General features: G+C 46.4%; 5 protein-coding genes across 7 annotated transcripts; 2 read left to right on the top strand and 3 right to left on the bottom strand.

Moving 5' to 3' along the window:
* Positions 1-2,855: 2,855 nt before the first annotated feature.
* Positions 2,856-8,414, top strand: tmem160 (transmembrane protein 160). The gene is made up of 4 exons (XM_018748422.2): positions 2,856-3,319; positions 3,652-3,676; positions 4,035-4,127; positions 5,103-8,414. Exons 1-4 carry the CDS (start codon positions 3,104-3,106, stop codon positions 5,405-5,407), a joined length of 639 nt encoding a protein of 212 aa, XP_018603938.2. The 5' UTR covers positions 2,856-3,103; the 3' UTR covers positions 5,408-8,414.
* A 1,147-nt stretch (positions 8,415-9,561) lies between these two features.
* Positions 9,562-38,433, bottom strand: npas1 (neuronal PAS domain protein 1). Of its 2 annotated transcripts, XM_029255234.1 has the most exons (12): positions 38,370-38,433; positions 32,927-33,090; positions 31,255-31,493; positions 25,099-25,169; positions 23,562-23,651; positions 20,871-21,045; positions 19,322-19,434; positions 18,547-18,743; positions 18,323-18,429; positions 16,575-16,722; positions 13,427-13,539; positions 9,562-12,600 (listed from the first exon to the last, which is right to left on the bottom strand). In XM_029255234.1, exons 2-12 carry the CDS (start codon positions 33,019-33,021, stop codon positions 11,588-11,590), a joined length of 2,361 nt encoding a protein of 786 aa, XP_029111067.1. In that variant the 5' UTR covers positions 33,022-33,090; positions 38,370-38,433; the 3' UTR covers positions 9,562-11,587. The 2 variants fall into 2 exon arrangements, with proteins under 2 accessions (XP_029111067.1, XP_029111068.1); XM_029255235.1 differs by lacking the exon at positions 38,370-38,433 and having other exon boundaries at positions 11,588-12,600; positions 25,099-25,166; positions 32,927-33,021.
* Positions 38,434-59,597: 21,164 nt separating this feature from the next.
* arhgap35a (Rho GTPase activating protein 35a) lies at positions 59,598-120,235 on the bottom strand. 2 transcript variants are annotated; one of them, XM_018748756.2, is made up of 7 exons: positions 119,432-120,235; positions 79,883-84,002; positions 76,776-76,920; positions 71,212-71,289; positions 68,653-68,784; positions 65,950-66,055; positions 59,598-65,621 (listed from the first exon to the last, which is right to left on the bottom strand). In XM_018748756.2, exons 2-7 carry the CDS (start codon positions 83,615-83,617, stop codon positions 65,222-65,224), a joined length of 4,596 nt encoding a protein of 1,531 aa, XP_018604272.2. In that variant the 5' UTR covers positions 83,618-84,002; positions 119,432-120,235; the 3' UTR covers positions 59,598-65,221. The 2 variants fall into 2 exon arrangements, with proteins under 2 accessions (XP_018604272.2, XP_018604273.2); XM_018748757.2 differs by having other exon boundaries at positions 76,776-76,917.
* A 2,603-nt stretch (positions 120,236-122,838) lies between these two features.
* ap2s1 (adaptor related protein complex 2 subunit sigma 1) lies at positions 122,839-130,323 on the top strand. The gene is made up of 5 exons (XM_018748919.2): positions 122,839-123,006; positions 124,846-124,995; positions 126,545-126,658; positions 127,503-127,562; positions 128,583-130,323. Exons 1-5 carry the CDS (start codon positions 123,004-123,006, stop codon positions 128,682-128,684), a joined length of 429 nt encoding a protein of 142 aa, XP_018604435.1. The 5' UTR covers positions 122,839-123,003; the 3' UTR covers positions 128,685-130,323.
* A 3,243-nt stretch (positions 130,324-133,566) lies between these two features.
* rab4b (RAB4B, member RAS oncogene family) lies at positions 133,567-143,271 on the bottom strand. The gene is made up of 8 exons (XM_018748887.2): positions 143,100-143,271; positions 139,816-139,896; positions 138,526-138,640; positions 138,229-138,291; positions 136,666-136,820; positions 136,123-136,218; positions 135,505-135,666; positions 133,567-135,270 (listed from the first exon to the last, which is right to left on the bottom strand). The coding sequence occupies exons 1-7, from the start codon at positions 143,113-143,115 to the stop codon at positions 135,551-135,553; spliced, it is 642 nt and encodes a 213-aa protein (XP_018604403.1). The 5' UTR covers positions 143,116-143,271; the 3' UTR covers positions 133,567-135,270; positions 135,505-135,550.
* Between the last annotated feature and the right edge of the window lie 520 nt (positions 143,272-143,791).

Raw genomic sequence — 143,791 nt, 5'->3', positions numbered from 1 at the left:
TGCTTTTGTTGCTTTCCGGCGATGTACCAGTTCGGCCCTTAGCTCGCACTCGCAGTCATGACATTCGGGGTGATGTAATGGATCATCTCAAGTTCAAAACCCCTCACAAGCCGCACACCAATGGGGCTGTTGGGATAAACACGCATTTCGACAATTCGTTGGAACTCCTTGCTGGCCATGACTGACGTTGACTCAGAATGCGGCTCGCCTTGCCCCACCCCACCCGCCCTCTCCGAGACGTGGTCCACGCAAGACTTTCCATCCATCATGTCTCCCTGTCTTCTCTCAACCCATGAAAGCAAACACCCTTCATTTCCATGTGAAAAAGTCCCCAAAAGTGAGGAATCTCAGCTTTGTGTTTCGGCTGGTGACTGATTTCCACCCTGTGTGGGAGACAATGAAGCCTTTTTCAAAAAAGCCTGCTGTTAAAGGCCACTCATATTAGATCATCCCGAAACAATTTAGCTCCTGCCCGCTGAAAAGCGTCTCACTCTGCCAAAGCTGCAAACCGATGCGCGTGTGTAGAGATGTGGAACCAAAGTACAGTAGCAAACAGGTGTGACAAAATTGGGATGTCGCTGAATTTGGCATCATTACCCATTAGCGCTACATACTTCTCAACACATTTTCTGGATTATTATTTTCTGATTCTCATACTTACCTGAGGGGGTTGGGGTCCGCGGTGGGGGCAGCGGGTTTGGCTGGGTCCTGCTCTCTGGTGGGTCTGGGGTTCGAGTCCTGCTTGGGGTGCCTTGCGACAGACTGGCATCCTGTCCGGGGTGTGTCCCCTCCCCCTCCAGCCTTGCGCCCTGCGTTGCTGGGTTAGGCTCTGGTTTGCCACAACCCCGCTCAGGACAAGCAGTTTCAGACAGTGTGTGTGTGTGTATAGCTGAAGCATTTGCCCAAGACAAGTTATCTTAACACTAAGCTACTTAGCAATCTGTACCCATCCACTCAGCAGAGCAAGGAAAGACACTCAGCCACACATTACAGGCAAGTAAGTCACCAATTACCCTGAAACCCTGTGTGGGGAAACCAGAGCACCTGGAGGAAACCCACAAACAGAGGTAGGACATGCAAACTCCATAGACTGAGTGGAATTCAAACCTACCTCCAAACCTGCAGCGCAGTCACTGTGAGGCACCAGTGCTGCCCGCTGTGCCCCCAGGAAGAAGAAGCGGAACCCGAGCAGTGTCTAATTAAAGAGGGACACGGGGCGTTGACTATAGGTGGGTCTCTCACTACAGAAACACAGAGGGAAATACCGTGGCGTCACACTGTTTCATGTGGGCGAAAGTACAGAAATAACACCCCCCTCTGCCCACAAAAGTCATCCTTCCTCTTTTCACCTCCATCGGGCAGCAGCAAACGCACAAACACACGCACATATAGTACATGTGCTTACGGAGGCTGTCTTCTCACTTGGAAAAAACACCTTTAGGAAGTACGCCCTGGTGACCCTTTCCCTGAACACATGCCAGGAACCGGAAAATATATGTATATATTTAGAATGCATATAAATAGCAACTCGGGCTTTAATAATGCAGAAAAGGGACAAATTTTCAATAGTCGGCCAACTCAACAAGCAGTGACCCTTTACACCGATACTTTTTTATCAGCCATTTAGAAGGTCAAAGGCACTTGGCCGAAAACACTTCACGTAAAGACTCCGGTTTCAAACTCGCGGTCCGAAAGGGTGTCGTCGGCTCCGAAACACGTCGCACAAAGTATAAAAAGTTACTTTACTCTTATATTACACGTTCATGAAGACTGTCGGTCTTATAAACAGAGGCAGGCAACCCTTGACCTCGCAGGCCCAATCTTATGCTTGCTTTTATTTTTATTTTGATAATAATCCACCTCGCCTGGTCTTTCAAGTGTTCAAAAGTCAGGTGTTATATGTTTTTTTTTTTTTTTATTGCAGGATTGAAGGATCGCAGTCCTGATGGCCCCTGCTTTGAAGTGTGAAACTAACATCTTGTGCCATATTTATTGATATGAATGAATGAATGAATGAAGCTATATCAGTCGTGGAGGGAAATTCCGTTAGACTGCAGCGGCATACAACGCACAACAGACACACATGTGACATACAGGTGCACATACACAAGAGCACATGGAAGCGAGCAGGTGAGCGAAGGTGAGAAAAATGTCCCCTAGGAGTACCTGGCAGGTCAGCTGAGGTCAGGCCGCATTTGTTCAGAGCACTTGTGTGACGTTAGGCCCCGAAAGAAAATTACCTTCTTTCACCCTGAAACGTTCACCCTCGCCCCCCGTAGGGTGTCTTCCTCCCTTCGCTTCTCACGACATGTGGCCATCAGGTAGCAGAGGTGTGGCCCCGGGCGGACAAAGGGGACGCAGTGTGTAGAGGAAGGGAGAGACGGGTCTTCTCAGAATTTTGTGTGTGTGTGGGCGTGCATACAGAAGATAAAAACACATGAGCCCAGTAGTACGGAGTAGAAGAAACAAATAAATCAGTTATTTCAATTAAATGGACAAACACACCCTCATTTCAGTGTAGGTGAAAAACGTTTCCCAGGCAAAAAGAGAGATTCGTGCTTAGAAGTGCCACGCGACGCCGTGAAATGTACCGTATGCGCTGTGCGCTCATTTGAAGCGCTTCGCTGGACAGAAAGGATGGGCCGCGAGCGCCGCCCGGTGGTCACAAGGGGTATCGACACAAAGTCGAGCATGTTGAAGGAAGAAGAGCTGGACAGCACCGCAAAATGAGACTAAACAGCAATAAAAACAGCGCCCAGCTTTTTTTTTTTTTCGTTTTTGTTTTTCTTTTAATCTCCAAATTAAAGTTAAGGGTTTCCGGTCGGAGCCGAGCCACAGCACAGATACAGAACCCTGGTAGATAAAGATACTCCTCCAGAACTGCTGTATAAATGAGTCCTGTACCGGAAACCTTCTCTTCCAAAAACATGCGCGCAAAGTAAAATACTGCAACGTTGCTAGCACTTAACGAAGTTCACACACGATAAATACCCATGGCGACATAGAGGTGGCGCTGTAACGAACCCCCCTGCATGTTTTCCGGGCCGCTTTCGTGTCAGAGATCAATCGGCGCGGATTCGCACTTGCTTCCGGTATCTCCAACATGGCGGCTGCGGGCTGGTTCTCGTGCCGGCGGTTCCCGCGCTTCGCCTCGACGCTCGGGCAGCTGATGGCGCGACCGCGCGCGGCTCCTCTCGGCAATGCAGCGCGCTGGCTCACGGGGACGGCGAGGACGCGCGCGCCCGACAAGGGATCTTGGGGCCGCAGCCGGAGCGCGGAGCAGAGCCACCTGACGGAGTTGGACAAGGCGGACGCGCTGGTGAGTCTCTCTCTCTCTCTCTCTCTCTCTCTCTGTCTCTCTTTCTCACACGGTGAGCGGCTGCGAATGATCTCGTGTAAATGAGCGGCGATGCAAATGACATGCAAATGACGCAACCGCGCTGACATTCTCTTCAATTATTGAGTGCGCACGCAGCTGTAACTGGGCTGAAAGCCTGAAAACCGAGTCCTTAGTTTACGCGAATGCTTACACTCCGGGTTTCACTCAGAACCTGCTGCACTGCCCGCCCACCCTACACACACACACACACACACACACCGTCACGTGTCAGTGTATCATCTCCCTGACTGTCTCTTGTCTGTGTTTTCCAGATGCTGAGAAAGTCGCACGAGACAGGTAAACACAACCCTGTCTTTCGAAGTGTGTGTGACGCCTCTGCGTGTCAGTAGTGTGTGTTCCAGTTCAATAAAGGCACTTTGTAGCTGCGCCTTGTTCGAAAGGTAGGATGTACCACGTTACCGTGGTGTACGCTGGAGTGCCTTCGCCCCCCCGGTACGGTACGGTGGTACCGTAAAGTGTGAGTACACCTGCTGGAAATGAGGCCCCGTGTCCAGGTGGACTCTCGCTGTCACCGCCGGTGCCACGCCTCGTGGTTACTGTACAAACGCCGTGTTGCACAGGACAGTTTCGGAGGGACCGTGTTCCGCTTCCGCTGTACGCCTCCTCCCGTCATCCTGCTGCTCTCTTGTTTCAGGTTTCCTCTCTTGGTTTCGCAACGGTCTCCTGGCCACGGGCATCGGGGTCATCGCGTTCGTGCAGAGCGACGTCGGGCGAGAGGCCGGATACGGTACGAGTGCGTTAACTTTTACCCGGCTCGCTTGCGTTTCGCCTGCTCGGTCCCGCACACACACACACACACACACACACACACGTGTGTCGCGCCAAGTAGCTGTTATTTGCATATATCGACACACACAAGAGAGTGCTTACACGGGGCAGCAGCTGAAGTAGCGTTTAGAGCCAAGGCCTTCTGTCTGAAGGACGTCGGCGTGAATCCACACTTCCGCCCCCATACCCTTGATTTAAGTTATTACCAGAATCGAATACGGTAAAAATTGCCCAGCTGTATAAATGGGTAAATAATTATAGCTGTCATTGTAAGTCACCTTGGAAAAAAGTGTCCGTTAAATGAGTAAGTGGTAATTTACGGTACATTACATGCACATTTACTCATTTAGCTAACGCTATTCTCCAAAGCCTGGTGCGTCGCTGTGGGGCAGGTCCGGGGTGCGAGTCCTGCTTGGGTGCCTTGCGATGGACTGGCGTCCCGTCCTGGGTGTTTCCCCTCCCCCTCCGGCGTCGCGCCCTGTGTTTCCGGGATAGGCTCCGGCTCGCCTCGACCCCGCTCGGGACACGCGGTTGATGTTGGTTGATTGGTATTCTTCATAGCGACTTACAGTGTTAACCTACTTATAATTATTTACCCATTTATACAGGTAATTTTATTGGTGTGATTTAGTGTAAATACCTCGCTCAAGGCTACTAGAGCCGGAGGTGAGTTTCAAACCTGCGACCTTTGGGTCCGAAAGTAGCAGCTGTAACCACTGCACTACATACTGTGTGTCTATGTCTAGTATGAATCTAGAAATGGTTAAAAAAAAAAAAAAAAAAAAAAAGAGGAGTTTTACTCCTGGAATTTGAAGCTGAAACCTTCTGGTCACATGTCCAGTGTCGCACCGAACGTTGCGCGTTTCCTTGGGGTTCACCCCCCGACCCCCCCACCGCTGACCGTCGGCTCACCCGCATCCCTGTCTGCACGCAGCTTTCTTCATCCTGGGCGGCGTGTGCGTGTCATTCGGCGCCGCCTCCTACCTGATGAACCTCTTCACCCTTCGCCGCATCATGCTGCTGTCGATGCCCGCCGCCCTCGTGCACAGCCTGGTGGTGGGCAGCATGGGCCTCTTCTGGCTGTGCGCCGTCTCGCTGTACATCGGCCGCCTCGAGGTGGAGATCATCCGCGAAGACGAGGAGGAGGAGGAGGAGGAGCGCCGGGAGAGCACGGACTGCGAGGAGTGTGCTGCGCGGCGGGCGGGGCGCCAGCCGGGCGGCAGAGGGCAGGACAAGTGAGGCTCGCGAGGGGTGTCTGGCGCAGGGGCACGTGGGTAGCTGCAACGAGCATCCCCTCCCTGAAGACCATCAGCTCTTACATGTGAAAGTGTAGCTGACTGCTGCTGATTTGGGCCATTCTTCTGTTGCAGCATGTAAGCGCGTGTGTGTGTGTGTGTGTGTGTGTGTGTTTAACAGGTGAACAATGACTGTGAAACAGAGCTCCTTCGCTTCCCAAACCTCCTCCCAGATGTCGCAGCTGTAGACTGTAGGAGCTCCGCCATGTTTCTGTTTCAGGCTCCTCGCGACGGAGCCCAAAGCTCTTTTCGGAGCCGCTCTCCGGCTCGGGAATTTCTGCAGGAACATCTACGTGAGAAAATGTTTTGCCTGTTGTTGATGGGGTTTAATCTCATCTGTTGTATAGCGATAACTGAATTCAGGGTCACTGTTTCTCTCGCGGGGGGCACGGTGGCGCGGTGGGTTGGATCGGGTCCTGTTCTCCGGTAGGTCTGGGGTTCGGGTCCCGCTTGGGGCGCCTTGCGACGGACTGGCGTCCCGTCCGAGGTGCGTCCCCTCCCCCTCCGGCCTTGCGCCCTGTGTTGCCGGGTTAGGCTCCGGCTCCCCGTGACCCCGTAGGACAAGTGGTTTCAGACTGTGTGTGTGTGTGTTTCTCTTGCACGTAAGTGCTGAAAGCGTGCAGCTCCTTCGCGTGTCTCTCGCAGCGTGGGCCACAATCCTCAGTAAGCTGGAGTGTGTGCAATCGTAGGGACTGTTGCTTCCCGGTCCAGGGACATCACAGCTGAACTGAAATTGCTACTTATCCCAGACGTGAGTTTTTCCTAAATTTGAGTTTCTCCGTGTGTGTGAGCGAGAGAGACCCGGTAGGGATCGAGGGCTCGGAAGAGGCACGGACGAGCGGGGTGAAGTGAAGCGCGCCCCCGGCGGCTCGCACCCCGGGCACTTCGGAGCAGGACCGCTCTGTGTAATCGTGACCTCGCGCGACCTCGGCGCTGTACCCGCACGCGTGGGCCGTGCCGCGAGATGCTTCGCTTTCAACCTTGGAGAACGTGGGCAATCGGGGAACGATAGAGTTGCGCGATTTTGTCGCGGATGTTTGGGGCGGGAAATCTGGTGCAAAAACTTGACGTGTTTTATTGTCGGCTGCGAGGCGGAAATGTCCCTGTGGCGTCCAAGGAGCACTTTGCGGTCGCGTGTTCCTTCGACGCGTTCAACGGACGTGGTTCCTGAGCGGGACCGGTCGTCACCGGGCGTCTTCGTTACTGTGCGAGTTGCTCTCATCGGTTTTTCCTCATCCGAAATCTTTTTTTCAATAATAGTAATAATGATAATTATAAGACTGCCTTTTATGTGGTGAGGAAGTGCGCCGAACAGCGCAATATGCACTCGTAGAGTTAAGAAGAGAAGTGCCTCCTTCTCCTCCTCCTGCACCTGAGCTCCAGGCTTTTATGAAGAGTCCGGCAGATGGTGGCACTCGTCACTTTTTCCGGCCGCGTTGCCGCGCTTACTTTTCCGAAGGAGATCCCGGAGCTGTTTTAGCTGCAGTCGTCCCGCTTGGACATCGATTTTGGGGTTTTCGTTCTCAGCGCAAGAGCCTCGTTTTCCTCTAAGGGCCTTTAAGGTCGCTCTTTGCTTTGAGCCGGAGCCGCTTGGCCGGGGTACCGCGTAGCGCCTCCTGTCTCCGTGTTTCTTTTAGTCGTATGGAAATCTTGGAACTGCACCGATTCCCGTGACGTCTTCATCCTCGCAATGTAGAATTATATTCATGGTGACGAGTTTGCCCGATTTGAAGACTTTTGTATAGAGCTGTCGTTTATGTTATCGTTGGCGTTGTTCATAAGGAGTCGGCAACATGTACATTTCACATACTCGACAGCGATCGGTCTACACCTGAGGACCGTCAGTCCCGGGTGACTTCGGCGAAGCGTGATGCAGGTAATCCGACTCGTTCTGGTCTTTTACCTCTGCGGCGGCCCTTTAACGCAACCGGTTGTGCCGTCTCTGGTTTCTTTTCTTTTAACGCAAGTGGGACACTTTAAGCTTCCGCTCACGTCCAGGTTTGGGTTAGTGAACCTGTCTGCCGCTTTCGCCTTTGCTCTGTTGTTCTGCGTAATTGTTTTACGAGGAGAGATGCGCCGTAAAGGCCCTCCCGTCCACTCTTCGGCCGGGAGAGCCGGTCCGAGGCCCGCGCCTGTGTTCCCGGGTACCGTGGAGGGCGGTAGCGGACGTGGACTCGAGCGTGTGGGCTCAGCGACTAGTTGTTCCCGGAGAGGAGAGTCTCACCGGAGGCTCATTGAAGCCGTGGTTGATACCATGACATAATAATAAGTTAGTTTGTTTGCATTCAACCTTAATGATAATGAGTAATTCGGTTCAGATTTAATAAAATGAATGTGCGGGGGCTGGTTAGCGGACTCTGCGTGCGTGCGTGCGTGCGTGCGTGCGTGCGTGCGTGTGTGTGTGTGTGTTAAATACCCCCTTTTGGTGAAGTCTCATTAAAGCAGCAGCCCTAGGAGCTGGTGGGTCTGGACACGGTTCCGTACACCGAGTGACTGACGTGGTAAATTTGCTTTTTATTCTTTCACACAAATTGACTTCCAATGAAAGTCTTTGTGTAACAGAAGATCTGGCAGAACTGTGAAGGTAAAGCTATATGTGTAAGTGCCCCCCCCCCCGCAAGGGCTCTCTGTAGCTGAGTTGTGCCCCCACCCCTGGCTTTCCTTTCCCCTCATATAGGACTGCATGGTTCTGCATGACCTTCTGTGTTGCTTTCTGTATACGCAACATAATAAACATGTAAATAAGATGATTAAATTATAAAGGCAACTTTCAGCAAGACGTGTTTACGAGTGGTTTGTGGGCAGATGCCCTGGAGCTTGGTGAGCGGGGGCATCGGGACGTTTTGGTGCCTCTTTTGGGCCGGTGCAGCAGCTCTCTCTCTGTAGCTCTGTGTGTGTGTGCGCGCGTGTGTGTGCGCGTGCGTGCGCCGCTTTACCGGCGGTGTGACCATGTGGGAGAGACGCAGGGCTGAGAGCCCTTCACAAACGGGTGAACGGTTTGCCAGCCTAGGGGATGGAAGGGGCCTTGCATCCTAACCGTTGTCCTGCTTGGATCTCCACAGCAACGCGGGAAGGTCCTTAAGAAGGAATCCGTTCTGAGGGACCCTTGTGTCCAAGCAAATCTACATCGCCGATGGTATCGGGGGGGGGGGTCACGCTGTCTCCTGACTGCTGGGTCGAGATGCTTCTTTTAAGGTCCTCGGAATCTGGTGCGGGCATCTGGGACCGGACAACGGCAGCGTCCTAGAAGCCCTTTGTTTACGGGACGCTCCTCACGAAGCCCCCACCCACCCTCCACCCCACCCCGATGTGTCTGGCGCAGTTGGGTTCTTCATTCCAGCCGTGTCTCGGTGCGGTGGGTCTCGCGGCTCCCCTTCGGCAGGGGTCCGCCTGCGCAGCTCTGCTTTGCATGCATGCGATCGGCGGGGCCCCGTCTGTCGAAAAGGGCAGACGACCCCATTCGCATTCACCGCAACCGACACCGCCGCGGCTGCAGGGAGCCGTGCGGAATGCGCGATTGCGCGGCGGAACGTGGTCTGGTTTCGTTTTTTTTTCTTTTTTTCTTTCTTCCCTCCCCTCCCCGAGCAGTCACTTGGTCGACACCCGGGAACGGCGATGATACGATCGATGGGGCTCGAGCCACTCCTCGACGTCCACTTCGGGATGCTGCTGCGGCCTCCTTGGGAGCGGCTTTGACGACTTTCGTCCCTCCGAGCCCCGACTGCGGCCGCGGCACCGGATGGACGGATCTCGAGGCGATCCGATATCCGAAAAGGCTTAGGAGGCAGAACCTTTTTGGCTGAACATCTCGAGCTTCTCCCGCTCGGGAGAGCGTCTCCTCAACTGCGAGAGCCACACGCACGGCGTTGCGGAAACTGTCATTGTAGGGGTCAGTCGGACCGCTTGTGCCCGTCTGCGACGACAACACACACGTACGCAACGGATGTGCAAACACCTCCCGTTCCCCCCGCAGCTCCTCTTGTTTAGTATGCGATTCCTCAGTTGACAGGGCGACTGATTCTCACACTAATGAAGTCAGTCCTGCTGCTTGAATGTAAAACAGGATTTAACCTGCCTTCAATGTCATTCCCCCCCCCCCTGCGTGCAACAATAGCACCGTAACGAGCCGATGGCAGCATTTCAATCGCCAACACACTCCGCTTCCTGTAATTGAACAAAGCCGCCAAACATTTACATGACATCAATGTTTCATATACAAATTATTCTTTGAATGGAAAACGTGTTTAAGAAGGTGTACGGCCTTGGTGTTTGGGAAGGTGTTTTCCAGGAACCATGGAATACAAACCAACGTTTGGGGCGCACAAGGGAAAGGGTGACTGGTTCGAGACCCAAAACGGACCGTGACCATGCGCTGCTATTGGAGGAAAAGGTTTTGCATCTGTAAAAAATATCTTTGAAAATAGGTTTCAGATTTATTGGTCTTTTAAAGGATTAGTGGAATATGTTGTCAGGAGTCTTTTTATGAAGAATATTTCAAAGAAATACGTTTTTGCTTTTCAAACTACTTTTAGAACGGGAGACACGGCCTCTGAAACACAGCAATAACAAAAAAGGTGTGGGTACGTTTCAGAGAATGTGCCCTATAAGGCGTCGTAAACTCAACATTGTAGCGTGTTCAGTTTTTCAGTCCTCTGCAGTGGACAAAACAATGGCTGGATCTCAGGAGCATAAAGTAAGTGCAGGACATATTTAAGATAGAACACATCATACTGCTTTAATGGAATAAAACTTTTATTATTCTTAATTGGTTTTTTGTTTTTACAGTGTTTCATTTTAAGATGGGGATTTTGGGATTATTCACAAACAATTAAACCAAAAAAGGTCACAGTGATGGCAAAGGTTGTTACGATGCTCCTTCATCAGCTAAACTACCAGAAAGAAAACATTCTGCTCAGGGCCCCTTGTGTCACGGTGCACGCGAGCGCATACACACACACACACGGATTCTCTCAAGCCCTCTTACTGTGGGCTTTTATCAGGCAACACCAGCCTTTAAAAAAAAAAAAAAAAAAAAAATTCTATAATCCCTCGTCGCATCTTGAAAAACAAGAACTATACATTCCAGTTAAACATCTATATACCTTCCCTCCATACTTACATTTGGATAAACTTTTTATTCTGCAGATTTAAAGTCAAGTTGCGATGACTGGCTGTGTTGAAATTGGGCAAAGACATAAAATACACAGACGTGTGTGCGCTGTAAGACTTTGCTACACGTCACCCGCTGCTCTGCGATCAGCTTCGGCTCATTTACCCACCTGTGGCCCTTTGGGACGAGGGAAGCGCCGCCAAGGGATTTACAGGTTTTACATGTTTCTGTAGAAGGAACCCTTTTCACATGTACATTAAGTGCTCTCATGGATTATGGAGATGAAGAGTCAGCCCCTCCCAAAGTGTCCAGTGGACCTTAATGTACATTTAGTTTTTTTCTTCCCCGCCCCATGTCCAGCAGCTGAAGTCCAGCGCCGGCACCGGAGGGCTGGAAGAATGTGGCTGTTCTGGAGTGGGGCTGAGTGGGGTGGGGTGGGATGGGATGGGATGGGGGCTGAAATAGTCAATGGCTTGTCTGACTTCTCCAGCTGTGTGATGAGGCCCTTTGTACAAAACGTGCACAGAAACACTGAGAGCTGCAGTGCGGCTCCTCCTGTTGGAAGGCGTGACGGAGGAGTCACGCGGTGCCCCTGCCTGACAGGACGATGCTTCTGTGCGAACACGGAGAGCGCGTTGAGCAAGAAGGTAAACGCCCGTGCCGTGAGCGTTGCGGTCGTGCCGCTCGAGGAAGCCGTCGTCGGCGATTCCCTCCGTGGGCCTCGCCCGTGAATTTCCGTTCGCCTCCTGCCCGAGTCGAGCGTCCTCGCGAACGTCTCCATGGCAGTGACAGTACAGTGTGTACCCTGTACGCTGTGTATGTATGGCTTTTCCAGTGTCAGGGATGATGGAGATGCGAGCGGTCGGTCTCACCGACAGTCAGCGAGGGGGGGAGGCGCGTGCGCTCAGCCTGCCTTACCCACCTGTGCAGAAGAGCCTCTCGGGGAGTGATTTGTCCCCCCCATCAATTCTACTTCTGCTTTCTCCCCGCCTCCACCCCGTGTGCCCAACTCGTTCAGTCCTCCTCTGAACCGGTGCCCCCTCGCAGCCCGTTCACGCAGAATGGCAGTCCAGGAGGGAACGTGGGGTCAGAGGAAGAGAACCCGCTGAAGGGGGGCAGGGCGGCAATTCTCTGCAGGTGGGGGAAGAAGGCGGGGGGCTTGTGGTGGTCCGAGGGCAGACTCTCGGCGGTCGGGTGGGCGGAGGCGAGCTCGGCCGGGGCGTAGCGGATGGTGCTTGGGGCGTACAGGCTTTGAGGGCCCTGGGGGCCGATGGCCAAGGGGTGGAAGAGCACCCTGCTGGCAGCCCCGCCCACTGCCAGCCTCTGCAGCAGCTCGAAGTCTGGACCCCGGCCTCCAGCCAGGCCTCGCTCTTCCCTGGGCAGGGGGGAGCCTTCCATGGGGGGAGAAAGTCCCGGGGACGAGGAAGCGAGCAGACCTCCGGGTGGGGCTTCTGTCCCAGGAGGGGTCGCGGTGGAGTCCGGAACGGACGCCGGGGCTGCGTCTCCGTTTTGGGCTCTGGAGGGTGTCTGCAGGGAGAGCTTAGAGTGCCCCCAGCGCCCCCCCGACAGGGTCGTCCCTGAGACCATGAAATTCTGCTCAGTCTTGACGTTGGCAGCGGCGGAGGCCACTCCGCTCTTCAGCTGCTGGATGACGGCGCGGCCGTTCTGGATCGTGTCTGCTCGGATCCGCGTCGCACCCCCGCTCTGTTTTGAAGCCCCCTCCTCCCGCTTCACCATCTTGCCGTCTGCTTGGCACCTCCTATCAGCACCCACCTCTTCCTCCTCCGCCTCACTGTCGCTCCCCAGGTCTGAAGAAGCGGATGGGTTCCCCTCCTCATCCTCCTGGACACCTTTTCTCTGTCGCTTTTCCAGGGGACCGTGCTTTGGGTCGGCCTGTTGTGTCCTCTTCTTTTTCTCCTCCGTTTGGCCATTAGGCGGATGGGAATACTGCGCATACCCCTCCTTCACCTGGGACCCTGAACTGCCTTTGCTGCTGGAGCATTTAACAGGTTGTGCAGCAGAGGTGCCTGAAAATGAAAGAAAAATAGCCACCTCCAATACTCTATTTTCATTTGGCATAGCTATATCATATACAAATACACACGTTTACAAGAGACTGAGTTAGAATAATAATTTTACGGTTACCAGTAGCCCAAAGGTAAATGATGTGTACACGATTTCATTGGTGAGCACAAGTAGCCTGCAGTTCGCACCCGTTGCCACATGGTGGCACACGCGAGCAGCTTGAGGAAAATGACAGAGCACATGTCAAAAATATGATGAACCACACACACTGTCTGGCAAACCAGAGCCTAACCCAGCAACAGAGGGTGCAAGGCTGGAGGAGGAGGGGACACACCCAGCACAGGATGCCAGTCCACCCCAAGGCAGGACTCGAACCCCAGACCTACAGGAGAGCAGCCACCGCGTCCCCCTTTTACCCTGAATTAGTCCAGTAAAATAAATCCCCAGCCATATAAACTGATAAGTCATTGTATCTAGCATAATATAAAAAAATATTTAAAAAAAAAAACCTCATTGGACGATGGGGTAAAATGAGTAACAGTTACATTTATTTATATAGCGGATGCTTTTCTCCAAAGCGACTTCCAATGAACTCTATGTAGTGTAATCAGCCCACACACCTTAATTTATTAATTTAATAATAAGAACAGATATACATGTTTTTATCCAGCTATAGGAAATGCTAGTAAACTTTTTCCAGCATAGCCCAAGAGAAGCAGGAACAGCAAACTATCCCACTGGAGTCACGTGGAAAGGCCAGCTGTGTGTGCTGTACAGATGACGATGGGTGGGGGGAGGGGGGGCTCTGTGACTGGTTCGGTCTCGTACCCTGGGTCTGCGGGGAGGCGTCCCGAGGAGAGGAGCTCGCTCGCACTCGCTCATCCCTCAGGCTCTCTGGCAGCTGAAGCAAGTCCAGCGGCGTGTCCGGCATTTCTGTCCGACTGCAGTGTGCGAGAAGGGGTGGGGGTGGGGGTGGGGCGGGGGGGAAAGTGGACCGTGGCTCACACATTCTCTTCTCCTCAGATGACAGGAAACAAAAAAACAGGGCAATTACACTTTGTCAAGAGTTAGACGGGCTGAGAAAGCTCATTTTCTTTATGCTTTGGTCTTTCCTGCATGGCCATGTCTTTGGTGACATCTGTACCTAATTCTTCTGCATTTCAAGTCAACCTGGAAGTGCTCTTCTTCTTGAAGGTGCTCCTCCTTGCTGAAGTGCAGAAATTCCATGCAGACTGCAGTGTAATTGTAGTTCCACTGTGTTATGACAAGTACAGACTTCAGTCACGTAAAGAGTGTCATTTGTTCCTGAGGATGTGCTGGTGAAGTGAGTTCTTGGAAGAAGAACTCTTCATGTTAATTTGAATGGGAAACATAAATAATGGGTAATAATGTGAGCTGAGCCATAAAAGATTCACGCTTTTTCACCTAACAGAGACAATTTAGTTCAGAAACAAGTCCATAATATCAGAACTGCTCTGGACACACCTAAAGCCAGGCAAAACCCACACATTCAGCATTGCTTATACATAACACATTTGGGTGCTCCTTTTTAATATCCAATTTCCTCCATTTTCCACTCATCATTTGTCTTATTATTTTCTCGCTTCATCTCATTTTAATCTGTTTTTCTTGAGTGGCACAGTGGTGCAGTAGGTGCGCCACAGCTCCTGGGTTGTGGATTTAAACATGGGCTTGAGTCCTACTTAGCCTCTATGGGTTTTGCATGTTCTCTCTGTCTGCGTGGCTTTATTGTGAGTGCTCTGGTTTCCTCTCACACTCCGAAGATGTGTTTCGGAAATCGGGAACTCCATTTCCCATAGCGTGGTTTGTGAGGCTGAATTAGTGCCTGTGATTGCGATGCTGTTGCATGCTGTCTAAAGGTATAACCTGCCTTTTTTTGCAAGAAGAGCTCTCAGTATGACCCTGTTTCACAAGCTGTTGTAAATAATGTACAGTATCTGTTATTTTATTATGTTTTTTAAATGCTGATACTTTTTGTAAATTGCTTTAGAGTTTTAACCCATACATCTTTCTTTTTTAATGTAAAGTGCTTTGAGAAGCTACATTTAAATGTGCTATATAAAAGAAAGATTATCATTTAATATTATTATAATATCAACTATTATTGTAACAATACCTAATGAGGGGATACTTGTAATTACTCTTGTAACTGTTACTTCTCTCTGCAGCACAGTTCACAAAGTATAATTTGCAATAAAAGCATGGTAAATGAAATCACATCGTTATTCATACTGATTTTCAAGGGAATTCTGTGCATCACTTCAAGTTTCAGAGTAACAGGTAAGGTTTTCCTTTACCTTTTCTTTTTTGTTTTAAGGTTTCTTAAAACTTCTGGTTTTACACTACAATAAAAAGTCATGGGCTTTCTGAGAGATGCTTGAGAGAGGCCACATTACCGGAGTCTGCTCTTCTACTGTGGTGCTTGATATCACTAAGGCTCCTATTTCTTGTTGAAATTTCTGTTTTCATAGGGCTCCTTTTTTGTATTCATTCTATAGGCAAACTTTAGAGTACAAATTACATTTCCTCCTAAGTCCAAATTCTTGGAAAAAGTAGCCTTTGTTATACAAGGGAAGCTTGTAATTATAATTTCAGGGCTTTAAGACATAGGCAAAATGACCTAAAAATTGTTAATAATATTATAATGGAATATTCTTTCGTTCATTCAAAGAGCAGCAGATTACACACAGTATCATTAATGGTCCTAAATAATGACAACACTCAACAGCCTGCATAGGAGAGCCAGACTTGTTTAATTAAATCTAAGATGTGTTCATTCAGGAGGCGTTTTCACTGTAATTAAATGTCTTCTTGCATAAAAATTCAGAGGCTCACCTGATACTGTCAAAAACGGTTGTTTCTCAAGCGAAACGCGACAGCTTTGGTACAATAACGGCAATAAACACAACCCGCCTCTCACACGACCCCTGACACACCTGCCCACTTAAAATGTGCTCAATACCACTTTTTCCGCTACTTTTTTATTCTGTCATCTGTTGTAACTTTTTCACTGAATCGCTCACATTGTTATGAATTTGCAACAAGTCATTTACTTCTTTCATGTAACTTCCATTTCTGGTGTTTTTTGGATGTAAATAAAACATATAACTTGTTACAAGAGAAGAAATTTGACCAGATTTTTTCTTTTTTTTTTTTTTTTAAAAAAAAAAAAGTGAAATCTGTTTATTATGGCATCCCCTTCTTTGCATGACCAAAAAAATGCAAAACTGGTGCATGTGCTGCTTTTGGAGTCCGACAAGGCGGAGGAGGGTAAGGTCTCTACTCATCGGGCAGTTACCTCCCGCCCCCCTCAACACCCCTCCTGTTAGTGCCATGGATCTACGCGCCAGAAAGGGGCTGGAGAAGTTAATTAGCTCTCGTAATTACAGCACTAATTAACTAAAACACCATTCAGCCAGAAAATTTCCACATCCATTTGGTGTAATTATACATCGTCGGCCCAATTAGCATTGTAATGCTGCATGCGCCCCTTGTTTTTGTCTGCCTCCTTTCACCAATTCTGTGCGTGTGTGTGTGTGTGTGTGTGTGTATATATGAGTCTGACAGTGTGTGACTGTGACAGTATTTGTCTTTGTATCTGAATATATGTAGTAGTTTTCTAGTAAACACAAAAAAAATGTGTAAAGAGCTGGAGTCTCGAACACACACACACAGTCACAGTGCGGGTCAGCAGTAGCCATTCTCTTGATACCAAGCAAACGGCTTTACTTATCATCTTTAACAGTAAGCAAAGCACCCTTATCGCGTGTTCGGTGTGACTGGTGATCAATGGAGGGTTCGGTGACGTGTCCCAGACAAAGCTACTGTTTGGACGTGTGTGTTGGATGTTGTGTATCTCTAGTTTCTAGTTACCCACCGTTCCCTGAAGTCGGGAGTTACTTCTCGATTGTGTCTATAAAGTGCTTCATGACTGAGGTCAGCGTCGCAGACGTACCTGAGAACGTAGTTGACCCAGATGACGTTGCGCTCATGGGGCGCTTTGTGGTTGACGGAGACGGTGGCGCATGACTGGACCCACTGGAATCCCCCGCGCCGCTGCAGCCAGCGGTAGTAACCCGTCACCACCTGCCCCTTCCGCAACACTGGGGACAGAGCAGCCATTATTGGGACAGGGAGGACAGCAGGACTGCAAACAGCAATGAGATCAGCTACTGAAGCGACACTGCCAACCTGCAGTGACACAGAGACGGGAGCGACATCAGAATGTACACCTCGCACACGGGACGTGAAACAGTCACTTTTGCCACTGTAATCTAATATGAAAAAAAATCAAAGTTTTATGTCTGGGTGAGGCAGCATGATGGTGCAGTGGGTAGCAGCTGGGTGGTGGGTTCGAATCTGACTCTGTGGACTTTGCACAATCTCTCCGTGGTCACATAGGTTTCCTCCAACTGCTCCACTTTCCTCCCACAGTCCAGAAGCGTGTTTCTGTTGGATTGATGACTCTAAATTGGTCGTTATTTTTTGTGTGTGTGTGTGTGTGTGTGTGTGTGTGTGTGTGTGTGTGTGTGTATCTAGCTTTGTTACTCATCTTCAAACAGCACAGTTACAAATAAGTACAAATTATTAATGTATCCATAATGTATAATTGGAAATATTTGTACTGCAAATATTTAACAAATGTTGCTCTAAAATTTTAATGCTTTAAGAATGTTAATGCACGAAATTGAATAATTAACTGTAGAAAAGAATTTAAATGTTCGCCTAAGAGTAAATTCATATCAAGTACTTGAGAGCAATTCAGTTTAATAAAGTTGGGTACAGGGTTTAAAAAGTCAGGAGTACTTCAAGGGGACATATAAAGATTAGAATGAAATGCAGTCACTGGAATACATGTATTACAGGTTAAAGAAAATGCAGTGTGGTACCTTGGAATAAGTTTAAAATACTATTTTAATCTATGAATATCAATAATTTCCATCTTCATACGGACCCTGAAAGCAGAAATAACTCTTTCACATTGACTTCCCTTACCTGCGTGGTACATTAAGTATTTATGAAATTAGCAGTCGATGTTATTTTAAAATGTATTTTCCAGTAAAATATACCATTTCATGTGGTGTATGACTGGAATAAAAATGTATGTTATTAATTCCAGACTGAATTTAAGAACAGCTTGAGCACCGTAGAATGTAAAGGATGAACTTGATTTGTATTTCGAATTCATTTTTTATAGAAAAAAAAAAAATCATGCATCCGTGAAAATCAATTTATATCCACTGTAATGTTTGTCTTTATTCAGAAAAAAAATGTTTTGCTGCTCATATATAAATACGCATCAACAAATTACACATGGTTAAACAATATTTAGTGCTGCAAACTGAAAATGCTTTTTATTAAAACTAATCATATTGAAATAGTTGCCTGCATCTTTCACCAACTTTAAAAACATATTTTTATGTTTAAAAGTTTACTACTACTTTCCACCCTTTCCTTTCCGGATAATGTTGTAAATGACCTTTTTGCTAAACTTTGAAGTATTGTTGTTGTTCTAATGTGAGGCATTTGATAGACTTTTTTGGCCTGTGATATGTATCTGTGTGTGTGTGTGTGTGTGTGTAGTAAATGGATATATGTACAGATATGAGGAAACAAACTAGGAAACAGACACAAACCCACACACACACACACACACACACACACACACACACACACACACAGGTTAAGGGAAGAGAGGCTCACAGTCTTCATGGCTCTGCCGCAGGGTGTTTAGGTCCTCTGCATGGATGAACTGGTAACATGTGTGTCCCACAACCTCTGCTGGACTGAGGTCCATGTACTCTGAAATCCTGCAGCCAGACAGAGCGCAGAGAGCACTCCTCAGTACCACACACACAAGCAGCTCTGCTCTCTTGGAGGATGGCACACGGAACACACGAACGTCACGTTAAGCGTGACTGCTCTACCTGTTCTCGCAGTAGGTGACCTGCAGGTCCATATTCACACGGAACACAAACATATGGCTCTCCATGCGAACTTCGTTCAGGGTGGAGGGCGGAAGTGTGTGAGCCAGGGCCACCAATCCCAGTGGCCTCTGCAGCGAGCGGGGGGAGCCTGGGACCAGTGCGGGGCGACAGCGGATCCGCCCGGTGACATGGATGACCTGAAAGACCACAAAATTAAATGTCATGCACAATACTAATCTGTCAAAAAAAAAAAAAAAATCGGTACTTAAGGATGGATTTACCAGGTTCATTCATTCATTCATTCATTCATCCACTCGCTCACTCACTGTGCACATTTATCTTGCACTTTTGTACTGTTGCAGTTGTGAATTTCCCTGCAGGGATTAATACACTATAATCCTATACTCCTGTCTTATTCACACTGACTGATTTTAAAAGTTAATTTATTCATTAAACCACTGAATAAATAAAGTTAATTTTAAGTTAAATTACCAGTCAGGCAAGAGCACCAGAAATGAGCAGATATTAAAATTAAAAGTTGAAACGCTATTTTATTAATTACACTTCATAGCATCGCTGCATGTAAAACTTTTGAGCATCTTTGGGACTCTTGGTTTGTCACTGCCTCTTTGTGTATAGTTGTGTAAGTGTCTGCTAAGTATGTGAGTACCAGTGCATGCCTATATCTGCTGTGTGTGTTCACTGCATGTCTAGCATTGTGCATCCCTGTCTGTTGTGTGTCTGCTGTGTGTAGGTGTTTCGCGGCTCCTCTGACCTTGTACCCGGAGGACTTGACGTGCAGCCCACGCTTAGTGAGGGTGGACTTCATGCGGATGAAGAATCCCCTGTCGGGGGGATCGTCTTCTGACTTCAGGGGGCTGGCAGGGGCTACGGGGGTGGGGGGAGAGAACGTGGTCAAATTGCAGAGCGACCGGACGCGGTGATGGACGCGCACCAAGAGCCCGTCAGCAAAACAAACAGATGGTCATACATATTGTACTTGCTCATGTAAATATGCTTCTACACATGGATCATACGGAGAACCTGGCTGCCCGACAGACATACCGCGTACGCCATGAGAAAATAACTTCAGAATCTCTAACCGCGCTGGTGTACCCAGCAGAGTCCAAAAGTACAGATTCCACCCAGAGGTTGGGTTGATCTGTTACTAGTGCAACTTTAATTTACCTGAATATATCCACATGACTTCAGTTGATACATGTGATGGTATATGTTGTATCTTTTTTTATTTTAAAGGTATACTATATATAAAATTGTGAGATGCTTTGGGTAGAAGAGACAGTTAAGAACCAAGACAATATATTTGTGCTCTGTGAAGCCCTGTTTAAATACACGGAAAGACAATTTCTCAAAGGATGTGTATTAAACTCCTTCCCCTACTTATAAACACACCTGGGAGCAGAGGTGTGATTGTACCTGGTTTGCTTGTATCTCCAAATTCACTTTTACTACTAAGGCACTATTAATAAAAGCTACATAATACAGACACCCCTCCATTTATTCACAGGTTAGGCTCTCTAAAAGGCTCGAATAAAGCTGTGATACACAGAAAAAAACACTCTAACACTTCCATCCATCCATCCATCCATTAAAAATAACCCCTTGTCCGATACAAGGTTGAAGAGTTTGAAGCGTATCCCAGAAGCATATAGTGCAGCAGGCAGGGAACGTCCTGAATGGGGCACCAGCCCATCATAGTTTTAACACAGCTTATTTATTTTTCTGGTACTTCAAACTATGCTACGAATAAAACTTGTTTAAAATTTCTGACACACACACAAAAAAAAAAAAACTTCCTATTCAGTGCTGACTGCTGACCAATCCCACACGTAAACAAACCCAATGTACATCAGCTTCGGCCCACTTTCAGCTTTCTTCTTACAGGTTAGGACATGTGAAAGTCTTGACTATATCTATAATAAAAAATAAAATAAATGATCTCTGTATTTATCTTTAAATGACTAAAAATAAAAACACATTCTCTCAAAATGTATATCCTTCTTTCATTCCTCACCTTGTTATCAGTCACCAACACCCAGCAACGAGGCACACGGCATAAGCGTTGCGTAAGGATTTCAATTAGTCCTCCCACACTCCTATTCCTACTTGCACTTTACTGCCATCTAACTGCTGGATGTGGAAGTGCAGGTTGTTTTCAGTGAAGAAGATACAATTCAAAAAGATTAAACCTAAACATATTTGTATCTTCAGGATTTCTTTACTCCAGCATTCGTAACTTGAGACGCCGGTGTGTTGCTACTAATGGTGCAGACAGAGTGAGCCTGCGTTCCACTCCAAGTCACCTGGTTCTGGGGTCTCGGCCAGGGAGGACGTGGACGCCGAGCTGGAGGCGCTCTCGTGGCTCCCTTGACATCCTGCCTCCGCTCTCAGGTGAGGTCTGATACCCAGGTGTTCGGCCATCTCCACATGGTCGGCCGGATGGATGTAGTCAAAGACGCTGCTGCCTGTGAGCTCCACCTGGTGACACAACCCAGTTCTGTGAGCCACACCGACTAAATACATGTTGGACCGTTCGTGGGACTGCTGGCTGCGCTGCACACTGGCACAGTAGGTCTCCTGAAGACTTTCGCCGAACTGCCGTCACCACAAAGTTACAGCAGTGCTGTGTTTGAGCACTGCCTGCATGCTTTCCCGTACACCCCTTCCCTGTGCCACTTGCTGGAACAATGTGTCCTTATGGTTCGAGCAGTGACCCCAGGGCAGCTCCGTGACAGGTGGCACGGTACCAGCCAGCTGTGAGGTTCTCTTTGGAGTGGACTGACAGGTCTGTGTGGGTGAATCCTGCCGTGCTTTTGGTGTTAGCAGAAGGTACAACGTTCTCAGCTGACAATGCTGGGTGTTTTAATGAGCGCCGTGTGGGTGGGGGGACGCATTCAAGTGGGGTCGCCTGGGTCTCCTCCTCTCCCACTGATGAAGGTAGGTGAGGTCTTCCTGCATCTGAGGCCAAGGGGCCCCAGTGGGGGCTTCGCAGAGGTTCCTGTGGATAAGCAAGGCCCCGTTGACCGGCCCACGCCCATCAGAGCCAGCGAGAGGGGGAGGGGGAGTGGAGAGACAGGATATAAATAATAGCAGGGGCATTTAATATGTATGAGGCAACCGGGCAGTCGTCCACAACACATGCCTGGCCCAGCGTTGACTGATGGGAGAGGAGAGGAGGGAGGTGGGGTGGGGCGGGGTGGAGGGGGGACAGTAAACGGGGACTGCATACTAACCAGGCTGCCATCAATCCACCATCTGGGGGGGACCCTCTCGGCCGCAATCATGGTCCAGGATGGGTGACCAGTGAGTCAAGAGGTTCGGTCCCAGGTGCTGAGGGACCAGGCACCGGCTCCACGCCTTTGGGACACTTTCCTGACCTCAGCTGGTCCCACTAAGCAAACCAACTTTCTGAAAGGGCCCCAGGAGCCTCGGGTTAGCAGGGCCAATTAATGTGATGCCCAGGACAATCAGGTGACATCAACTTTTCTACCCACCCCGCACGCCACCGCCACCCACACACATTATCTGAAACCGCTTGTCCCATACGGGGTCGCGGGGAGCCGGAGCCTAACCCGGCAACACAGGGCAAAAGGCTGGAGGGGGAGGGAACACACCCAGGACTGGACACCAGTCCATCTCAAAGCACCCCAAGCAGGAATGAACCCGAGACCCACTGGAGAGCAGGACCCAGTCCAACCCACTGCGCCACCGCCACCATTCTTGCAAAAAGAGATCAAAGAGATCTCTACAATTATCTTGTACACTTCTCCAGAACGTCTGTTTTCCTAAACGATACAATCGAAATCATGTGCTGTCCTCTCATGTCTGTCACAGGTCCCTCACTAATTGATCATTAGGGTCTTTATTACCCAGTGTGTTCGAACGTGAGGGAACAGCAGCAGAAAGGGGCCGTCAACCCTACAGGGTGGCCATGGTCATTAAGAACAGACAGTGGTCAGCTGGGTGTTGGGCATACAGTGGTCTTATAAGGTATTCAGTAGTCACACAGGAGAGTCAGTGTTCATAGAGGACAGTCAATGGTCACATAAGAAGTTGAGTGTATTGGGCAGTCAGTGGTCATACAAGGAAGTGGGCATCTGGGCTGTCTTTGTGCATACAGGCCTGTATAGGGCTTAGCTGGACCCTGGAGCCATAACTCACCTGACCGTGAAATGACACGCACGCCAACACCCCCCGAAGACATCAGCGGGGGGTGGTTCACTCATAATAAATTTCCACCTTTTTATCAACTCCTCTTTCTTTCCTTTTCATCCTCCCGTCTGTCCTCTCGCCAAACATCTTCCTCTTCCCTCGGACTCACCCCCCCGCCGCTCCCCTTTTTTTTCCAGCCCTCCCCAATCAATGTGGCTTTTAAGATGCCTATCGATTTGCTCCCCAGACAGACCCCGCTCGCAGGGGCGACACTTTGATTGCCGTGCGAGTAATTACTGTTATTATTTATGCATCTGGGCGAAATGGCAGGACTTAACATTCACGGTACAAGAGGCCACGGGCAATCAACAGAGGTGAGCACCTGGAGAGTGAGCCTGAAGCGTGAAGCCCCTGCTGACACGCACACACACACACACACACACACACACACACACACACACACACGCATAAGCAAAAGCACATACACACTCTCACATGCAAACAAATAAACACACGTCAGTTCTAGAGGAGAAGTTCAAACTACACTAGAAGACAAACAATATACTTTCACACGTGCGTCATAAGTATACACACAAACACATCAAAACAAACATATAAAAATTAAGGTAAATTACGCTGAGCTATGCAAATTCACACAACCACATAATATGCATTAGTAATTATAGGAACATTATAAACACAGAAGGGAAAAAAAAACATGGTAAGCGCTCATCCCCACTGTGCATAAAAAGGGGACTAAAAACACAGCAATGCAGAAATGACACATGCTGACACACACACACACTTGGCGGCGGGGTGGGCGGCGGAGGAGTAGCTCTCACCTGCGAGAGGCCCAGGTAGATGGAAACCGTCTCGGAGATGTAGAGGAAGCGTCCTTCTTGGCTGACCACGAACACAAAGCCGTCCAAGGACTGCGGACCAGACGGAGACACGTCGTCATTAAAAAGCACAAACGAATTGGAGTAATTAAAATCTTAAGTGTCTGAAGGGATAATTACTGCAGAACAATGGCGGGAATAAAAATGGCCTCCACTTGATGCTAATGGCCATTTGCTACATATGCTTTGTCACCACTTTAAGAGGAGCTGTCACAACGACCCAGACATTTCTACAGCGCACACATCCGGAGAAACGTTACAACGCCAAACGTTGCGGCCAAACGGCCAAGGTAAGATAAGAAGAGGAGGAAGAAGAAGAAGAAGAAGAAGAAGAAACAGGTGAGGCTTTATTTTATGGCTTTTTTTTTTTTAATGGGAAGTGAAAGGTATGCAGAAGGCCTATTACAGTACTTCTGTAGAGAAAAAAATAATAAATTAAATAAATAAATAAAAATTAATGATAATAACAAGAATCCGCCAAGTGTGGAGAGGAGGCAGTCACTTTGGCGGGAGAATGATTGCTGTTTTTGCGGCGACGCTTAAAGTGGCGGTAATTTATGCAAGCGCACATTCAGTATGCAAATGTGAGTGGACGGGTTGCGGGAGCCGCGAGGCTGCCCGAATCGCCGCGAAATAAAGTGCAATTATCTAGTTATTACTGACAGGGGACACGGCGACGAAAGAATCACGTCGCTCTGCGAAGCGCTAATTTGATGTCTATCGGCGCGCTCTTCTCCCGGCGCGTTTTAACGCTCTCCTCTCTTTTGTCCCAAACACAGCCTTTCATTACGACACCTCGGCGTCCGTCTTATCTTCCTTCCATCTTCATTCCTCCGTGCAGCCGCGCTCTTTCGGCTCTGGCCATTTATCTGATGCCGTGTCGGCCGGGTCGGGCCTCGCCGCTTGTAGCGAGCGCGCGCACGGCCTTTTTTTCCCTCCTTTTTTTTTTTTTTCCTACGGGCCCCGGAAGTGGCGACGCGTGAACGTTTGAGCGGGAACGCAGATCATTATTGGAGACGCTGCCTCAGTGCAGACGCTTGATTTGCGGGACCTGAGGGACGTCGGCAACGGGATCGGTGAAGCGGCACGTTTTCATAACCTCAAAATCTCTTACGCCATCATTACGAAAATAAGAACGCAGGTTTTTTTTCTTTTCTTTTCTTTTTTTTTTTTCTTTAAATCTACACTTAAAACCAAAGAGTCAGAGATGTAGCACACGTCATTTGTTTGCACAGCAGGGGGCGCATCGGTTAGAGCCATTGATTCTCTCGAAATCCCATCACATCCTCTCCTGCAGTACCCCGATCAAGGTACTCGGTGTAAACTAGTAGAGTAAAAATACCCTGCAGTATAGACAAGTGCATCATTCTAAATAATACAGTACAGTGTATACTGTACTCAGTAATGTTCAAATGTGTCAGGTAATTTATGAATGCGAATGTCATGTGGCAGGGAGCAGCAGGGTCTCCCCCTCGATTACCTGCAACAGGTGGGCTCCCAGGTGTTGCTCGAACATGTCCGTGGCCAAGGAGTGCGAGGGGTGGTGCACTGCTGAGACAAGAAGAAACGGCCGCAGGTTATAGAAGCACGCGTCCGTCCGAAGTGGACGCGCTCACGACTCCGACAGGTCGACACCGAACACTCCGCCTCTTGGTGTCTCTGACCGTGAATAATAGCCCGACTCGGCTACTCCGGCCCTGCTCTACATAAAGGAGTGTCCGCAAAAAGACAGACACGGAACGTCAGGTTTTGTGCTGCACTTTAACGTTCCCGCGTTATTTAATTTGCTGGGATAATTCAACGAAAAAAATGTTCTTTTATCGGTGTCTGTCTATACTCTCCAAAACTTGTCTCTATGCTGACAGTGCCTTAGCCTTGATACTTTACATCATATATTTCAATTTATATTTAGATACTTTGAATAAAATCATTTATGAAATTACTATTCTTATTGCAATTGATCATGACATGAAAATAATTAAAATCTTAGCAAACCAGAAGAAAGAAAAAAGATGATAGAGGGCAAAATAAAATGAAAAATGGTGAAAATAATAACTTCTCGAGGGTCATTTACCTCAAGTCGCAAATTGCACGGTATGTAGAAACGATGAGCGCGCAACACGGTGCTTTGAGCATTGTTACATTTTTAGTTCTGCTGCATGTTAGCAGGGTGGAGAAGAGCTCCCAGCAGAGCCCGTTTTCACTGAACCACATGTGTTGTGTGTTATAAGCACACAAGAACACGGGCTCCAAGTGTACATCTGAAAGTTCTTTCTTCAAGAACACGGAAACACTACAAATTGACACCCGGAAGCAACGTAATTCACCCGAGTGCACCAAGCAGGAGGCCTTCGGGTGCCGGAGGGAGTCCGCACGCCTATGGGTGGCACGATGCCCCTTTCTTTAAATTCCTGCTCGACGTCTGTCTCTGTGGCCATGCGCTGCTGGCTCTACTTCGTTTCTAACGAACGTGTGTGAGTTTTCAGTCAGCAGTCACAGATGGATTTGCACCACTGCATCGCTCCACAAACCAACAAACAGTTGTTTGTTCTAAACCGAAAAATGAAAAGGGTTTGAAGTCCCCGTGAGACGGAAGGCCTCCTCTGCCTGCCATTGTGTCGCGCTTTGGGATTCGTGTAGAGCCAGTGTCCGTCAGCGCCCGGCCACACAAACAACACACACAGCTGTGTGACAAAGACCCGCTGCCTTTGTATACCGGGGTGCCCCCGTGGGGACTGCGCAGGAATATAAATGACCCCTCCCATCCACCAGCACCATTCAGAACATTCAAAAGGGGTCTTGCTTGGGAAGGGGGAGCCTGTGGCTGTGGAGAACGGAGGTGGGGGGTGGGTGGCGTCCCGGGGTCACGTGCGGGCCGGCCGGGCGGCTGGTGGGACCCCCGTCTCGCAGGGTGCCCCCATCCCCCACAACCCTCCCCACGGCGCGGTGGCGCGTTGAATACCGTCACGCAGGCAAAGGAAGTGTCTGCGATGACGTCACCCATTCAGCTTGATTCATGGGTCTGCGTTCAGCGGCGCGGCACTCGGGGATTTTCTGGGGGCTCAAACAGGCCGGCACAAAGGGGCAGCTAAACAAATAACAACCAGCGCAACGCAGATCCTTGCGATGTTGCCATGGCTCTGCATCGCTCATATTTTATTGTCAGAGCAGCGAAGATTCGTAGGAAATGGATGGGTTGAGGTCACATGTGTTTGGTTTCAGCCCGACTTGAGATCATTGAAGCGACTGAATTGGTCCTTTTTTCAAATATTGTCATTCAAGGGAGAGATCTTTGTTTTCCTTCACAATCTGAGTGTGTGTTTAAAAAAAAAAAAAAAAAGGAAATTGAGTGCTTTATTTCCCCCCTTCCCCCCACCCACCGCCCCGCTTTCTGTTTAATATATAAAAAAACGCTCCGCTCTGACGGGCCGATCCCTGGCTCTGGCTCAACCTCTTCCGCTGCCCGAACGGGTCGATCTTATAACAAATTTAGGAGTTATCTACGGGAACAAGATGGGTCACATTCTCATGGCGAGCATCTGTAACTTTTGTCAGCTTGGTTATCTTTCCTGAAGGGAAGCTTGATTAAACCGCACCATGTTGACCATGAGGCAGCTTCAGCAACCCCCTCGCCGCTGGCAGAAGAGAAGGGAACAGGGCTGAACCAGAGCAACAGAGAGAGAGAAGCACCTTAATCGCTGCGTCCTTCTCCCCTGCAATTATCCTTTCACTGTGTCCCCCCCACCCCTGCAACACTCCCTATCTCGTCCCCTCTCTCCTTCTGCGGTCGAACATAATTTGAGTGCAATTAACATCCCTTAAAAGCCCTCGCCACTTTAAACGCGGGGAATTAGCGCCGGACAGACATGGGGAGCGTGAGCGAGAAAGATGGAGGAGAAAGTGAGAGCGGGAGGTGGACTTGGAGGAGGTGGGGAGGAACTCGGAGGGAGATGCGGGCCAAACGCGGAGTGGGTAGCAGGACAGGCAAAAAGGCAGATACCAGAGAGCCTGGCATCGGAGAGGAGCAATTACTGTATAGCTTCCCGAAAGTCGGCAATTAATTTTCGTCCACTGTGGAGGACATGTGTTTTTAGGTGTATCTCCCAAATACATTACATGCTGCAACGCTGAGTTCCAATGCAGGTTACAGAGGGCATTCTGCGCTTTAAATAACACCGCATGTTTGGCAGTGGGGCTTGGACAGCTTCCTAGAAATCTTAGAAATATGTCCAAAAGCCTCTTTTTGCCTGGTGTCAGTAGGATATCTTTCAAAAGTGTGACTATTGTGCTCCGAGTTGTGTTGGGACTTTCTATAAATAAATCCCACGGCGCATAACTCGGCTTCATAAGGCAGGAGCGAAAAGCCCAGGCTGAACCGCTCATCTCGGAGATGGCGCTACATCTGACCAGCGGGCCAACGCGCGTGGAAAACCGAGAGCGGTCGAGACATTGACACACGGCTCGCGGAGCGATCACGAGCGACAAAGTCATCAACGTGGGTCGCGCGGAATCCTCCCATCATAATTAAACTTGAGGGATGCGCGGAATTCGACGCTGCCGAATTAGTAACAGAAGCCATTACTTGGATCAGACTGGCAAAAATCCACCAGAATGATGAATCTCCTTCTGGATTTAATAATGAAAGAATTTTCAATTTCCTCTTTTCTCGACATTAAATTCTGGGTGTCATCGACTTACTCCATCATCGCTGTGAGCAGCGATAACACCAGTACAGTTCAATGAGTCGTCCAGTTTTCCACAATTACAGCTGATGTTCAGGCATTAATCTTTCTATACATTTTTTTCGTTGGCCTCATTTTCACTAGCGATATCCTGCTGGGTTTAGTGACCCTCATTATATGTTCAGCCCCCCCTTCACAAACACACAGAGAGAATAAATATGCCGTGAAGTGTCTCTGTGCCGTTCTGCCCCCTCCCCACATCCTGCCTCTCCCTCTTGCTCCTCTCCTTCCCCCTCCCTTCCCAATGTCTCTCCCTCTATCTCTCTCCATGTGAAGGTCATACAATTGATTTTCCTCTGTCTATTCATTTTTCAAGACTGGCTTTGAAACGTGCAATGCAGACAAAAGCCAGACTGCACCCCCAGCACCCACACCCGCCTCAATCGCTCACATACTGCCCCCACCCCTCCCCAGCAAAGAGAAACGGGGGTGGGATTGTCCACTACGTGGCTCCCAGATTCCTTCACTCTTGTTACTGAACTTGAAACTGAATTCCAGCAGCGGAAACCCTGGCTGCTGACGTCCAAAAATCATATATATAAATATTTTTTTTTTTTTTTTTTTTTTATAATGGAGAATTTTTATATTGTGTGGCCCAAGACAACGGGTGGGTTTATGCAGAGTGTTAGAATAAACACGTAAAAATACATTTCAAATTTAAAGACAGCCCTGGTTGAAGCTAGCCGATGCATTTCAAGTTCTTCGTGTACCATCGGTATTTATAGATTATAATTAAAGTGATCATTGAGGCAGTTAATAGATTCTCACTGAAATAATTAGCTGTATTATGTCTGTACATGATGCAATATTTGAAATGGAAAAAAAATATTTTGGCAGAACATTTCACAGAACATCTGCTGAATTTTGATGACACATTTTACGGGTCTGTTTTTTAAAAAGAAAAAAGTCTGATACCGACCTAAAAATATGGGGGAAAAAAAAAAAAAAACACTTCCATTGAAAACTTATTAAAACCTGATGATTAATACTATATAAAAAATGTTGAAAAAGTACTAATTTAATTACACAGAATCCTATTTATTTTATGTATGGGGGGGGGAAAGAGGTGCTGATATTACATTTAATTTTTCAAATTAAGCTTTTTAATTCACAAACTGATTAATCTTTTAATTAATTTCTTTAGTTTTCATAATAAAGTAGCCTGAGAGCCAGCCATGCAATAATCTTGATGTAATAATATTTGATTAAAAACACTATAATCTATTAAAATGAATGCTCGATTACAGTTCTTGAATCAAGGTACTCGTCACTACAATCTTAACACGGATCATATTTTTCCGTTAGTTCTCTTGTGCCTGCTGTTCCTCGGCTCGTGCGACGTCGCTGAGATCGGCTTCCTAAGGAGCACGCGCGCTACGTGAAATCCCCATTTCGGCACGGTGACCTCTCTGCTACGCGTGGCCGGGGGGAGCGCGGCACGCTGGGTACAACCGCGGCGCTTCGCGCTTCGCGCGTCGCGACCTGTCCGTGCCAAGGAACACCTGTTGGCGCTCGTTCCGAATCGCGCGGAGCCCCTCTTAGAACAATGACCCCCGCTTGAGAATGGCATTGCTGCTCGCGGCGGTGATTCCCGCCAAAACCTCTCTCGCTCTCACACACACTTTCGCACCTTTGCAGCATCCCGGATTCAGTCTCACAGGTGTTCCCTAAGCAGTGCGCACACTCTGATTGCTGCTCAATTGTTTGTACCTCGGTAATAATAGCAATTAGACCACCCTTCTAATTACGTTCTCCTCGTTATATAGTTAATTTGTGTAATCACAAATTGGGTGGATAATTTTCTCTCTCTAGCTACTAGCTTCGACGTGTCTCGGATAAGGCCGCGGCGCAAGATCTCAGAGCAGGTACTTTCGGTAAAGCGAAATGCTTGGATATTGTCGGGGTAAATGGGACACGATTGAAGAATAATGAGGCAGTTACACCGGTGAAAGATCCCGACTTAAGTGGCAGAAAATTTGTCACTTGGGATGTAATAACTTGTATCTCACTTGTTCAGATGATGTTTGACAGAGGAAGAACTGTTTTGTGTGTGTGTGTGTGTGTGTGTGTGTGTGTGTGTGTGTGTGTGTGTGTGTGTGTGTGTGTGTGTGTGTGTAACTGACTGGCCTACTGTAAAACATCAGTATAGGGTACACCGCTTTCCACGGCATGTCAAGTCGGGGTTCCGGCCAAAACCAAGTGAAAAACCACATAGAATAATACTCACATCTGGCTGATCTGAGCTCAAGTTCCAACCGTTATTTCAACAAACCTAAGGCATTTCTCGTTTCTGTAAGTGATGCGCTTGGTGCAGCTTCACTGAAATTCAACATAAAATAAAATTTGCATGAAATGACTTGTTCACGCCGCAGAACACGAATGACATTAAGATGACTCCTTTTCGATGTTCCATCATGAAAAATGAGTGCTTTGTTCACTTTGGTAAAGTGCTAATAGAGGAGAAATAAATATTTCTTTAATTTTCATAATGTTTCTTCTAATTTCATGCGTTTTACATTTAACATGTAAAATAAGTGGCATTAAGGCAAAGAATGTGTGGCGCATGTACACCATAAGATACGGAAGGTATAGGATGCACACACACACACACATTGACTGAAACCGCTTGTCCCATACGGGGTCGCGGGGAACCGGAGCCTAACCCGGCAACAAAGGACGTAAGGCCGGAGGGGGCGGGGACACACCCAGGGCGGGACGCCAGTCCGTCGCAAGGCACCCCAAGCGGGACTCGAACCCCAGACCCACCGAAGAGCAGGACCTGGCCAAGCCCGCTTCGCCACCGCGCCCCCCGGTATAGGATGCGTGTCAACTCTACCCAATGTAGTGGACCCCCAACTCAACCTGACGGAAGCACGGTGCTTGGGCAGTCCTACCCTTGGTGCAGTTTGGTCCTCCCTCCAGCAGGGGGCCCCACGGCGGCTCTCCCTGACTCGCAAAGTGGCGCATGTGCAGGTAGCTGATTGTGAGGCGGATGACGGACGCCTTGTCCAGCTGGCTGGTGATGGCACCCGGAAGAGGCAGCAACTTGGCGAGCTCGAAGAATTCAAAGTTTTCCTTCCCGCGTCGGGAGCGCGCAGCATTGCGGGACTTCTCCTTCCTCAGGTTCTGCAAGCTGGCGGTGCGGAGAGACAAGGAGACAGCGGAGACGGGCCGTCAGTGGCACCGGGGAGCTACGTACATGTACGGGAGGCCGTGCAAATGAGAAACGGAGACGAGGAAGAAAAAAGTCGAAAGCCGAAACAAATGCCGAAAGCGATAAACGCGCAACGATACGTAACGAAACAGAACGGAAGCTGTCCTACAGGGCTACAGTTTTGGAATTTCATTAGTCGTTCAAACAAAAACATTTATCGTCATGTTAAAAATTTCAACCAAAATATCTGCAACAAACACGCTGAGGGTGGAGAGCGATCTGTTGTTTTGTTTTTTTTTTTTTTACTGCCTTTTATACATAATTACTAGCTTGATTGTGGCACTTAACAATATACTCCAAAGGCCCCATACTGTTACATAAAAGGATATGTGGTCCAAAAAGGACATGAAAGAAAACATTTTCCAGGATCACAGCAGTTTACGCGATAAGCGTGGGGCTACGTTTGGATTTATACAAAAATCACGATTTTATCCCGGTAAGGATGATAGTATTTTGCGAGTGGAAGTGCCCTGGCAATTCCATTCCTCTGCTCTCGGCTCAGTGCAGTCGAGCATCATCCTTGAATGAGGGATCGCCGGGAGGGGGTTTGCGACAGTGCCGGGGGCCCAGGTAGCCCGTCGCTGTGATTGGGCATCGACTTCCAGCAATCTGGACTGAGTGGCAGAATTATGTTGTCGTTGTCGTGGTGACTGTGCAATTTGCGTCCCCTTTTAGAACAAAGGAGCAGTGTCTCCCGACGCCTGTGACATCGATTTTGGTTTGAGGGCTGCAAAAGGAGTTTGTGATGCCAGAGATTGGTGTGTGTGTGTGTGTTTGGGGGGGGGGGGGGGGGTGCATGCGTTAAAGTGACATTCTCAAACAATCCACGTGGATCTTATGATTGCAGTTTTCCCGGCCTCTCTCCAAATACCGAAATACCCTTCTCTGGAGTCGTAGAACCTTCAAGAACGTTTCGGAATTACTCCTGCAGAATACAGTCGGTGGTTTTCTGCTGATTTCGTCCAGTATTTTATATCCTCCTATGGAAGGGTGGACATTAATAATTCTTAGTAAATTCAGTGAATGCCCTGACCATGAAACGGGTTTTGTAACTAAGGCGGCGGCCGAACGCCGGCACTGGATATCCCGGCCTTTCCTGGAAAAGGGATCGGCACCGAGCTGCCAGCCATCGCTCTCGGACGCAGCGAGGCCACGACGGCGCACGCCGAGAAACGGACCGTCCGTCCCGCTCGCCGAAGCAGGCCGGTGGGCGTACGCCAATGTCTTTGGGAATGTGCGCCGCCGTCTTTATCGCTGCTGCGTGAGCGTGAGGGTGTGTCCGTGTCTGTCTGCACGTTGCCGTGTTTGCGCATGTATGTACGTCCATGCCTGCGTGGGCATCTCTCTCTCACCAGGGCAGCGTCGGTGGCTTGGCCAGCAGGCCCTGCAGGAAGTCCCACTCCACGCTGACACACTTCCCCTCGCCGGCGAACGGCATAGCCGCCATCGCAGCCGCGTGGGCCGCCACGCCTAGCGCAGCCTCCGATTGAGCAGTGCTGTGTCACGGCGAGACCTCCTGCGGGAGAGACGGGAGCAGTCACCTCACACGCCGCTGGGGGAAAGGGAGCCGGAGGAGACGGGTGCGGGAGGGGAAAGGCAGAAGAAAAAGACAGACGATGATTTTTCGGAGGTTTACTATCCTCATTGGCACCCTTACGCTCAGCTTACGCGTAAGACGGAGAATGAGCGGAGGAGTGATGAAGCAGAAAAACAAGAAGAGCAGAATAATGGTGCTATACGTGGAGGGAGATATACTCTGCCCGCCCCCCCCCGAATCCGTTTGAAAATAGATGAGTGTCCTCCGGTCCCAGTAATTCATGGCCCACACACACAGGCCCAAGCTATGCCAGTTCCCACACTTCCCAGTGCCAGCTGGCCAGTTCCCCACCCCCACATGCCTTCCACTCGCTCGGCTCGGCTGACCTTTAAAGGGCCGGTGCTGCCCCCAGCGGCCCGGTAGCCGGCCGCGGGCGACAACTGCCCTCTCGCCAGGGCTGGGTGGATGGTGCCAGCGCGTCCGGCGCGCGCGGCCCAATGCCCCTTACGCAGTCCCACCGCTTCTTCCTCCCATTTACAAGCGACGGGTTGGGTTACTGTGGTATGGCCACGCCCGCAAGGTGATGAAATGCCATCTCTCTGAGAGCAAACCCAAAGTTACAGGCAACAAAAAAGCTGTCCATTTGTTTCAAGCGCTGCATCTTTCAAGCTGTTCATTTTTAATATCTGGCCGATCCATCCGGTATTTTCTCCATCCCGTCTGCCGTTCTTGTCCATACCGCCATCGCACAGCAAGTAGTGGAGACGTTTCTCGCGGTGGCGGCGCGGTTGACTTTGCAATCCCGGTCCAGCTTTTAAAACGCAGTCTCGCTCTCGACGATCCTGATTCGGTCGCCTTCGCCGGATGCGTGCGCTGCCCATCGGCCGTTGGGTTAATCATTCAAAAGCCGCAATACGGGATTTGCGATTTTCTTTTCGGCGCTGGTTTTCTTCTTTAATTACGGAAAAGATTCAGGAAACGGCGAGCAAATGAGAAACAGTAATGAGGGACAATGGTGCAGATGGGGATGGGTAATCTGGCTTTTGTTGCCCCAAATACAATGCTGCCCTGTGCACTTTCCCCCAGCTAATAAGATCCTGTCCCCCAGCTAATAAGAATGTCACAAGTTCTGTGGACCTCCCCCAACACCGTGCCCCCTCTGGGAAGGGTGTGTGTACGCTGGGGGGGGGGGGGGGTGATGCTTGGCTCCCGGCCAAGCCCCCGGTCCGCCACGCCACGTCCCTGTCATTTACATAGCCGCTCCGCGATTTGGCTCAATTACCGCTTGTTTTCAGGGGGGAATTGTTAATTAGAGCCTCCAGCTGTCGGGGCTTCGTTAGCGTGCTCCGCCCCCCTCCCAGCGAACGCGGGTTAGGAGACGGAAAGCGAAGGAAGCAAACATGTCCGAAACGTTACGGCGCGCCACCAGGAACGGTGACGAGTTTACTCTCCCTCGTTCGCTCGTTCGCCTCCGTGCGAGTGGCCGTGGGAAGCGTTGCCCTGTAAAAGCGTCGAAAAGGAGCCGGTGGCCTCCGCCTTCAGGCTCGTGCGACTAAACGTGATGAGCGGAAGATATTTACGTGCGCTGAAACAAACCTGTCGGCGCTTGCTAGAGCAAACAAACAACCATTTACCGCTCCTCCTTTTGCATCCTTTGATTTTTCACTCATTCCATGTTGTCCTACTTGGATTGCCCTGGACCCACTAAGTGAATATATTTAAATGTCAATGGGCTGTACATGTTGAGCACACACAGTGCCAGCGTTCAGAATGAATCCACTTTCTCTCCTGCGAGGGAAAAAGAAATCTTTCTTTACCCCTAAGGCTGTTTATCCTGATTATTTCCCTCTGCAGGTGTGTATCCGTACACCCTCCAGCTGGCCAGAGAGGCACCTCATAGCATTACTTTGAGTCTTCTGCTTCTGCACATTCCTCGGTAGCGTGTTTGAAGCCTCTTTCTGGATTCATACAGTCTGCTTTGGGTCATTACCAGTTGTGGCATGTCTTGGATCCACCGCTCCACCCCACCCCGCTTGGAGACGCATGTGGCCTTGTGGGACTCGGTGGCGACCAGAGCAGAAATCCCCATCGCCGAGCGCTGTGACCTTGAGGAATCGCCCTGCCTCCTCCAGATCGGAGAGGTGGAGCACGCCTGGTTCCCCCTCCATCTGCACCATTAATTATTCCCCTCAGTCAATAAAAAGTGTGATTAGAACCATATTAACCTCTTCCTCGCTGAGCCACAGGACAGAAAACCTGCAGGGGAAATGGAGCGAAAAAATGTAATCTTGACTGTTCCTCAACTGCTCGTCCTAAGAGAAAACAAGCAGGAGTCATTGATTGATTCGCGAATAAACGGAACACGATGAGCAATTGCCCGCTATTGAACGTTTTCGCTGCTATCAAGCGTGACGCTCATTTATAACACGGCCGCGTAATACGAGACGTTATTGTTTATGGAGTCCGCAGACCACGCTCGGTGCTTTGGTACGTAGAAGTGCCATCGGAGCGCCGTGTCCGTTGCGGTACTGTCCCAATGATGAGCGAGGCCTCATTCGAAGTGAGGAGAAAGAGGACGTGTCGGAGAGGATGTTCCCGGCCGCTTTTGCCAAGACAAATCAATGCCAGCATATTGACTGTTGGAAATAACTCCCGGATGGCCAGACGGGTCAATGTGGCAGACTTTCAAGTACAGGCCGGCGTATTGCGGGTGGGTGTCGTCACACGGACAAAATGTTGCTCTAAGCTGCTGGAAGCCACGGTTTACATTTTACGATCGCGTTGCTCGTCCGCCTCCCTCTGCAATAGCATCGCCCGGCTCGCGATCCCTTGCCCGAGCGAAGGTGCCGCGCTCCCCGTGCGCGCTGACATCGAGTAGCCGAAAGGGGAACGTAACGGATTTAAAGTTCACTCCTTGCTGTGGCATTGGCTGAGCGCGCGTGTGTCTGTGTGTGAGCGCGTGCCGTCTCTCCGACAGCTCCGTGAGTGGCAGCGGAGGTTACATAAGGAGCCACAGTGGAGCGGAGTGGACAGGCGGAGGAGAGACGGGGTCAGCGGCGTGTGAAACGGAACAGTCTGGTGCTGACACTCGCTATCGCCCTCCTGTCTATCCACACGTCTGTCAACAGCTCCCCGTCTCTGCGTCCGTCCGTCCCCCCCCACCAGCCCATTCATGCGCCTGAGAGCTCATCTCAGCGCCATTTAACTCAACTGCATCTGCTGCTGGCATGTCCAGCATCGGGGTAACGGGCACCTGCTAAAGCAGACCTCTCCAGATCCACTGGGCCCTTGACCGCTCACGATGGACCATCACTCTCGGTCTGTCCGGTGCCACCGTGGAGCGCCGGCTCCATGCATTTGGCTCGGGATGGCAACGCATCCATCGAGAAGTATCTGGACGGTCTACACGCAGTGGCCTGTGTGATTCTGGGAGTTAAAACGATGACAGTTCCCGGGCCCTGGTAGCTGCCATTGAGCGTCAGTCCTCGGAGGACCCGTGCGCAGCCCGGTTCCCATACATCACTCACGGGCACATCAGCATTTAATTTTAAATGCTTCGTAATCCCACTCCTCAGACAGCGCTGGCCTTTCCTGCATCTGATTAACTGTAATTAAGACATAACACCCTCCTAAGCAAATACATGAAAAGGAAATTATCATGTCAAAACTGATGTGACGTCCTAAAGGAGCACTGCAAATGCGCCCGGTCTAATAGATGCGCAGTTTTATCCTCAGGTAACGCATCGTGCGCTTCTTCAAGTATCTATGAAGCAAACCTTACGCCTGGCACACCCTAGATCTTGCGCCCAGCCCTGGCTGCAGTCACCTGTGGGCAGCCTCGCCACACCGGAGAAGATCTCAAGGTCTCGTTCCTGTTTTGGGTGATTTTCCTGGACTTCTGAGGGTGTTTCCCAGGAGTCCGCCTGGGCTGCACGGCGGTGGAGAAGCGCGGGACCCCGGGGTCCAGGTCCGATTGTTTGGCAAAGCGTAGCGCGGATTCCAAATCTCGAACCTGCGTAGATAGCCCTGGAGCCACCTTGCAGCCCGCTCAGGTCTTCGAGCAAACGTCTTTCACGCCAAGCTCCTCTCACACTGGGAATGGCTGCTTCCTTTTCGTGTCTGAGGCTTAGTGAAATCACATTGTATGGGTGAGAACGCCCTTCACGATGACTGACAGAACGCCTGCCCGGAATGTGGAATTACACCACAGACAAGCAATTCTACCACCGACCGAAAGGCGAAATGTAGCCGCACAGACTGGTGGCACAGGTGAAATTCTCCGATCCCAAAGACAATCCCGGGTCCCAAAGACACCAACGCTTTCTTTTTGCAACGTGCATGCATTCCCTAACTTTTTCCTTTTGTGAAAATGTAACGCGTCGTGTGCATATTTCTCTTCTTTTGGCATCTTGCACGTTTACGCGGCACTTCGGTTGTCGGATGCATTTCCTACGTCTTCTCCAGTGAGATGTGAAGGAAAAGAAACGATGAGCGCTGAGCTGGTATGAGGAAACTGTAACGGCGCTTGTCGGAGCGCCAGTAAATCCCACGGAGAGTGTCGACCGGTTCGTTCCTGTGAAGTCTTAACAAGACACTTCACTTTATATGATTGCGCTTGTACTTCTGCAGATCAATAACATAGCAATGAAACGAAAGAGCCCGCTGAGAACTCGCGCTCGTTGCCGAGTCTAAGACCTCGATCCAAGACGTCCCGGGTCCCGAGGTATGACGAATTCGCCCGATGCTCAGGTGCAGAATGAAGAGATAAAAAGGTGCACCTGTGGTACCGCGAGCTGGGAGATGGATCCCGGAATGAGCGCGTGCCGTCACTTCGTTCATAAAGGATGTGCGCTCATTCGTTTATCAGAGAACGGGGCACTTTAAAAGTACGTGTGGAGGACACCGACGCAGCCGCAGGTGACACTTTCGGCACGTGTGCGGGCCAGCAAGGTGACGGGGTGTCCCGCTTTGGACTCGACCTGTGACTAAGGACACTTTGGAAGAAACTCCGCTCACACTCGAGACGCGGGCGAAATGCCACACGGTTTTTGACGGCAGTTTGAGACAGAGGCTCGAACGTTAGGGCGGCGTTACGAGAACATCGCGCACCCTGCCGGACGCCGCGGGGTCCCCGCGCTGGCTCTTGCGGCTCTCAAGGAGTCGACGTGACCCCGAGTCCCTGCCCTGCGTGCGAGCGTGTGCGTGAGCGCGAGCGGCGACGGGGAGGCGGAAGTTTCCGTATCCGGCCGGGAACTCACCTGATGGGCATCTCTGGCGACGAGGCCCTCGGGCGCTCTCCGCAGACACTCCGAACCCCCCCCGCCCCCAGCGGCGACCCACCTGGTCGGTCCCAGGCCCCCGGTCGCAGCCACGTGCGCGCCTCGCCGGGGCACGGTCGCAAACAATGCCCCCCGCCCCCCCCTCGCCCGCCCCCCCCCCTCCCTCCCTCCCCAGCAGTCTCAGGAAAGCGGCGGAGGCGAACAGGCAGTTCCCCGCCGCATGAGTGTGCGCGGAGCGCGGCACGGCACGCTCGCCGCTCCCCCCGGTCCCGCTTCTTCTCCGGCTGGCGTCCGGCACAGGGTCCTCCCCGGCGGCGCGCTGGCGCGAGGAGGCGTGTGCTGAGGTGCTCTCCCTCGCGCGTCCTCCTAGCAGAGCCTCCTCCTTTTCATTTCATCCTGGGGAGGCCGGGTGCATCGGACGTCTCCTTCCTCTCCCTCCCTCTCTCCACAGCCTCTCCACTAGTAAATATAAAAGGCATGCTTGTACAGCTTCTGCCTAGGTCTCCCTCTCTCTCCCTCCCTCCCTCCCTCCATCTCTCTCTCTCTCTCTCTCTCTCCCCCCTCCCATTTACCCCCTCCTCCTCCAGCCTCTCTCCCTTTCTCACTGTCAAAGCTGCCTTTCAAATGCTGATTAGCACCCAGGGTAAAAGAGAGAGGCAGCGATGGAAGGAGGGAGGGGCTGGGTGACTGAAAACAAGAGAAGATTCCATCACATCCCAACACATTCTACACCGTTTCCCCTTCGCTCACACACACACGCACGCACGCACGCACGCACACGGACGTGCGCTTCCACACTTGGACGTACCAACAGGACGGCGAGACCAACAAGCAGAACAAACAAAATAATTCAGGAGAACCACCCCCCCCGTCCCATGGAGGTGACCGCACAGCTACTGAAAAACACACAAGTACACATGGACGCACGCACACACACGCTCTTGCACGTACAGAGATAAACACGCAGAGTCCATCGCGCCGATCGCCTGGTCTTCATCCCGCTCTCCCTCCCCCCCTCTCCTTCACTCATCCCCCTTGCCCTCAAACACTACTCAGAATATTGATACATGCCCCCCCCCAGCCTCCCCCGCCATCTCCCTCCATCACCCTCCATCACTCACTCTCTCCGCTGAATACTGATAGGCTGTCTACTCCATGCCTCCGTGGCTTGAGTTCCAAGTTCTCTTTATTTTGGCTCTCAAAAAAAAAAAAAAAAAAAAACATAAAGGGAAATGACCAAAGTTAATGCACTGAGCTGGACATAAATTCGGTTAAGAAGCGTTTCCGTTTCTGTCGAGCTAAAAGGGGCTCGGCGGTCAGTGAGGGGATTCGCGGGGACGGGCTGCGCGCTCACCTTTGGAAATGACAGGAAGCGGCCGACTTAGAGGATCAGAGGGAGAACGCTGAAGGTGATAAAGATGTGCCCTGTGTTTCGTGACTGTGGGAGAGGAAAAAAAGAAATCGCAGGGAACGTTTCGGAGAATTGAAACGTGATTAAACCGCTGCAGCTGTGCGGAGGCGAACCCAAGTCCGTTTGGTTCACCCACAAAATTTAAGACGGCCGTGAGATCCGACCGTTTCCGAGGTGCGTGAGCCGCACGTGTGCGGCGAGTCCTGGAAACACCCCGGAGAGGAACTGGAGACCCGCAAAGGCCGTCCCATCCCGCATGGGGCGGAATCCTCCTTCCCGGTACGGAGTGGACTCGAGACCAGGAGCGTCTCCAGCTCCCTCCAGGAGATCTGCGCTGTAAATGTAGACACTGGAGTGGCCTTTCATAGAAGTCTGGAGTCTCTGTGCCTTCTTCTCCTCGCCTGGCACAGAAGCAGAAGGTGCAGTGTACAGGCCAGATGAAACATAGCGGTCCATCTTTTTATGTCCTCAGTCTCAGGGCTACATCCCCAAGTGCTTAAAGTTTACAAAGTGAGTGTGCGGCTCCAGTTTTCCTGCTCTATGTATATATTTGTGTGTGTGTCCATTTCTTTCTGCAGTCCCACAAACCTGTCTTCCCCTCAGTCTTATCACTCCCGTTCAACCCGAAATCCATCTCCTCACACTCCCCCAAATCCCAAGTGCCTGTGTGACTGCAAGTGAAGGTACCCACAATGCCCTGCGGGACCCACGGGGCAGCGAGCCCCAACCCCACGCGCAGTCCCCTCCCAGTGCTACCCACACTGCGGTTGTGCTCCTTCAAGCTCCACTAAGTCTGATGCAGGACTCTAAATATTATTATGATACTGCATATCTACATATTATTATTACAGTCTGTTGTTAAATACTAAACACAAGTTAGAAATCGTGATTAAGGTCGGTGTGTAAAGAAAGCGGTGGGGCTGGCGGGGTGTCCCCGGGAGATGCGCTCCCCCTCGTCTCCGTGCGGCTTGTTGCCCGGGGAGGCGGGCTACGGAGCGCGGTATAAGAAAGTGGTGAAGTTCGAAAGCATCGAAACGTTGGCATACGTGGGGAAAGCTCTTTTCGAGTGTTGTTCTTACTCCCCTCTTCATCAGGTTCGGTAGATACTCCGCACCGGTGACCGCGCTAGCCGGGTTTGCGAGGAGAAGGGTTTGCATTTTTCCCCGCTTCCTGTGCCTGGCGTTCGCTTTCGGACCGGGCCCTCCCTCACTCCCTCGCTCCCCCGCTCTCTCTCCCTCCCTCTCCCGCTCGCCTACTCGATATTCCAGCCTTGTCCTCCTGCGGTCTCCGGCAACAACTTTCTGTCCCACTTCCCAGCTCTCGCTCCATCCGTGTGATCAAAGCCTGCCGGGCAGCTCTGCCTCAGGCCAAGGAGAGAGAGGGGGAGAGAGGGGGCCAGGAGATAGCGGGGAGGAGGCAGAGGTAACGCAGGTGAGAGAGGATAAAGTGGGGATAGAGGAGACTGGAGAAACTGCGAGAAGGAGCGATGGTCTTGGATATGCACTCATCACAGCTTTCATGCTGAGAATTAACTTGGCAAAGGTCTGTTTGAAGCCATCCCTAGCCAGCTAGATTCCTTCAGCCTGCTTCTTTACTTTCTCAAAGAATTTGTCCAGCAGGCAATGGACTTCTTACGGCGGGTAAGCGCAAGGGATGTGAAAACTAGAATACAAAATCTGCCTTTGTTGAACTGCTGCTACTACGGTTAGCTCGCCCCTCGATAGATTTTAGCTGCACTTGTCCCGTAACGAACCGACAAAGCGGGCCACGTGTCACCGGAAGCGGAGGGCAGAGTGCACCTCGCCCGGGAGGAAACCAGGCATCCCCGTATCGCGCTAATTGTGCACAATTTCATATGTTGTCTGGTTGCTCTTGGACTCACGAAGAAAAAATGCCCTGTTTTCTATCTCTTTTTTTTTCTCTTGGAAGGAGTGGGGTACAAAAGGGGCGCGGTGGTGCGGTGGGTTGGACCGGGTCCTGCTCTCCAGTGGGTCTGGGGTTCGAGTCCCACTTGGGGTGCCTTGTGACAGACTGGTGTCCTGTCCTGGGTGTGTCCCCTCCCTCTCCAGCCTTACGCCCTGTGTTGCCGGGTAGGCTCCGGTTCCCCGCGACCCCGTATGGGACAAGCGGTTCAGGTGGTGTGTGTGTGTGTGTGTGTGGGTGTGGAGTGGGGTACAGATTGTACGCAGCAAAAAGTTGGGTAAATATGACATGCAAAAACAGGCAACGGAAGAGGCACAGGAGGAACTGTAGTGGCGTCCAACAGAAATCACAGCGAGTGAGTCCAGCTGCAGGTGGCTTGGTATAAAAGTGAAAGCACACCTGTAGCTTTATTCAATTCAAGAGTTTATTGTCACGTGTACAGTAAACAGTTCGTTACACCGGACAATGAGATTCTTACTCTGTGAATCCTCTCAGCAGCCTATAACATAAATTATAAGGACGTAAGGAAAAGAAAACACAAGGAAAACACAAGGAGTAAATCGCAAATTTACAAAAATTACTATTAGTGCAAAAATCCAAGAAACGAGGTTATATACGTATATAAAGTGTGCAGCGCACAATGTAAACATGGAAGTCGTACATGTGCAAAGTCCTGCAGCAGTAGATTGGGTCAATTTGCAGTTGAAAGGTGGTGTGTTTGTGCGCGCAAGGTATGCGGAGGTAGTCTGCGGTCTCCGATGTTATTGGCGTTGTGGGTGTGTAGGAGGGATGGGGGGTAGTTGACACCTCTCAGGCTCAGAGGGTGAACTGTGTCTGCCGTGATGGGTGGAGAGGCAGTGGATGGCTGTCGTTCTCAGGCCTGATGGCTTGTGGGTAAAAACTGGTTTTTCAACCTTGAGGTTCTGGCTTTAACGCTCCTGTAGCATCTGCCTGATGGTAAGGATGTGAAAAGGCTGTGCTGGGGATGACTGTTGTCCTTGATCGTGTTGATGGCTCTCCTGATGGTTCTGGCCCGGTACAGGCTCTCCGGTGATGGTAAGGACGTTCCGGCGATGGTTCGGGCAGCTTTCACCGCTCGCTGTAGCGCCTTACGTTACGATCCTGTACCGCGCAGCTTCCAAACCACACTGCGATAGAGCTGGCGAGGACGCTCTCGATCGCACACCTACAGAAGCTTCTGTTGGAGCACTTTGGACGGTCTGCTTGAAGTTACGGCAGGTGGGCTTTTGGAAGGCGTCCGGGCGCCGACTGCTGATCGACGGGGTCTTTCGTACAGGGATGGCTGCTGGGAGGGGGCCGGAGGGGTAAACTGAAGTACGAGCCCCCCCCTCCCCAGAAACACCTTTAAATCCCACGTTAGTTTTAAAAAGTTAACAGGTGTAGTGCTTTCCCACAACATTAACATGGCACGCAGCAGAAATGTAATATTTTACATTTTAATTACCACGATTCATATAAATAATTTATGCTGCGAGCGATCTTACCTTACTACCGTGCTGCGAAACGAACGACACAGGCACAAATTGAATTTCATCCTTTTCAAAGCATGCATATTTAAAGTAAATATCTCCCGTGCTTCAGAGCTCCTGGCTGACAAATCTGTATTGTATTGGGGGGAAATATTTGCTGCCGCGAAGAGCGAAACGGCCCAGCGATTCCACCGCCATTAGTCAAAAGGGGGCGACTAACGACGTAATTGGCCGGCTATCTGCTGCGATATATTTCATCATAACAATTCACCTTAGCATTTTCGCTCGGCGATTTACACAAAGGTTCGCAGCCGTCAGCGCTGACGCGGGAGAGGGCCGTTGCAATATTTATGGGCGAGCGCGGAGAACCTCCGCCGCGCCGATGATTGAGACATGAAGATCTCGCGCGCGTCTTCGCCAAAGACAGCTGTCTCGCCGGCGCGCTCCCGACACGCATAGCCGTACGCGAAAGAAAGCGCGCGTTGCCATTTGCCTCACGTTCCCGTCTGCCGCGAGGCACCGACACTTCGGGCGGATTTCACGATCTCGCTCCTCTTGGCGAAAAAGGGGAAGCGAATAAATGAAGCCAGTCATCCATTTTACTCTTCGGCATAATGAATTTCAGGTGTATTAAAAGTGCTTTTCTGCTTCTTCCTCTCTGTTTTGACGTCTGCGGGGAGGCTTTTAAGCTCCGGAAATGGCGATATAGCGGGTTTCGGGCCCTGGGGGACAGCGGTGAGCCGCGAGTGGCCTTGAGGACCCCGACGGCCCCGGTGCGACGCTCCTCGGCTCCAGGGTCGGGCCAAAATGGTACCGTGAAAGGAACCAACATCGGCGCGTGGCCCAGAAAAGCTCCTTCGTGTCAATACGCCGGCGTCCCGTTTGTTGATCCCGCGCGGGCCGTGCAGCTCGTACTCTAATCGTCCGTACGCATCACGTGGCAGGGTCACACGGGGGCCCTTTGTGTTCGCGTTTGAAACGGACTCGGTCCGCGAAGAATTTTCATGCTCTCCGGTGTCTGCGTGGGTTCCCTCCGGGTGCTCTGGTTTCCTCCCGCAGTCCAAAGACACGTAGTTCAGATCGACCGGTGACGTTGAATCGCCTGCAGCGTGTGAACGGTGCGTGCGTGGGGCTACCCTGCGGCGGACCGATCCTGGTCCTGCCCTGGGATGTACCCCCCTCAGCCGTGCGCCCATTCGCTCCAGGATAGGCTCCGGACCCCCGCGACCCTGACCGAGGCAAGCAGTTAACGAAAATGGATGGACATTATTCGCGCCCCCGTTCATTCTCTGTATTGCAAAGCACTTCCGCGCATTTCGGAAAATGCTCCCGCAACGTTTCCTTTCCTCTTATTGACGAGAACAGCGAGCATTTAAAGGCCGCGCGGAAGCGTCGGAGGGAAGAGCGGAGGTGTCCGAGGCACATCGGGCGGGTTTCCGTAAGAGTAAAGGGAGGAAAAACACGCGGCGTATAAAAGCACGGCTGCAAAGCGCCGCTGCAGAAAATCTAAATCAACACTTTAATCTCCCAAGTTTTTCTCAAGTTTGTAACCGGAAGCCTCGGGCTGCGCTCTTTTCCATTCCTCATTTGCAATCCGTTAGCGCTACCTGATTGCTGTTGCATTATCATTCGCGTAGCGTGTGTTTGGATTTTATTTTGATTTTAGAACAGGATAAATAGAGGGGGTCTTTACGGGCACGAGGAGGAGTTCTGGGACTCGCTGGGTGCAGCACCTCGGGCTCCAAGAGCAAACCGTGGGGCCATTAGTACTCAGGCCAGAACGCCCGGTGCCTTAACATTCCCCCCACATTCTGACAAAGAGCACTAATTATAAATAAATTAGAAACACGACACGGTGGAGGATGGGAAGGCGAGAAAAAGGGAGGGAGAGAAAGATTGGGGGTAGGAGGGATGGGGGAGGGTGTGAGGGAAGGCCAGGGGAAAAGAGAGCGAGAGAAATAGATAAGAAATAAAGAGCGATGGGGCAGGGGACGAATGCGCAGCGAGCGGGAGGGACGGGGGGCGGACGGGGGGCGGCCGGGAGGGGGGACCGGGGCTCTGACTGAGTGAAAGGAAGGCAAACTGCACTTGAAACTTTAATTTAGAGACCGGTCCGCACAGACATTGCCGGCCGCGGATATTAATTGGATTGAGATAGAACAAGACTCCGCACTGGAAATTGAGGCGCGAGCAACCCCCCCACCCCTGGAAAGTTAGCAAGGTGAGGATGCAAAACGGTGACGTGAAGTACGGCCAAATAAAAACTTTGCTTCGCCAGCGAACAAATTAATAGCAGGCCAATAATCTGCGCTGTTAGAAAAAGAAAAAAATTACTTCCAGTTCACGCTGAATCGGGAGCGAGTTCAATTAAAACGTGTAAAAGCAATTTAATTAATATCAGATTTCATTACATTTCATTAGGGTATTCAAATACAAACAAGGGCTACACTTCATAATTTCATTTAGAACTTGAATCGTTAGAAACGGCTCCGAAGGAAGCGAAACACTTCAGCGCGCGTTCGCGGTTAGTCTGCTCGGCGGACCGACGACAACCGTTACGCGCGGCGCTTGCTCCAACTTTGCCCTTTGAAATAAAGCGTCGGACATTTCCGGCGAGAGGGGGATGGGCAGACGAGCCGCCGCGCGGCCGAGGCCGCGGACACGCTCGAGCGTTTCGGGCCCCTCGCTCGGTCCCGCCGGCGCCGAGCGGTGAGCAGGGTACCAGGACTCCCGCGGGCCAAACGGAGCACCTCCGAGTGGATCTCCGGCAGAGTCAGGAACACGTGGAGACGGGCCCTGACGGACACCGGAAAGACCGGCCGTGCTTTCCCTTCCCCCGTTTCCAAAATGTGCTCCGTAACGGTTGAGCACCATTCCTGGGGCTCCAAGTGCACACAAAAGTGAGGAGATAATTAGTTCTACGTTACCCCGTCAACACTTTTTTTCTTTTAACCGACACTTTCATCCAAAATGTTACTCCGTTTGTTCGGTAGGATATATTTCTGGTATAATTCAGGCTACACATGCACACCGACCCGCTTGTCCCATACGGGGTCACGAGGAGCCAGAGCCTAACCCGGCAACACAGGGCGTAAGGCTGGAGGGGGAGGGGACACACCCAGAACAGGACACCAGTCCGTCACAAGGCACCCCAAGCAGGACTCGAACCCCAGACCTACCAGAGAGCAGGACCCAGTCCAACCCACTGCGCCAACGCGCCCCCCATAATTCAGGCTATTATTTTATAATTATTTAATTCATCTGACATTTTTCTCCAAAGCAACTGACAATCTGGCGTTTGTGTACTACGACACTTACAATAATTTACCTGTTTATATAGCTGGGTAATTTTTGGTGTATCTTTCCAGGAGCGGTACCCTGATCAAGGACATTGCAGCGGAAGTGGTGGTCTCTAGCAGGGTCCGTCCAGGGACGCGAATCTCCCACCTTCCGGTTACGTACCCGCGTGCTCAAGCACCGACCCGCCTGGATCTCCGGCGAAAGCGAAGAACCGACAGGCCTCCCGCGTTCGGGCCGCACACGCGAGCGGGAAACTCGCCGCATTTTAACAGCGGTGGAAAACAAGTGGGAGGTCACGCAAGAGTGTAGGTCAGAGGAAGAATCTATTTCGGAGGGCGGTAGCTCACACTCGGGAGAATAAAGAAAACTTTTCGACGGTTGCTACTGCTTTATTCACAGACGGAACATAGCAGGCGAGAGCAAGTAAGACAAGTAAGAGCTCTTGCCCGGTATGAACACATCCGTGCGAGTCGCCTTGGACGCAGGCGGCAGGTCGGTAGAGAACGGTACCGACAACAACTCGGTACAAGAGGAGCGATCGGTAAATAATGTACGTGAATCTGAAATATCGAGCTGCTCTCTGTCACCGTGAGCAATAAAACCAAGTCCCCAGACCGCCGGACCCCGCACCCCCTCCCCCAGACTGCCCCCAAGCCTTGACACAGACGACAAAGGTCAACACGTTGACCCCGAGTTGCCCTCCCAGACGTCCCCCCACCCCCACGCGCTTTCCACTGTCACCATGGCCACTAAGCTACAAACACACATGGCAGCACCGGAGGAAAAGGGGCCACAGAATGTGGGGGGGGCAAAGGGGGTCTCTTCCCACCCGCCCCCTGTGAACCCGTTGGGGGCAGATACCGAGACCAAGGGCCGATGATCCGTACCGGTGTGTCCGCTGGCCTGCGTCAGCGCACTTTTCAGACACCCGGCCTCGGCGATCAGCTACGCCTGCCTGCATCTGCATGTGCGCCTAGAATGGGTTACCAGCCCCCCCCCCCCTCAAAAGAGCCCTCGCAACCCCCTCTTCTGGGGGAAGGGAGATGAAAAGAAGCCGAAGCCCATCTATATTAACATTCCCCCGGCGAAGTGTGGTCTGCTCGCCTCCGGCGCCACCGGCTGGAGGACGCCTCCGATTGGGTCGCGGAGGCTCGTGGCAGAGGGTGTTAATGTGAACGGCGCCCGTTTCGCTGGCAGCTGCAGCCGGCGGGATCAGGTGGGGTGGCAGGGACGCAGGTGGGCCGGGGCGCTCCCGGCACCGCTCCGTCTAAAAGAACGCAGAAATGCATCGCCGAGAATACACAGCGCTCACGGTAAACACGCCGAACGTTAAACGGCATAAACAAACAGCCGAAACCAACAAACGCCGCAGCTGATCAGCCGTGAAGGTGATAGAAGGTGACGGCAGGTGGCATCGTGGTGAAGGGCACTAAAAGCTGATGGATCAAGTCCGGTGAGCCGGAGCCTAACCTGGCAACACGGGGCGCAAGGCTGGAGGGGGAGGGGACACACCCAGGACGGGACGCCAGTCCATCACAAGGCACCCAAGCGGGACTCGAACCCCAGACCCACCGGAGTCAGAACCCGGTCCAACTTGCTGCACCACCGCGCCCCCCTCCGCAGCAGAAATGTAATAATAATTATAACAGTGTCAATAATGAAGTGCATTGCGACACACCGCAGGCTGCTGGCCTCCCGCTAGAGGGTTTCACGTTCAGATCCAAGGAGTGCCGGCGCAGCAGGGCTCTTAACCAAGTCGCCAGAACCGTATCCGTAAATATTTTATCAGGACCGTGATCTCTCCTAATTGCACGCAAAGACAAAATAACACCGAATAAACACTCACCAAGCTCGCTGTTTGGTTTCCGTGTGAATTCTCTATCTCTGCGTTCCAGCGTGTTCCGCCGATTGTCCCCTTGCGCTCCTCGGGCCAACCACCACCAGCCGGGATCGGTGATTAATTAAGATTCACGATCAGATTGATTCTGCCATTTCCCAATATTGCGGCCGAACGTCGCCTAACCTCTAGGAGATCCGCCCTCAACACCCCACCGTGCCCCCCCAAGTTCCGCGACCGCTCCCCGCCACCCGGACCAGGAGCCCGGCCTCTCCTCCCCCCCCCCCCCCGCCTTACCAAAAAGCCCCACTAATTGGACTTCGATTGCTGGGCCCTGAATCTCTTTTAAATATCTGGCCCGCTTTAATTGAAGAATGACTTTGTCGTTACTTAACCCAGGAGGAGAAAAGCACAGGAAAATACCCCCCCGGCACACACACACACACACACACACACACACACACACACACACACACACACACACACACACACACACACACACACACACACACACACACACACACACACCAAAAAAGCCTTGATGACGTTTCAGAGCCGTTCCTCTGCTTTTTCCTTCTCCAAAACTTTCCTGCTCAAATCTGTTTGCTGTTATATTCTTGCCGTTTCCTTTTTTTTTTGCCTTCTTCCCCCTCCCTCGGTTTCCCTCCGGGTCGCCTTCGCTCCCACCCTCTCGGTTCCAACCCAGTGACCAGGAGAGGAGAACCACGTCAGGCACCGCACTGCTGAGGTCCTTCTTCACAATCTCTTTCGCTTCTGGCTCTTTCTCTTGCTGTCGCACCGGGTCCCGCACCTCTTGGGCGAAGCAATACTCTACGTCTCTCCCTCAGATTCGTCCCTCAAGGCCTCAAACCAGCAGCGGAGAACGACCGTGTGGCAGCGAAACACAAAGACCTTCAAAACCAGCTTCCTTGGCAAACCCAACCCCACGATGGGTTTCCTTCCGCAACATCGCGTCTGCTGAGAGGACCTCCGATCCCAACACGTAAGACCTTCTCTAAGCAGCAGATCGGGAGGTTGTGGGTTTCCAACCTGGGCAAGACAATGCAACTGAACCCTTTTAGCAGGGAACTTAGAACTTGGACCTTAAAATCCATCTATGTAAAAGGACGATATATGAGGAAGAAGCACTTCCCCGGCTGAGGATGGTTGATCTGTGAATACGTAATATCACCGACACGCCTCCAGGCACCGCTCGCTCTTGAGCGTATCAGACCTTGCTATTTGGGAGACCTCCCCTTGTTAACCGAACACCTACATACGACGACAAGAAGAACGCGCCGCTGTTTACAAGTGACCTTTAACTAGACCCTCGGTATCGATTGAGCTCCAAGTTCCTGCTGGATGCGCATCATCTCGATTCCAGTTTGCTGCTCGACGCTCACCTGCGCACCAGACACGCTCACGCACCTTCTCCCTTAAAAGACACCTGCGAAAACCGTATCGGAAAAAGGTTATTTGGGGACAGAACAAAGGGTATGTCCTCCAGAAGTATCGGCCCAAGTCTGTCACCGCCAGCCTACCTACGCAAACAGACGCAGTACGTGCGCACGTGTACATGGATATAGTCAATTGACTTTTCCCACGAGCAGCAATTTATTATGAAAGGTGCTCGTGAAAGATGCTCGGCTGTCCATTCGAAGGGGATATTAATCAAGACAACTGTGCATAAACGCCCCGTCCTTTTTCTCCGTGTTAACGATACGCCCTAACGCTCACTCGGTGTGATATGCACCTAGAAAGTGCTACTTCCGCAAAGACTCAAAATAAATCCCATTATGGTGGTCGATGGTGGTCGGCTCTATTCTATCAGCCCTACATCTCTATCTGCCTCCTCCTCCTCTTTGTCTGCCTGAGGTGAGCTGCACTCCGTCGGTCCGTGGTCGTCTCATTCTCGGCGGAGAGACCCCTCGGTTACCTCCCCACCCCCCCAGCTGCTGCGCTGCCCCCGTGCGACCAGGCTCTAATCCCCCCGCTGATGGAGGTCCGCCTGGGGTCTCGTCCCGGATTAGGGGGGGGCGGTCCGTCAGGTCTCCGGGGGCTCGGGAGGTAGCGGGGGAATGAGGGAGACGGCGAAAGAGGATGTGGGGTGGCGGGGGTGGCGGGGGGGGGGGCGGTGTCGAGGGGCTCGGAGGGTTCAGTGCCATGCTTGTCACAGCACAGCTCCTCCGAGGGGCGGGCGGTGACATTCACACGGAACCGCCCGCTCCCACTCCTCCTGCATGGCAATCAAGGGAGTGCGACGGCTCCATCCGCTCCCCTCTCCATCTTAGTCAACGGGCCGGTCCGGGCCTCCCCCGACTGCCCCTCCCTCCGCCTCTCCCCGCCTCCTAAATGGGGGTCTGGAGGAGAGCGCTAGTTTACAGACAAGCCCATAGTGCTCTTCTCCCGCTCCCCGAGTGATGTGCTCGGGAAGCAAGCCGCAAGTCTCACGCCGCCATCGGTCGCGTCATTCTTTGGAGTCCCATCCCCGCGGGGGGGTCACTTCCTCGCCCTATGTTTGCAGCACCCCCGCTTTAGTGAGTCGGGGCAAACAAAAGCACAGCAGCACCATTCCACCCAAGTTGAGCCCCAACAACATGTCGGTTGCGAATGTTGGGGAATGGTGCCCAAAGTGTGCCCAAGAGCGGGACAGGGAGTGGACCGTGGAGAGAGAGAGAGAGAGACAGGAGACAGCAGGCCGACGGAGGGAGGGAGGGAGGGAAGGCGGGAATTTATCTTCCACAGCGGACTCAAGACCCTGTCCTGCGTTTTAAACACCCTTCTCCTTCTCCTCTTCCTCTCCCTCCTCCTCCTTCCTCTCGCTGTCAGCCAGTCCCTATCACGAATTAGAAGCGGAGTCATCAGGGAGAGGCATCTCTAATTCCGATCAGACCCCCGCACGCCGCCCCACCCTCCCCTCCGCCCCGCTACTTCCCCGATGGCCGGCAACCTGACAGACAGAGATGGGATCTGACAGCCGACAGCCATGCGGATGCCTCGCGCGTGATTGACACGCCAGCGAGTCCTGGTGCTCCGGCCCCACACCTAATCCTGCCCTGTCAGTTCTAATTGGAGAGGTGGAGCCCCCAGTGTCACTGGGGCAACTGATTGGCAGGACCCCGGCTTTGCATAGATATGAGCCTCAGATGAGGGGTGGGCACCGTTGCTACTACTAATAGACGCGCGCGCACAATCATGGGTGTGCACCAAGGTACGTACAGATGCTTACAAAGAGGCACAAACAATCGAATGCAAATATGCCTGCCGCAGCTCCACACACACACACACACACACACACACACACACACACACACACACACACACACACACTCTCTCCCTGCATGACCGTCCAGAGGCTCCAGACACACGTGACCTTTCCCGTCTCCCCGACCACAGGTGCCGACCTCTGTGGGCCCTGCGCTATGGTGGCCGACGAAGGGCACGAGGTACAGGGACATCCCCAGGCCACCTCCCGCAGAGAGGCGTAGGGCACGAGTAAGAGTCCCCGTGCCGTTCCACGCTCTCGTTCGCGGAGAGCGCGAGCACACAGGTGCGTGATTGACAGGTGCCAGTGACCCGTGTGAACGAGGGCGTCCCGTGCAGGTCAGACATCAGACTGCCGGGGGCAGCGTGAGGACTGACCTCGCCCCTTCATCTGCATGCCGGTGTTCATTAGTGACTGTGGAGAGGTGGGGGGAGCTAATTATGAAATTAATGAATAAAGAAGAGGGAGAAGCCCGTGGAACGTCTTCCGGTGGCAGAAGCCACACTGAGGTAGAAAACAAAAAGCTTAAAGTTCGATGGCGAAAAACAGAACCAGTCCCTGTGGTACTGGGCGAAGTTTAAAGCTCTCGGGGAATCACAGTCTCGAATAAAGAGGTGCCCTGTACTAATTTTATTCCTCTATTTAATGTACTCTTTTGCTTTATTTTTTTTTTTCCTCGACGGACGTTTGGAATGTTATTTTTTATTTTGCTCGTGCCTGTTTTTTTTTCCCCCCCCCCCCAAAGTGACTTGTTGCAGTTGCGCATCCACGCGGCGGAAGTGCCGAGCTCAAGGGTACGACGGCAGGAGCAGCATCCTAACCTTCAGAGTGCAAGAAAAGAGCTGTAGCCACTGCACCGCTTGCTCACCTCTTCAAGTGGTCCTCCGCTTACGTCGGGGTACCGTTCCGGTGACCTTGTCATAATTCAACTTCTTTGTCGGTTGAAAACCCCTTATACTGAAATTATAATACCATAATTGTACTCTAATGCTGTAAAATACTGTAATTATTTACCATGAAGACATATGAACAATTAACATGCATGAATGATAATATCATACATTATTCATGTTGAAATAATACTAATATATAATAATGCAAATACAGTAGAGGGCTGCTGGTGTGTTTCCATGCTACAGCATCATTTTCACTTTCGGTTCTGAATCTCTTTCCATGTATTTACTTATTTATTACAACATGTCCTGTGAATACGACGTTTTTGTCAATGAAACAGTCGCCGGCGGACACGCTGGCTGAGTCAGTAAGAAACACGAGATGCTACGGAAGCGCATCCAGCTGAGGTTCTCGTGCGGACGATGGAGCGCTTCGATGTTACGCGAAGAGGAGGGGACCGGAAAGCGATTTAATAAGGTTGGTGGGACTTCCGTCCGTCGTAAGTCCGGCTTGTCGGAAAGTCAAGGACCGCTTGTAAAGCGTTGACACGCACATCCTCTAAATGAGCTTCCTCAACTGCGCGGTGACAGCGAGCCCCAGCAGGTCGGGTGGCGAAGAGCTGCCGAGAAGGCAGGGGGGACCGAGCACGAGGAGCTCGTTCCGGAACACGGGACGCTGCTCATCGCGCACGGCCGACCCCAAGCCTCCCGGCGGCAGCCGGTTCCTCGCCTGCGTCGCTTCAGCATGGAGCAGGGCCCTTTCCGGCGCCGACGGAGGCCTGCTGAGCAGGGGTGGAAGTTCTCAGGGCGATCGATGTGGCAGATTATCGCTGGGATTTTGGGCTCAAACGCCTGGATCTAAGCGCTGCTCCCAGCAGGAGGTGGGGGGTGGGCGAGGGGGAGGGGGAGGGGGCCGAGAGATGCTAACCTGAAACTGTCAGATACGCTTCACGGGCTCCAGAGCCGGGGTCCTGGGTGGCCAGACGGCACGTCCGCTCCGCCCCGCCCCGCGCCGCGCACAACGAGCCGGAGCCCGAAAGCTGGCCCTCGGCCCAGGTGATCCATCTCGCAGCTGCCGCCGCCCTAGCCGGTACCATGAGAAAGCGCGTTCCCGGGTCAGGAGTTACGGCGCGAACAGATGTTCCTGCAGAGTGCGCAGCGATATGATCTCATCGTGCGTTCAGCCATCAAGTGTGAAATCCGATGTCTGTTCGGAAAGATGTTCAGTCACACGTCCAAAATTGCATCTGGAATTTCATGCGATGTTGAACTGCGGCCATCGCCGTGGCGGGGGTCCGCTGTCGGTCTCCTATAACACGCGCTTCCATCGCACCAGGTAACATTTACTCATTTAGCTCACACTTTTCTCCAAAGAAACTTACAATGTTTGTCTGCCTGCCTGCCTGCAGGTCTTTACCCATTTATACAGGCATACTAAGAGTAAGCAGGGCAGCATGATGACACAGTGAGTACTGCTGCTTTCTCACAGCCCCAAGGTGGTGCGAAAGACTATGGGTTCAATCCCCACTCAGCCTGTGTGGAGTTTGCATGTTCTCCCCGTGTGTGCGTAGGTTTCCTCTGGGTGCTCTGGTTTCCTCCCAGAGTCCAAAGACATGCTGTTCAGGTTCACCCATAGTGTGTGAGTGTCACAGAGCGAGTGTGTTCTACTGATGTATGGATGAGTGACCCAGTGTAAGTAGTGTATCTAGCAGTGTAAGTCACCATGGTGAATAAGGTGTGTGGGCTGATAACATGACAGAGTTCATTGGAAGCTGCTTTGGAGAAAAGTGTCTGCTAAGTATGTGGATGTAAGCATTTTGCTCAAGGGTACTAAAGCGGGATTTAAACCCACAACTTGTGGATCCAAAGGCAGCTGCACTAACTCCTAGGCTGGCAGCTGCCTCTCAGATGTATGTAGAAATAGAGAAACACAACTGACAAAACACACACTTGTGCAAGCGAGGTTTTGTAGCAGCGCAATCCTGTTTCGGAAAAAGAAACGCGCGTAACGCGGTTTTCTGTTTACTCCCTAATTTCGATCCACTGCGTGAAACGAGGTTGTGAAGAAGTGACCTGGTGGACATGGTAAAAGAAAGAGTATAACAATAGGGTATAAGTGGAACGTTATAGAGCACTTCAAAAGGAAAGTCTCAATGCATATTTTTCCATTATTATCATTTATTTATAGTGGAGTCTGTTTTTAGCAATCCGGAGATGGGGTGGTGCAGCGGGTTTGGCTGGGTCCTGCTCTCTAGTGGGTCTGGGGTTCAAGTCCCACTTGGGGTGCTCTGTGATTGGCTGGTGTCCTATTCTGGGTGTGTCCCCTCCAGCCCTATTCCCTGCGTTGCTGGGTTAGGCTCCGGTTCACAACATCCCCGCTTAGGACAAGTGGTTTCAGTCAGTGTGTGTGTGTGTGTGTTTCTGGTAAGTAGGTTTGCGCTGTATTCCAGTTCCAGGTGTTCATAAAATTGCTGAAGGCCCTTTAAGGAGTGACAGCTTGACACTATACCAACCTTCCATCATGTAGCCTCGCACTCATGAGTTTGAGACAGTGACATTTACATCTATTCCTGCAGCTGACACTTTCTCCAAAATCACTTAGAACATTAAATGCAATTTATACCGCAGGTTGGTGAGGTTCAAACCAACAACCTTCGGATTTGAAGGGCAGCAGCACTAACTGCTACGGGTCGCAAGCCGAAAGTAAGTGAGCGATTGGTGTACTTTAAGAGCTCTTTCCAGCCCGATTACCCCCCTAATAGTGTGTTTTACAGGAACTCTACATTGTGGTGTTTCTTATGACCCATGTGCTGTGTTTTAGCAGAACTGATTGCCTGTTGAAGCGGAGAGAGTCGCGACCTCGCCGGTATAATGTACTGTAACATACATTACGGTGTGGATCTCGGGCTCCGAGGACAGAGGTCCGTCCCGCCTTTGCCGTTACCGTGGAGTCCTACACATGCAGATAGAACCCAAGTCTCCAGTGCAGTCACTGGGCACCTTCACTGGATCTGCACCGTGGTAACAGAGTGGGCTTAGAAACGAGTGTCGAACAGCTCATCAAGTCACAGCTGGATTCTGGTCATTGGAAAAAGAAAAAAAAATCAGTTCACATTGCTTATGGGTGAAGGAGTTCTGATGCTCTAATAAGTTTCATTCTGAGAATTTTTGATGACAATTTTCTCGTTTAAAAAAAAAAAACAAATAAAAATTCTGGATGAAAATAAAATGGGATGGGGGTGAATCCGTTTGTGGGGAAAGGAGATCCCAGGAGATGCAGATTTTGCCGTATTTCTGTTTAAAGGGTGAACAAGGCGAGCTGTAAAAAAAAAAAGTGAACTGAAGAAACGGAGGTAAGGAAAACGCTGGAGGACTTGGTCGCCGGTGGCGCGTGTGGAACTGGACTAACTGTACTGCGCCAGTCGCCGCTCTGAGTTGCGTGTTGCTTTGAAAACAAAGAAATGCAGATTATACTACTGAGGACTTTATTAGCTGCCATCAGATACAGTTTTGCCTCGCTGGTGTGTTTTACCACTTTCTTTCATTAACTTTTTTTTTTTTACAAAAAAGGGCAACAGAAATCACTCCTTTGGACAATCTTTTCAGTCACTTCCAGATGTGTTTCTGTTTTTTAATTTGTCCTACAAAAAGTAATTAGCTCGTTCACGCAGCAGCGTTCAGGCCACGCGAACGGCGAACCCATCATTTGGACGCTGCCCTGTTACGTGGAGCCGATCCGGCCTCCTCCCCCTCGCCTCTGCATCGAGGCAAGCGTCGATAGCGAGACGCCGAAGACCCTCCGCGGAATCAATAGCGGCCTTCTGGGAGATGGAGTTTCTGAAACCCGTCAATGAAACTACTCGAACCCGAGTCAAGGTACGGTACCTGTATTGATGAGCTCGTTACCACCTAGGGGCACTGGAAACGTGTGTGGGTCACGTGTCGGGACCAAGGAGGAAGGAGAAAACACACACACAAAATGTAAGACCTCTTCACCTTCACAGAACACCACATGGGTGGAGACACTGAAAGCTGTATCACTGTGCAAACTTAAGTTTTTACTTTGCTCCCAAAATAAAGCAATGTAAATAACTGTGTTTGGTGGGATGGCGGTTAGTGTCCCTCCCTTTAGCCCTGAGGGTGATGGGTTCAAACCTCCTATCAAGGTGTAGTGCCTTCTAGCAAGTTATATACCCTAAATTGCTCCAGTGAAATTACCCAGATGAGTAAATAACTTGTTAGTAGCTTAACATTATAAATATCCTTGGAGAAAAGCACCAGCGAAATGAATAAATAAGAATTAAGGACGGCCAAGTGCCAATTTCTCTGCGGTGAAGGGAGACGCACTGACACGTATGTGTGACAAGAGCGCCCCCTTCTGGTAGATGTGTGTAAAAACACCCATGAAATGTGACTTTGCTTCCCAACATTTACATTCATTCATTCATCAGACACTTTTCTTCAAAACGACTTCCAATGAACTCTATGTAGTGTTATCAGCCCACACACCTTATTCATCGCGGTGACTTACACTGCTAGATACTCTACTTACACTGGGTCACTCATCCATACATCAGTGCAACACACTCTCTCTGTCATTGGCACACTATGGGGGGACCTGATCTTCTTGATCTTGACGATCTAGTTATTCTGCAAAGTGCAATTTCATAATAATTACAACAGGAATCAAATTTATGCACAACTTAAAAAAAAAAGTATACAAAACTACTTTTATGCATCAGCTTATTCAATTATCATTATTATCGGTGGGTGGCACGGCAGTGTCTTACAGCTCCAGGGCCATGGTTCAAATCTTGCCGTGTATGAGGAATCTGTGTTGTCTGTCCATGTTCATTTGTGTCCTCTCAGTCTGAATCGCCCTGGGCGTGTGAGTGAATGAGCGTGTATTAGATTTTCCCTGTATAGCCTGGCGTCCTGTCCAGACTGTACCCTGGCCTTCCGTCCTCTGCTTTCGGCATCGGCTCTGGACCACGGTGACCCCACACCTGGCCAGCAGTTATCGAGAACTAGACGAGTGAACTGTTAAAAGCAGACACTGCAAAGCTCACGAGGAAATAAACCTTTATGAGAAAAGGGAAGTAAAACGTTATTTTAAATAGCTGTGGTTCGTGTGGAGTGGAGTGCAGCCTAAATCAAAGCAGGATCTTCAAAACAGTTTGATAAACTGATCAGTTAGACTGATCACAAAGAAATAAATGATTTCAGTAGAAAAACCAAGTGCTAGATTTTTTCAGACATCCCTCACTGATGAACCAGATCACTGTCAATGTGCGTGTGTGTATGTAGACAAGTTTGTCTACTCTACACTATGAGCCATTGCGAACCAAAGCCAAATTCCATGTGTGCGTGCGCGCATACTTGGCCAAATCAGATTGATTGATTCTCCATACAGTACAAGTATAAAATGGGATTCCAGTTGCTGGAAACCAATTTTTGCTTTACATGCATTCTGCTTAGAAATGAGCTGTCATATCATCCCAGCTTTTCTGCAGCAGGGATGCTGTGATGTCAGGCTGCTGTTTTGCTTCCCCTCCTTTCTTTTCCTCTCTTCTGCCTACTTTAGGAACCCATACAGATGTTGTGTTGCCCAGGTGAACTCATAGTTCTCACTGCTGCTGTATACATATCACAGTCAAACATGAGCTCCTGGCCTGACTCTGATGGCTTTAAAGGTTACGGTTCAAAGGTCACATGGCCTCACAGAGCACCAGCCTTTTCATTTCAAATCACTTTTTTTTTTTTTCTTTTTAAATAAAGACTACAAATGAGACTAAACAGAACAAAGGTCACTTACAATGAATTCTCCTTAAAATAATCAGAGGGGATAGAGCCTTGATCAAAAGGTCAGATGAAGGAAATTCCCATCCAGCACATTCCTTCTGCTATTTGCATTTAGTGGACAGGATTAAAATCAATTTTTTAATCTGTTGATATACCCAGAATTCTGAGCCAAACACAGAAATAAGCTGCAGTTTTGGGCACGTGAATGTGACCGTTTGCAGAAAGCGCACCACTTACAGACTGTGAAGAAAACATTGAATAAGACGCCCGGGTCTGAAAATCACGCAACATGATTTAAGTGGCGGCAGCAGATGAAGCTCAGGTGTCAGTAAAATTATATAAACATCATGGGAGTATTTTAAAAACCTTCTGAATGAGCTATGACAAGTCCAAGCAGGCGAGATCCAATCAGACGCCATGGGAAATGTGCGACACCGCCACCTGCACCCTTCACTGCCCTGTCATTCAAACAGGGCCCCCCATCAGCGAGTGCGAGCGGGTGCGAACAGCCATTGCTGGTGGCGAATGCAACAGCTCTCACCACAGAGGCAAAGTCCCACTGTAGACTAATCATAATTTGGAGGATGGAGATCATTAAAGAGCAGTCAGATGGCAACTGGTCCCTTCCTCAGGAGTGTTCGCTGAAATGTTGCCCCTCCTGTCCGACACCAGGGGTAGAAAAGTTTAACTTGAAACCATCTGTACATTATTGGAAACTGTAGGGTCACTGTGATCCAGAAGCTATCCCAGCAGCAAAGGGTATGAGGCAGGGTACAACGTGGACAGCACACCAGTCCACTGCGGGGAAAATCACAAAGGAGTACTCACTTCTATCCAATGTAGAAACACTAGGACCACCGATTCCCCCGAAACGCACGTTTGTGGAGAGCTGGAGGAAAACTGGAGCACCTGGAGGAAAGCCACACAAACACCGGGAGAACATGCACGTGATGCCGACAGTGAGATTTGAACCTACATCTAAATCCAGAGCCTAGGAGCTGTGTGGCACCAGCACCTCCCGCTGTTTTACAATGGCACCCTACTTAAATCCAATCGATTCCTTACGCTACATAGTGCTAAAAGAGAGACAGACAGGAGGCAGATTTTACAAGATTGATTTATTTAGTATTATACAGGTCATGTAAGGCCTTAATGTTTGTACACCATTCCCATTGAGACAAATTACCATAGTTTTTGCAAATAACATGATTTTTTTCTTGATGTATCTTATTTTACTGAATTTTTATTTTTTTATTTTCATTTTAACTATTTTGGTTTTTTTTTTCTTTTTTTTTTTTTTTTTTAATACTGAGAGTGGTACTTCCCTCTCCCTGGCTTGGATTAAATCATGCACTATACTGAATTGGCCTTAACACCATTCACAAAATTGTTAAAAAAATGTTTTCTTTAATTATTAAAATAAAACATAAAAGAAATGCTTGCTATCACCATCAACTAAAGGGCAAAGTGTTAGACCCCTAACATACAAATAAACAACCATTTGAATATAGCTTGCTTGTTTTCATTTAACTTAACAGACAATCTGTCACCATTGTTGCAAAAGTAAAGAAAAACAAGTGAGGCAGCCACAGAAAATCGCTGAACCATTGTCACATTTTTAATACAAGTCTTATTCTATTTTGTTTTTCTTTACCTTACCTCTTTCCAGTCCCCCACCCCACCTCCCCCCACCACTTTTTTTTGCAGCATTTTCATCTGTGCTCAGAGTCTTGTTTGGTGTTCGTTCATCAGACACAGAGAATGCGTCAAAGGCATTCAAAAATACAAGTACCGGAGAGTTTGGAGTCCCCTTCGTGTTTCCCTTCAAACCCTCCATCTCCCAAAATGCCACTTCAAATCTCCCTCTGGGCAAAAGAAAAAAAAAAAAGAAAAAAAAAAAACAGAACAAAGTTTATAAAAACAAGGGGACTAACAGTGAAGGTGGACTTTTTTTCTTTCTACAGTTTAATTACAAGCAAGAGTTCTTCAAGTAAGAGCCACGGTGACTCGAGCAGTTCAGGAAGCGGGAGAGACCAGCATACGTGACATAGGTAGTGTAGAGCTATGGAAGTGACTCTGTGGCCATGCTGACACCCCTGTCCTGGAGACAAGCGACAGAGCTGCATTGGCTCTGTGTGCGTCAAGAGATGAGCAGACGTGACAGAAGTGTCCCACCGCTGGACCCCACATCCACATGCTGAGCCAAAAAAGCAACACCCCCATTTGGCTTTTATGTGTGCTGCACTTTGCAGTTGTCGTTTCAGGGACGACACTGATTGTGAGCAACGACCATGTTCTCTTGTGTGTGCGCGCATAAAAAAATGGCTCAAACGCTGGGGGGCTCAAAGGTCAGGCTGGCTGGACTATCATTGGCTGGCTCCCTGTTTACCCTTCTAGTTGGGGCCAATCAAAGATACACACACACACACACACACACACACACAAAGCTGGAAAGGTCACCGCTTAAATTCCAGACAGAGCAGTGAGCTCGTGTAAATCTGCACTTAAGACAAATGCAGGACAGACAGAAAAAAGCAGCAATCAGGAGGAAAAAGGAAGCAGAAAGCACCATGGTCCAAACCTCATGCTCAAAGGGCTACCAACTGCCAAGCGGTTGAGATGGCAACAAGACAACAAAAACAACAGACTCTTGTTTCCCAAGGCCCATTTCAATTGTCCAGTCCCTACCTGGATACCCAAAAGACAACGACAAGTCACTCCGTTCCGAAGCAAATGCAGCACGGCATCTACTTTCAGAATCCCCACGGCCAGATTCTGCTTGAAAAAATTCCAAGTGCAGCGATGATCACACAAAGTCCACATTGAACACTAACAAAGGTTCAGCAGCACCGCTGGACACAATGCATTGGAAGCCAGAGTTAAAGTTCTCAAAGAAGCGCACCTAAAGAACTGTGACCGCTATTATATGCGGCAGGTTTGATGCGCTATTCGTCTGTTCGACCGGGCACTGGAGTTGTGGGGGGAGGGGGGAAGCAAAACTTATTTGCAGTCTTTAGAAAAGCAGAATCGATGAGCGTGAAGCATCAGTAAAGTGGGATGAACACAGAACACCACTACGCTCAAAGTGCAGAGTGGACAGGCGGCTGAGCTCCTCTTTTCCCTCGGCTCCCGAGCTAAAACTCTGACTTGGGACAACAGGGCCATCCTGTCAGCAATCTTTCCAGCACATCAGGGTGCAAACACAAACACACACACACACACACACACACACACACACACACACACCATCCAGTGTCCTAAACCCTTCAGATTCAAATCAAGAGCTCTGAATCCGAATGAGCAAACATGTCTCATTTTCAGCATGTTCGAGCATTGAGGGTTACACATAAGCAGATTTCCTGTCCATTTACTAAAATTTTCCACATTACAAAGACAATTTCTACGCCCATATAGGTATCCAATTTATAACTTTCTAAGCAAGAGGTGTATTGTAGCAAGGATAAACCAGCAGAAAATTTTTGGCTTTTTTGCTAAGAGCTAGAACATGCAGTTTGGCGGTGATGCAACTGTACCGTCCGAATGCGCCTCACACATAACATCCTACACAGACATGTTCGGGTAAACATCAGTGTGACCCGTGTGAGGTCAAAGCTGCATTGCCCGTGCTGCGGTTAATCATCAGCACAGATGTCAAACACTGGATGGACGCACAGGTTGCGACAGTGTTCTGTGCATCACTAGGGCAGCAGGGCTGTTCGCCGGACAACTCGGCAAATGCAGCAATGCAACGAAGGGTATTAATGTGGCACAAATACAGAATTTAGTCCTGAGTGTTTGAAATGTCACAGGGACCAGGGGAAGACCTCTGCAGGCATCCCTGTCGGCCCACCTTCCTTTCAAACATCATGCAGGTCACACTGCAGGTATCTGTCCGGCAGGTGGCATCAGTGTGTTCTCACACAAAGCACTGTGGACCCATCATCCGATTGAAGGCTGCCAAGGGAGGGGTGGGCCGAAAAAAGGCCTTCAGATGAGTTACATGCCCGTTGCTGGAGGTTGACCAACACAGCCGTTTGGGCACTCTACCCAGAAAGCTCTAGTTTTGCAAACCAGGTGACATTCAGTGGTAATTTGTTTTAAACTTTAAAAAAGGCTTTTCCTCTATCATTCTGGATGACATTCAGTTGGTCTCAGCGTTGATTCTACTGCCAAGCGGCTGTGACCCACTGGGCTCATTTTTAATTGGCTCTTTTAAGATCAAGTGGTGGTGGACCCCCTTTACAGGCTCCTGGCTACGCTAAATCTGTGCTGGATCAACCTGTCATCCTACACCCATCAATTACGGTGTAGGACTTCTCCCTCCCCCTTTCTTGTGTTCTCTCCCTTTCTCTCTCTCTCGCACGCGCACACACACACACACACACACACACACACACACACACACACACACACACACACACACACACACACACCCTTTTCTCAGCCCTTGTTCAGTCTCAAGTCTTGATCATTAAACCACTGGGGTGTTTTCTCACTGGGCTGCACATCCACTGAGACTGGCTGGGGACCTCTGCAGAGGACGTGACGGGGGATACAACCACTTAGGATGAAGGGGGGGGGGGGGGGGGGCGGCAGAGCTCCATGGCAACCAGGTGACGCTCCACTCCTCAGTGAGCCAGAGCTGCTCCAGGGTAAACCGCCGCCTCCGTCACCATGGAGACGAGCAGAGACAGGCAGAACAAAGTCCCCAGCCAAGGCAAGAATCAGTGGATCACTGCAGTTTAGAACACATCCTCCTTTGCCGGCAAGGTTGCAAAGGGTGGGGTACCGGCCTGCCGCAAAGGATCATGGGATGCCTGAGGAGATTTTGCAGGGCTGAGGCTCACCAGGAGACAAAGGTCTGCGGATTGCCGACTCAGGCGATGAAGCTCTCCCTGCTGATCATCCGCACACCATGACAAAAGGTATGCCACGCCACGGAGAACAGCCCCCCAAGCATCACTACAATGTTCTGCAGTGTTCTCCTGGTGCCACGCCATCACAGAATTGCAAGTCGGGTGTGACTTAGCAAGGAGTTACAGTTGCAGATGGCTGTGTAACAGGCATTACAATAAAAAGATCACTCCTCCAGCTACTGTCGCATGTGCTACTCATCTTTTCAGCTTCTGCCTACTGAAGCCTCCTTCCAAACACTGGTCAACAGCATGGCGTCCCATATTAAATCCTCAGTTCCTATCTCACCACCGGACTCCTACAATCACCTCCTCCATCAGTTCTGATCGATGTCACAGCCCGCCAAGTGAGAGCTTATCTGTCTGCAGCTCAGAGCTTGTGTTCAGCATGTGCCTGCGGCAGTTTGACACACGCGCAGGCGCGGACACACGGACAAACATCCAGAACGCAGCTGTGCATCCAGACTGCAGTTGGTCAAAGGGTCCCTGTGATTCAAGCATCACATTAATCAAACCCACAGATATTTCAGCCTTATTCTGGCGATCACTCCTGAACCCATGGTGAGCCAGCTTTATTTCACAAATCGGAACATGACAACTAACTGCTTCGAGTGAGTACACCTCCTACTCAGGACTTCTGTACAGGTGAAGAAAGCACAGGGGCCCAGCAGGATGGGGATGCAGATTTCTCCAGCCACGCTAACAGTCCATTTTACACAACATTTGTGTTCTGTGTTGCATCTGCTTTAAAGTGCTTTTCTGGGCCTCCCGTTACTCAGTGTCCCTAACTAGCCCCCTGTGTGCCACCCCCACAATTTCCCACTCCTGTAGTGCAAAGCATTTTGGGATCAATGCAGCAGCTCAAAGGGGAAGGACTTCCTGTGGATTTGACTGAGGGTCTCTGCCAAGCCGTCCACCCGTGGCTGCACAAGGAGCCCGACTACCTAACATGCGGTCCTCCTCAGACGGATCCATAGTTATAAAACCCACACTTTTGAAAAAGGGTGGGTGTGTGTGTGTGTGTGTGTTTGGAGGGAGCTGTACAAAGAACAGAAAATAGCAGAGCAAATCAAAAACAGCATTAAAAACTATTCTGTCTGTTATGCAGGGTGTCTTCCAGCTTAGTGAGCAAGCCTGGGGTTCTAGTGTTGTCGCAGATGCAGGGGGAGGCAACTTCAAGGAGCATCCGGGAAGTCCTACCAGAGTTCATAATCTCTACTGAGTATCCCAAGTCTAGTGTCTGGGATTTCTCCTTCCACATGTGGAGGATTGCAAGGGCTCTACTCGGAAGAGATGGAGGATTGAAGGGTCCTTATGACGAGGCCAGTTCTTTTCTTTATCATCTGATAAGATCTGCCCACAAATATCGTCACACATATTGTCTCTCTTACCTGTCCCAAACCCCCTCACAAAAGAGCAAATCGGACTAGTGTACTAGGGTGGGCTCGCCTGGTTCAGGACCTGATTCTCCAAGCAAGGGTGCATGAGGTCAAGGGGAACAGGATGACGGAGGAACATGGTAAGGAGATTAAAGTCGGGACATCACTCAGAGCTCAGCAATGAGTCCAAATGCTACCAGGACTTCTGGCACCACCCATTTTCCACAAAGTCCTTTATACACTCCATCCCAGGGGGGCTGCGCTTTCATCTGACACCAGCAGATTGGAGGGCAAGATGCAGGGGGAGAAGGGCTCTTGTCCACAGTGACACAGGAAGGCAGCCATTCCAGGCCGTGCCATCCTCTGGCTCCCAGTGTTCATTTGTGCACACGTAAACCTTTGAGTTTCCTTTTTATGGCAGGAGTAATGGAGAAAGACAGATGCCAGGAGGAAACAAAAAATGAAATGAGTGCAAGAGGAATGGTACGAGACCAAAAAAAAAAAAAAGAGGCGAGTTACTTCAGTGGCTCAAACATTACGTATTCCTTGTGGGCGCAAAAAAAAAAAAAAAAAAAGGGAGGGGGGGGGGAATCACATCTCTCATGAGTTCTCTCTCCATCACAGAGTCTGTTGTTCAGCCGGGGTGTGGTGGGGGTGCAGCGGCAAGAGGGACTGCAGTGGTGACTGTGGGGTAGGGGGCGGGGAATGGGGTGGGGACTGCTGCTGGGGCACATAGTGTGTGGCCAGAGGGGGTGTGGACTGGGATGGGTAAGCAGGACCTCCAGAGAGAGCAGTGGGAGAGGCAGGCTGGCAAGGCAGGCCACTGGGAGTCTCCACAAGGGGCTGGCTGTAGAAGAAGAAGCCGCACTGGTGGATGAAGGTCTCAATGATTGTCTGGTATGTGCGGGTGGCAGTCAGCGCATCCATGGTGGTGAAGTCAGGCCTCATGAGCGTTGGCCAGAAGCAGATAGAGAGGTTTTCACTGGTCATCAAGTTTGTCCGGCTATTCTGGCTCACCCTGCATGGGGGGGGGAAAAAAAAACTTCCGGTTTCAATTTGGAATTGCCTGGCATACTTATTATAGAGAAAGGTTCTTCCTATTCAAAACAGATCCTGCATAACATAAACCTTTATTAAGTACATTCACAGGAGACCATGGACTCTTGAGCCTTATTCCTTCATTAAAACTCAAGAGTATGCAGGTTTCATCCAATCTCCTCCAGTAATGTCACAGAGCACCCCTGTCATCAGCAGAAATTGCACACATTTGCCAGGTCTATTAACAGTTTGCGGCGCGATACCCAGCCCCGCGGAGCAATGCAGACGGGCCCAACCATGGCACTCACTTGTTCAAGTGGCTGATGACAAATTTGAAGACGTCGTAGTTCTCGCGGGGGAACTTGCGCAGTGTGTCCTTCATGGTCTGCAGCCTCTGCTCACGGTCATTGATCTCTGTGGACAAGCAGGTACAGTGTAAGCATCAAAGAGCCACACCCAACCGCACAAGAAATGTTCACATTGACATTCCAAGGCACTGAAAGCCTTTATGTTCAAAGGTGCTGCATGGTGAAGAAGTATAAGCCCACAGTGTGATGTGAATGACCTCCTCTTGGCTGTAACTACTCTGCTGAATTCCTGAGTCCTCGCTGTTGCAGTATCCTGCAAGTCATGCGACCCTCCATGCGCGCGTGCACGCACACGAATGCGGGTCAGAGGCTTGTTGGTCAGTTACACACATATGCACGCACACACACAGTGCCTAGTGTGTATGGAATTTGGGGCATATATGGCAGTGAAAATATCCCAGAACTTCCACAGCATAATGTTTATGATCTAAATCACCTCAAAACCACCGTTTATGCCTGTGCAAATGTAAAGAACATAGAGCCAAAGAATGTACAGTGAGACAGACTGACACACCACCCCATATACACCAGTTATGTTCACTGAGCACAAAGTCACTAGTGAGCCTTGTCCTGTTATGTAAATTCTCACACACAAACAGCCCCCTGTCTGTTGCAGCACCTCCATGTGACAGCAGATGTGCTCCTTCCTAAAACCCCACTGCACAGCACACCATGCAGCCCCCTCCCAGCAATGGGCATCACAATCCCCATCCAGTGACGGATGCATGACATGTCCAAGAGTCTGACCAGGTAAACAAGCCTGCGATGGTGGGTTGAGATCCACTGCCCCTGACCAGGGTCGGCTGCCCCAAAAACATCCACAGAACACGGGTGTAATATTCTGCTGGTTCTCCAAACATTACCTCACATATACCCTTTCAAACAAAGCTTTTAAATGCCAGCTTACTACTAATCTTCAAATGAGAAATCTAGTTGTAATGGCAAATGTTCCTTTTTGAAATTTATAGCAGATATTAATGTTTCAACAAACAACTGGGGAACTGTGGGGTTTAGCTCACTCTTGCAGTTATTTAGAAAGGCTTCCTGAGGTTATTCTTTTATAAAAATTTGAGCAAGTAGCAAAAGTGACACTGACTAAAATGAGTATATTCCTGGGTTTTATAGTAACCACAGGATTGGTGGTGGACTTAATTTTCTCTGGAGGAAAGACGGAAAAAAAACCAATATGCAAAGCAGCTTTATCATTTTAAATCAGACTTACAAGTTTAAATGCACCTGAGATGAACATTTCACACATGCAGTCTCAGACCAGCAAGAATGTCCTCAAGATGTGACATCACAGAAATAGCACAAACATGACAATGTGCTGTGTCCAGGGGGCCATAAACACAGTGACGTGTTTACTTTGAGTTGGTGATGAGGCTAGAATGCACCATTGTTACTGTGAATTCTTCTGCCCCTCTGCTCGGCTAAGCAAAGCATGCCTGTAGGAACTATTAATACCCGGTGCACATCGGAGGTGTTGAATACAGTCCCTAGCGCGTCCGTGTCTGCACACTCTTGCTACAACCCATATTTCACTGGAGTGATTGTTAATTAATCTTTGTTTCATAAGGATGAGATTCCTTTGAGACATGGCAACAAATTGTGATTACTTCTCCAAAACACACGGTGAGGTCTTCAAATGTATTTTTACTTTTTTAGCAAGCTAACAAAATGAATGAAGGGGAGGATGAAGTAGAAAGCTGCAAAAACAAGGTCCAGCAAGAAGCAAAGTGGTTAGTCATTACCTTGAAATCACAGGACCCAGGTTTAAGCTCACCCCCATAGTACTGATGATCATGGTTCTTATCCTGAATAACTACAACAAATATTACCCAATTATATAAATGGGTAAACCACTACAAGTATTTTGCTGTAGAAACATAACATTGTAACTTGCTTTCAACAAAAGTGCCAGTTAAATTAATAAATAATAAGACCCCCACCATTGAAATGAGCCATGACAGTCCTGCTGTAAAAAAAGAATAGGTATGGGAGCACACACCTTTTGCCAAAAGGGATCGACAGCAGAAATGAGGCAGTCTCTAGGGACATCACAGCTTACCCCCCCCCCCCCCAGGAGTGACAGATGGGTCAGCTCACTGCTGTACTGACTCCGCCCATCGATTCTGTGTAGCTATACACATCCATGTGGCCCCCAATCAATTTAGTGCTTGTCCGTTGGCTCTTCATCTTGTCTCGTTCGTTTTTTCCTTTCTCGGGGCTTCGTCATAGCTACACCACAAGCTTCTGCTGCTGCGTGGCAGACACGAGGGTTCGACAGGATTATGGCAGGTCCCTAGAGCAGCGTAAGGATAAGCCTCCTTAGTCTCTTGGCTGCACAGCTCCCGCAGGCAGAGGTGAGAGAGAAGTACAGAGCACCCGCCCTTGGCAGTTGCCTTTGTTACAGGTTTCAGGCAAGGTCAAGGAGTGTGTACAGAACATGCTCGGTGTAATGGTGGGTGAGTTGGAGAACAGCTCTAATGTCTTATTTTCGGTCCTTTATTTGTCTAACACTTCCGTACTCCAAAAGTGCCTCTGAGCAACTCCTTGCATAATTGCATCTCCTCAGCCAGCCAACAGTTATCTACACACCCCCACACATTCAATTCCCATCATCTTCCTCATCCCTGCTCTTACTGTATGCTTCCACTAGCTCCACCTGCATGCTGTAGGGCACCAGTGGCTCCGGCAGCTCAGAGAAAAAGCTCTTCATAGCTCCTGCTACCGTGTTCACAGTGAAGTCCTTCTCCACCAGGTCCAGGTTGTGATCTGAGAAACAGACAAAGAAACAGTTAATCTCAGCCTCATCCTTCTCCAACCTCCCCATTGAGGAACTCTCCCTCTGATGATCCCACTGACAGGTACACATAAAAGCACCCACAGAACCGGCGATGACAGGCACACTCATACTGACTGCAGAGTGCTACAGCAGCCCTGCCAGTCGGCATCATTAGCACCAACAAGTGACTACTGGGGGACGTTGACTCTACGCTCACCACAAGGGGCCCGGAGAAGCTGAGCAAAGCCTGTGGAGATCACAGTTGTCCCTGTTTGTGGCTACAGCAGTGCCCAAAGACCGTTCCCTGCCTTTCAGCACCGGAGTCTTCGAGTCCCTCGCTCAGATAGTTCGGCGGACTTCCATTAGAGTGGAAATGTGCAGCGCAAAATCTGATAGCGTGTGCTCATGTTGTACATGACCTTTAATGACCTTACATCCAAGCAATTAGCTGTGTCGGATGTTCACTTAATCCATATTAATACTCTATGGCGCTTAACACACCAGCTTTATATTTAACACCAAGTGCATTTTGTACTATTGAAGTATGTAAATCGCTGAGGTAATTCTACACCTTGTCCATAAGAGTAAGCGAGAATCTAAAGTGAGAGGGAACTAAGAAGCTGAGTGCTACCAGTGAAAACTAGAAGACAAGTGTAATTACTGGGCCAGCCTTCGTGCTAAGCATTTGTTTCCAATTTAAAAAAAAAAAAAAAGGGATGTGATGAGCAAGTCTGCAGAAATAAGGGAGAAACTTAATTTAAAAAAAGCTCACTCATGATTAATTTCTGTTGAGATAAAGCACTGCAATCCCGATAGGTCCATTGTATCTTTGTAAAACAATACCCACCTGGTCCAAGCCCATTGTGGGCGTAAGCACCTAGTAGGGGGCACACCCTCCAGCCCATGTTGAGCTGCAAAGGAGGTTATGGCTGAACGGATGGACAAAACCGCTTTTGGGGAGCTTGGAAGGCACAGAAGGCATGGTCAGTGCAGCGTTTTTAACCTGCAGATGGTTCTTGGTTCTGCAGTTCCTCTTGTAATGTTACCTACTCAAAGGCCCTCATTGATTTGACAGTGAATTTCACCTCCTGTCACCTCAACCATATCGGTCTTCTGCATGATTCATTAACCAAATCTATTGAGAAGGTAATAAACCGAGAGCCCCCGTCACACCAACACACACCACCCCTTCTTGATGAAAGACTGTTTCCATGCTCCCAAGAGCATTTCAGTGGGAGTAGAGGGTACCGAGGAACTATATTACATCATCTCAGGATCAATGACTCCTGACTCTCACAGGTTAATTAAACATATCTGTTTTACATTACACAAATAGATAAGATAGAAATATTACACATACACCAGGCTTCCACAGGTGTGGCAGGCAAGGAGCACGATGCACAGCAGAAAGGATGGCATTGCTGAAGAAATGCATGTTATGTTCCACACTTTAAACAGAGTTTCCATGCATTAACAAGGGTACTGTATTAATAATCTATGAACTAAGTGGTGTAGCAGTTAAAGTACTTGCCTTGTAACCACCAGCTTGTTAAGGTCCATAGACAGGCCTTGCTGTTGTACTACCAGAGAAAATCCATTATTTGTGATCCCGAAGTGACATACAGCTACTCAGAATTATGACAATATTACCAAAAACTATAATTTTGTTTTTTGATGAGTGACTGTTGCAATCACGATTGCGTGGCATGATAACAGCACTCGGACACATTGGAAGCACTGCCATATTTACACTGTTCATGTTTTAATCCCAGTCTTTACTGGGGTGAGCCCACGCTTTGCTTCCGTTCACCTTTTGCAGTTATTTACCATTAGTCGGTTGACAGATACAGGATAAGGGTGTTTGAAGTTATTGCAACCTGACATTACAACAGGACTGTTGAAACAGAATCCCACTGCAAGTCCAAGCCTGCATATATTTTTAAGCAATGTTATAAATGCAAATACAATATATTCTATAAAAAAAAAAGTATCAAATAGTAGAACTATAAGTTTTACAATAGACTCAGGATAAGGGGATCTACCAAATAATTAATTTTGTGCATCAGCATTCCAGTTTTTAATCTTGGTTTTATACTCCTCTACTCCTTCAGGAACCGGGCATAGCTGAACAAAAGGGGCTTTCTGGTATTTGATTCCTTCTGGGAAATGACCTAAACTGAGGTCTGTGAAACTCTGTTGACAAAACTGCACTGTAAAAACAAATTTGATGAAAGTGTCAAAGCAATGCTTAGTCTCCTAGCAGGAATGCTGCCAAACATGATGATAATGCATCTGTGTCTTTCACATACTGTGGTATGAACTAAGCACTGAGATAGTCCAGTTCAGCCAAAGAGGTCAACTTGCACTCATCTGGAGTCAGTCAGACATGCCAATACCTGCAGGTCAGCAGGACTCACCCTGTTCGAACTGTCTCTGCATGCTCTCCATCTCAGCCTTGTTCCCACTGACCCGGTAGATCCCCTCTGTGCTGAGCCCTGCAGTGAGTAGGAGAGGGATAGGAGGGTGAGATGGCACGAGGAGGAGGAGACCTATCGCAGTGCAATACAAGAACCCAGGTTCCAATCTGTGCTCCCCCTGTAATTTCCTTTTGTATGGAACTTACCCTGAATGGGTCCACTAGAAACTAGCTAAGTATAAAAATGGGTAAAGATGTGCAAGTAGCTTAAAGTAAAAACCTAAAATTAAGTATGTTAGGACAATGGTGTCAGCTAAATCATTGTTTAAAATAATAGTAATAACAGTTTTTTTTTTAAAAAACGCCAACATCAATGAATCCCAGCAGAAGATAAGGAAGAAATGAGGATTTGGTTCACCGGAGTCCCACCAAGACACAAAGATTCTACTAGGTGATCCACCAAAAAGCCCACCGCACCTGTCGTTTGGCAAAGACACACACTGGTATAAAAGCTTTCTTCACTGAGGCTTATAGCAGAAAAAAACCTCAAAGTACCCTCTGGACCCCATACAATTTTCTACTGAACAAGTGAAACACCACAAAATGAGGTTTGCTGCTTGAGTTCCAAAGTTGTGTTCTTTTACTCTGTTTCTGCATGATTTCTGACTTATTGCTGTTGATTAAGGTTTAGAGGTGGAAAGTGGCAGGGGGTGCGAGTGCGCCAAAAAAAAAAAAAAAAAAAAAAAAAAAAAAAACCATACAAAAAAGCAAAGAGTGGCTCCCTGGAGGGAAGCACACACTGGCAAATCTTCCCGATGTGGCTGCCAAAGTATCAAGGATTCTGGGCAAAAGCATGAAACAAAAAAACAAATACTTAAAACTTAAACTGGCTAAAAGGTGTTGCATGCAGGGGAACACGAAGAGAACCATGCTGAGACATGGTTGCCACCCAAGAGCATGGAGGATGTGCCCCCACCTACCACACCCCATTGCCTCCAAGCTTTACCACAACAATAGCAAGGCTTGCAAAAGCAGGGCGTCAATAAAGAGAAGGGCTGCAAGCTGTTCACGGAAATAAGGAACCTCGCTGTCAAAGCAGGCCACATCGATTCTCCCCCCCAATCAATTACCCACAAAAGGTTTAATAGACACCGGGGGGGGCTGGATAGTGCTTCTGTGCTTATTGGGGAGGAAAGGAGTTTTTTGGTTTGTGAAGAGAGGAGGTGTCATTGCAGGGGTGTGGAGAAGAGAAGGTCACACTGCACAGGAGTGGAGAGGAGAAACGGAGACTCCGACTTTTGGATGACCCAGTGGCCCTACTGCTGCAGAGCCTCGTGAGAACTTCATCAGAGCTAGGAAAAAGAAACACGTGCGATCCTCCCATTTCCTCAAGAATAAGAAAGCGGCACATGTATCAATTTCAGGCACCACCAGTTTATGCAAATTCTTCTCAGTGATGAAAAAAAGCTTGAAGGAACACTAACAGAAAGAAGTTGTAAACGAACAGGCTCTGAGGACCATCATAAAGGCTCATGAAATCATTCAACGGGAATAATCTGAACATAAACAACAAAACAGTGAACACTTGTTCTGAACAGACCTCTTGTACCAATCACTGCATTGGCATTTCAGGGTCATTACTACAGATGTTTGGACCATATCTGTAATATTAATACAGTCATGTGTGTGGATGAGGAAAGTATAACAGTTATTCTTAAACATCCTTCATTCAAGACATCTGGCATGAGTTTGAATCACTTACATACAGAATCATGAATGTGAGTTAAGTCTAGTACCACCTTTAGGCTGCAACAATTCAATGAACTTATATACATAAAGATGTACATTTTAGCATTAAATGGGCCAGAATATACCAAATGCATAAAGCAATCAGCTGATATTTGTAATCCACAAACCATAAAGGTCTGAGGGAACGGAAAGAGTCAGTGTGACATGGTTGACCTGGTCTGTTTTGAATCTCAAACAGCAAAGCGAATGATCATCCTGAGACCAAGGCTTTGGTAAGAACCAGCAGACTGTCGCTGTGTGATGGCTACTTTTGGGTCAGGAACAAGCTCAGCCAGATGACACAAGAGGAGTCTGTATTGGCTTATGTCATACAATCTCATCTGTCACATCTCTGTACACCCTTCCAAGCATTCTTCTCTCCTCCCATTGATCAACTCTCCTCTGTCCCTACCTCCTCTCTTTTCAGTCACACCCCTTTGCCCTCATCCCCATTCTCTATGTAAAATCCGAAGAAACCAAACTATCCAATAGAGGGCTGTTTTTGGGTGCACACGACAAATTGTGAAAGCAACGCAAACTTTCTCTTGTGTTTTGGAAAAATGGCCAAAGTGCTACCTTCCTGTGTCGTAGGCAGAGACAAAACAAAGACCAGAGTCATGTCAACATTAGCCCCCAAACATTTTAAACTCACATTATTTCACTCCTTGAGTTTTATTCACATCCATCAAACCAAAAGCAAAACAGGAGACCCAGATTTCTGTCACTTGAACTTAAAACATCGAAGAGAACATTTGGCAACTCGAGAGCCTTGCTGATTTTAGACGAGCCCCAACAAAACAGCCGAAGTGTAACCGGGAGCAAATGACAAATTGCCTTGCAGGGAATTGAGAAAGGGACTCGCAGAGCTGCGTCACACTCAATCGCCTACATTTCATGTCTTCACAGCAGGGTACAAAGTGTAGCACAGTGGTTAAAGGACCAGATCGTCATGTTTTTTTAAACTCCCATGAAGGCCTTGCTGCTGCACTTCTGAGCAATGCCTTAAATCTGAATTAATTCCCCAATATCCAGCTGTATGAAAAGAGGTAAAGTATAAGCACTGAAAAATGGCATATGCCAAGTTACCACCATAATGTAACTTACGCCTTTGTGCAATTAAGTACGTTGGCCAATAGGACACTCAGACATAAAAACCTTTACTACAACTGTTTCTACACATTTTACCTCTGTCTCACTCTTTTCCTCTCTCACTTATGCACATCCACACATGCGCAAACACTCACACATGATGAGGAATGCAGCTAAATGACAACTTCCTGCTAGTCAGTAATTCTGACACCACGTCCAATCGATCAGAGGAACAGATCGGTGAAGTCTGAAGTGTCATGGCCGCCAGCTACAACAGCTATTTTCAAAAGGTCCCTGTGCTGTCCCTTCTGCTCCCGCTGCAGTGCACTTGTCCGCTTGGTGCCTGCATCAATAGGCATGCGTGCCCACACATGCTGAAACAGATTCCCAGGATGACATTTGGAGAAGGACACAAGTGACAAGAAGAGGAAGAGTTGGACATGAAAGGAGGAGGAGGGAAAACGACCCTTACACATGCAAATGTGCAAGGAAGAAGGAGAGAGCATGTGAAATGAAGGCATGAGACCGCCTGAGATAATGGCACACAGAGACATATTTGATATAAGGTAAGGATGTATAGCAGATATGACAGAAAAGGTTGTGGATTTCCTATTTAATAACTGGGATCCAGCCTAACAGTGTACCCTGTTGCACCAGGGTCCTGCCCTGCCTTATTACATTTTTCTTCTCCTGTAATGTTATGAAAAAAAGTAAAAATCCACCTCTTTTAGGTTTGGCCATTCTGATCCCACTTCTGAGATAGGTCACTTCTCAACCTTGGACAACTGAAAGTTTATATCTGAAATACATTTCAAAATTAAAATAAAAAGGATTACATGCCAGGTAATGCCAAGAAACAGAGGACTTCAATCTCCCCTATTTGCAAGACAACTGATAAGATCACTAAGAAATGTAATGACAAAAAGCCTTTCGCAAACAAAATATACAGAAAATTCCAATACGTGATGCTAATTAAGTTAGAAATACCAGTATTATAGTATTTCTGTGGAATTAAACAATGTATTCTAATGGTTTATGGATACAGCCCCCTGTGAGAGTTTGCACTGGAACATGCTGTGCGCACAGCCTGTGGAGCTGCTGAGCACTGCTGGAGCTGGATCCTGGCCTTCAAGGGCGTTATCCCAGATCTGGCTGGGAGCTGTTTCAGCAGTCTGCCTCTCACGACATGCAGCACTGAGCCCAAAAGTCTGCACTAATTTCCTCCTTCCCGATATCGATCTGGTCCAGGAAACCAGTGAGCTGAAAGTGACTGCAGGAGGCCTGGTGTCCCACGAGCCTCAGGTAAAGCCAAGGGGATAGGACATTATGGGAGAGAAAGGGGAGGAAAGAGAGGAGGAGAGAGAGAGAGAGACGGACAGAAGAAGGATGTTTGTGAGTGGGATACATTTGGGAACTGACACGAATGGCAGGGGAAGACAGAGAGAGAGAGAGAGAGAGAGAGAGAGAGAGAGAGAGAGAGAGATGTAAAAGAAAGATAAATGGCGGATAAAAGTTTGGCATACAGACAGAGATGTATAGATGACAAGACAAGCAATGTAAGAAAGACAACCAAAAGGCAGGCACAACACACCCAAAGATATAGGAGAACATGTCACTAGTGCACACCCCCTTGAAAAATTACCCTAGCTCAGCTGCTGGGCTCTTTGCCCCTTGGCACACAACACGTTTACCTTGATATGTGGACTGACCTCTACACTCAGGCGCATGGTTGCTGCTTGATCAAGTCTGTGACCAGGGTTTCGAAGAGGTTATTGTGCAACCTGACATTCCACAGTGAAAGTGTGCAGAAAAGCCAGGCTTTTGCAAAAAAACCATTGCTAACCTGCAGGAGAAAAGCTGCATTTATGGGGCAGAGATTGCAGGAAAATGCAGAATTCTGCAGCACAAAGCAAATATGCTGATCTCTCGATTATGTGCAACAAAATGTGTTTCATGACATTTGAAGAAGTCACATCCATGGTCCGAAATATTAATTTCAAACTTATTGCACCATAAAATTATGTTTATGGCAGAACTTCTCCACCGACCCAGTTCTCTGTAAAACATACCAGATTACTTGTAAGTAAAGAGATCATGTAAAGATGTGAGTGATTACATTAGTGTCAGATTGGCCATCCTTACCCCAGCCTGCTTTGCTGGTCATCCTGAAGCAGACCCTAACAGATGACCTACACTTGCCCATGGAAAGAGGCTGGGGTTGAACTACTTGGCAGACTGCCTAATGTCCAGCCATTCTGTCTCCAAAGGTGGAATGTTTGTCACTACTGCTCACAACTGGAACCGCAATGCACAGCTATCATGAAGCAGTAAAGAATACATGAGAGCGTGACAACATGGTTGCACTGGATAAACATTAATAATAGTAACAGATGCAAAACACCTATAAACTTCATTCTTTAATGGTCGTTGATTTGGCCAGCAGTTCCCCATGGATAATGTCCTCCCAAGAAACAATGTTTCACTGTGACAGAGGTAAACAAATTGCTTCATTGCAAACAGCCTACTGGAAAAACTGGGGGGGGGGGGGGGGGGGGGGAGTGTGCTTCAGCTAGAGGTTGATAACATTACAGAATTATGGAAGAGAGTACACAGCATTTAGGTTCTGCCCTCAAAGAAAAATATCCAACTAACCGATAAGTGCAAACTTGAGAATTTGTCCTTCCTTACCTGTATTCTCAATGTAGCGGATGCACTTCTCAATGAAGACCGGAATGGGTCGGTCAGGTGAGACCACGCTGACGAGCGGGACCCCGAAGTAATTGCTCTCGATCGGTTTGGAGATGGAGTGCCGGGGTTTCGGCCTCGTTTTCTGCTTGGGTGAGAATCACAGGACATGAGTCGCTGATGCCACAGACGTTGCCATGGTTCCTCATCTAGTCTTACGATGAGGCGAGTTACTTGTCTGCAAGAATTTTAAATAGCTGTATATTTTCTGTTGGAGTACAAAAACCACAGCACATACAGGCAGACACACACAGGTCTTTCCTGCTGTGCTCAGATGCTTTCCAGCCCTTGGACTATCATGTCCTTTAACTGACCTTTTGGCCATATTCCTTTGTTTAATGGTGCTCTTCAAAACAACAGAATTTCCACAGTTTTGGTTTGGTAATGCCTTTATTTTTGCTGGTTTACCCTGAATTAGTCCAACGTCAAGCACCTGTGACATCTACAAATATTTCACTAAGGCGTGTTAAACAAAGCTTTCAATCGTCCCAATTCCTCACCCAAACTTACACTTCCCCTGGTTTACACCTCCCCAGGACCCCAGAGCAATTCATGCTACAAAGAAGCCCTCTCTTCATGGGCCTCCTCCGCAGCAGTGCACCTTGGTCGGCTGGATACGGCTTCCAACACACTGTTAGATTGCAAACTAGCCTCGCACTCATTACAAAGCCACCTCGCTTGCCCTCTGTTCTTTACCTGTCCACCTTCTCCCCCTTCTCCTGTAATAGCCCAGCTATCTCTTTTCTTGCAGCAATATCTTTTAACTGGTTCATTTGCCAGCCATCTTGTTTCTTATATGTGTCTTCCCAGTTACTTTTTTCTGTCCACACATTCAGGATCTCTAATAGAACAAGCTGTATTCAAAATACAGTACAAAAACTGTAGAATAAAAATACAGCACTTTGCCTTTTTGTCTTGAAACTGTATTATAAGTTTAAAACTAATAGTGCTGAGCTCTGCATTGACTCCAGTGAGCAAAATCTTGCTTGCTTTCCATGGGTCAGACTACTATTGCGCGTGTCCACTTACTCCCACTCTCTCTCTTGTAACTTGACACTGAAATTCAACTTAAAACTTCAGACAGGGTGTCTTGCCAGCACGCTCAAAACAAAAACAGAACCATTTCCCAAATTCTAAATCCATTACACATTTTTATAATGGGCACATTTTCCTGTAAGGAGTTTGTTTTCCGCCCCCACACAGCAGGGAAACAAACACAAATCTGTTCTTGGTTCTTTCCACTACGCTCAGTGTATGGCTCAATAATGGAAGGACTAGTAGGATGTCGACTTAAGGCAATGCAAGAAATGTGAAAGACCTCACTTATCAGACAAACACGGTTAAAAACACTATGTCAAGGAGAGTGATTCAGCTTCATGTCAGAGTTTTACAAGGAAACAGGCAGCTACAATAAAGGATTTGGGGGCATCTGATAATGTTGAGTACACTAACAAAGTTCTGCTTGGATTCCTGGTTCCTCCAGACACATAAGTTTGGAGAACATCTATAAAATCCAAGAGAATAGAACACAGGCCACTAGAAGTCCTTGAGGGCCACTTGTCCCCTGCAGTTTTTACTGCTTTTATAGATTCGTTTCAATCAGGAGCTGGCCTCACAGGAATGGAAAACAGTTGATGCAGTCCCTTGGTCCCGTTATAACTCAAGTTAGGCAATAAAACATCCCAAAGTGGTGTGGAAACCAAAAGACTCCAGATTTCAGCTGATGAGGAAGAGAGTTGTTGGACACCAACTGCCAGGACACTGGGAGGACACTTACAAAAAGAAAGACAACAGGGGCTGCACCTTTAAATAAAGCAGAAGAGCCAATGCAAGGTTCAATATGAATACTGACACCTGGAATGCCAAATGTTTTAGGCACTCTGGAATACTTCTGCATGCTGTATTGTGTAAATGTTGAGAGGTTTCTGCAGGGTACAGTTAAACTAGAGGGGCCTCCAGATTACTACAAAGCCCAATTCCGAACCGGACATTCTAAAGGCTCGGGGTTGGCTCAGACAAGATCTTCTCTGCAAAGTAAGTAAATAAAAAAAAAAGGGGGGCTGTCTACCCTCGGTACCAGGTTTGAAATTTGTGATTACAGTGTGGGTCAAAGCTCTGATTTAATCCTGGATAAAGCAGAGAGAGGCAGGAGAGGAGGAGACGAGGCAGAGGCTAGCATCCTCTTTCACTTCAACTGCCTTTAATTTTGTTCCTGGCTACCAGCCTCACAAGGCTTTTCACTCTGGGCCCTATTTTCTGTCTAATCAAAAAAAGGACATGGTGTGAGCTTAGAAATCAAAAGTCAGAGGCGGACAAGAGCAGTGTCTATTTCGTGGAAAAACTATAACATGACCCAACCACAGAAGAACCAGGGTGATCCAAACGAATGTATTTTAATCACATTCAAAGCTCTGACCAAGTCAAAGAAAATCATCCCTCAGCATTAAAAAAAAAAAAAAAAAAAAAGCATTGAGCTATAATGGACAGCTTAAGTGAATCCCCAGTACACAATGGTGTGAATAACGGAAGCAACATGAAACGAAAGATAAAATGGAAAAAGTTGAGGTTTCTAGCAATCGCATTGTGTTAGATGAGACAGAAAATAAGAGCTGAGGATATTCCTTAAAATCCATTTAATTCCATTCACAAATGAGATCTGTATCAGTAAATTACTTGACATGACTGACATTCGCTTTTCTTTTAAACTAAGGCAGACCATTCTAAAAAATTGACTACAATGTATATTTTACAGTCTCTTGTGCAAAGAGAGACTCATTTAGCTCTAACTACTACAATGAAAGAGTGGTTAAATAGGAAGGTTTTACTGTCACTATCATGACCCTCACAATCCCTTCTACTTGCAGGGAGGCAGACAAAACTAAAATATAATTCCGTTTGTCAGTATTTGCACAGACACTGTAGAAAAACTTGACAAATATAGTTAAATGTTGCTACTACACTGTTTTCAGGTAATATATTTGCATAAGCACACTATTTCAAACAAGGAGTGTGATAAGGATGCAAAAGATGTAAGATAGGCATTCACATACCTTCCCAGGTCTGCGTAGACTCCTCAGGATGTTTCGCCTCTTGGAATCCTCACCCTCCTCACTGAGGGAGTTGTCTCCTTTGAGGGCACCCACCTCATCTTCCTTGGCCTTTGGAGTACCTCCAAACTCATCATCGCTGCAGATGGAAAAGCTGGTGCGGAAGCTGCTGAACTTACCAAGGCGTTTAGAACGATCGCGGTATAGCCGGGGCTTTACCCCCAAGGCTGATAGCTTGCGTCTGCGCTCCAGGGAGCTACTGTCTGCCTCACTGTCCGAGCCATTTCCACCGCCATTGGAGTGCATTTTGTTGGCATTCCTGATGGTGATAATCTTGCCCTGTGTACTGTCATGTGGCACAGAGTAGATGTTCTCCTCCTCCGTAGGGCGGGGTTTAGCTACAGCATCCATAGGCTCAGCGTAGTCTGAAGGGTCATAGCCACCATCCCCACCTGGTGCCCATGTAACAGCCGGGGGCAGCGAACGTCGATTGACTCCTGAGTCTATGTAGGGTCCGAGACTGACTTTGCGAAGGGTAGGCTTGGGCTTCACCTGGGGCGGTATCTTGTTCTCAAAGGTGCTAATCTCAGAGATGACAGAAAAGGTGTCACTTGCTTCCAAGTCAGGTATCTTGAAGCTTCCACCATGGGAGGTGAGGGTGCCATCATCCCGCAGGGAAGGATACGGAGGTGAGGGATCCACATCATCTTCTGAGTCTACCAAGGTAGTAACAGGACTGGGAGAACTGCAGCGGGGTGACTGGATGCTTTCATTGGCACTACAAGCTTCTGCAACATTGTCATACATGTGTGTGGCCTCCACAATGTTTCGTTTATCCACAACTTCCTTGAAGAATGGCTGGAAGAGGTCAATTCGGTGCAGGCCACCCACCACCCCACCGGGCCCACAGACTATGCTGTTGAAGCGAGCATCTATCTCATGTGCCAGCTCCTGCCCCTGGAGAACTTGCTCCTGGGCAGGCTCACAGTCTGTTAGTTCTGCCTGGCTCTTTCCCACAGCTAGCAACTGCACTGGGATGATGTCTTGTACTTCACACAGGAAGGCGCACAGGGTCTCCAGAGAGGCCTTACGGCATGCCGAGTACACTGCAATGTAACCGTGTACTAGCCTTGTTTTACGTAGGGAAAATGATGAGTGGTAGGATAAGAGAGAGAACTCAATGCATTGTCGCTGATTACCAACCATCAGCTCCAGAAGCACAGATGTACCACTAGAAAGGCTGGAAGTTGGTCGGCAGTGCTGCGGCAGCAGAAAGGGGGAGAGGAGCTGGTCCACATCATAGGAGTCACCACACATCAAGCACATGACAATTCGAAGATCCCCTTCATGGTTTTGTTGCTGTTGGGAGTCTCTAAAGCTTGAAGCTGGAAGTGGTAAAGGTGGGGAGCTACCACCATGATTAGGATTCTTTCGAGACTCAAGCAGGTTTTTAAGAACCTGGTTGATTTGCTTCTCATTTACATTGCGCCCATAACCTATGCCCGCAGATGCTGGTTCTAAAAAACCACATTGCAGTTTGTTGGCTACTTGTTGCCCCTGTGCAATTAGACTGTGCGTTGTTTCTCCCCCAATGTCCCCGACTGATCCCACTCCCCGTTTGGTGATTAAGAGAAGTGACATAGGAAGTTGGAATAGGTGGTTGTCTTTACGGCCCAAGGTGGACTCCCGAATTTTCTCAATACTCTCTACAATGTAAGACAGGGACTCCTTGGAGTTGTATAGACAAAGGCAGCCATGTGGAGAAAACGTAGGCGTGTGGAAAGAATTCACAGGCAATCGCACATTGCCCTCAATGGGCCGCAATGCTAGTTCATACATTTTTCCATCTAAAACGTACCGGTCATCATTTGTACACAGTGCTCGAATCTCATTAGCTAACTCTCTAGCTAGACCATCCTTGCCCAGAATGACCAGGTTGATCCTGTCAACTTTACTGTCAAACTGTGACTTTTGGGTAGCATCAAAAAAGGGGTAACGTGTAGGGAACCGAGAAGCCAGGAGCTGTTCAATTTTGCTGTCCACACAATTTGGGCTGTTAGGACAGGTCTCTTTTGTAGGATGGTAGACAAAATGAATGTGTTTGAGCACTAGTGCATCCCTTTCTGCTTGCAGCTTCTGCAAAGCTTTGAATCTCTGTTCTTCTCCCAGTACTTCCTGAATTGCACCCATCTTCTCTTTACTGGGTTTGGCATCTACCTCTAACTCGTAAAATAGTTCTGAGTATTCCAACAAGAGTTCCTGAAAGTCCTCTTTAGCACGGTCAATAATCTCCTTCTGGTGCTTGTTGTAAATATCAACATACTCAGACTCCTCCAGCCACTGATAGAACTCTTCATTCATGATAAAACTGCGAGCTTCCTCCCAGGGTCTTCCAGGTGTGACAAAGGGTGAGGCCTTCAGCCTCTCTTTGAAGTCCCACCGCATTTCTGCTCGCTTGCGCTCATTGCGTAGGTGCTCTAGGTGGCTTTCAAAGATGGCCTCTGCTTCTGGTGTCTCCAACAGATCCTGTGGAATTCGTTCATCTTCCACATTGTCAATATGATCCGTGGCATCCCAGGGAGTATCATCCAACACCACAAACCAGTGATTAAAGTCCCGCTTAGTTTCAAGAACCTTCTGTACCCCTGACCAGCTCAAGCGGTCAATCTCATCGAGGTCAGGGACAAGGGATATAAGGGCCTGTGGTAAGGTGCTGAGATACATCTTGCGCCTCCTCTCTATATGCTCCTGTTTGAGCCGATACACATGTTGCTGAAACAGCTTTTTGGCCTTAACTGTGCCTTCCAGGAAGACATACTCCTTGTATTCAGAAGATGACTGCATGCGACAACTAATGTTAGGCCAGGTCTCTTTGTAGTCTTTCACAATGCGGCTGACAAGCCACTCGTATCGATCTTTTGCTGAGGCAATCTGTTGGCTTTGTTGCTTGAGTGCCTCAAAGTATGGTATAATTTTGGGTTTTCCCCGGCTCTTGTCAATCAGCTGCACTAAGGTGAGGAAGGCAAGATCCACGTTGACATTGGAACGAGCTGAGGTCTCAACCACTTGCAAGTTCTTCTTAGTTAGGGCAAAGGTATGCGAGTCTTTGATGTATCGCTCTACCCCTTCATCACACTTAGTCAGAACCAGCACCACTGGCTTCTTTGTCTTAGCCAGCTGATTGTACAGGTTGGTGACAAACTTCATCTGGTCATCAAAGTTGCGGTTCATTCCCCGACTCACATCCACACAAAGCAGAAAACCATCCACCATTAGTTTGCCCTCAGGCATCTGCTTCTGCTCAAAGTCCTGCTCCAGCCCAAGCTGGTCTGTACAGAAGTACATGAGCTTCTCAGCAGAGGCCAGCTTGGTAGAGGCTGCCCTCTTGATGTAGGGCTGAAGGGCAGTGCTGCGGTGTGGCTGAAAGGTCTGGTCATCAATGAACTCTGTTTGTTCCACCACATGTATACGGCATTCAGGCCCTTCCTCAAGCGCTCGGCCCACTTCCCCCCAATATAGGAAGTGATCGTTGTTGACCACCCGGCCGCCAAAGTCACTGGTGCTTAGCACTGAAGTGTGATCCAGGTAGAAATCATCGGCACTGGGGCGGACGAAGCGGTTGCATAAGCAGGACTTGCCCACCCCGCACTGCCCCTTCTCTTTCTCAGTCCCGGACAAACCAACCACAACCAGGTTGTAGGTAGGTGCCCGGGAATCTTGTTTTTTTGCCATCATCATCGCATGCAGACAGTCATCCTGCAATGCCCAGATTCTTGGGAGAGCCGATAAATGGGGAATATTTCCATACAAATTTCTTCACCTTTTGCAAAGATGTAAATGATATTCAGTAGTTAAGAACTGATATATGTTGTTGCAACAACTGTCTTCTTTTTTGTTACTAGATCTTAAACATTGGCTCAAGACATCAAAAAAGGTGTGTAAGGGTAGGTTAGAATGGGGAAGAAAAGGAGGGAATGGTGAGGGAGGGAAGGGGGAAAGGAGTAAGGGAAAGGGGGATGGTGTATGGATTAGGCGAATGGGCAGTAACTCCACTGGCCCATCTTTTCTCTCCAACTATGTGGCAATGCAGAATAAGCAGAAGAGGGCTTCAGTGTTGAGCAGCCTAGAGGGAAAACAAAAAGAAAAAAAAAGATAGTTTCAGAAAACGGTGGATGACACAGCAAAATTTCAAGGCCTAGTGAAAAATCAGAATATTCCTTGTCAAAAATACCTTACAACACAAAAATCAAGAGTGAACTAATCATTATTCATGGAAAGTTTGCATAAATAAAAAAACCAAATGGTCTGTCAAATTAAAACAACTAGTTGTGAATACAAAGGTATAACATTCCTCAGAATATAAACATAAAAATGACAAACTGCGCTGTGGGGAAAAAATTCCAAAGCTTCTAATATTTGCATAAGACACATAATGCAAAGATCCAAAGATGTGTGCACATACAGGGAAACATTGAGGTGAAGGTTCTTCCTGTTATCAACAGATTAATTAGGTAACAAGGGAAACCCAACTCTCTTTTAAAATGCACAGCACTAGGGTTTGGCTGCTTTCCACTGAGCCTGAAGCGTGTTTTCACGAGGCCTCTCCACAGGCAAGAAGGAAAACAAGGGCCGTTTGTGTTAGCCAATGTACCACAGCTAATCACATATGCAAATGAGTTTATATTAACATCAAAACGTTTCCTTGACAGCAATGGATGCCTGGTCCATTCAGTCCACACAGGGCACGAGGCACAAAAAAAAAAAAAAAAAAAAAAAAAAAAAAAAAACAACTTATCTTCAAAACTGCCTCTTTGGAATTAAAATACTTTAAACAAAAGAAGATAGTCAAACAGTCACATTAATCCTCAGCAGTATGGAGTAAAATCTAACACAAAAAAAGAATGATCGATTTCCACGTAAAGTTAATGGTGTTTTTGTTTCTTTCGACAACTATAAAAGAAAGCACAATCCCATTATATCCCCTGGCTGCATACACCCTAAAGAAAGTAAACCTAGGTATGCCTGCCTCATTCCTTGTTATTCAGCTATTTAACAAATCCACATCTCACCATTATTCACGCAGAAGAGATCTTCTGAAGGTTTTGAATCTGAGTCAACATAGCGCACTCTACAGGTTAAGATGTACGTCGCTATGGAGAAAAGCATCTGCTAAATGAATAAACATAAATATAAGTAACTTAGTCACTGTGAGACATAGACCAGCCTCCCCCATTAAGACAAAAGCCATGGATGATTGTCCATTAGTTGGAATGAAACCGATATAGATCAATACCTTAAAATGTAACCAATGGCCTTTTGGAAGTAGCCAAATACAAATGGCAACCCCGATGACAGTGAGCAATGACAAAGACTGGTAATGACAAGCATTTGTGCTCCAAGCACATACTGAAGACAAATAAAAGGCAACTCTAATGTTTTTATAAGAATGATCCAGGTGGATAAATTCAAACAAAAATCACCTGGGGGGGGAAAAAAAAAAAGTGAAAGATTTTTGCAAAAGCATAATGTGACCAATTTATACAGTAAAATATCTAGTTTCTAAAGATAAACTGTATGAACTGACATCTAAATTTGCTCAATACAGGGAAGATGCACAGAACAGAGGAATCATGGTTTAGTCATACATGTTTGCCTACAAGGTTGTCTCCGCATCACTGTTTTCTTCTATGCGATTAGCACATGGATCAGTAAGCGCTTCCCCTCGAAGAGGCACACAGCAGGCCCACCTGTATCATTTGCAGGGTGGGACAAGCATACAAAATCCCCTTTTAATCTTAAGGTTCATCATAGCTGTGGAGGAAGTCCATGTGGTTACAATGGTGGCTGAACTGGTTTTTCACGTTTGGATGGGCAATACACAGTCTAAAAGAGGAAATATGACATTCACATTACTGGGTTAAATATTGAAAAAATGCACAAGGGCACCACTCCATTAACATATTAGTATCTTATGTCAGAGTTCAGATCTGAATTAGCTTCATGTCATACCACCCAGAATTGGTGTGCAACACAAAATGGGCCTTGTAGGTAGGTGAGACTATCGCTCCCCATTGCTACAATGAGCAGAAGAGGGTGATTCAAAGCACGGTGGTAGAGGCGTGTGTCTATATTTGCTCCTCCCAAAATGATGTGGGTCACACTTTTAGCAGAGATACGCAAGCACTTAGAAACTAAGACTATATCTATGGGGTGGCATCAGTGACCTCAGTTCCATTTGGTGCTGAAAAACATTTCTTCCGAGATCCATCGGTCCTTGTTTCAAAGCATGCCCACTTGTTGAACTTTAGGGATATAAGCTGCAGCAGATAAATACCACAACAATTCACTGCCAGATCTAAACCAGCCATTACTTCTGGAAAAAGACGCAGATAGAAAAAAAATCTGGCACTCTCAGCAATGCCTGTATGAGCAGGGCTTGCTATGGATTACAAGGCAGGGCCACTTTGCATATACCAGAAATATTGCAGATTGTCAATTTATTTTTTTCAAAGGTGTAACAGGACTAATCTTGGGACATATAGCTATAGACTTCAGGTTACAAGTCTGCCTCTTTAACCACCAAGCACCTTTGGGCCCAGCTCACATTTTTTCCATTTACAGGTCTAAATCCTAAAGAGTTGTCCTATGGCCTGTCCATACAACTTTTGCTGGAATTTCAGTAACATATTTAATAAAGAACCAAAAAAAGCATCTGACACCACAAAGTACAACACTTCTGGGGTTCTTGTGAAGACATAGAGACCTTGAAATTTACTACATAAGGAATGTACAATTTCTGCAATCCTGTAGTCTAGCCATGGCTTTCATGCAGTCACAATACACCTGATCAATGTGTGGGTAGAGCAAGTCTCATTGCATTAGTCAAACTGTAGCAATAAGATATTACCCATTTCAGATTGCATCTATCGTGTTACATAAATTCACATGGGCCGTCTAGATTTGGCAATCAAGTCACATCCTCAATGAAACAAGCTATTTTAAGCCCTTGTGTCATTGAAACCAAATGTTTGAGGTGCCGTCATTAAGGGACTATCGTTTTGATTTATGCTATACATTCTTCTCTTGAAACCCTCCAGTTATTAACAAAACACTCAAGAACAAGTGACAAAACCACCAGTCACATAGTAAACAAATCCTTGCCGCTTAGCTTTATTAGTAACAGCAATTACTAGGTTCAATAACTGCAGTAACAACCCTCAAAAAGTATATAAAATAAAAGACCTGGAAGTAGCAGAGTGGCAGAGCGGGTAGCATTGATACCTCAAAACTCCTGGGTTGTGAGTTCAGATATGGGTTTGAATCTGGTTCAATCCAGTCACTGCTGACTTTCCACATTCTCCCAGTCTTTGGTTTCCTCTGCATGCTTCGATTTCCACCCACAGTCCAAATACTTTGTTGTTTTTTTTTTTTTTTTTTTTTAATTCTAAGCTAATGACTAAATTGCCCTTAGTGCATGAATGTGTGAGTGAATGAGTGTCTGAGACTGCTTTGTGTTGGACTGGCATCAAGGATAGGCTCCAGACCACCAAAACCCAGCATATGACAAAGTGCAACTAAAAAAAGGATAGATTGATGAATGAAGCATTTTTTCTTACGCCATGTGTTGCCGGGTAGGCTCCGGTTCCCCGCGACCCCATATGGGACAAGCGGTTCAGAAAGTGTGTGTGTGTGTGTGTGTGTGTGTGTGTGTGTGTGTATTTTTTCCTGGTGTCCTATAACACAGTTGGAGTCAAGGTGGGAGAGAGAGGTATAGGACTAAGGCAGCTGGGACCAAGATGGATGAAACATGAGATGTAACAGAAGGCCCTTGTGGTGTGAGGGGGGGTTACAGAGATCACTGGAGAAAAAAAAAAAAACCTTCATGACACCTTCCTTAAATACAGGGCTATCAGGCTGGAGGACTCAACATTTAACTCCAACACCTTTCAGTAGCCTTGCTTTTTCATGGCCACTGTACCCATTTTAAACCTCCTGAGGTCTTTTCAGTAAACACGGGACTTAGGGGAATGGAGAGGAACAAGAGAGTATGTTAAAATGTTCCTAATATAAAACAATGCAACACCATTCTTGACAAAATCCACAGCAATTACTGAAAAACCATCAACAAATTCTACTAGAGTCTGGTAATATTCCTTGTTCACACTGCACTAATTAGGCAGCAGAATTGAAAGAATCAGTGCCGTTCAGGCAAGTAGCGCACTTGTTGTAGTATAAATGAGAATAAAAATCTACTTTTTCCTGAGAGAGAAAGAACACACATTCTACCACTTAAGTTGCTCTAAAAACCCCATAAAAGTGTTGCTGCAGATGACGATGTTGTCGACAGAGGAAGTCAGGAACACCAGAGCCACTTTAGTCTGCCTGAAGTGCTCATGCCTTTCACTCACCGTTTCAACACTAATGTGTCCCAGAGATCCAAACTCTCTCACTACCCATCCTTCAGGTCCTCTCTCACCCTCCCAGTCCTCGCTCTCTTGAGAGCCATGCTCCATTAGTGTGGAGCCAAGGCCACAGTGGGATGGGGGCTTTATAGAGAGGCACCCAGGCTGTCTGGGAGACAGGCATGTCATGGTCTGTGATCAGGATTTAATCTTGATGGGATGGGCCAGCTCCCCCTTGGATTACTGACTCAACAGATTGAACAGACCCTTTCAACCCTCACATTTCTGGGACCGCCTGTGTATCAGCAATATTTAATGTTGTTATATAAGCATTACACTACAAGGGTCAAAGGGGAGGGCTTACATGATGCTCCAACTCTCCTGTAGATCGCAAGCAGAGCTCCATCTGCTAATCCCTATGCACGTACTTGAGAATATTTCTGAAAAACGCACATCTGAGAAGCACCATCAAGAATCAAGCCTAATAGAAGTGCAAAAAATTTCAGCATGTATCTAAAAAGATGTCCAGCACACAGATTTATTCACAGTTTGGCTTTCAACTTCAGAAAAACTGCTTTATTTGGCTCATGAGAACAATCCCTGTCTGTATTAACGAGTCAATTACTGCTTGACATCACGCTAGTTCAAGAAACCCACCAGGAGAAAGATGGCTGTTTTGAGGTAGGAACTGGAGTCACTGGACAGGGATCTCTGCAAGGGCACTTCCTCTTCCTGCCTGTGAACTGCCAGCCTCAGCCACGTGATAGAGAGCAGAGGGAGCGGGGGTGGGCTGAAGGGACGGCAGCATGCAGCGGAGAAGGAATTCCACACAGTCACAGTCGGGAAAAGGAAAGAGAGCGGAAAAAAGCGACATGTGGGTTTTCAGTTCAGCACAGAATGCGGCACATTCTAACGGGGGGGGGGGGGGGCTTCTCTGATAATGAGGCTAAATTTAATTCCGCAAGGAACATGTTGATGACAGCTATTAGTCCAGGGAACCACTTCCTTCTCCCACCCTGACACACACACCCTTGCAGGTTGTTGGTGCCAGATTCCCCCAGGAATAACTTTCTGTTGACCTTCCTGTGTCCTTTCAGCATTATAAAGTACCTTAAGGCTACATGTCACTTTAACTGTATAGTGTCTTAATCCACAAAGAAAATGTCTATGGTTGCCAGTGCAGAAATACCAGAGTGAAAAGACAGAACTAATCATAAGTGGGAGTATTTGTGGGCAATTGGACAGAAGGGCAAAAAACAAAGCAACTTTGACACTCCTTACATTTCCAGGAACTACTACAGTACAGCTAGAAAATCAGTGTCATTTCCTGCTTAAATTTCTTATTGAAAGGTCTTGGGAACAAAACTATTTTCCAGCAAGTGAATTCAATTTATGACTGCTCCTGTACATAATCTACTATGTGACGGACTGGTATCCTGTCCAAGGTGTGCTCTGTTTTATGCCCTGTTTCTGGAATAAGCTCTGCACCAGGGCAACCCTTCACTGGACAAAGTTACTGAAAATGGACGGATGTATGAACGTGCATAACTACAACCTGAGAAAGATTTTCTGAATTCCAAAAACTAAAACAGTGAGATAATTAAGGTACATGACTGAATTAGTGACTAAAAATACAAAGACTGCTGAAGTAGCAACACTGACACCTCCTTTAAGAATAAACTCTACTAAAGACTGTACTCAAACAGAAGGATTGCAGCATAAGAGCAGACAACTTATTTAACAAGCTGTATGCAGTTGCATTTCATACAGCAAGATGAAGCTGTTTTTCCTCGCACCATGGAGAAGTTTGCTGGTGACTGATATACTCTGCATCCCTGAGTGAAGCTTTAAAGGCTCACTGCAACTGTGGTGTGGAAAGAACAAGATGTGTTATGCAGTGCCAGGTGAGACAAGGGGCTGCGCCATCAACCCACAACACCTCAGAAAACAATTAGAACCTCAACACACATGTGCTAATGATGCATATTTTAGCAATTATCTGCTGCCCCATTTAATTAATTGCTTGGGTAATGAGTTGGAGAGCACAGGTGTTGCAGGCACCAGTCTGCTGAAGCGGGGCCCCCAAATTACAGCTAGGGTTACCATCTTCACAGAACCAGCCCCACGCGTGACCCTGAGAGCAGGGCGACGCCGAGCACTGATACACCTATATTCACTCTGCACAGCTGTAAGTTTGAGCCACACGCAGCAGGAACGCACAAACTGATCCTGGGGTCAATTCTAGTGTCAGAGGACGGTCATCTGCTGAAGACCACAAGAGAGAGTTGCAGAGAAAAGTGGCACTCTGTTTTGGGTTGAGAGATCAGCACAAAGACGCGGCATTTGCTCAAATCCCAGGAGCCGTACCACTATCGTACCGAGAAAAGTAGTTAACCTCAAATGCTCCTGTACATTTAACCACCACTTCCGATACAGCTTCTATAACAGTATTGCAATACACAGCAAAATGCATCATCAGCAAAGGGAAGAGAAATATTAGCAAGGTAATAAGCTGCTGCAATAAATCACACACAACAAAGAAAATTTATTACAGGACTGCACCACCATCAACTGTTCAATATAGTGCACTATTCAAAAACCTGAGTCCACTTGCTGAAAACCAGTTCTCTCCCGCACAGGTCATTCTGTCAACCAATCTGATCAGAAAATGAGTTGACATTTCTTCTCAGCTTTTTTGCAGCAGTTCCCAGAGATGCAGAACACTTGTGTGCTGCTTTGCATTCACTCTTATGTCTAAGACATCTCATACAAGTATTGGCTAGGTTGCCCAGGTGGCTCACACTTTTCAATCCTTGTGCTATATCAAAAATGGCTTTGCAATCCTTTCGAAACATGTGCCACTTTATTGTATTTTCACATATGGTGGACCGTCTTACCCATTTTTTGTTGTTATGCAGTACTCCCGTGTGGTACTGCATATTGGACTGTCTACTGCACTTTTGGCCATCTCGTGCCCATTTCAATAAAATAACCTTCAGTCTAGAATCTCAAACCCCCTTATGGTCCATAAAAGCACCCTTACTAAGTGCCCATGCAGACACACACCCTTAAAGGCCACTTGTAGCAGTTTAGACTCCACTTGAAATCAAAAGCAATTAAATAAATGAACCAAAGTTTTCCCACCAAGAGCTGGAATACGTTCATGCACTGCTGGATCCTGAATCCAATTAAAATGGGACATGACAAGAACAGCGTCTCAGAGTCAAGGCACCAGCAAAACAAAATGTGTGGCCGGTGTGTGTGTGTGTGTGTGTGTGTGTGTGTGTGTGTGGGGGGGTCTAAACAATTCCTGAGTGATTATTCATTTGCATCACAAAACGGCAAATGGACGAGCCCGCGAGTGCCAGACCACGTGACACACTGGTCTAGTTACGTTTTGCTGTGCGCATGCACTATCGAACGCATGTCTGTGCGGTGTGTGGGTGACAGATGTTGAAAACTCAGAAGCTCAAACTCTCAAACTCCATGCTCACGTACTTCCCCAAAAAAAAAAAAAAAAAAAAAAAAAATGCAGAGATTTATGGGCTTAGTGGACCAACCACTTCCTACATTACGAGCCACTTTAACACGGCAGGCCTGAATTGTAAAGGGAAACAACAGACACACTCCACTCAGCCTCAAAGTGCCAACTCTGGCCCATTCGGCAGAGAGGCTCCACTTGGCGAGCTAATAAAATGAGCTGAGATGGCACTTTAAAAGCTTTCTGATATGAAATGTCAAAATATATGAAGCTCGTGGCATGGGCCACTAAAATGAGAGTGGGAGTTTGTAGTAATGAGAGTGGAAGGTCAACAGTGGCTTCCTGATGGCTCCTTAAAAATCGGCCGGTTCTCTCTCCACCACTCAAAGTGGTCCATCCGAGTCCTACAGACCCATATAAAGGCGGTTCTGCGTCCCGACAGGAAGCAGCCGGCCACTTTCCCTTTCTGTTCGACACATACTGCAGTGTCAAGCAGAACACTGCATGGTGAAACAGATCCCTGAATCAAGCTTCTTCTATTCTTTTCCTTCTTTTTTAGGCTGAAAGACACTGGCTCTGGGCACTGCCAAATTAAGGGCTTCATGGTAGTGGAGAGCTGCCAAAGACCTGAATCACTGCTAGCTAAAGGGGGGGGGAAAAAACACAAACAACGCAGTTAAAGACACCTGAACCCACAGCAGTGTCAATTAGAGGTAATGCCCAGTTACCTCGGCAACCAGCCCCAGGGGCAGCAGCAAGTGGTTTAGACGCTTTCTTTCATTTATTTATTTTTTAATCTCCACTCCCCCCTCCCTTATTTAAAATATGACTGGGAAGAATGTTTTTTTTTTTTTTTTTTACAAGGTGTGGTTTGTTCAACATATGTACCAAAAATATGACGAGACACTTCTTCGGTGAACAATACCACTTCCCACTTGTGGCCAGGATTCTGCGACTAGCACGGAACTGCTTTTCAGTATCCGGGCGTGGTTGCCGCAGCCTCACACCACGGCGCATGCCAGGTTTTGCCAAACGCTTTGGCAAGCTCTCGCTTCAGCAACCCCATCCCCCCGGGGCGACCGCAGACCACAGTGTCTGTTCTCTGACGTTTGTTCTAATTGAGCCTTCAGACAATAGGATGTCATTCGTTTCACGGACTGGTCTGAATCTACCCCTCTCCTCCGCAATGAGCGATCAGTGCCAAGTGCACTGGCCCAAACCTGGGATGAATTAACCGCAGTTGGACAGCACACGTTCGCAACTCGCACAGCTCTACAGGCCACGCAGTAGCAGTAATGCTCACAGGCTTCCACTAGCACAGTAGAGAACGTATCACTGTGGGTTAGGGCACGAATCAGCAACCTGCAGGTGACTGCTGCATGCTCATGGAGAGGTCCTGCTAAAAAAAAGCTGGGGGCACTGGTAAAAATCACACAGCTATGTGAATCGGTAAAAACAGTAGCTTAACATTGTAAGTTGCTTTGGAGAAAGGTATCAGCTAAATGAATAAATGTAAATGAATAAGAATACGCATACACTATACCTTGACAAAAATTAAAATCCATACTTCATCCTGACATTACCCCTTTCAGAAACAGGTTCAGTGACGATGGTTTCACTCGAGTCTGCAGCAACCCAGGAACAGCTGGGCGTCAGCAGCGTGCAGATCACAATCTTGTCCCTGAAGCACCCAGCCTACCCTAGGGTGACAGCAGTTGGTAGCTAGGGTGATTCCTGAGGAAGCTGCCTCTAAAGCATGTGGTATGAGCTGGCCGCTGTCCTCCTCACTGTCTCAGGTCAGATGGCCCTTGCCAAAACTGAGTATCTCACAGCTGGAGGCAGGAGTGTGACAGTCTCTGCATGTGGGCAGTTCAGTTAAGAATGTGACTTGCAAACTCAGAAGCATGAGACATCTTTCCTGGGGAAATTTTCATTTTTGTGGTGGCGTGTCTCCACCGCTGGAAAACCGTGAGACTGGCACCACCTTGCATGTCTACTTTATTTTACATTTACAGTCATTCGTTTAGCTGACACTTTTCTCCAAATAGACTTATAATGTTACTTATTATTCACTCATTTATACAGCTGGGTACTGTTTTTTGGAGCGATTTAAGGTGAATACCTTGCTGAATGGTACCACAGGAGAAGGTGGGAATCAAAGCTGCGACCTTTGGGTCCAAAGGCAGTAGCTCTAACCACTACACTACCAGCTGTCCATAGCATATAGAATTAAAAAGTTATTCAACAGATAGCATACACACATACATTTGTCCAGCGTTCACAGCAGCTATGTGAGATCTGAAAACCATATCAACTTCCGTACACTGACGGTCAGGCCCACATCAATCCCATCAAACTCAGCAATAACGTTTAAGTGACAGAGCGCACATGAAGAGACAATTAGGCAGTAGTCAAGCGTTGCAACATGGCATTATTTTGGTAAATAGGACAAGTCTGCTAAAAAAAAAAAAAAAAAAAAAGCTACAGAAACATATCCACTGACTATAGCATTTAAACAGATAATATATCCCAGCAAGCTGTATATATCATCCTTCACACAATGCAGACACAGCCTACTGCCCAAGGTCTTGTAGAGTTTCTTTCTATCTCCCTTGACACCTCCTCTCTGACACTCTTAACAGTTGAGCAGATGAGTTGTTTAAACCCATTTTTTGAAACAAAAAGGATTAATTGGTTTTGCCTCCATGTGGGAGAAGATCACCCTGCCACATCATGACCTCCAGAAGGATTTCAGAAGAGAAAGGGCCCAAAAGAAAAAAAAAGCCAACAAGGTGAAGATTTCCATCAGATAAAAGGAGGGGAAAAAAAAAAAAAAAAGTGCGATCTTTCATGACTCGGCAGGCACACGCTGACCAAATGGCCTTGAGAGTTTGTTCATAACGTCAAACGAGGAGGAGGAAAAAAAAAAAAAAAAAAAAAAAGAGGGGGGAGCAAGATAAAATCGTTTTCTGAGAAGGAGGCCGGAAAAAACTAATACACAATTTAGAGAAGATAAACATTTTCTCGGTCTGCACTTGGGAGCATGAATATCACAATAAAAAAAAAAAAAAAGGGGGGGGGGGGGAGAAGAGGACTTCAGCTGAAGCTTGTGGAATGAGAGGCATGGATCCAAAAAGTCATTTCCACAAGAGAGAAATTAAACACTCTACTGACCCAAAACTGCTCAAAAAAGCTGAATTCCTGACATGACAACTAACATGCCAACCTAAGGCAAACCATTCTCATAAAATCTCTATAATTCTGCTGAAATGTAAACATGTGACTTCAGCCTGGCTTAGATACCATGATGGCTGCAGCCTCACCTGCGGGCTATGAGGGCAAAAGGTTCCAGTGAACAACAAAGATACTACAGTTGACCACCAGGTTGCAGATAGAAGATGTTCAAGGAAGTCATCCAGAGGGCTTACACAGCTGTCTGTTAGTAGCGACGCTGAACAACAAAGGACCATCGCGTTGAGAGAGGGCCACTATCACATTACCTAACCCTTCTGTCTGACAAGAGCAGCCCTGTGCTGCTGTATCTGCTTCTGGCATCAAGCCTCTGAATCTGGAATGTTTTCAGTTACAGTTAGAACCATTATCTTTCGCTTCCTTATGTTTACTCCAGGTCAGCAATGTACCTTCGTGATTTACTAAAAGCATTTATACAACTGTATATTTGCTGAAGAATACAATGGCAACATTTCTGCTCACAAATCTAGGCCACAAGACCAATTCCTTCTGATGTGAAGTAGACCCTCAGTTTGCTTTGCATAAATGGATTCTTAATTCTTATGTGTTTGCCATCTCACTCACGTTTTGCTGTGTCTAGACACAAACCACTCCTGCTTCCTCCCCAAATGCCTACCTGCTGGTCAGTCTGCTTTACATCCTTTGAATCCCTTGTTTAAGATGATACTGAACTCTGCAGAACCTGTGCTGGTGCTGACTATTACCAGTATGTCATACAGTACAAACCCTGAGCTCTGTGCCCCTTCTGCCTTTGTTAGAATGGGAAACAATAATCCAGGAAAAGCTGGGTGGGTAGAGAAGGATCCTGCAGTCGAACCTGACCCCGAGTCTGTGCCATTCTCATTACGGCAATCAGTCTGCCTGCAACGCCTCCCACAGGAATTCATAGCAAACCCCATGTTATCCTTTGTTTTGAAAGCCTGTGTTAGAATGGGTAGCTCAGTTCAGGTTTTCCCCTGACATTTCGGGAGCCAAAAGTTAAGCATTCAACGCTGCAGGGTAGGAGGGCTGGTGGGCGGGGTTTCAGCAGGAGAGGCAGAGACATGCAGCACACCTGGGGTCAATTACAGTCATGGTGAGGAATGCGTTGAAGGATGGCGTCGTGAGGCAATGCTGATTGCCGCCGGCTTGGGTGGTGTAACATTACTTGGTGGCTTATGACATCACGGCAGCTAGTAGAGAACGTCAGCAGGGTAAGGGCAAGCATCCCTGCAGTAGACTCAACATTGTCTGGTAGCAAAGGGCTCAACACGGGAAAGCCTCAATAGGATGGCACAACTAAACACAAACACCTGGGATCCTGCTCTTCTCTGGATGAAAGAAAAGGTGGCAGCAGGTTCTAAAACAGTCGAGAGAAGAAGAGCAGAGGCAAGACAATGATGGTCAGAGCGCCAGGGCATCTATTATCTTAATACCATCGGCACAGTTAGAGTTGCACTAAGTAGCCCATAACGATCCTGAGCTGCATCCCACAAACTCTGCTGATAGCAAACAACAGAACTGCATAAACTAGCTCTAGCGTGGTGAGCCATTGACCTCCAGCCTTTCAACATGTGAAGCAGATTTGTATTGCTTTCTGGGTTTTGCTGTTTACAAGACAAAAGAAGCTGGAATTGCCTTGACTTAGTGAACAGGATGCCATCAGGGGAAGGAAAACAATGCAAAAAAAAAATCCTCAGTCCTACACACACCCATTCATCTCATTGTACCCTGGTGTACAAACCAAGAAGGCGCTCCAGCCAGACAAGTCAAATGCGAGGACAATTTTGCCACTGCCCAGCCTTACCAAGATTTACAATTTTATTAATACAATTTACACCAAGCTGATACAGGTCGGGGGGGTGGCGGCATTACAGAGATTTCACAAACAACACAGACAGGTGTCTGACTGTGAGCTGCAACTAATAAGCAGCTCATGTCCATATGTGGTGTGTGTTTAGAGGGACAGAGCTATCCCAGCATACAAGCCCTTAGAGACAATACACAAAACATGTGTACAATTGTAAAATGAAGACATGTGAAATATGCAGACTGAACATATTCTATGCACCCCCAAAATGTGTCTCCAAGGCATTTCTGTACTTTTGAAATCTGTGTGAATTTCAGTGGGTTTACAAGCTCTTGTTTCACTCCTTCACCCTCATATTGTAACTATCTCCATTTCTTTGCATTCCAGAATTCCTCACACAACTGATACCTGTCTCTTTCATTCTGCTCATTTCATCCACCCTCATTTCTTTTACCACACATCCTACCCATCTCTACCATGTTGTACCACCTTTCTGTTCATTTCTCTACCCCTCTCTACCTTCAGCCTGAATCTCCATATTCCTCTCATGTTTCCACCCACCATTCTTGTTCCTCCTCCCCTGGTTCTCTGAAGTCCTCTACCCATCAACAGAACATCAACCATCCTGTGATGCACAGTCCTCTCCCACAATTAGGTGCCTCCAAATCTCAATCCATGGCAAGTCAGCATATAAATTAAGCAATTTAAGTGAGTGGAGAACACCACAGTTAAAGGAAATGGCGAAGGGGGGAAGCCACCCATCCCATCACAGGCAAAAGCAACAATGCATCAATACTTACAGTGGGGTTTAGCAAGCAGGAGCAGACAGTCTGATTCTACCAGCTCTGTCTCAGTGCAAGCCAATGTGGGACCACCATACGCTGTACTAACACCACCACTTCAACTGCCACTAAAAAGCAAACTCGCACCTCTCCAGCCAGCACTGTGAACAGACGGTGCAACTGCTGCTTAAAAATAATGAAGCATCGCATAATCGCAGCTGTGGAGGCCACATCACAATGAATAATCGTAAAGACGTCAGCAGCTCTCCCAACATGGCAACCCACTCTACTGCAGCCATTGTTACACAAAACTAAATTTGAATTTCTTTAAAGTTACTGTGTCCCAAAAATGAAAATAAATTTAACACAAATAGATCTCAATCACATACTTGGAAAAGGCAAATTGGGGTAGGATACAGAGAGGCATGACACAGAATAAGGTATTGAGAGATAAAGATTAGTGTTTGGCGGGACTCAGGATGTTTTGTGGGCATTAACAATGTAGTCACAGTAAACAGTGCTTAGCCCTGCTTTCGGGATTTGTAGCAGGTTTTAAGTGGCTCTGTGTGCGGGATGGTAATCCTGGACTGGTGAAATCTCTAGCCACTGGAACTGTGATGTGCTGTGGATCTCAGAGACAATCCAGTCCTATCTTGCCTTCTCTTTGCACCCCAAGCCAATCTGTCAGAACGTTCCTTTTCTTGCATTTCTCCCCTTTTTTCTTACCTCTACCTTTCTACCCTCACTTCCACCCTTTCTCTTTCACTCAACTGCACTGCAGTCTCTCACGCTCTCATTCGGTTTTTCTTGACTGGATTACCGGTCTATACTCCAGGATTGATTTGATAAGATTGCCTCAAGCTTCCTCTTTTCCTCCACACCGCCTCCTCATTCCACCATAAAAGTCTCACATCCACAAAGGGTCAGTCAGCAGGACCATTGTCCAATGGGCATTTCACTTTGATCCTTTCCTAGATGTTTTTGTCAAACAGCCACATTTTAGAGCTACATTTCTTTACAAGCACTGGGGACAGCAGGGAGCATAGTGGTCAGAGCTCCTACCATGTACAGGTAGTCCCCGATTTACAATGGTTTGACTTACAATTTTTTTGACTTTAGGATGGTGCGCTGGTGATAAATATTCAGTAGAAACTGTACTTTGAATTTTGAATTTTTATTTTTTCCCAGGCAAGTGATATGCGGTGCGATACTCTCTCACGATGCTGGGCAGTGGCAGCAATCCGCATCTCCCAGTCTGTCACACAGAGGTGTGTATTAGGTGCATTAAACACATTTTCGACTTACAATATTTTCAGCTTCCGATGGGTTTTGTGGAACGTAACCCCATCGTAAATCGGGGACCACCTGAACTGAAGAGATCTTGGTTTGAATCCCTGCTCCTGCTCTACTACTTTTGACCAGGGTACTAACCATGAATTGACAAAATTACATAGCTGCACAAATGGGTAAATAAAGAACTTAGCATACAAACCCAACATTGTAAGTCAAGCGTTGCCTAAATTAACAGAAATAATAAATATTTGTAGAACTGCTGTAGGAATTTGTAAAACAGTTTCCAAATTGCTGAATCTCTCCCTGCGTTTAAGGGTCTCAAAACTTATCTCTTTCAGACTCACTTCTCTCCAGTCTCATAACTGCTTGATAAACATATATTTGCTATGTTTAATAATTAATAAAAATGTAAATAAATTTAAAAGCATATATGCAGCTACTTACGTAATGTACACTTGTTCATATGGTGGAATGTGACAAATTGACTGTACCCAAGAATCATCTGTCTGCACCCAAATATCTCCTTTTGTTGATGTAATGTACTTTTTGTATTGTTCTCTGAGATGTAAGTCACTTTGGAGAAAAGTATCTCCTAAATGAATATGAATAAATGTATAAATGTAAATAATGTGGGTATTGTGTAATGGCAGGAATTAAAGAAATGGCACTGAGAAGAAAATACATGTTACACTGGATGAGAAACACACCTTGGGGGTCGTGCAGATATGCACAGTGTTCATATAACTTGTGACAGCTGGAGAGGGGATTTGGTACAATCGTGACCTCTATCTCAGCTGTTTGTGGCATGAAAATCAAAGAGATTTAGGCTCACAGGTTTTAGGATCTCGAACCTCAGATTTGTCAATGGAGGATGACTACTGTAATCGTTCAAAGGCTCTAGGGGGTGAGTTGGTGAGGGCTGTGTGTGAAGGAAGCAGCAGTAGCTCTGTGGAATGTGTCTTGTGCTGTAGTCACAAACACTCCCCTCTCAACCCTCGTGAAGCCATAACAGTTGACGTCAGCAAATCTGGTTTCCCACAAATCAGCCTACAGGGAAAATGCAATTATCGCCAGGAGTCGATTAATTTCTTAAGGCTAGGTAAAAAGTCGTTATGCCTCAATATGTGCTTCACAAGAGAAGATAATCTTCTCTGTATATTGATTAAAAAAAGTTTGGAAAAAAATTTTTACCAGGGTTGGGGGTTGTATGTACTTAAGATTACATGCATTGGTTCAAAAGCCCTGACTTGCAGTAAAAAGCAGAGCATTATCTGCTACAAAACAGGTGCTTGGCTAGCAATCAGCCTGAAGAAATACTACAGACATTTCCTAACAAACATACTTATTGCAGACACACAACTGGTGAAGGAAATACTTAAAATATCATTGCTGATACAAACTGAAATTTTTCCTCAAATGGCAGCATAAACACACACACACACACACTTTCAGAACCGCTTGTCCCATACGGGGTCACGGGGAACCGGAGCCTAACCCGGCAACACAGGGCGCAAGGCTGGAGGGGGAGGGGACACACCCAGGACGGGACGCCAGTCCGTCGCAAGGCACCCCAAGCGGGACTCGAATCCCAGACCCACCGGAGAGCAGGACCGCGGTCCAACCCACTGCGCCACCGCACCCCCCACGGTAGCATAAACAGTACCAGTCAAAAGTCAGAGCACACTTATTGGAAAGTAACTGTCAACTTTTGTTTACAAGTTTAAGCAGGAAACGAGCAGACACCTTCCCAGCTTAAACATATTCTACTAATAACAAAACACCCTCCGTCATTTCAAAGGCAGTTTGAAAAAGTGTGCGTGTGTGTGTGTATATATATATATATATATATACACACACACACACACACACACACACACACACACACACACACACACACACACTTTAAGCAAAAAGTCATCCTTCCTTCAAAGATGGAAAAACTATTACTTGACATTGTCTTTCCCTAGTTTTCCCTTGCTGAACGCATTGTGGAGCGTGTTTGGGACAAACAAAAAGTGTCTGCTGTGTGTGACTCGTTCTGAAACAACATAGCACACAGAAACCTTACAGGGTGGAAAGTTCACTCTACCAATAAGGATTTCCCTGAACTAAGCAAACAAAGATAACAGGTTGGATCATATGAAGGTGGTCATCTTCAGCCCTACGATACACTGCTGCAGAGAGAGCACAGCAGCCCAGTCACCAGGCCAACGAAGTTTAAAAAAAAAAAAAAACACTTAAAAATAAGAAAAATAAAACAGGAGCCATGTCAGGTGTCTGAAGTCACAAGCATGCTAAAAACACACGGCTCATAATGTCTGGGCGGGACGGCCCCTTTCGTGCAGACGCACTGCCACTGATGCCAAGCAGCCACGGGTGGGACCCGAAACCAACAGTGATGCAGTCTGTCCCCAGCACAAAAAACAGCAGCGAAGCAATGCGTGGTGTAGTGAGCACGGAGCACAAAGACTCAAAACACGAGAATTATGATCCTTTCATCAAGCGCTATGAATATTCAAGCAGCAGTTAGTCTCTTTGTTGCATATTGATGTCAGCGTACAAAACCGCTCTATCCAGCACAGCAGGCTATTAGACATTCCCTATTAGACATCACGCCACACAAATGTAGTTTTCAAACATGGAAGCTTTTCACTTAGTTCTAGTGAAAAGAGGGAAGATGACTCAGCGAGGAGATGTAGAAGCTAGGATGGCTGAATCGTGGTAGTTCCCCAGCCTGGGATCTGCTGATAGGTAGAGGCCAGAGGCGAGGGGAAAGGGAAGCTACGGCTAAGCCCTGACCACATGCAGAGACAAATGAGTCAGGGGTGACGATGTCCTGGGGGAAGTTGACAAGGGCAGGAAGTCTGGGTCCCGTTTCTGTGGAGTAAACATCATCCGGGTGAGGAACCAGGCCATCGGCTTCCAAAGACGGACGGAGCGGCCAAAGGGGGAAGCCGTGCATTGAATGCAGGCACACAAATGCACCCACACGTATGCAAACACGCCCGTTACTATGCACACATAGTAACAGCATGCATTCAGTGAATACTGCACCAGCAAAAATGTCTACAAGCAGGAATTCAATAGCAGGAACAGTGAACTGAGCACTGCAACCCAGACGGTGCGAAGTTTAAATGTATGTTGGAAAGAGTACATTCACCGGGGAGAGCGTGTGTGCTAAAACCATGCTGGGAGATGGCAGATCAGCACTGAAAGTCAGCATTCGGTTGATACCTAGAGTTTCGGGGGGTGGGGGTGTCGTACTGTTAATTTTTTCCTGATGCAGCTAGTCATTAGCGCTCACCAGAACACGACAACAGCCAGCTTGAAAGCTTCAACTCACTGGTACAAATAACTGTGTGTCAGGAACTGAAAGATGTTGACAGCCTGTTGACCAAGACTTGAAAGGGTGCTCTCCTAGAACATTTCCATCATCCTGTGCGCTGCAGGAACCTACAGTTAAGAGCCCAAGGAAAGTCGGTGCTCTCAAATCAACTATTTTTTATTTCTACATGTAAAAACACACACACACACACACACACACACACACACACACACACACACACCCCAAGTCAGCCTTCCACTTCCCACTCAAACACAGTCAATCAATCAGGCTGGAGGGGGACATTCAGGGAAAAGCACACCAAAGCCCACCTCCACACTGTACCAAATATTAAACCAGTCCTGACCTCTGGCCCAACTGGAATAGAGCAGCAGGCCAAAAAAAACAAGGCCTCTCCTGGAATGTGGGCCCAAAATGGAGTCATGGCCCTCTCCCTCCATACTTGTGGCCTGTTTGCCAAACTTTCCTTTTGCCTGTGGCCCACTTTGTGGCAGCGTTCCAACGTGCGTGCATTCGGCATGATAGACCCTACCAGCGGAGCCCGATGTCCAGCAGCATTCATGTGAAACTAGTCCTAACCTGCCAAAAGCTCCAGCACTGACTTGCAGCTCAACTTCTGAGATACACTGTGCTCAAGTTCAGCCTGAGAACTTCAGGAGCCCTAAAACATAAGAGCAAACTGATTTTCACGTTCACTAAGGGAAATCAATTAGTAAAAGTTAAATACGCAGACCACTTATTGATGTTGGCTTCAGTCCACGAAGGGACCCCCGGCAACATACTTAATATGAAGTCCTACAGTGAAATCCATCAGAATAAGTAAAACTGAAAATCATTCTGGATTAAAAAAAAGTTTGCAAAGGAGCAAAATGATTAATATGATCATGTTTATGCAGCCAATTTTCGCTGACAATGCTACAGAACACCTACGCACACAGTCACTAATTAATTAGGTAAAATATCCTTTAAGCATTTTCAAGTTCAGCTTACCTACATCCCTAAGAATTTCCTATAAAACACCAGCATGGTCCACATCCTCTTAACCTCAGCAAAATGGAGATCCTTCATACCTCAGTACAAGGAAATGAACACTTCCTATATGTCAAATTCCACACCAACCTTGCCCTAGCAAAAATGCAATCTGGATGAAGAAGTATGATGCTCAATGGCATTGCTTTTGCTGCAAAACCCAGCACTCATTCTACTACAGGGCAGAAAGCACATGGAACGAACTGCTACATTTAGACTAGTCTATCGAGGAGCCTTCCAGTACAAGACTGTCAACCCAGCAAAATATTGAGGTGGGATCAGGTACATTTGCTCCAAGGTGTGTCTCCAAGTGCCAATGTGAGGAGCAGTCCATTAGCAATGGGGGAGGGAGAGGAGCTCAAAATCAAACCTGCCCACCCCTACCTCTGGAGACAACCTCCTTTACTATAATTCAAGGAAGGGCCCTGGTCTCTGATCATCTCTGTGGTTCTTCCAGTTTTCCCTGGTCTCTCCCAGTAGCACTAATCAATTATTCATACAGAGATTTTTTGCAAAGACCACATAACCTGGGTGAACCTCAGGGACAAGATGCTCATCTAAGTCCTAAAACAGTCACAGATGTTACCTCAATAATTTCCGACTAGTTTAGCTGAAATGGAAAACAGCTGAGAAATCAATTCTGTTATAAAGCTCCAGCGCAGTTATACAGGTACATCTCCCCTGAATCACTGTATATAATGTACAACATACAACACAGTATTAAATGTACTAAACAGTATAACACAGTATAACAGTAATAAGGGACCCTAGCGCAGTAGCCTTGAGAAAGGTTCTTAACCTGATTGTCACATATCCAGCTGCATAGATGGGTACATTTGGGCTGTTTATAATGAATAAATCCATTTTCACTTATTTAAAATGTGTTAAAAATTAATAAATCATCCGATATGGTCACAGCTAGTCGCATATAAAGGCCTTAAATACATAAGGATCAGAATGGGAACCCCCAATGCCAAAACAAAAATCCTTTATCAGAAATCCTTATGATCAGTGCTCTACAATGTCATGAACTGACCTGCCTGGAAACTGCAGAACTGTCATTCACAGGGAACCGTTAACAAGCTGCAGCACTGGCATTCATACTGAGCCATTGAGAAACTGCAGCACTGGCATTCAATGCAACCTGTTGAGAAATTGCAGTCATGGCATTCGGAGCACTGAGGAACGCTGTTGAAATTCAGACAATTAAGCACAACGAAACATTGAGCAGAAATTTCTCTACCATGTTCAAATCCAGTCTCCCTTCTGGAACATGCACATTTTCTGCCTACACCCATCCCCCACCAAGAACAGGGGGGGAGAAATTAAAAAATAGCCACCCAGCCTTTCAATCATGTCCAATTCTATAGAGTGGGATGGGATTTGCCTGTTTAACTTCATTAGTCACGCCTTGGTCTGGGGCCTGTAGATTATGTCTAATTAAGCAGCTTAACGTGGCTTAAACTGGCATACAAAAAAGACGAGTGTTATCTGTCAACCTGCTAAAAAGATTATTTTTTTTCCCCTCTTCCTTTTCTTCCACTGGTAAACTACACAAATTTACTTTCTGAATCCTTTCTGCTCCGGAGATTAGCTAACGTATTTAGGTCCCAATGAATACCTCGAGAGCTGGTTGAGGAGTGTGTACTGGGACAGGAGCAGGTCCCTTGCAAGCACCAGCAAAATGGCCATCTGATGACGGTGGTCCGCCCTGCATTTCTTCATCACTTGCCGCATTTGACAGTGGTACGGTCTGCATTCTTAAGTTGACTCAGTGCCATAGCTGGAGTTAGTTTCAGCCAATGGTTAAAGTTACTTTGTCTGAGAACACTATGGTAAACATGTTGAGAATGACACTATATCAAATCTGACGGAACTGGACTAACGGTTCTCCGCAAGTCCATTCTCGGCCCAGATACAGACAAAAGCAAAGTGGGCAAGTTTTGGGCATGTTTTCAAAACAGATCAACACTTAGAGATATACCATGCCAATTCCAATAAAAACTAAAAGAAAATTCTAATTTCGTTTTTAGGAAATTGTTTGGCCAATATAACCACAACACTCAGTTTCACACTCCCTCCATCAGCAAAAGAGTTCATCTTAAATACTGAAAGCGTGCACTATGTATGTTAACCATAACTTGGGCTGTTCTAATGAGCAAACAGTATTAAAATGAAATAATCATGACAATAAGCGTGCTGGCACACTCCGCAAAGACTGAACTCTTATTTAGGCCACATGTGGATAAACTAGCTCTACAGACTTTAAAGGGATCATCTCATCTCTGCTTCACAGTGCTACTTCAATATTTAAGAAAAGATTTTTGCAGTCAGTTTGAGCATGCCAGCTATTTGAAATCATCATACAAAAAAGTTATTTACCTACATAAGTAAGAAAAAAATTGAGTTTAAATTTTCATTATATAGTGATGCTACTCACGGTCAAGTTAAGCTAATAAGATCCAGTAATAGAGCATTGCAAACCTCATTCCACCCCCAATGATGATATCATCAGTAGGGTCATTTAACATAGCGCAAGACAAAGGAAGGCTTTGTCACCTTTCCCTATAATCCCCACAACCTGCTGTGATGCCTCAGATTCCTTGAGAAGACAGGTCTGCCAACTGCTGACGAAGGCCAGAATATTCAGTCGTCAAAGAACTTAAATTAGGTTTCATGGTGTTTTTGTTTTTGCTGCTGGCTAAGTCAAGCCATTCCTATCTATGAGCAGTACTACCAGGGCCAAGGAAGCCTCTCTTAACCATAAAGCTTCTAAACCAACAGGATGTTTCATCAAGCCAAAAAAATCTTCCCACAACAAGATGTTGCGCAACAGGTTCCACCTCAAAACCAGTCCTTCTAGTACACGTCCAGCTTTGCAGCTTGGAGAGTAGGCACTTTCCCTTCCTCTACAAATCCCACTAATATCTCTTTTGATTTAAGGTCTTTGGAACTACATGCCCCATGTTCCTTTGCCCCTTGCTGGTGATTGTGTTTGGATGGATGAACAGAAGGCCTGCGAGCATTGGCAAAGACAATTCCACTTAGGCAGCATTTTTTTTTTTTTTTTTTTTAAAAAAAAAAAAAAGGTACTCCTTGAAGAATTTAAAAAAAACCTGTTATCAAAGCATAATGCTTTAGTCACACCCAACTGACTAGCAGAACCAAACCTGAGGACAGACAGGTGCTGTTCTATATAGTCCAAGATAATATGCAGCACAATGAACTAAAAATGTGCATTATGGGCAGGTATATGTCCATGTGAAGATGCCATATCAGTTTGAGGGAAATAGTAGAAAAATGCATTGATAAGAGAGACAGGGCTAAACTGTGCTTCTCTTCAAGGGTTTTGCCTACAACTAGTTACAGCTCCAATTCAGCAAGAACCACCACATCTCCAAACCACCCTGCCCTCATCAGCATGTGACTCCTACCTATCAGCCTCACACACACATGCTGTGAGACTGCCTACCCGATACAACGAAGACTTGCCCATCTCGGGCACAGAAACCCTCCTGGAGCACATCAGTCCTCATGTGTACACAGATTAGGCGGTAGAGCAAAGCCCTTGATTGAGCAGCAACAAATGACAGAGTGCCAGGGATATTAGTATAAATTGAAATTTCCAGATTCTCCATGGAGCAGGGAGGAAGGTTTTGCCTTGAGTATGTCCTTATATATTATTCATTTAGCTGATGCTTTTCTACAAAGCATCTTACAATGGTAGGTTTGAGTACTAAGCTACTTACACTGATTTACCCATTTATACAGCCGAGTAATTTTTACAGAAGCAATTCAGGGTAAGTACCACATCCAAGGCTACAACAGCAGGAACCGGGATATGAAATTACATCCTCCTTTTTGCAAAGGAGCAGCTCTAACCACTACGCCACCTGCTGCAGTTCACTAAGAGGATTATGTAATGCTCAGTAAATTGTAACCTGAAGGTTATTCTCCTAGTCCCACTAGTAGACCTGTTGTATCGTAGAACAGCACACAGTAGAACTGGGCAAAATCACAGCTCCTTTGGAAAGCTAAGCGTAACAAGGAAAAACAACAATTTATCACAAAGTGCACTAATGTGGTTTGTGTGACTGGGCGATAGTCATTTGTAATTAGTTCCCACTTGCTCTTTTCAAGCCTGTCCCTACCCTGTAGGAGTCCATACCATTGTTCACCCCCCTCCCCTGCCACCAACACCTTGGGCTACAACCTGTCACAATGATCCTCCATGGATGGCTATGGCCCAGCTCAATAGCGTGTCAAATGACCCCAGCGGAGGACAAACCGAATGTGACAGCAGAGATGAGTTATTAAAAATCATCAATGGGATAATGGAGGAAAATAAATATTGGTAACGCGGAGCAGTGCTAGTAAATAAGAGTGCAACACCACATGTGAGCCTAAGACAATATACACAAAAGCATACAATTACAGTAAGGATGCTGGGGTGCGGACATCTTACATCTTAGTGGTGCTTACATCCTGGGGTGTGGACATCAAACATCTTAGTAGTGCAGGGGATGTAAAGTCTTGACATTCTTTCATGTTAAAGTTACTTACAAATGAAAACAATCATTACACTTTGAATGAACAGAATCTGTCAGAAATCGCATCTGCTTTGGAAGGATGATAATAAAAAAAGCTTCACCAAATTACAACCCTTTTCCCTGAACCCTAACAAAGAAAGAAACAAGAACCTTTGAATCTACCCACAAAGGCTCCTTAGAGAACCACTGATATTTGAACCAAACCACCAAGATGCCATCTGAAATGACACTAATGTGGGGGGGGGGGGGGGGGGCAAAGGAACAATGTGGGCCGTCAGCTTCCCCCTTAGAACAGGACCTCGGCTCTGGAGACTTCCCGTATGTGCAGAGGCCCCATGGTGGACCCAGACCCCCTGCCCCACCCTGCCCGATCAGTTCTTCTGCTCCACCAGAGGCGCCAGAATGAGCTTTGTGCTTCCTGTCCACTCCAGCCCCATGTAGGGGGTTGCACAACCTGCCGGCTGCCTGGCTCTCGCCATCTACAATGTGATTGGATTCTTCAGAACAGAACATCAGTTTGTTTCTGTGTACTTGTTTGCTAGTATATGTACAACAAGCAAACTGGGTGTGTGTATATATATATATATATATAAAATATATATATATATATAAAAAAAAAAACTATACAAAACTAATGACCAGTAACTGGTCATGTACTATGAACTCATGATACCTAACCCTCTTCTCATTTTCCATGTAAACACCTGGAACTTGTTAGCCTTGCACTGCGTTGACTCATTTTGTCCCCACCTATGAGCACCGCCTAGTTGCTTGGTTGCTCTGCCAACAAACAACCCCAAGCGAAAACAACAGCAGCAAGGACAACGCTAAACTGCCCGTGCCAGTATAACTGCATGTACCCGTGCATCTGCGATCCTCTGGAATTACAGCATGGTGAACAGTTTAGCTTGCTTCATGTACTAATATTTGCCTGCTTGCACTGTTCTTGGACAGCTGTCACAGGGAACTATCCTGACCAGCTGTCAAGCTTCTGTACCCTAGGGCTACTCTGGGGTGGTTATTTGGGATTAATAGTCCAATGGCGGCATTTTATCTTCAAAAGCTGTAATTATTTCTTTATTACATTTACTGCACATAACCCTCTCAGTGCACCATCCAATGATTTGACATGCATAAACATAAATATGAATTATGTATTATATAACCATCATTAGATGCCAAATCCTCCTCAAAGTCCATTAAGTATTGAGTCCATCCTGCCATGTGTCTAAGGAATCATGCGCAGAACAGTGGCAGATATGCAGTGGGCCACTGAAAAGACTAGAAGCCAATGAACTAATACCAGTAATTACCATTACAAACACCAAGTCCTATGATTCATGCTGGTGAGAATCAGTCGTGCAATTTATGAAGTGGGAAGAACACGAAGAGAGAATCCATACCAACTCATTGTTTATCACCTGACGGTCTGCAGCATCACAGAATCACCCTGCTATCATTTCCAGTCTTCCCTCATTCAGAGTACCAGTCAACTGAGTGAGGGGGGGGAATATAACACAGGCAGGACATCCACATTTTGACTGGCCAACATGCAGCAAACACTGGCAAACTGCACTAAGGTGAACAGCTTCATTTGGAGTGAATTTTGAAGGCAGGGCATGGAATCCCTGTGGGAAATGGAAACTGAAAAGTCAGAAGACTGACTTTTGTAGAAAAGTCATAATTGCACTGATAATCAGAATGCACTGATTTAACAGGTCAGACACAATGATTTAAAAAAAAAAAAAAACACATTTGGCAGGTAATGACTGAGATCAGGGGGGGATGCGGTGGCGCAGTGGGTTGGACCACAGTCCTGCTCTTCAGTGGGTCTGGGGTTCAAGTCCCGCTTGGGGTGCCTTGCGACGGACTGGCGTCCCGTCCTGGGTGTGTCCCTTCCCCCTCCGGCCTTACGCCCTGTGTTGCCGGGTAGGCTCCGGTTCCCCGTGACCCCGTATGGGACAAGCGGTTCTGAAGATGTATGTATGTATGTATGTATGTATGTATGTATGACTGAGATCAGGAGAATGATGCCGAGTGCATAAACTGCATCCTTCCAAGATTTTCCATGCGAATCAGAACAAATTCAAAATAACGACTGAAGATGTGCTGTACTTCTCACGAAATACATGGACTCCTCTCCACTCACAACGCACACACTGCAGTTTCCTTTGGATACGTATGAAAACAAATCAGACATCGTGTTTAGATATCAGTCCTATAAAAAGAGAGAAGTGAGATTTAGGGTTATGACATTCCATAATTCAGCTCTGAAATTGCAAAAAGGTACCCTTCATCACTACCTTGTAATTATGGGATGTCACTTCACCATCCAGAATCGTGGTGGTAGACCCCAAAGATATTTTAACCTTGCTTAGTTCTAAGGTGTATTTCTCATGAATGCTGGTTCGATTTAATTTAATTCAGTGTTTTATTCTGACTATCACTGGCTTCTGACCCTGAACTGCATTTTGCCATTCTAATAAAGATTTCTGTTTAATTTAGAATAAGACCATTTCTCAAAACCACTTCCTCTAATGCTTCCACTGACACAAGGTTACATATGCTTAAGTGTTGTGAAGTCACAGAGGTTAACGGCGCCTGCTAAGTGGGGGGATAACAACAAAACCACCCTGGTGCCCATTGTATGATTCCTGCATCATGTACAATAAAACGGTTCTTTATCAAGGTCACAGATGCTGCCAGACAAACTTCCCATCTCTACACCCTGAAACAAATGATAAGAGCGATGATGTTCTTTCTGACCCCCGTGTCCTGCCTATACGTCACCTCTGTCCAGGATAAAATGTCATGAGTACGATATGAAGATAAGGAAAAATTAAACGGGGGTAAAAATTAAACCAAAAATACAGGACCCAACAGACATGACCAAAACACAAGCGGATACAATACTTAGAAGACAGTTGGCGCAGTCACTACACACAAAAATGAGAGGAAAAGGAAGACTGAAGACAAAGTGGCACTTGACCCCTGGTCTTTATGAGTCCCATCCATCTCCGAGGCTGTGCCGCAGCCCATTAACAGCCCCTTCCCGGGCACTCTGCGACAGCACCAACGTAATTAGCTAAGTGGTGCTGGTGCGACAGGCCAGGCGCAGGCCGATCAATACGCAGGCCCGTACTCTGACGACGCAATGCTCGCTCACTCCCTCACCTGTCTGTGGCGAGGACTGGCGTTCCAAGGCCTTCCCCATGTTGCTGAAAATCTATATGGCCTGACATTACCTTACCACACAAACATGCATGAGCAGTGGCTTAAACATAGTGTATTTATTTGTTGCTTACCCAAACAAACAGTTTTGTGAATTTATATATTGGAAAAATGCAGCATCTTGTTCAAGCAGGAGCCCTAGTGGGACTTGATGGTTAAATTCATGTTGCAGGTGCACATCTCCAACTTGACTTATCTGCCATCGCACCATTGCATAAGACATGAGGGTAGTCACAGCATGCAGCAGCAACAAGGAGGGTGCGTTTTACTTTACCACAGTTCATAAAAGACACAGAGCAATTAGTTTGAAGAGCTATTTCAAAAATTTTGGCCATATGTGAAGCATGTACTAACTACACAATACCCTCAAACTCATGTGACTGGGCCAAATCTATAGCTTTCCCTTCTGTTCCACATTATACACATTGTGTAAATAACAGAATAACCGAGGTGTGACTGACCATCATGAGGTTGGATTTCAAAAAGAACAGTTCTAAGATACGAGCACATCCAATGTTTCTGACTGTTGCTGCTACAACCCTGGACCCAATTATAATTCACTAAAGACCAATTATTTTTTTAAAAAATGCCTGACACTGGCTAAAACATTGTTTAAATCATTTCTAAGCTACAGGCTCCTTACAGATTTGTAGTGCATGATGTACCCATGGAGAAGACAAATTAGACAATGTGACTGCCTTACCCTCTGCGAATTACACCTTCAAGGGTTTATTTAAACCCTCCTCTGGAGATCTTCCAGCCACTCAAGGAATGAAAGAGTACAGGCTGACATAGCTCTGAGCTATATGATTGGACGGTAAATTTTCCATTACTGCAGAGCCCCCACCTGACACATTAATGCATTTTAGAGAAAGGGCTTTGACAAAACACTTATAAATAAATATAGTATGTATAAACAACAGGATTACAGAACTTCCAAAATTATACGGCGCGATTTCATTCACTTGCAGTTTCCCCACAGAGCACATTATTTTGCGGCCCAAATCAAATTTAGCACTGACGTTGTGGAATTCCATTCGCTTTCTCAGCAAATCTATAATATTTACAGACAAAAAAAAAATGTACAGTTTGAGAGTGTGGTGCTGATGAAGGCAAATGAACTGCACTGTAAGGATGAACTTAAGACCAAGAGCATGTCCCAGACTGCACCGCATCAGAGGGTAGTGGGCTTGAGACACCACACCCCACTGGTCACACAGGTGTCCACACTTGGCATCCAAAACAAACACCTTGCAACATGATAAAACACAAACAAGAAAAGAGAAAACAAAGCTGCCGTGAAGTATATCTCTATACCCCTCCACCTTGCTGGATACGTTGCAATCATCAGAGATGCCAACTTTAATTAAAATCAACCTGTAACAAAGATCTGGGGCAGATGTAGCTGTACTTAACCAGAGCTATAGCTAGACTGATGGAAAAAGCGGTGAGGAAAATTCACGTTTCACTCTTTTTCATCAAACACAATGTTTTCCTTGAAAGCCAGACTTTATTTACCACTGTAAATACCAGTGGCAGTAACCTAATGATATTAACAAGCTCCTAATTTAACTCCAGCTACGTTAATGTGTGAAATTATTAGCACAGATGTGTTCTATGGGCATTTTTCTCTCAAATGTCATGCATGACTACCTATCATCATGAGTTTTATTTTTATTAATTTAGCAGGCACTTTTATCCAAAGCAACGTACATCTCACTGAACAATTCAAAAAGTGCATTACATTTGACAGAACGAGAGATTTGGATGCAGACACATGACTTAAGTACAGTCCTTTTGTTGTGTACCATGTAGACAAGTATACATTACATGAGTAACTGCAAAAAGGCCTTTTCAATTACTAAACAAAACTGTTAAGCAGATAAACACATACATGTTAATTGAGCGCTTAGCAGATCGGGGGAAAAGTAAGTCCGAAAGAGGAGAGTTTTAACGCTAACCAATTACAGTTTCAAATTCCACTAGCTTATGACAGTTCACGTATTTTTGGCAGCACAGAGGGTAACACTGGTACCTCGAACCTCATGGGACGCGGGTTTGTACATGAGTTGGAATCCAGCTCAGTATGTGCAGAGTTTGCACGTTCTCCCCGTGTTTGTGGGTCTCCTTCAGGGACTTCGGTTACCTCCTAAAGTCCTGAGGCATGTGTTTCAGGTGAACTGGTTTCTAAACTGCCATACTGAATGAATGCGAGAGTCAGAGAGTGTGACAGAGTGATTACTCTGCAATGGATTGGTGTCTCATCCAGGGTGTACCGTGCCTCATGCCCTAAACATCTGTAATGGAACCATGACAACACACAGACAAGCAGCCATTGACATTGGATAAGTGGATGATCTGACTGGACCGGGTCCACATGAGCTGAAAGAAACCACAGTCTCCCCAAAAAGCCTTGTGCGCCCTCCTTGTCATGGTGCGACTCTCCCCACTTAATTCAGATGCAGCAGCATTGAAGGCAGGGACGCAGCCCACAGGATGAGACAGCAGAGGAGACAAAGAGAAAGGGGTCCCCTGCCTTCTTAGAGGAGCAGAGCCACCACCCACAATCCCACCTACCACACTCTCCCATCCCCATCACAAGCCTCCTGTTTCAAATGATGTCACACAAAACAAACCCACGCCACAACACACAGCTGCTCGGAGACAACGCAAAAACCGCAGAGAAACATGGGGAAGAAGTGAATCATCATAGAGATAACAAGAAGTGACAATAACTGCAAGGGGACTGCTGTCCTTATTGGCTGGACTGCATTTAACAGTCAGGATCTGTCTCGCTTCCTCTCTTCCCCTCTCCCCTTCCTCCATACCCAGAAGGTCCTTCTCTTTTTCTCTTCTCTGCATTCAAGGTAAAGTGCTGAGTCACACACACGCAGGCACAGACACACTTCTGGGTGGTCACTGCAGTGCAGTCACTAATTGACAGGTGCCTCCGATTACAGACCCATTATGGCAGGATGCTGCAGGACATGCAGGTTGTGAGAACAAAAACCCTAGGGCACTTCTTCTACCCGTGATCAGCAGCTTTCACTGCATGCATATACATACACACACCTCTCCCTGCCCCAGGCGCATCCTCAACCCTAATGCAGCAGGCTGAGACCAAACCACTGCATAGAAATGCTGGACATTGAGGAACTGAACCCTGGAATTCAACTCACGCTGTAATCCGCGTTTTTCCAGACTCTATAGCAGCAAAGAAAAGGTATTCATGGAGCGATTTAAGCGTGAGGGTGGAACGATTGCTTCGGTTCCTTCTGTAAGTATAACATCTAATCTCATTCATAGAATACGCTGCCACCGACCCCCATCCCAGCACCGCCTTGAAGGTTGACAAAGGCAGTGCAATTTCAGCTGACAGAACATTAAAACTCATTTTCACAGGAGGGGAGGTTACTCCAGTTTCAGTTACAACCCACCAACGTCTGTTGTAACTGCTTTCCCATCGATTCGCTCCTCAGGCCATTTCACAGACCTCAAGTGACGGACTCAGGAAGGATCTTTGGTGTCGAACTGGGGGAGGAAGGAAGGTTTTGGTGGCATGATGCTTCAGAAATTGCAACAGCAGAGTTTGGGGGGGGTCCAAGGAGATAATATTTTAGTGGATCCCTCTCTTCTCTGTCTGCCCTTGCTGTAAAAGTCTGGAGACAGGGCTGCTGCAGCACACTTTCAAATGGGAACTCAAACGCAGACGTAAGAAAGTGCTGCTTTCCCCTCGGTAATCCTGTTAAAAACAAGGCGACCATTCAGGTCTGAGTACCATAATCTGGGCTCCAAATTCTAAAGCTGTTATAATTGGCTCCATGCTTTATCAAACATGGCCACAGTCTGAATAACTCATATTTTCCTCATTGTCACACAAAAACAATACTATACACTGGGTTGTCAAATAATATTTTAAAACACTGGCTCTTGCATATCCTCAGCGCTCGCTAAATACGGGATTGGCCTGACAACTTTTGTCATCAAGGGATGTTCAGAAAATCTAAAATAAAAACGATTGCTGGAAAAAGAACTATCCGTCATACTTGGGTGAGGAGAGGTTCTCTCAATCCAGCTCAATCCAAGTGGCGGCATCAGTCTCAAAAAGCACACGCAGAAACAAAGACGGTCCAGATCCTTGATACTCCAAGACTACGGCTTCCCCTATCTGGACAGCGTCCCCACAGATGATGGGCATCACCACCTCACCCCGATCACCCGCTCCTCAGAGCAAACAAAAATCAATTAAAGTGCTATAATAGCACCATCTGAACGCTGAACTTCTTCAGTAACGTGGGCCAGAGCATCTGGCTGGAGAGCCGTTGATTAAAGAACACAAACGAGGGGTCCTGCTTCACAAAATTAAAAACCCATTATCAAAGGGGCCTCAAAAAATTTGGTGAGGGCAGGTAGGAGATGCCAAGTGGCCATAAGGCTGGGGTGTCAAGGCCTAGGTTTCACCTGACACTGGAAAACGTGCCTTCCTCGCCTTTTTGTGGCCTTAATCGCCAACTGCTACTCTTCATTGACCCCTTTGTTTAATTCAACTAACTGACAGCAGAACATTTCAGATAAACGTCAGTGACGGGACCCAAACTTGCTTTCATCCTTCCCCTAACTGAAATTTAAGGAAACCATTAACATGAAACACAGCCATAACAGCCATTTTTCACACCTGCCAGGCATAACTCTGTCATTATTAAAAATTTTCCGATATGGAGAGACAGGCTGTCTACCTTCCAACACAGTCTACCAATCCATCACAGTGGATCCAGGGATCAGAACAGCAATGTGTGCACCAATAACTGTTCATTGTGTTCAGAAGGTTAAATAATCAAGTGGCCATAGGAGTTGTAACATGTAGCAACCTTCCAGGAGGAAGGTATCGTGCAGCTGAAGAAAAGGGGCAGGGGCGGAGGAGACAGGTGGGAGGACGTACCCTACCTACCTTATCACATGACATACACCAGCACAGAGCCGGTCGGTGCGGCAGACTGACGAACTTCACGCCTACAGGCTGCGTTCGGACCACAGCGGCTGGCAAAATCAGTCTGGCGGTTTTGAGCCTGGAGCAATTCGAGCTTCTCCAGCTTGTGTCTAATCCAGACGGGCCCTGGTCACGTGTCACTGATGCTCATGCAGAGCTCACTGGAGCCCAACAGAGCACTCGGCACCTAGACAAACACTGCTTCCAGTCCACCTCATCACTAGAAGTTACTCTTCTTCACTAGAAGTTAGGGTGTGGTGTTCAAAAGCAACTTCCATGCTTGTTGCAGAAATGTAGATACTCTTTAGGCTGCAGGAATACACCACCTTTATGTTAGAATTTGAAATAGGTTATTCAGCTCTTTGATAGGACTCTGAAAGGAACCCTAAAGCTCCAACAGCACTTCATTCTCAACCAAGATACTGCAGGAGAAATAAGGGCTTCCTTCAGATCTGTCAGATGCCTGCAGGTCACTGTATGGAAAGGTAAAAGATGCATAGCCCATTCAAGCGGTGCTGTCTCTACTGGATGGTGAATTGTGATGATAGTGTGCAAAGAAAGTAATTGGGTAGGCAGGAACTCTGAAGAAATTTACCTCCCTCTGAGGCACCTGGCCAGGCCTTAGGGGTACTGTGGACAGACAATTCTAGACTTAAATTTGATCAGAAAATTCAATAACTGGGGCAAAAATAAACCATGCCAGACACAAGATGTATAACATGGCCAACCCTTTTAAAAGTTCCACAGTAAATCATTAAACATTCTGAACTCTTGAGTAATGAAAATCATTAAACAATATTTAACCAACCTAACAACTAAACTTACATATAATCTGATCTTGATCCATTTCAAATTAGAAATAAAATGGCATGCTAAATTTGTACAGATGTCAGAAATTCATATTATGCATTACCTAAAATCTGATGTCGTCCATAGTTAATAGGGAAGTGTGCAATTTGCTTCAGGATCAATAACACTTTTATGTATTTATCAGCACTGCTGCATTCTTCACAGTAGATTACCATTGTTGACTTCACATTTTCATGTCCATTTTACTAAAACAATTCACCACCCCATGTGAAAAAATGTCCTATTATAGTTGTGGCCTGCAGAAAATAAGCATCTTAATTTTACAAGAAAAAAGAAGCACATTAGTAAATCATTTTCTTAAGTACATCTGTGCTGGTCTTGGTAAAGAAAATATTTTAATACATACTCATTCAAAATCAAGTCATTCTTAACCCTCTGCAGGCAGACACTGCAAATTAGCATCAGCTGCTACAGATTTTTCCTACTGCTAGTATTAATTTGGCCCTGAGAGGGTTAATCTACTGCAAAAATAAAATCACAAATTAAATGGGGTGCTATGTTCTACAACACCAAAAAGCATGTTCACGTTTGTGACTAGTTCAGTTATACTGGCCATACAATGTAAAATACCACCCGCAAAGTTTATTTGAACAGTAACAGCGCAGCAATTCTGTCCAATCTTGACATAACCTGGAACAAATGATAAATTGCAACTCCCAACTCTCATAAAATTGAACATCTGAAGAGACAGCAGAATCTACTCATTTTAACATTTCAACATGACATTTCCTGTAGTCCAAACATTGAGATGCAAGACAGGCAGAATAAGAGAATTTCAAAATCATACTCAAAATACTTCCAACTACTAGGATTTGCTGATGTATCACATATCATAAGGTCAGATACAACTTGACAAGTGAGCAAAACCTACAGGAATGTGTTTACAAGCTAGCAGTCAGAAAGAGGGTAACAGGACAACGCCAATTATTAACAGAGCGGAGAACCGAGTGTGTCAAGAGGTCAAATGAGGAATGCATTAAAATAAACTTGCTTATTTAAATGATGTACGTATTTGTTTTTAATTAAAACTGATATCACAACATCCGATATTTACTGGGCGCTGACTTCACAGTTCCAGGCAGCTCTGAAATAGAGGAAATCTTCTGAAATGTTCCAAATCTTTTACAAAAACAAATCCTAGAGTGCTCCATTATATTATTAAAGCCACGGAACCTAGAGTAGAGACAGGAATTGCACTTTTTATTTTTTTTGAACAATGCTACTGGACCAGTTTCTGTCACTGTCACACAGGTCACAAATAAATGGCAAACCTGCCAGGTTGGTGTGGGCCATTCCCCAAGACATGTATTGAACCCTGACCCTTCACCATTCTGCACCTTCATTTCATGCCATGAAGGGGGTAAAGAGGGGGCAACTAGAGAAAACAATCACCCCATTCTTTAGTCCCCCCACAGGCAAGGAGGTAGCAGTGAACTGGGTGTATAGCCAGGGTACAAACCAGTGGGTGGCACAACACCCCAATCCAACCTTCTTTTCATTCACATTTTTGGGTGTTATTGGTGAATCCCTCCATGTGAATTCAGGTCACGTTGGAATAAAGTGATGTACTCAACTCTCTACTTTCCATTTCTTCATGAAGGAAAACACCAAGAAGCTGAGGGCAGGAGAAGTTACGAAAGCCGAATGATCAGCAGGGATGTGCTGCAGCATGGCTTTCCCCTACATTTACAGGAATTACAGACGTTTGCTCGTAAATAGAAATGCTGTGTTCGTACCACCACGGGGCCTAGCCCTGTGTGTGTGTGTGTCTTCTATTCCAACACAATTCTCCCAATGAAATCAGTCCGGCCGCAGCCAAAGGGATCAAACGATGTGTTGGAAACGCTAAGAGCAGTTCATGCGGAGCGGGGAAGCACACGGACTGCGCGCGCGCACACAGCAACGCCGGCGGAGCCCTTCTTCTGTAAGCGCACATTCACATTGCGGAGCCGGTGCACCGTCCGTCCGTCCGTCCGGCCGACACGCGCAACTGCGGCACTTTCACCGGGAATTCCTCCGAAACAACTAAACACGAAGGCACATTTTTGTCCTCGGCCTGTGGAAATGAGCCAGCACCTTTTTTTTTTTTTTAAATACAAAATAAATCCATTAAACTATTTAAAGTGAACCTGACGAAGCGAAGCGAGGGCGAGTCGGCAAACACACGAGGAGTAACAGTGGTGCAAAACTGGGGGTAAAAGCAGCACCCACAGAGCGGGGTAAAGCGCCAGGCCTTGTCGTCCCCAGGATGTAACCGTAGACCCGCACATTTCCCCGCACACACTGCTCCCCCTTCCCACCTACCTCAGTCTGGGGTTGGGCTGGGTTGGGCTGGGCTGGGCTGGGCTGGGCTGGCTGGGGGGGGTCCACTATTATTTATCCTTGCACCCTCGCCTCGTCACGGGCACCCGACCCGACTGGCGGTTCGCTGCGCGCTCCAACTGCTTTATTTCTATCGCTACAATCTATATCCATTGACTGACCAAAACGAAGCGTCCATCCCTCCAGTGAATGGGAACGCGAGCGGGGAGACGGGTACATACCATGGTATTCCTCCTGCTCTCCTCTCCTCCCCGCTGCTCAGCGCTCCCGGCTTTCCAGCCGGCTCGCGACCAAAAACGACTGAAGACGCCCAAAATGAGATGAAATACAGGTCCAACACACGTCGTACGGTATCTCCCTTTTGTCCGCTCCGTTCACTAATTGTATGCTTCTTCTTCACGTCTCCATTTCTACGACGAGTGTGAAGTTTTTAGTACCATTTTTCTTCTTTCTTTTTCTCGTGATAAAACAAAAACACCCGACGAGCAGCAGGACAACGAACCCCCCGGGGTCCTCAGTGTTTTCCCGAGAGCAACGCTATATATCCTCTGTCTCTTCAGTGGCGTGTGTGTGTGTTGAGGCGGAGGAAAGTGGGGGTGTTACAAGGCTCGTGGTGCCGCTTCTCCCCGCGGACTCGCCGCGCGCTCGTTCTGCCCGCTTCTCGTTCCCTTTGTTACACCCATCGCGCGCCCGCCTCTCCTCGGGACTCGGGAATCCGGCCGCGGGTCGGGGCCTCAGTCCGCTGTTCGGCGACGGCTACCAGCGTCTGACACGAGCCTGCCTGCCTGCGCGTGTCTCGCTCCGCGTGTAAGTGTGCGCGCGTGTGTTTTTTTTTTTCTCCAGCTTCCCGATAATGGCGGCCCTTCTCCCGCGGCCGAGACTCGCCCAGTGGCGCATTCACACAACTACAGCGTGCGCGCACACACACACACACCCTCACACACTCGCGCAACAATAAACGCGCACAGAAGGCCACTCACGACACTTAACGCAAATAAAAAGGAAGCACATTTTAATTCACAACTTTCCCCCCTCCAGTATTTTAACTACGAGCGGATTTATTTACCTCTTCTTTCTTTGTCCTGTCAACACAGAGCAAATAATTTTCATTTCACCATGATGTCGTGTACAGAAATACATTACTATAATTATGCCCACAAAATTTTGATATGTTTTGGATATCATTTTGTGTGTGGTACTGATTAACGGCCCATTTGAAAATTGTATTATTTGTGGAGCGCTGGGATTTTTTAATTAATATTAATCTTTAAAACTTCCCGGAGCCTTGAGACATCACTTGGGTCCTTGTCCCCTTTTTTTTCCCTTCTCCATAAGCGCAGCAGCACAAATATTTATTGATGAGTTCACTGTTTTCAGCCTTCTTTACAGTATATCACATGCAACACTGAGTCACTATCACATCAGGGCAGAAAGAATTTATGTGGGAAACAAGTACTCATTCCTTACAAATAAAGCCACCGTGTTAAGGGAAAGCTGATGAAATATAGGCAGGATGCTGAGGAAACCAGTAGTTTAAAATTGGGTTTCATCATATTTTAAGTCATTCCAGCCATATTTATTCACACATTCACAACCTATTCCAAAGAGCACATTTCTTTTATTCCAAATAAAGCATGTAAACGACTGCATTTAAAGCAGTCCCATACAGTTCCTAACCTGAGACCTGACAAGGGAATGTAAACTGTTAACATTGCATTCAAGAAGATAACAAAACACAGCTATTGAAAATGTGTCCACAGGGAACCAGAAATTCCAGTTGTGCTGCTTCATAAGCTGCCGAGACTTCATTGCGGTTCTGTGCTCTTAAGTATCAATGTCTTCATCAAAGACAAATTCAGGAGTTTCAGAACTCAGTTCTATTTAAAATCCTTTGTGCCATGCCTGTACTAGTATAAATGGTGCATCTTTGATCAAGGGTAACACTATCCTGTCTCCATGACAGTTTAAACTATAGTCTATTGACTAAATAACCTAGTTCCTTAAATGCCACTCCTTTGCATATTTATGTCAGCTAGCCTAGTATCGTACTGAAAAATATTTACAGTTGCCCAGAGTCAACATTTGGTCTGGAATTCAGAGCTTCATTTTTAAATTATAGTACTCAATTGTCACGTTCTCGTTTTGCTCATCAGACAGGATAGTACTCGAGAGACAAGGGACAGTCATGATCAAGCAACACACTTGTATATCCACAACTCCATAGTTGCTAGGAGAAAAATAATAAAGTTGTTGTATTAATGATAAAGCCTGTAATTATTCTAATTGTCTTTATTGCGGGATGGTTATGCTGCCTCTGCCCTGCTGCTTAGTCACTTTTTAAACGGTGCTGCCTCACCGAGAAGATAATGCAGTAAATTGTCCATGTTACAAGGGGTTGTCCCCACAGTTCAGCTGACCTTTTTTTTTTTTTTTTTTTTTGTTTTTTTTAAAATCCCAGCACAGCCGTGCAGTTTAAATTTCCCAGGGTCCCGGGGGACAAGCGCATTCTCCTCACTCACAGTTTTGCAATCCCCGACAATCACTGCAAGGCCTACACCCCCAGCTTCCCCCAAAAGGCACAGAGGAGCAATCCAGGCTATCTGGATAATGTTTGGCAACGGGTTCGTTCCCTGCAAAACAAGTAAACAATCTGACGGCTCGACTCCAAACATTTTTCCTCTCTGTTACAGAAACTCTTAGTGATGTAATAAAAGCTGTCCTTTATTTTGCCTTGTTTAGCTGTATTTCTGCATTACTGTCAGCAAATGGGTATTTTGATTGTTCAATTGAACACCAGTCTGCTGAAATTAAGTTTTTGCAGTTATTCTTTTTCTTAGATACCAATCTGGGTTTTTATTATGTCAGTCATATTTATTACATGACCTAACAAATACAGGACAACAAGAGTTAATCGACACTTATCAGCATTACTATCGTTAGTCAACAGGTGGGAAATGTGATCTTATATTGCTCTGCTTTTGGTTACATATTTTACTTGCATGTTTTCCATTCAGGCTACTTTATACATGATCACTTAGGACAAATCACTATTTAATTACAACAAAAATTCACTGTATTTTTTACAATAAATACGGGTGTACCACATTTCCAACTAAATGATTTGGGCCTAAGGCTTCATTGTGTTTGTTGAAAAAGGTCTGCATATTTTGCAGGATTTAAAGATGAGGAACGGTACAAAGAAAGAAGACTTTTGACAGGAATTCACAAGGTTTTACTGAATGAATGTGTTAAACTATGAATTTGTTCACAAATTATTTTTTCGTGGGGTACTTAATGTCAGTAATTAGCAGATGAGAAATTGTATTAAACGGAAAAGTAATACAAAGCTAACTTATCGTAGAGCTAAATGAACATGTAAATTCAATCCTTAAGGACAAACATGCTACTCCAGAGGTCAAAGTTCCGGTAGCTCAGCGTTAACGCTACTACTCCCCCTTCCTTGCGCGTCATATCTGGGAGGGAAAACGGATTGAACAGAAGAACTTCATTACCCAGAATTTTGCACTAAATATCGTGGTTTTGTGGAGCTTGTAGTATTGATTGCGATTGATTCCCTTTTGCCCGAGCCGCTTATTCCATATTCTAAACTACAATACCCAAAGTCCCTCCTCATCCAAATTTTTCGACTTCCTGTCTGAAGTTGATAGCGGAGATAGGCGAAGAGGGTCATAATAAGACAGAAAAATACAACAGCTTACTTAAATTTGTGCCAGTATTATCGTATATATAGGTTTCTTAAGCTTCCAGAAATAACTGTTATCCCACAGACACAATGGTAAGTACATATTTGTGGTGCATTTGCAGGCCAGTTTTAGCTGGCTAGCTACGCTAGCCTAGGTTCTGTGAATGAATGGCGCCGGAAAAAAGGCCCAAAGTTAACGTCCGCGGTAAAAAATAGAGATAAGTGGTCATTTTAAGTACGGGCGTTCGTACAGCTAAGTAGTTAATCCATGAAACTGTTAAAAATAGAACAATATTTAGCTCGCTGACGTCGGGTATTATTGAAGGTAGCGTAGGCTAGGTCCGATGCGGGGTGCGGTTCAGACAGGAAACGGCTCTCAACACAACTCAGCTGCCTCAATCATTGTAAGTTTTATAGACTAAGTAAATACACTAAATTCAAATTAGCGCCAAGTGACCGTCTTATATTTACCGTTTTCCTCTGCAAAGATGATGGGACGTTACAAACGCGAGTTTCGCATATTCAGCAAAATCTGCTTGGCCCTTCTTTCATATTAATAAATTGCGTGCGAGTGATATTACGCGTGGAATTAATGAAAAAAAGTTACATCTGTACAAGCAGTCTCCACCGCTCAACATTTGTATGTCTTTTAAATCTTAGATCTTACATGTATCTGCCCCCCCCCCAGCAAAACACACAGCCTGTTTTTTATCATGTCTTGTACTTTTCCGTCTACGACTATGTGTGTGGTCGGACCAGAGGGTTACATTTACATAACATGTAGTACATTTCTTCATTTAGCAGACGCTTTTCTCCAGCAACGCACATCTCACAGAAAATGCAGCCAATGCGTGCATTTACATCGGCAGAATGAGAGTCTTAGACGCAGACATGTGATTCTAAAGCATAGTTAACTTTCCACCATATGATCCATCATCCAATATATATCACATGAGTAGCTGTGTAAAAGTTTAACCAAATAATCGACAATTCCTGATCACATTGCTGATTTTTTTTTTTTTTTTTTTTTACATTAATTTAAACATTCTGGGGTGCTGATTCACGTTCACTTCAGCTGGTCTGAGTAATGCTGTTCAGGTCATCTGGTCACGAGTGTCCGTGTTCAGCCAGCTCAGCAGGGAATGTCCCCCACCATCGCAGGACCTTCAGGGCCTCTTACAGGAAAGGGGCTGTATATGCCTGGTTCTGCCAGCTCTTTCTGAGCTTAGTTCATATGTAGCCATTATGGCTGTGATCTGATTCCTTATGGCATGAATTTACGGGAGAGAGTTTTAAAACAGTGGAGGCCCAGGGTGGCAGATATATCTTTGAGTGCCATACCACTTTAGGCTACCTATTTCACTCTTTGATATGCTTCACAACATATTTGTTCTGGGTTAAAGTTTTATGGTGTAAATATCCCTGTGGTGAATTGATTTCAGATTTGATTTAAGGCTGACTTGCATCTCTGCTCCTGGTCTGTGCTGTGGATATAAGTAGCAGTGGTGACTGGAAGTGGCTTCTGATATGCTGATATCCATTCAGGCGTACGTGTTAGTTAACTAATGCCGTGTACAGATTGCATAACTTCACCTAATGGTTTTGGGGTTACCACAAATGGTCATTAAATGGTAACAGTGAGCCAGCATGTACAGTTGTGGTAAGGATATTCTGCTGTAGAAATGGGTAAATTATTGTTAAAAAAGTTGCATGTCTAACACATGTTGCCTTGGAATAAGGTTTTGGCTACGTAAAGGTAGGTACTAACAACAAGGAAACCTGTAGGAACCTCTACTGTTTGGGAAGTCTCCATGGAAGTCAGAATATACTATGCAGTATTTCTGTTGCTCGATTCCAGATTCATTGTAGCAGGTGGCTCTATGCAGTATATGCTGCTTGGTTTTGTGACAAAAAAACTTTTATTTCCCCCAGATCCGCTTCATCCTGATCCAGAACCGCGCAGGCAAAACCAGGTTGGCCAAGTGGTACATGCAGTTTGATGACGACGAGAAACAAAAGCTCATTGAGGAGGTGCACGCCGTGGTGACAGTTCGTGATGCCAAGCACACTAATTTCGTGGAGGTATGACGTGTGACCCATAACTGGGGTCTGGCATGATAAAGTGTGAGGCAATGCCACAAGTTTATATATCTGGATCAACAAATTCCTTCATTGAAAAGCTGTCAAACTTTTCAAATTGTTCCCAGTTGTGGGCGACTTTCAATAAAAGTACAAACTGCTACAGATAATTAAGGTAGAACAGCATGAGTCATCATTCTCAAAGTTCCATCTTGGTAGTTAACACACACTTCATTCCTTTAATGAAATTAGATTAGTGCTCTGCTAAATGCAGCAACCATTGAGCAGCAGAGGTGTTCTGGATTGCTTGGTCACATGCCTGACCTGTCAGTGCTCATGTGGAGAGGAGTGTTACTTCTGTCATTTTAGCAAGTGATACTACTCATTAGTATTCAGCTGTTAATGTTTTTTAATTGAAGTACATGCATTAGTGGAAAGGCAAGCTCTGGGCATTGCTATTAAAATAAGTCCAATAATATCAAATGCTAATGGCAAGGTGCAGTGATAATCTTTCAGATTTTGAAATCGTTTATAGAGTCTTAACTAGCACATTGTCATTTTCTGCCTGTCTGTTTGATGAGAGTTGCTAAGAAACAGCATGCAATAGGGAGAGAAATAAATGTAGCACTTGGAAGTTAGTCACTCCTGGCAGGGCCCCTGCCTCCGAGTGAGAGCGGGGCTCCTCTTGTGGCTTGTACAAACTGCACACGGTTTCACAGATCAAGCTGCCGGCGATTCTCATCCAAAACGTGTTTGTTTTCGTGGTATATGAGAGTGGAGGCTTAATGGGCAGTGAATATTAATGAGATCACGAGTGGGCCTCTGCAGAAGAATCCCAGAAGTGCACAAAAACATTTTCTCAGCTCTGACACATGTGTGAGGGAGAATTTAAAAATGTCATTGTGCACTTGAGATTTTTAAAGAGGACACATGACAAATGTGCAGGACCTTTTAGGTAGAAAGGTTGCTGATTTTTCTGGTTCAGATATTATTAATGGAAAATATGTAAACTGTTACATTCCACTGATTTAATTCTGTGTGTAATATTGATTGAAATGGCTATGCTGCAGACTACCAATTAAGTGTAGAACCAGATGGAGGTTTTGTTGTACCCTTGAGATATGACATCTTTATAACACAAGTAATTTCTGTACTATAAAGGACCACGTATGTAAATGTTTCACAATGAATGGCAATTGACTAGCCAGTGCATAATATTAATAGTACTATCCTGCTGTTAATAGCCAAGATAAAGATGTGTAAAGTACTTTTAAAACCTGAAATGGCTTTCCTCTTCATGTCTCTACTGAGCCAGGAAATACTGAACAGACTCTTCTTCATACAGCCTTGGTTCATGAAGTGGTTTGTGGCCCCACCTTGATCATCCGGTGAAAAATATATTTGTTGAAACCTGTACTCACCTCATTGTGATCTTGATAAAGGCTGGAAGGAGGCTTTGTAGTAATTCATGTGGCAGTAAGTTCCGTTGGTGTTTTTCCTTGTAACGTTGTACAGTAAAGGTGTCTTCCTGACCCCCCCTACCCCCATACAGTTCCGAAACTTCAAGATTATCTATAGGCGTTATGCTGGCCTGTACTTCTGCATTTGTGTGGATGTGACAGACAACAACCTGGCATACCTGGAGGGCATTCACAACTTTGTGGAGGTAACTCACTCTCTTTCTCTCTCACACTTTGAAAACTTCTAGTAGAGCTGTGTAGGAATCCTCTGTAGAGGAACGGCAGGGCAAATTTTTGCTGTAGATAATGAAAACCCAAAGGTTGCGCTGTTTCTCATCTGCCTTTGGGTATATTTGGAAGGGATTCATTAGAAGTGTTCTCCATACAACAGTTGCACTACCTTTAAAAATATGAAAAGTAGTTACGAATTGGTTTAGCTGTGTCATTGCTGGTCATCATCTGTGAATTTGTTTCAGAAGCAAAAGTCAAAGTAATAAGTTACCTTAAATCATTTTATTTCCTAACAGAAATTAACTGGTTAATATGAGTGGGTAAAAATAAATGACACAAGCAGGTGTTCTTACCCTCACCAGATAGTCGGTGAGTGCTGTGTTGGAGGGGGTGGGAGGCAGGCGTTTGGTCATTTCACATTTTTCTGTGAGGGACAGCAGGAATATAGAGTGAATCAACCAACACTTGGGGCTTGAGTAGTTCTGGGGCTTGAAGTTCTTTTCTGTCCTCACTCATAGAATTCTCCCCTGTGAGTTCAGGGTTGGTCATGTTCACCACAGTGCACTACATCAACAGAAGGAATTTTCTGCAACTGCACTGTAATCAGTGTTGTGAAAAGAAAACTGCAACTTCTTGAGGGAAAACCCCTGAAAATTGTTATCCTGGCATTTCCAGGCTGCCATTAAAACTGGGTATTCTGTGTGCTCTTCGTGTATGATTCAGTAGGTCTGGCTGTGTGTATGTCTGCATATTAATTTGGCCTGAAAGTACTGTGTATGCACTGCAAGCATCCTGCTCATATGATCATTTTCTTTTTAGGTTTTGAACGAGTATTTCCACAATGTGTGCGAGCTAGATCTGGTGTTCAACTTCTATAAGGTAAGCTCACATCCCAGAACACTCATTCTTGGTGTAAAAATGCGCCCCCTTACGGTGTGAATGTAAAATGCATTCATACCACTATCTTCCCAAAATGCAGCAAAAGTATGCTTGTAGGTAGTAAAGGCTATTTCTGTTGTATTACTGAAGCAGAGCAGCACCATGGCAACAGAGTTACTGTATAATTGCCATAATCAGTCAATTAAGTGAAGCTCATCTGCATCAATTTGCTGCGGTAGGTTTTCTTTAAAATAAAACAGTAAGCAATTAAGAGTGGCTCTATTGATGATTACATTCACTGGTTCCTGGTTTAATTACCAGAGATATTTTTGAATCCACCTACATACTGAACCCTAATGAAATGCTGCCTACGCTGAAAAAACAAATGGATTCTTGTTACCGTCTCCACGGTATAAGAAATTTAAAAGCAACAGAAGCCGTCACAGTGTCAAACATCAATTAATGTTAGCTGATTACCCTAATTAAACCTTGTTTCCTGCTATCTAAATGGTTCATTCCAACCCCATGCAGAATATTGTTTCCTCCAATCCATGTTTTGTAATTTTGCCTTGTTTCTCATGCACAACAAATTACCTGTTGAGTTGCAGGGAGTGGTATTTAGTTCTGTCACTGGGCATTGAAGTACATCCAGTGCTATTACCATTTAACTCTAATAAGCACATAACTACATGATGTGTAACATTTTCCCCCAAAGTACCACTGTGCAAAAATATAGGGGGATTTAATTTTATACAGATGGTGTTTTCATTGTTGCAGCTCTCTTTTGATTCAGAAATAAACATATAACTATACCGTGCTGATATGTTGTAATATTGAGTGGAAGTAAATATCACTGTGGTAACTATTGCTATGCATCAGTAAGAGCACATGCTGAAGTAAAAAAAGGTATCTTTCACTTCCTAGGAGACTTCTGTAGTCCAACAAGAGCTGTATAAATGTGTTAGAGGTTCAGATGAGATATAGAAGTTGTAGCTACTCATGGACCTAACTGTATCTCAGGTGTACACGGTGGTGGATGAGATGTTCCTGGCAGGAGAGATCCGGGAGACCAGCCAGACCAAGGTCCTGAAACAGCTCCTTATGCTGCAGTCATTGGAGTAGACGTCCATTTTGGAAAACTCTATCCCCCCTTCAGAGCCCTATTCCTGGTAATTTGGCAGTACCTGCTCCCTCCCTCCCACACAAAATTACCCCCTTTCATTGGTATTACCATGGAGCAGGCTCCTCCTGTTGGCTGACCTGTTGACCTGCCCTCTTCAGCAGGATTGTCCTGTCTCCCGTTTAACCTATCAGCTAGATTCAGGAATTGATGGTATCTCGCACTACCAAAAGTTATGAGCATCAAGGGGCCTGCAAACTTCCACACTAACTTGTTCCATAATGCAGACAACCATTGCCAACACGTTTAGCATTTAAATGGAATAGCGTACTAAGTCATGGTACAATGTAAAGCCTTAGTTGTCTTAATTGTTATGGCTGCTCAGTTCCACTGAGGGCACCCTTCACAATGATTCATTGAAACTGCGTGCAAAGTTTTGCATTCAAGTATGTTCTGTTGTTAATGATGATCTTAAGTTGTACAGTCCTATCCTGCTGCTGCTGCTGGTGTTCACTGGTCTTGCCAAAATACTAAAGTCCCCTTGTGTCAAACAAGACAACCACTGAATAGAAAATTATTAATCAAGTATACAGTGCTTTTTTCTGTGATACATTTCTGTACTGTGTGTATATACATGTATACACACCTATCAGCGTTTTTGTATGAATCGGGCAGCGTGTTAGTTCTATCCCCCCAGGGCTGACTTTTGCTTCACATTGTCTCAGCATGGTCACCAGCAGAAGGGAGAAGATCGTCCTTCCTGTGTGACATTGCAGTGCAGACAGTGGCTCTTGTGTAGTGTCACACAGATACTCAGAGTGGCCTGAAACAGAGGTACAGCCTTCAGGATCATTGCAAACATGTGCTGTCAAGTTGAAATGACCCTGACCAGGATGGAATTATGTGTGTGGGGAGGAGATGGAACTAAACACATTTGCCTGAGTGATGCAGGCAGTGCTCCAGGGACAGGCTGAGAGGATGTTAAAATCCACATGGTGACTGGCTTCCAACAACCTTCTGAGACCATTTTAGGTTTTCCATTGAAAAACAACTGCCTGAACTGGAACAAGGCACTGCATGCTAGTTCCTTCACCTGAGCCCTGTATTATTGATGGCACCATGGGTTCACTTCACTAGCTTATGAGAACTTTAATTCTGTTTCCTCAGCCTGTCCCCCATTCTGTCTGCATAGAAGTGAAACCAGCCAAATTCTGGGTAGTAGTTAGAATGATGGAGGTCTTGCTGAAAACCTGTAGTGAGGGATGTAGGGATGAAGGAAGGAAACTGAGGAGGAGCCCAGGACTGGCTGGTTGTACCTTTGCTCTTGTTGAGGGATGTAATGTGGCACCACAGCATCACCCATTTGGGGACCAGAGCAGGAAAAAACCTCCTTTACTGCCTCTTGTGGTAAGAGGTCTAAACTTTGCCAGTGTTGAGAGCTCTGGTGCATCCTCTTTCACACTGGACACACAAAGTTATGTTGTATTTAGCATTTTTTGGTTTATGAACTTACACACATGGCTGAAAGTGACTATTCAAGTACTCCCCTGTCCCATCCCCCTTGAGCGGTAGTGGTGTGTGTGTATGTGTGTATTGCTGGTCTTGTCATGTTGCTGAAATTTACCACCATTCTATTGAAGTCTTCATGTGTGTATATATACATATAAAATAAATTGTTAAAGACTTGTTTGATTCCTTTTAGTAATGGAATTTACATTTATTCATGTATTTGATGCTTTTCTCCAAAGTGATTTACATATTTGTACAGTTCAGTAATTTTTCCTAGAGCAATTTTAGGGTATGTATGTTGCTCAAGGATACTGCAGCTGGAGATTCAAACCTGTGACCTTTGGGTCTAGAGGCAGCAGCCCTAACCACTACACTATCAGCTGGCCCCAGCTGGAATGAAAGGGTCTAGTATTGGTTATCATAAGGTTTAGAAGAACATTCCAGAAATTATAGTTTAGCTGTACAGTACAAATATTGTCACCTTATGTTTCTCTTACTTCCAAGGTTTTCAGAAAACTTCATACCTCCAGTTCAAGCACAAAGTGAGAAACTATATTCATATTTATCCTTAAAATTAAACTTGCAGTTTGAGTAATTCTTGGTATACTTGTGGTGATTGCCAAGCAAAGTTTGAAGGTGAGAGTTTATTTGAAGTTTTAATTTCTAAAAGATAATGTGTTTAGCAGACAGGCCAAAGTACAAAGGTTATCTAAGTTGGGCAGCAAACTTTCTGAAAGTCCAAATTAGTCTACATGTTTGTTTGATGCACAGTAACTCATGCCTGATTAAGTTTTTCAAACATTCAAAGCATGTATAAGTCCTATAATTATTTTGGCAATTCTAAAGGTTTTGTAATGGTACACAAATTTATCGCTGATTAGTTTATGGTCACTTAACATGGTCATGATCAGACCATTTTGTCAAGAAGAAATAAACATTCAATGTTGAGTTATTAATGAGGCAAAAATGTTGTGCATATTTTTTCTTGAGGTAAAATCTGCCATCTAGTGGCCATAGTGGAGTTGCTCATGTAGCAGTGTATGAATGAACTCAGCACTGGGATGAAGAAACTCACTTTTGCTGGTTGCTGTTTGTCTGTGGTCACACTCTTTTGACTCCGCTCTGCTGGTGTGTGTCAGCTGGCCTGAGATTCTCAAGTGTTCTCCATTTCCTGTTTGGCTGAAGTAGGAGGAACCTCATCCTTCAAGGTCTGAAGACTCGAGTCACTGCTGAAGAGTCTTGTCAGCACCCATGCAGCACGGGAGACCACTGTTTGGGCAGGACCACTGCTGCTGATATGTTACATCAGAGTCACACACACAACATACATTCCACATTAACACAGATGAGACATTTGAAATTCTCAAACGTTTACATAAATTAACAATCACAGTGAATGACAAAGAAGCAAATGCAAAATAAGCAGTTAAAACAATCTGAAGGGGAAGTCATTCTTCAGATCTTTGGTCAGCCACTAACAACTCCTGCAGCAAACAATTTGTCAATTTTGGGGGGGAAGCAACTTTCAGGTGATCTGCAGTCTTGCAGATTCATAGGCAATTCACAAAAAAGACAACCCATATATACACTGTAGGTGATTCCAATATACAGTATTAGTAATGATGAGAACACATTGGTTACTAAGTAACAACTAAGCGATGATTTACAGGGTAAACTGGTGGATTTATGTTAAACAGCAGGTCAGGGAGTAATGGGGGGAGAGGTCCTACTACTACCACTGAGCAACCATTTTGTGTGTGTATGTGTGTGAGAGAGGGAGAGACCTCACATGGAAAGATAATACACCATTTTACAGTTCACAGAAATCAATCTATTCCTTGCAGAATTTGTGATCCACACATTCACAAGGGCAATAAAATGTGCTCCCTGCAAACATCCTCATAATGCAAGGAGTATGATGAGCTCACTGAGGTATGCTATAAAAAGATATTATACTGCATATCTGAAGAACAAAAGTAAATGATCTGGAATGTTCTGAATTTAAGACCACTAGCTCAGTTGTTTTTTAGTAAGAGATGTTTGTATAATCATATTAATAAATTTGATTCATATTTAAAGATCTTCTGGTAAAAAAAATAAAATCACTGTACAAGTACTTAATATTTCTTTACAGTTACAGAAATGAATACAAGCACAGAAGAAAATCATAGTCAAAAATAAATACCATACAGTCACTGATAAAAGATGCAGGTGGAGCGTCAGTCAATTTCCCATTTTGTCTGCAGTGGTTCACCAAACTGTGCCATCAAATATAACTAGGGGACACGAAATGTGTTTCTGATCTTTACCTTCAAATGAGACAATTCTTTCACTTGAAACTCTATACACTGGCTCCTCAAGTTACAAATTTTCCTAAACAGTTATCTTGCAGTTAATTTTAATTGCATTTCTTGACTGATCTGATAAAATGTTCTTGCAGAGCAAATGTTACCCGTTTTCAAGCACTCGGCTGATAGATGGCTAGAAAGGGCATCAAAACAGAATGGGGTGAAAGACTAAATTCCCTTGCTACTACCATGCTTACAGTTTATATCTGGTGTTTTAAGTGACAACATGAGAACTGTACATGATGTCATTTGTCAGTTGGCTTTGAATAAGCATTTGTGTAGACACGGTATTTTTGTTTTCAGTCCACCGGTACCTTGTGTCATGAACAGCCGACTTACAAATTTTCAAAGACACAATTTAAAGTGTATTTTTAATAGCATTTTCTTCACTTGTACAAAAAACACCTGCAATTCCAATTTCTGCCAATAGGGGCAGCAAAACAAGTGGGAGAGTAACTGTTTTAGAATTCATTATTCCTCTATATAAAAACTACCCAGCAAATAAACAGCTGTACATTTCTATTATGCTATTTTGATTGTAAAAGACTAGATGTTTTAGAATGTGTTTATGTGATCAATTTGTCACTTCCTCTTGGCCAGTGGTATTCCAAGTTTACTATGAGACACGCAGTCAGCATTTAAGGTGAAACTTAATACATTCTCCTCACGCAATCCTCCATTACACTAAAGCTCATTTTACTTTCTCTACCACATTGTGGTGCCTGATGGAGTAACATGGCACTGTCTCACGGATGCAACAGAATACAGCGCTAAATTTGAGGTAGGGAAGTTCTTTCAGTCATGCCAAGATTCTGATGAATGCTCTGCATGTTCATGTGATGAACTGGTCCCACTCTTGTCACCTCTTTTGATTTTGTCCTCATTTGCAAATGAGACATGTACTTGGTAAGTCGACTGGAATTCTGTCCACAGTGTTTCCTGCCACAGTATAGAGGAACAACGAAACCCGACATTGTACGATCTGTTGATGGAAACAGAATAAAGTCTTACAGCAAATTTGAATTCATTTTTTTTTTTTTTTTTTTTTTTTTAAACTTAACACATTAATAAACTTTGGGATTAAGCTGTTTTTATTGATTGTGACATAGTAACTGGAATTGCAAACTATTTGAACTGCCAACAGACCTCCAGTCCAAAGTGTTCGTAAGTTGAGGAGCCAGTGTACTCTTCTGCCAATATGCCCTCCTCTTTACTGCATATAAAAGATTTTGTATATAATCAGACCAGTGTACATTTAATGTACTTATTTTTGTTGTATCTTTTTCAGATGTAATGATCAATAGTATCAACAGTAAAAATTCAACAGGAAATACTAGCCAAAGCAAAGCCAAACCAGCCAATACCTAGAAGACTCCACTGTATTCACTATAGCCTTTCCTACATTCTGTTTATTGCGATGTGGCTGCGGCTGTAAAATTTACAGTAGTACATCACACAGCAGATAAATACCAACACAGTTACACTAGGTTTGCAATATAGTATGAGGACCATAAGGGCCAATGGGGTTGCATCTAAAAACTGTAAGCTATGCGATGAAAAAGGTTTAATGACTTGTAGAAACAAAGCAGGTCTTCTACAATTTTGTTCATGAAATATGCTAACCTTACTCTGGTGGAGTCATTCATGCTAACAGACTGACAGAAATATGAGGCAGGCACCCAGTGTGAGGGCCAGAAAGACAAAAGAAGCCTAACTGTGATAGGAGAGCCCTCGTAACCCCGACAACAGTATAACTGCAAATTAAAAATCACATTGATACGGGTCCTTTCTGGGGAAAAAGTGCAACAGCAACAATACACAACAAATTCAGATATTCACAATATAACTATGTATATGCAGTCAGAAGGTAATTTTTCTTTTTTTTGACAGTGAAAACCTCTGCCTTGTGCTTTCAGCAGACTTGTCTGTGATATGGTAATATCTTCATAAACCTAACAGGTTCTCTTTTTTAATTATGCTATCAAAGAACAATATGGGCAAGGTAAAGGCCACAACATTGTTATTCCTTAAAAAACCAACCATTTGGACAACTAAAAATAATACGTAAAAGATCATAACAATGGCTAAGTTTGCCTAAATCAGTAATAACTATTAACTGGATTATATTCATTCTTTTAACAGTAATTCTACTATTAATCTTTTTCTTAATTTCAGAGGCATCTCACAAATACAGCTTAGGTTCCTGAAACAATCTGACGATTATCAAGGTAGAGGCCATAAGAGGAACACAATTACAGTTCTTATAGGCTGGCACTTCATGCTATGCCACTAGGAGGCTGTGAGAGAAAAGGCTCCAGGTGGACACTTTATCATTCTTTGAATGATCTACAACACGAGTAAGTTCCACTGTGAATGGTATTTTTTGTGTGCTCCACCAACAAATCTTGGTGTTTCAGGATCCTAAGGAGTTGTTTCTAAATAAGGAACATGGGCAGTGAAATATAACCTGTGGTGACTCTACCATCCTTGACTTGTGAGAACAGGAAATTGCTATGTGTGGTCCTAGGTGGTCGCACCCCTCTAGGCCATCCCCTGGGATGTGGTCCCTGGTTCATGTGATGTAAGGGGACAGGCCTCCTTGGGCCTGCAAAGAACAGGGTACCTAGCCCAGTGTTCCACATGGGCCTACATTCCCTTCCTGGGAAGATGTGCTATAGAGTCTTGGGTTAGGTATCACAGACAGTCCTCAGTTTGAGAGATCCAGGTTGATCTAGGGGTAAGAGATAGGAGTGAGGATTCCTATAAACCAACAGTTCAACATTAGAAGAGGAAGACACTAAATAACATGCAACACTTTATAATACTTAAATGCAACTATGTAGCATTTATAAAAAATACTGAATGGAATTTGCACGTGGTGTAATATTACTGAAATTTGGCAAATAAATGTAGGTGTTCATGTCTAGTACACTGGGCTAAAGCTGGGACAACTGGTTCTGCCTACCTGAGAGGGGCACCCTGAGAATCTGGGAGCAAGAGGGTGGTGGGCCCTAGCAGGTACACTGCTGCTTGTTTTGTGTTGTGGACCCCTGAGACTGTCGCAGCTGCCTGAGGGAGGCATCGCCATACTGGATTCCAGAGCCCATCCGCTCTGGGTCCAACTCGCCTGCAGAAACAACATACAGTAATACATATGTATACTAGATGTTTTATAAGGCACTTCATACCGAGAAATACACTGACGTATACTACATTCATGGCAAAATCAACAGAAATCTTTTAACAACTAAGTTAGTTTCACTAGAGGGAATTTATATAAATTACATAGCAGAAGCTGATCTGTATACTATATTATTCATCTATTTCCTTGAGTGTAAATTACACTGTATTAAATTTTGATAAAACAGTATACAGTACTATATACATGTATGCTCTTGTTTTACAGCATAAGGGTTCCACTGATGCTTTAACTAAATTCAATTATACAGCTTTCAAATGTTAAAAAATTACCCCTTTTAGTTAGTGGATTATTTTCACTGAAAAAAATATTCAGGTACAATATTCGGGCAAAAGCAGGGTCCCCCTTGACTAATGGCCTGGCTGTGCGTGCTTGGGAATTTACCTGACTCAATCTTGTTAAGGATGGTACGAGCACACTTGAGGAAAGCCTCCTCCACATTCTCTCCTGTCAGGGCGCTTGTCTCCAGGAACATGAGCTCTGAAGTACAGACAGAACAGCTCAAAGGTCAACATATATTTGAAAACGCACAATGAACTAGCAAATCCCTTGGAATGAAAGTGAAACTAGTAATAATAGTAATGGGCCATTTGTAGAAAGACAGAGCCAAGCAAGGTCAAGCCAAGGCAAGAAGTGGAAGGAACTGAATGACACAGCACTGTATGATCCCAACAGCTGTCACGCAGAAGGTGGAGCAACAAATTTTAGTGGCTAGATGATAGCTCCAACAAATTACTACCTTCAATATATTGGAGAGGATTCAGTGGTGCAGAGGAATAAACAGTACTCAATGAAATCATGACTTATGATGCTTGGCATAAAAGAAAACTGACGTGAACACTGCATGGGTACTCCAAGTGCATCTGCTAATTGAAAACATTGACAATCAGGCTGGAAAGGGGGAAGCACTAGGGACTGGGAGGTCACCGTTCTCCTGGGCAAAGCGTGAAGCCTCCAGGAAGGTCACTTCCCGGTCAGCATCCAAGTCCTTCTTGTTCCCACAGAGGATGATGACAATATTGGGGCTTGCCAATGTCCTTGCATCCGTCAGCCAATTGGTCAGAGCGTTGTATGTCTCGCGGCTGACACAGGGGAAGAGGCAGAATATTTTCAACACTGAAAATATTACCTTGTATACAGTACAGTCCACCACCCATCTGTCAGTTTGTTGTACTGTGGTGGCTTGCATGTTGCTATGATGCTGGAAGCTATGCCACCAGTAGTTCCACTACCAGAAGGGTCACCCATGGATGGACAGGTTTCAGTGGAGCTTCCAGACAAAGAGCAGACTAGGGAGAAAGACATGGCAACCTACTCCAAAAAATCACCAATGAAAGCTCTATGAATCATAACAGAACGTTTTGCGATTTGCTCTGTTACACATAGGGTCGCCATGAGTCATAAACGACAACTAATACAGTATAGTACCCCTTTCTGTAGTGATCCTCAATCATGAACAGAATAAGGTAAGTCAATTTTTAAATCAAAAGTTACACATTAATATATACATTTCTCTTAAGGTTTCAATCCAGACATGGTTGCATTTAGTCCATACTGTACTACTTTTTTGTATTAAGTTATTTATAAATTCAATGAGATTTATAAAGTCTTTTATAAAGTCAATGGAATCATTTAAGAATCTGCACAATTACATTTTGCTCTCAGTCTACATGAAGGAGTGAATGTTTCCATTTAAAAGCTTAAACCACTTTTATTATACAAATCTGTCTATTTAGCCTTAATTCACTTCATAGTCACTGGTGGGGTAGGACTTGAGGACAAGCAAGATGATACCCAACTTGTTTTTTCTTCGGCAAAGAACAGTTAAGTTCCCTGAGGATGCGTGATCTTTGCATTACAGGACTATTTGAATCAGCCTGAGAGATGAATTACAATCTCAGGCTAATACAGGCACTGGAGGCGTTTTTCTCTGATTAAACCTTATTGTCCGAGAAAAGGGGGAAGAGGACAATCATTTGTGAGCGCCTGGCCATATGCTCTAAGTGTGTTCAGACTAGGAGATATAAAGCCCTAATACAGTGCTCGGGCTCTGCCTAATCGACTACAGCTCGTTGGCCGAGGCCCGTCGGCTGAGGACACTTTATTTAAAGGCCTGTCAGACTGCATTATGGTGCTTGCTCTATCTTGATTACCAAGACAATATGGTAGTAGTCATCCATCAGGTCTCCAGGTTTATTAAATAAAGATATTGAGTTTGTTTTTAACTCAACTTCCACCATCTGTTTCGATAAAATTGTCAAGTTTGCCCTTAGCGTTTATTTCAGATGTTTGATTTTTTTTTTTTTTGAACACATTTGAAGAGACAATGAATGCAAGTAGATTGCCAGTGTCTCCACAAATGTCCTTTTACTCATTTTACTTCTGCGTTAGCAGGATTTTTTCATGAAGGTCTGGTTGTCCTTGTCAAATGCAATTCACAGGCAGGCACTTGGTTGCTGTCACACTGTGCAGTATACACTGCCATCTTACCTTGTGATGTCATAGACTAGTAGAGCTCCGGCTGCCCCCCGGTAGTAACTGCGAGTCACTGATCTAGGGGATTATGGTAAAAGAGGAGCCGTTTGACCTCTGCAAATCATCCCTTGTTTCATGATCATCCCTTATTACAGTCATCCAATTACAGTCCTCCCCATGGATTTTAGGTTATCATCAATCACAGTTTATGTGACCCTTAAAGAGATATCTGTCACCTACACAGTTTGGAACATAAAAACTATTCTACCCCTCATTTATTCAGAGCCCTACTGGTGAAATGGAATACTCTACCTGAATCGCTCTTGCCCAGCTGTGTCCCAGATCTGCAGTTTGACAGTCTTTCCCCCAACATTCACAACCCGTGATCCAAACTCTACTCCTATGGTGTGGTTTGAGTCCTGTTTGACTGGACATGAAAGAGTGGAGCATGGACTGTCACACCATGTCATGAGCACCTCTTGCTTAGAGACACTAAAATCTTAAAGACAATCTCAAGTTTATAAACTAAAGTAAGATTTGTTGGATATTTTGTACAGACTGCTTCAATGATTTAGGACTGGAAATGGATAAAGCTGAATTTTTACCCTTCCTCAGTCCCTCAGAGCCATAATGAAAAATCCCTAATCCACTAGTAAGTTGCCACAGGTTTAGTATGGAAAGTCATAAAAGTAATGACTTCACTAGAGAACAGCGGCTCCCCCTAGGGCCCTGGAGGAATGAAGCAGCCAAAAAAATCCCTTTGCTTGCAGAGATGAGAACATAATCCGCTAAAAGGCTACAGGAGCCATTCTGGACTAAGATCAAACAACAATACCAACAAGCAGAGATCGCAAAGTGTATTAATGTGGTACTTTATATTTTGGAAAGAAACACTGGAAAAAATTCAGAAGGTAACATGAATGTAGCTAATTAGAAGGTGTTACATTCTGCAGCCTTTAATGCAGTGACACTGAGCTACACAAGTGTTTTGAAATCTGCCAAAAAAAGGCCACAGATATATTCATATAATTTTTTACAAGAATACTACCTTGTCATTATGTCTCCATTGGTACTAATACTAAGTCAAAATTGACAAAGATTAAAAACAATACACAAAACAGTCTTCTTTGTTGAAAAGACAGGGTGCCCCAAAGAAATTTTAGCAATGCCAGCAGTGACTAAAGCCACCTTGATTGCACATTTAATCATTTCATTTGCTCTGTTGCTTTAATGACAAAGGACCAACATGCCTATAAATGTTAGAAAGATAATGGAGTTCTGGCATTAACATCTGGTGTTATACATTATGACAAAGGCCTGTCACAGCCAAGGAATTGATCCATCAAGAACAGTTGCCTATGGTAGCTCTTTTGGAAGCTGTTGGATGCTTCTGAGCACAGAGGATACTGCTGGAACAGGTCCTTTTGGACCCCTGTTGTTGGATCGAAGAAGATGCTGATCTCTCTAACTGGTTGCCAGTGATGAGGAGCCACGCATACTGAACCAGTAAGAGGATTTGGGGTATGAACTGCACTGCACATGTTTGTGTGTGTGTGTGTGTGTGTGTGTGAGAGAGAGAGAGAGAAGGCAGACACTTCTTACATTTGCTCTCAATGAACTGGTGGAGGAGACAGGACTTCCCTGTCCCAGCGCTGCCAATCACCAGGAACTTGAAGAGGAAATCTGAAACCAAACAAAAATGAACAACAATCCCAAAAGTGACACATCTTATTAGCATATGCTAAACTTAAGGAATTGTTTTCTCCAATTCAGGTTCAGTCATTTCTCTGCAGAGTGCCTCTGTTACCCAACCCCAAGCTTTTGCCAGACTGCCCTTGAATTACTTGACAAAAGTCTAATAAAAACAAACATACATGGTAGGCTTGCTGATTAAGATGATTACAAGAAGGTGTTCAAAGGCAGTACTTTATTCCCTCTGGAACTATTTTGGTCACAGTAAAGTGGAATTGTTCATCTTGGAGCACTTGGAAGTGAGGCCACTGGACACAACACTCTGCAATATTATATTAAGGAGGTAATAAATAACTTATGTTATAGTGTTAAACACATTTCAGAGGCAATAATGCTGTCCCCAGCCATAGTTACTATATTCACCCGTATTAATTAAGCTGATTTTTTTTTTCTCCAGAGCAATTCACAAGCTTAAGCTGCCTACAATTATTTACCCATTTATACCTCTGGGTAATTTTCACTGCAGCACTTCATAGTACCTTGGTGAAACATACTACAGCAGAAGGTAGGATTCCAACCTGCGACCTCCAAGTCCAAAGACAGCAGCTCTAACCACCATGCTACTTGCCAATTTACAGAGAAAGAGACTGACAAAAATAAGGATTCTAAATATTAATTCTAAGCCCTCACTCACCCATTCATTCATTAACCACACACACACACACACACACACACACACACACAAAACAGGCAATTTAGACTCAGCATTTCATCTGAAACATGTCTTTGGACTTTTGGAGGAAACAAGAACACCTCAGGGGACACCCACACAAACGCAAGAAAACACGCAAACTTCACACAGACTAAGTCAGTTTTGAACCCAAACTCACTGAAGTTACAATCAAGGAACCTGAGGCATCAGTACTACTTGCTGTGCCACCAGCAAAGTAAAATAATGAGCTGTTACTGACTATTTAGTAATTACAGCTAATTCTCTTCATACCTAAAAAAAACAGTCAAATTAAAGGATTTTCTTAAAATGTATTAAAAATGTCTTATTATTATTATTAATACTGCTAAGTGCATACAGAGCTTGCATGTGTGTAACAAAGACAAGACATCTTAAGCTGGGCACCTGCTGCTAGTACATCAACACACATTTCCTTCTACAGCAACAAAAGCAGAGCACTCTGATTAAAGTCAAGCAGTGACTTGGGTGGTATCTCCCCTCCTGTCTCTATCCTTCAAATCTCATTAGGGGTACAAGGCAGTAACCCATCACGTGACCATACCGAATCTGCACAAACAACAACCAAGGATCCTTGCATCTTTTAGAAATCCAGCGTTTTGGAATGCATGGCATTCTATAATTATATAATTCTCCTTTTGGTAATACAGACATTGATTTCAAACAAGACAGTCCACTGACACGCAAGTATCAGCCTTCTGCATGATGTACGTTGAGAACTGCCTACACGACTTCAGATAAAAGATGGTTGCCAATGTCAAACATCAGAAACAATGATTAGGCCTTGCTCAACTCATTTCTGGTTAATATCTGGTCTCCTCTTAGTCGGCACCTCTCCCCAGCTTTCAGTTTCCAGATATTTGTCATCCTTGTATTTTAGTTGCTAAAAAACGCATTTAAAACTTCAAGAGAACCTGGTCTATTTTAAACTACAGTGATGCTTACTCAGCTGAAAACACATTCATCCTAACTGAATTCCATAATGTGAGTGAGGGGGAAGCTCAAGGAAAATCAATGGGAGACAATCAGAGGGCCTCCAGCTGGCATTAACTCAGAACCATTAGTACAAGGAAGTGTCTCCCTTTCCTGGCAGAGGAGACTAGTTGTACTGCATTTCAGAATGTAAGTGTGGGGATGGGGGGGGGAGATGCTGCACGAAATGGCTGGAGGACAGAGCGAGTGCTGGACCGATGCACACGGTATCGCTCTCACTTCTTTGACTGTCAATTCAGAGAACATAAACAAAATTTCCAGGCTGACACAAAGCCTCACAGAGAAACATGTTTATTCCAATCAGATTAAAGACGGTAACATATATATAGTTTCGCATGCACTCAGTGCAAGCAGTCATTATTCTGTAGTCACTTACACCGCACTGGGAAATGTTAAACGGGAGGTAAAATTACACACCTGTGGGTTACATACTTTACTTGGGCAATATACAACCTACCATGGGATAGATTTTTTTGCTGTAAAAAACTGAAAGTGTTCCAGGACAAAACTTGGTGTAATACGCAATAAGCCTGCTGAGAGAACTTGATATGAAGTACGCAGAGCCACAACATCAGTCCCCTTGCTGCATAATCTTTCCCCCTGTTTTATATTCAGATCCCACACATGCAGGCTGTCAGTATCACTAATAACTAGCTGTCACTAACCAAAAATGTTTTGCCCCCCTCCAATTTGCTGTAATACGAGTGTAACACCACACATACCTCGTTTTCACTGCACCTTGCCTGGATACTCGTGTATGCATGTGTGACGATGCAAGCCGCAAGGCGCGCGAGGCACACCACCACATACATCCTTCCAGATTAACTACATATATCTGTGTGTCTCGTGCACCGTGCAAAACTAGCCCATCACTGAAAGTGTCGCGACTGCAAGACCAAGGTCGACTGATGAAGACGTACGCACATGCAGCAAAAATGTTTCATTAATTACCCTCCTACGTTGCAATTGTTCGTATGCCGCTTTAATATATAATATGCGCTTTAAGTTTAAAATGTCACTGACTGAAGCACGAATTCATCACACATCACCTGCTAAATCATCATGCAACAACACTGCTATCGAAGCATACAGGCCAATAATATTGTATTAACCAAGAATAAACATTTTTATCACATCAAAAAAGTACGACATACATTATCATGATTAATTTAAAACTACAAAATGTAGTTGGCTAGCTAGCCGAGAGTACTGAGAGTCACTACGCCAATACTTCAGAAAGTCTTTGGACAGCTGTCGCCGTCTTCATACACACGAATACATATTTGAAATGTATTCCTAAACGAGAAAGTGGCGATTTTTTTAAAATATTCACTCGGTATCTGAAAGATTTTGAGTTGTCCAACACGTAAACAAAAAAAGTAGAACCTCAGTCAGTCAGGTAATTCAGATGGTGTGCCGGGCGGGTGTCGTTTTTACACAATCTGGGACATACCGTACGTCTCCGACATCTCCTTCTTGCGGAATCTAATGAGACAGATATGACCTCGTGTTAAAACCGAAGGTTTAACCGCAAAAAGATTTAAATTTTGCTTCTCAAACGATTATCTAATGAGCAATGTCCTCTTCTGGACCGGACATCTGTCGTCACACTCTTCCTACCTACAAGAGCTGCACACGTAGAACGTGATGACGTATTTACGTGGGAACGTAAACACGTATTACACCACGCTGCTCCTGCGAATAAAACCGCTATGATTAGCATGTGAAAGAGCTATAACGAAAGGCAATTTGTTAACAGAGCAACATCGGCCAATACGCATAATATGTATGTATATATTGTGGCGCGTATCGCTCTGGGTTCGGATGGGGCGAAGAAGGACGCACAGGCAGTGCTCATTACGAACGTTCATTAGAACAGCGGCACACACAGGAAAATAATGCTTTCCTTCCGAAGACACCTTTTCTTGAAGGACTTTTTTCCCATACTTTATTTTATACCATAAAAACAAGAATTAAAACTCTCCAAACTTCTACGCCACAAACACAAAAACCACATACAAACATTTTATCATAAAAACACTTATCATTAACCTGACAGAGCTTATTCACTCATCTAAACTCATTTTACTAATACAAAGAGCAATAAACACAAAGTTCAAAAACAAGTATACATTTCCTCTATGA

Source organism: Scleropages formosus, chromosome 10 (assembly GCF_900964775.1).
Source record: "Scleropages formosus chromosome 10, fSclFor1.1, whole genome shotgun sequence".
Lineage (NCBI taxonomy): Eukaryota > Metazoa > Chordata > Actinopteri > Osteoglossiformes > Osteoglossidae > Scleropages > Scleropages formosus.
This window is presented reverse-complemented; position numbering and strand designations above follow the sequence as displayed.

Excerpts from the sequence above, each read along its gene's own strand:
- tmem160 (XM_018748422.2), top strand. The coding sequence starts at position 3,104 with ATGGCGGCTGCGGGCTGGTTCTCGTGCCGGCGGTTCCCGCGCTTCGCC. Across the intron at positions 3,320-3,651 it reads TGGACAAGGCGGACGCGCTG|ATGCTGAGAAAGTCGCACGA; the intron begins GTGAGTCTCTCT and ends TGTGTTTTCCAG. Across the intron at positions 4,128-5,102 it reads CGGGCGAGAGGCCGGATACG|CTTTCTTCATCCTGGGCGGC; the intron begins GTACGAGTGCGT and ends GTCTGCACGCAG.
- rab4b (XM_018748887.2), bottom strand. Across the intron at positions 138,641-139,815 it reads CCAGTTCATTGAGAGCAAAT|TCAAACAGGACTCAAACCAC; the intron begins GTAAGAAGTGTC and ends TTTCATGTCCAG. Across the intron at positions 138,292-138,525 it reads GCTGGGCAAGAGCGATTCAG|ATCAGTGACTCGCAGTTACT; the intron begins GTAGAGTATTCC and ends ATAATCCCCTAG.
- arhgap35a (XM_018748756.2), bottom strand. The coding sequence starts at position 83,617 with ATGATGATGGCAAAAAAACAAGATTCCCGGGCACCTACCTACAACCTG. Across the intron at positions 76,921-79,882 it reads GTCTACGCAGACCTGGGAAG|CAGAAAACGAGGCCGAAACC; the intron begins GTATGTGAATGC and ends TTCTCACCCAAG. Across the intron at positions 66,056-68,652 it reads GGAGCTAGTGGAAGCATACA|AGATCAATGACCGTGAGCAG; the intron begins GTAAGAGCAGGG and ends GCTTGTCCACAG.
- npas1 (XM_029255234.1), bottom strand. The coding sequence starts at position 33,021 with ATGGCGGCTATGCCGTTCGCCGGCGAGGGGAAGTGTGTCAGCGTGGAG. Across the intron at positions 23,652-25,098 it reads TGGGAGCCCACCTGTTGCAG|TCCTTGGACGGCTTTGTGTT; the intron begins GTAATCGAGGGG and ends TCTGGTCCGCAG. Across the intron at positions 19,435-20,870 it reads GGCCGAGACCCCAGAACCAG|CCCCTGCCAGCCCCCTGAAG; the intron begins GTGACTTGGAGT and ends CCACCCCCGTAG.
- ap2s1 (XM_018748919.2), top strand. Across the intron at positions 124,996-126,544 it reads AGCACACTAATTTCGTGGAG|TTCCGAAACTTCAAGATTAT; the intron begins GTATGACGTGTG and ends ACCCCCATACAG. Across the intron at positions 127,563-128,582 it reads TGGTGTTCAACTTCTATAAG|GTGTACACGGTGGTGGATGA; the intron begins GTAAGCTCACAT and ends ACTGTATCTCAG.